General features: G+C 40.7%; 2 protein-coding genes across 3 annotated transcripts in view; both read right to left on the bottom strand.

Moving 5' to 3' along the window:
* Positions 1-40,613: 40,613 nt before the first annotated feature.
* On the bottom strand, positions 40,614-108,355 carry EDEM3 (ER degradation enhancing alpha-mannosidase like protein 3). Of its 2 annotated transcripts, none has more exons than XM_080824092.1 (20): positions 107,937-108,355; positions 103,120-103,165; positions 89,664-89,764; positions 88,873-88,912; positions 83,131-83,243; positions 82,001-82,154; positions 76,640-76,774; positions 74,236-74,341; positions 68,942-69,039; positions 67,229-67,354; positions 66,914-66,997; positions 64,936-65,019; positions 64,284-64,408; positions 59,814-59,979; positions 59,360-59,514; positions 58,277-58,433; positions 55,988-56,179; positions 54,426-54,591; positions 50,247-50,432; positions 40,614-43,243 (listed from the first exon to the last, which is right to left on the bottom strand). In XM_080824092.1, exons 1-20 carry the CDS (start codon positions 108,095-108,097, stop codon positions 42,834-42,836), a joined length of 2,805 nt encoding a protein of 934 aa, XP_080680218.1. In that variant the 5' UTR covers positions 108,098-108,355; the 3' UTR covers positions 40,614-42,833. The 2 variants fall into 2 exon arrangements, with proteins under 2 accessions (XP_080680218.1, XP_080680219.1); XM_080824093.1 differs by having other exon boundaries at positions 58,277-58,430.
* Positions 108,356-135,702: 27,347 nt separating this feature from the next.
* Positions 135,703-144,179, bottom strand: part of NIBAN1 (niban apoptosis regulator 1) — a 156,551-nt gene continuing 148,074 nt past the window's right edge. The window contains exons 13-14 of the mRNA XM_080824199.1: positions 140,286-140,397; positions 135,703-138,647 (exon numbers count right to left, since the gene is read on the bottom strand). Of these exons, the coding sequence (XP_080680325.1) occupies positions 137,500-138,647; positions 140,286-140,397 (1,260 nt within the window). The 3' untranslated portion in view covers positions 135,703-137,499. The remainder of the gene's footprint in view (positions 138,648-140,285; positions 140,398-144,179) is intronic.

The raw sequence follows: 144,179 nt of genomic DNA, 5'->3' as shown, positions 1-144,179 counted from the left end.
AGCGTGGGAGAAAGTGAACTCTGAATATGGCCTCTTTTGTGGCTGACTGTAATTTCTTCTCTGGGCCTTAGTTTCTCCCTCTGTAGAATGAGTATGTTGGGCTCTAGCCATCCTCAAAGGTCCCTTCTAAATAGGACGTTCTGAGATGTTTATTTACGTTTAAAGTCTTGCTCACTGGACTTGGATAATGACAATATCTGGTTTTTTGCTTGATTAACTCATGAGGTAGGTTTGGATGTTTTATCTTTGTTGTTCTCAGTCATTTCAAAAATACCAGATCTGTTGTTCAGCAAAGGAATCTAATCTTTCTCCCAAAGCACATTTTTCAGTCTCCTTCAGAAGGTCAGTTATTTGAATCATCACCTCGGGAAGAATGAGATATTTGGGGGTGAAGGGCTTTCAATCGACCCCAATGTATGATGCTGGGGCCCCAAACTTTTATGATTTTCTAATTGATGCTGGGAGCTGCAGGAAAGGAAATCATTGCTCCTTCATGTTATGTGGGACCCATTTGACCTTCATGTTATTTGGGGAATATCCCAAAGGGGGTTCTCTGAGCCTGGAACCTTCGTTGCTCTATATTCATTGAGCTCCACGATGAGGCGCAGGGAAATGTCGATCGCGGACACACCAGCCCTTCACAGGTCCCAAACTCTGCTCCTCTTCCGAGCCCGTCCACTTGTCCCTCCCCCGTCCCCAATAGTCCTGGGCCAGAGCCCGGCGCAGAGAAGGAGAATGCGCTCACAGTCACCTGCTAGTTGGGAAAGCTTGAATTCAAAACCCACGACGTCTGACTTCTGGTCTCCACGTTCTCTTTCAACACCATTATCCCCTGCCTCCTCTTCATCTCCAACCACATTCAGAGCCTCCTTGTCCAGGGGACTAAAACCAAGCCCAAGCCTTCCTCACCGTTAGTTCCCAAGGCCTCCTTCGTGACACCGTGATCCAGGCCTTTCGACTTTGCTTCCCGCAGCCTCTTGAGTTGGCATTGGCTTCCGGGCACCTGCTCTATTTGCAGAGAAAGCTCTTGCCTTAACTCAAGCCTGATCATCGGACTCCCTGAAGGAGCCTCTAATGCAGCCGGGCCTTTGTCTGATGGTGGAGGCTGGCTCCCCTCGCATGTATCTGCGCTCTGTCTGGGGTCCCCCACCCGCAGCACCCTCTCCTGCACACAACGGAAGGCCTGTGTCTTTCTCTCACCACCTTGAGGCTGTTACAGCGGCCGCTGGGGCGGCTGCCAACCCTCGAGGCTGCGGAAACCTTCGCAGCCTGACCCCCGTTGCTGACAAGGTCAGCATTTGGGTTGATCCTGGGTCACAGGCCTAGATCCAGCGAGACCACTGGCTCAGGGAAGAGGTGACCAGACTTTTCCCAGAACATCCCCCTCACGTCCAGAAGCAGCCTGTTCCTCAGAGATCCCAGCTTTCTTCAACTGTCTCGAGAGGGAGAGGCCACACGGCCTCACATCGACACCAAAAATTTTCTGACGGGAAAAATCCCCGATTGTCCTCTTCATCATTTTCCCAATGAGTCGAACACAAGCCACTCCATCCCGCCATCCATCCATTTTCATCTATTCTTTCACTCGTAAAAATATTTTTTGGACTCTTCCTGGATAACTGCTGAAGCCGACTACCTTTTCAGAGCTCTCCTGTCCCCATGCCTCAAAGCCCCCCGTAAATGCTTCCTCAAACACCACAGTCCTAGCGTTGCTATTTTAATTCCGTTTCATACCAGAACCTTCTAACCCTCACTGCACCCGCCGCCCCCAGCACTCGGGCCTTCCCAGGCTGACTGGCCCTGTGGTTCCTGTCAGTGCTGCTCCCGGCTGGAAGGGAAACACCCAGAGTCAGAGTTTCTTATTCTCCAGACCCCTGGATCTGTCCCCCTTTCCGACAGGACACCTCTGCCATCGCTCACCGTGTACCTCATTAGCAGCCCAGCCTGTCTGTGTCCTGCTACTCTGGCCTTCTCAGCTGGATAACCGGATTCATCCTCCCCCCAAAGCACCACGGTCGTGCCTTGTGCAGACTCTAACATGCGTTCATGTCTGCTGCTCGGAGGATTTTTTTCAGTCATTTAACAAATATTTGTTGAGCACCTACCATATTCCAATGACTCTGCAAGGCTGCTGAGGCTCTAACAAAATATAAATGCAGTCTGGGCAGAAAGACAACAACGGGGGGCGCCTGGGTGGCTCAGTGGGTTAAAGCCTCTGCCTTCGGCTCAGGTCATGATCCCAGGGTCTTGGGATCGAGCCCCGCATCTGGCTCTCTGCTCAGCAGGGAGCTTGCTTCCTCCCCCTCTCTCTGCCTGCCACTCTGCCTACTTATGATCTCTATCTGATAAATAAATAAAATCTTAAAAAAAAAAAAAAAGACAACAACGGGCCAGGAAAGCAGTAAGGGTGATTGGCACTGCTTGGGGAGTGTTTTCCAGCAGCGCTGAGCTGGGCCCTGGAGGGGTCTGTCAGGAAAGGTTTCCCAGAGAGGCGGGACAGGTAACCTGAATAAAAACTCCCTTGCCCCGGGCGCCTGGGTGGCTGAGTGGGTTAAAGCCTCTGCCTCCAGCTCAGGTCATGATCCCGGGGTCCTGGGATCGAGTCCCACATCGGGTTCTCTGCTCAGCAGGGAGCCTGTTTCCCTGGCTCTCTGCCTGCCTCTCTGCCTACTTGTGATCTTTGTCAAATAAATAAATAAAATCTTAAAAAAACAAAAACAAAAAAAAAAAAACTCCCTCCCTTGCCCGGGTTCAAGGTCTGTTCTTGTCCCGGAGCTGAGAGTGTTTGCTTTGAGTCTGCCACTCCTCCACCAGCTCAAACACCCTGCCCCTCCCACCTTCCTCCTTCCTCCTCCTTTGTGAGTTGTTGGTCCGTGTGTGGAACGCAAATCCCCAACTAAATGAAAAATTCCAGCAGGGCAGGACCGGCCGTCTCCGAGCCCAGCCCAGCCCAGCCCCACGGTCCACACTGCACTGGTCCACAGGATGTGCTGTAAATGTTCCAATTAGGCATTCTGGCAGAGCCTCTCGGTGTTACAGCGAGGAGGTGGCCCTCCTAAAGGTGACATTTCCCCACCAATCGGGGGACGCGCACCCGTGGAACTGGTGGCCACTTTCTGGCCTGGACCTTAACTTACGCTGCTCACGCTTTCGTCCACACCCTCTTCCCTCTTCTGGCGAACACCCAGATGTGGCTGCAGCCCCGCCTTGACCGTGACTTGCAAAAGAAATCAACATCCCGGTTCCTGAAACCTCTGCAGCGTTGGCTCCCTTTGCTAGAGCAGACTAGCTTTACCCCAACGAATGCACCTGCCAGTATGTTAGCTTCCAGTTGCCAAGGTTGGGGGGCTGGGTGGGTTGCTAGCAACCCGGTGCTGCCAGCAGCAGGAGCTAAGTCCCGCTTTGCCACAGCTGCAAAGTTGCCCCAGGGAGGCTGAGATGACCTTTGCACTCTGACTTTTCCGACCCTTCCCTCTTCCCCAGGCGCTGCCTGAGGCTTGCGGACAGGTGTGTTCTCAGAAACATGGAGCCTCAGAGTAGAGCGTGACTCAGGAGATACAATTCCTGATGATCCCCTGGCTTGACTCTTCTCTCAAGAGTTTTTGTTGTTTTAAAACCTAAACCCAGGGGCGCCTGGGTGGCTCAGTGGGTTAAAGCCTCTGCCTTCGGCTCAGGTCCTGATCCCAGGGTTCTGGGATCGAGCCCCGCATCACATCGGGCTCTCTGCTCAGCAGGGAGCCTGCTTCCTCCTCTCTCTCTCTGCCTGTCTCTCTGTCTACCTGTGATCTCTCTCTCTGTCAAATAAATAAATAAAATATTTTAAAAAAAATAAAAATAAAAAAAAACCTAAACCCAGTCATCTCAACCCTGATTTAGGACCTGGATCAGACCCAATGCTTCCCGCCAAAAACGAATATCCTATAATGTCCCCTTTGTGTTCCTGAAATTAAATTAGTATTACCCACTGACACACAATTCTGAAAGTCAGTACCATGCCCTAATGGAAATATCAAGGAGAAATAAAATGAGGGTCGCTTGTGATAACAGCAGCACGTGTTTCAATACAGAGAGGTTTGGTGGCACCACTTTAGGAGTCAGCGGGAAGTATGAGTCGCTCCCGGCCCAGAGCAGAGCCCCCCAACCCCATCCCATCCAGCCCCCTCGAATATGACAGCTGCGAATGCAGACTGGTACAGCTGTGGGATTCTGGAAACTCAAGGCCACAAGCGGCATTGCCATCAGGGATCCGATCTTTTTGAAAGGTGAACAGCTCTTGGGAATGTTCCCCCCACCTCCAAATCCAGTCTTTCCTTGATTTCCACAACAGTCGCCTTCCTGGAAAACTCTGTGCATTTGAAAATGTGCAACAAATACTTTATGAGTAAAACAGAGTTCCGTTTTAGGCTCAGGTCATCCCAAACACGTTCTCCCCTCCGCCACACACAACAGGCACCCAGCAGTCGTGCAGGCCAGAGGACAGAGAGTTCTCGGTTGGGGCACCATCTGGAGCATTTCAGCCTGTCTAGCGTCTCTGCCCCTTCCCCCACTGAGCGCGGAGAGCATCCCAACCCAACCCTTAAGACAACTTAAGACAACTCAACATACCCACACATTTCTTTTTTTTTTTTTTAATTATTTATTTGTTTGACAGACAGATTACAAGTAGGCAGAGAGGCAGGCAGAGAGAGAGAGAGGAGGAGGCAGACTCCTCACTGAGCAGGGACCCTGGGACCATGACCTGAGCCGAAGGCAGAGGCTTTAATCCACTGAGCCACCCAGGTGCCCCCATACCCACACATTTCTAAAGGCAGATGCTTCCTCCCCCATGAGAACCATTGGCTCAAACCGAGAAGACACACAGAGCGGTGAAGGCAATATTGAAGCTTTTCCTGAAGATGACTTGAGTGTTTCTTCACAGCTTGCTGAAAATGAGGCATCACCTCATCTCGATTTTCTGTGACTATCCGGACTTGCTAGGCATTTGTTCAGAGAAGGAATCGGCCGTGTTCAGAAGAGACCGTGGGGGCCTCCAGGTTTCGGGTGGTGCTCGTCTCCCCCCGCACCCCTCCCCACCATGGCTCTGGGGTAGAGACCTTACCTCCCAGCCTCTGTGTTGAAAAAGAACATATAAATGAAGCCAGAGGCTGAAACTGAAAACCAGTTCTCACATCCCTTTCATCTGCCTATTAATAGTGTCTTGGAATGAGTCGCATGGAGACGTTGACTGCTTCTGAGTGTGTGTTCCCCTAAAATGCCATTTTTCCGTGTTTCTGTGATGCCAGGCAGCCAAGATGGACACCATTTCTCAAAGAAACATGCCTGTAAATCAGGGTTCACCTGGGCTGGGGTGGGGCCTAAAACACCAGTCAGCCCTCGTCAGATTTAAGAAACTGGGGGCCTTAAGTGCTTGGTCTTCTGGATCCTTCCAAAGAGACCAGCCTCTCAGCTTCCCCTCGTCAAAGTAACCCCCATTTTCTCCACAGACCTCCACAGACCTCTGTGTGGCCTGAACTCCTATATGGCTCCCTAAATGGCCTTACGGACAAGTACTGCTGTGCTCACAGATGTAGGCACTGAAGGGACAGTGACAGGGGAAAGTGAGCCAGATGTCCCTCCTGTCAGGAACGTAGGGCCAGGCAGGCTCCTCCTCGGCCCTCAGATCCTGATTGCCCCTCCCCCGAGGGAGCACCTCACCTTCCTCACCACCTCACCGTCACCTCATTTCCTCCTCTGTCCTAGGTCATTTTTAACTGTCTGACCGGGAAGGATCTGTCCTGACAGGCCAATTAAATATTAATATCGTGATTGAAGAGTCTATGGGCAAATCAATTAAAAATAGGACTTGTGGAACTGAGACATTTTCAGTCTATTTTTCCTTCCTGTCAGGAAAGCTCTGGCCAGGGAGCTCAGACCCCAGGGCCCTGAGGTGGGGATTGATCCTAGAAGGTGCCCATAGGTTCTGCCAGGGGGGCAGTCCGTCACTACTACCCTTCTCGGGGCAGGGGCGGGGGGGGAGGGTGAAGGGGCTTGATGTGACCTTTCTCCTACCAGGAGGGGCAGGGACCCCTTGCACAGTGGCCTCCTCCATCAAAGTCTTCCCCAGGACAAGCTGCCACCCTCGGGACTCCCATCCGGTGCCAGTTGCCTCAGACGTTTGTAAGTATTTGCTTGCTGTGTTTGAGCAGGGACCGTTCTCTTCATCATTCCACACAGATCCCCACCCAGGTTCGGGAAACTGGTACACAATTAATAAATCTCTCTGCAATGAATCAACAGGGCAATGAAATCTGCCACTTTGTTATGCTTCCTTGTTTCTAATGAAAATCTGTCGAATGACAATTATTAATAGCTTAACTTTTCTACCCCCTTCCAGCTCGACTTGAGGTGCCATCTGGGTGACAGAATGAGGTACAGATCTTGTCTCCGAGCTTTCTGGAAGCCCAGGCTGAAAGGGAGACAATGTTAGTTATTTCTCACCCGAAAGAACACAGATTGGTCAGTAGGGAGAAACTTTTCCTGAAATTCTACCCCTCAAGGGGGATTTGTTATGTGAATCTTTACACAGAGATCCCTAAGTGTCATTGTGCTGTTCCTCACATAAGTCACGCTCGTTCCTGCCACAGGACTTGTCCTGCTGCCTGGAATGTCAGCCAGGCGCTTCTCAACACGTGCCTCGCTGCTCAAGCGTCCCTCAGAGCAGCCATCCCCGCCTCTTCTCCCGTGGGGTTCCCCGTGGGTCCCCTTTTTTATTTCTCTGCCTTGCACGTCCCCCTTCAAAATCATCTTACTTCTTTGCTTGCTTACTTGTGGTCTGTCTCCCTCAAAAGACTGTAAGCTTCATGAGGGCAGGAATTTTGTCTGTTTTGTTCATTACTGTACCCCAAGCCCCTCCAGTAGCACTTGGGACCTAGCAGCCTTTAAATATATATGGCCTGCATCGTGACTGAATTGAGACATAGTCTCAACCAGGGTTTGAGGGAAGCACAGAAACATTGTTTCAAAAGGAGACTCTGGTTTTGGACACCCTCTGACAAACATGAGATAACGTGTTCCAGACTCTGCTTTCTTATAACGATTTCATACAGAGAGAGAACACAGAGGATCTATAAATGGGTAACATCAACAGCTTCCTGTCATCTGCCTCACACATCAGGGGGCCTAAGATGAGCTTTGACAAATCTTCACTCAAGGTCAGTTCTTTTTTTTTTTTTCCCCCACATATATGGATATATTCTATAGAAAGGGTCGCTCTGTGTTGCCCAGGCTGGAGTGCAGTGACGGGTCACAGGCACGTTCTCACAACTGATTAGCCTGGGAGTTTTGACCTGCTCTGTTTCCAGTGTGGGCTGGTTCACCTCTCCTTAAGACAACATGGTGGTCCCCTGCTCCCAGGAGGGCACCATCTTGATGCCAGACTTCATGTGGACCCCAGTCGGCACAGTGCTCTCTATGCTGGCACTCCTGATCTCAGGGGGTCCTCCTGCCTCAGCCTTTCAAGGAGCTGGGACTACAGGTGCCACCACCACACCCAGGATCAGCTCCTCATTGGCCTCCGACAAGTATTCTAATAGAACTCTTCAAATTTGCCTAAAGTGAGAGCCTTCTAGACCGCCAGACAAAGAGGCAAATTCCTATTCACCTGCAAGTATTTAAGGGCTGGACTGACAGTCTCATCCACAGAAAAGTCAACCATCTTCAGCAGAAACATGGCTATTGGCAGAGAGCCTCAGTTGTTTCCCACAGGATCTCTCCACAGGACCCCTTGAAGGTCTGCATGACATGCTAGCTGGCTTCTTCTACAGCAAGTAATCCAAGACAGAAAACAAAAAGGAAGCCCCAGTGACTTCTATGACCTAGTCTCACTGCCATACACTTTTACTTCCACCATATTCTATTTTTGGAAGTAAGTCACCAAGTTAGGGCCATACTCAAGCGAAGGGGAGTTAAGCTCCACCTCTTAAAGGGAGGGAAGTGAAACCACTGCATCATCGGATGTGCACAGAATAACCTCAGCCAGGGACATAGATACGACAGTCATTACCAACCAGAGAAGTTGCTGATTGTGTGAGAGGGACCACAGTGTACTGAAGAGATCATGAATAGTAATTAGATCTTCCAGAACTCAAATTTCTAGCCCACCACATACAAGCCCAATGAATCTGAAGACGACCCTTACCTTCTCAGAGCTTTCATTTTCTTTTGTTTAAAATGGAGATACTGTTACCTAATATGCCGGCATGGTATGAGATATAGAGAAAATGCATGTCAGTCTTTCGGACACACAGTAACTATTTGTGAAATGACAGGTGTTATTAGATTATACTGAGACACTTCTTCAGTTTTTGAAGAACTGTGAATTGGTACACTGTACAGTATAGAAAATGAATTACTTAATTGAAAAGAATTACTTAAGATACATCATATATTTGCTATTGTCCAATACCATGATTTTGGTTTCATACTCAGCTCCTCCTTCTGGGATATTTGTGCATATGTGTGTGTGTGTGTGTGTGTGTGTACCCTGCCTAATTCTCCAAAGACTCATGGCTAACAAAATATCAATTGCAAAATGAATACATTAAAAAAGAAATTTTAAGGGGCACCAAGGTGGCACAGTTGGTTAAGCATCTGCCTTCGGCTCCAGTCATGATCTCAGGGTCCTGGGCAGGCTCCCTGCTCAGTGGGGAATCTGCTTCTCCCTCTTCCTCTGCCCCTCCCCCCACCGTTTTTCTCTCCCTCTCTCTCAAGTAAATAAATAAATAAGATCTTTAGAAAATGACACTTTAAAAACACAAAAGGAGATAAACAGAAACTCGGGAATATGCAAAGCACAAATCAAAAGAGCAAAAAAAGGCTAAAATGAGGGAGTGAAATAAAAATTTGAGGCAAGATTTAGCTCTAAGCCAAAATGAGGGAAGAACTGTCAAGGTCATAAGGAGATATAAAACATCTTTCCTAGAACTTGATTCTGAACGGAATGTCTCATGAGGAAGTCACCATAGAGCACACAGGGATGTAGGACCAGCCCAAAGGGAGGTACCTAACGACTGTCATGAACCTGCAGCATCCCGCCAACATACAGAGGGCATGACCTCAAGGCACCACTCAGTAATGGCAACCCTGCAGGGGTCAAAACTGCCTGGCACATCTGGAGAAATTAATGGAAGGTGGCCTGTCCATCTTCTGCAAATACTCAGTGACCAGACGAAGAGGATAATAACCACAGTGTGAGTTTTTTGAATACCGCCTAGGGACCGGGCAGCAAGCGGAGTGCTTTACATGTATGTTCTGATTGAATCTTTACAAGACCTATGAAACCGATAGGTTTCGCCCCCTTTCACTGATGGGCAAACTGATGCACAGAGACAAGGGATAACACAGAGAGTGAGCACGTGGGTCAGAATCTACACCTGGGCAATCAGAGCCTGCCCTCCGAGATACCTCAGGAAGGAACCTGGAAAATGAGGGGCTGAGATCGGAGCAGGTATCCATGAGGAAACCTGGAAGGTTTCCTTCCAGGAGGTGAGGTGGGGCCCAGGTGAGGCCCTCCAGTAGGGACTGCGGCTCATGGAGTGTGGTTTGGGTGGCTCTAGGATGACAAGCAACATTAACAAGGAAGGAGGCGGTCCAAGAGCCAGAGCAAAGTCCATCACTCTTCATAGTTTGGTTGAAAACCTTGGTGTTGCCCTTGTTCTGCTCACTGCGGGACTCGGACAACACAGCACCCAGGAGCCTGGACAGGCTAGCAACCCAGGTTGTGGGTCTTAGGTAGACACTGCCCTAGAAGAAATCGGTCTCCAAATAAGATTAGCAAAAGTAACAAGATCCATTAGCTCAATAGAGGCTCTGGGATATTCTGTGGTCAAGAAATCCATTTCACATCCTTTAATCTGTCAGTTCCCAAACTTTGTTGGAACCTGGGTTAACATCTTGCAGAACTAAGCAAATGCTGGCCCAGCCTGTCTCCAAGATCCCTTCCAGCTCAACAATTCTATGGTTTCAGGTCTTTAAAAAGGCAACTTTGAAGCCAGAATGCCTAAACTTGATTTCAAGCTCTGCCTCTTGCTCACTGGAAAACCTGGGGACAGTCAGTGTCTCAGACCCTCAGTCTTCTTATGTGTGAAATGGGGATCATTATGTGATCTGTGTCATTATGCTGCTGTGAGGATCACAGTAGGTCTAAATGCTGTGAAAGCAATGTACAAACTGGACATGACCTACTCATATTAGCTGTTACTATGATAAATTAAAAATGAAACAAAACTAGAAATGAAACTTGATCAGTTTCATCTCACCAAGTCATCTGCTGGGAACCGCTTTCCTATGGCCCTGCCTGTTCTTAACACTCCAGGGTAAAGATATGTTTTTTTTTTTTTTTAAGATTTTTTATTTATTTATTTGACAGAGAGAGACACAGCAAGAGGGCACACAAGCAGGGGGAGTGGGAGAAGGAGAAGCAGACTTCCTGCCGAGCAGGGAGCCCGAGGCAGGGCTCAATCCCAGGACCCTGGGATCATAACCTGAGCCGAAGGCAGATGTTAACGACTGAGCCACCCAGGTGCCCCTAGAGTAGAGATGGGTATTTTTTAAAGGATTTTTATTTATTTATTTGACAGACAGAGAGATCACAAGTAGGCAGAGAGGCAGGCAGAGAGAGGAAGGGAAGCAGGCTCCCTGCTGAGCAGAGACCCGGATGTGGATGCGGGGCTCGATCCCAGGACCCTGCGATCCTGACCTGAACTGAAGGCAGAGGCTTAACCCACTGAGCCACCCAGGCGCCCCAAAGATGTGTATTTTTAAAAGAGAGCAAATCCTACAAATTCTCGTCCTCTTTTTCAGATTGATTTTTTAAAAAATATTTTTAATTTATTCATTTGAGAGAGATTGAGAGAGAAAGCTCACAAGAGCACTAGGAGGGGGGAGGGCCAGAGGGAGAGGGAGAAGCAGGCTTCCCACTGAGCAGGGAGCCCCATGTGGGGCTCCATCCCAGGACCCCGTGATCATAACCTGAGCCGAAGGCTGACACTCAACCAACTGAGCCGCCCAGGTGTCCCTCAGATGGATACTTTCGATGTCATTTCAACTTAGTATATGTGTGTCAGGAAGGGAAATGAATTAAAAACAAACAAATGATTCATTCTTCTACCCAGCAACCCTCTGGTTGATGAATCCTTCTGGTTGGTGCTTTTCATTCAATGCCAAAGCCTGGTGGTCCAACTGGAAACAGAACAGAAGGCAAAGGGAGACTCTTAGAAGAAATCCTTCAGAGAGAGCTGAATTCCACTACAGCAAGTCCCATACAGACAGTCCTAAGACACAGCTCCTCAGGAGAAAAGTCGTCCTGGTCTTTCCAGAGCAGGTCTCTTCCTAAGTAGAAAAAATGGTGTTTTGTCATGTCTCGTGCTGATACCGGTGACAACGAGTCATCCTGACCCAGACTATACCTCCTGCCTTCCATACAGAGGTCGCTGCCTGTGTTCTCCTCTAGGATTTTGAAGGATTCCTGCCTCACATATAGGTTTTTCATCCATTTTGAGTTTAAAATAAATAGGATACGAGTTTCGATGGGGGAAAATCACCCAATGATGAAACAGAAGGCCTTTGCAGTTTCTTCAGAGAGCACATGTCAAAACAATTTACCGATGGAATTTTCTATTTTGGAGAGGTTTGTCCAAGTCTACCCAAGCCTACAGGTGCTACTGTCATAAGCCTTTCTGGGTTATGACAAATAACCCAGAAAATAGGGTAAATAAAATATGGTAAATAAACAAAACGAAGAGAGGTTTGTTAAGTTTAAACAGAGCTAAGAGCGATTTTATTTAAGCTAAAAAATGAATTTGTTTGGGCATAGCAGAGTACAAGCAAGCAATGGTGAACCACAGGCTGGTCCGAAGAGACCCAAGGAAGGTCAGCTTTTTACGAGGTTTGGGGAAGAAACTGGGGTGGGTTGTTTTAAACAAAAGAAACGAGAATTACGTTGTAGCGGTTTCCCATTGGCTGTAAGTGGTGGCTGGAGCTTGTTGCCAGCACAGGGAGGGATCTTCCTTTTCTTAACAAGCAGGAGAGGGGCAAGTGGCTGGCTCAGTCTGAACAGCATGGGACCTCAGGGTCCTAAGTTCGAACCCCACTTGGGTGAAGAGATTACCTAAAATAAACAAACAAACAAACAAACAAACTTATTTTTTTTTTTTTTAAAGGGGGCAGGAGCTTGAATTCCTATGTGAGACATTTCTTCCCTTGTGGAAATAATTCTTATCTCCTGCTGCTGGTTCTGAGGTGGCAAGGGGCCGCACATGGGTGAGAGCTCCACCTTTAGGGCTGTCTGATTCTAAAGTCTCCTATACATCATACTGACTTTCTCACGGCCAACAGAACAGGAGCACGGAATTCCATAAATTCCAGAAAGAAGCCTCAGACATCATCTACCAACAACTCCATTCCATGGCAGGAATTGGACCCAGAGGAGTGAAATGACTTGGTCTCATTCATGGAGCTAATTAGGTGACAAGCGTCTTCACTTCTCAGCATCTCCTGACTCTGGGTCTCTTCCTGGACAGTAAGACTCGGGTGTGAGATTTTGCTGGGAATCCCCCTACAAAGGAACACATGAGAAAAGAGCGTTTGCCCTACTAGGATCTGTTTTGACACATAACACTGGCAAATGTGTGGGGTTTCCACACCAAGCAGTTCTCCAGTTCTCTGCAGACATCAGCTGGGTATCCTAGCATTTAACTTAACCCTGACACTACCCGGTTAGTGCAGACCCCACTGGTTAAGGGCTCAATTCCGCAAGACTGTCCCCAACTTCAGACACCAATTGTAAGTGGTGAGTCCCAGGTCATCCACACTTGAAGTCCAACCTGGTTACAAATTGGGGGTTCCCATGACCCCCCTCCGCCTCAGCTTGATAATCTGCTGTTAATGGCTCACAGAATTCAAGAAAACACTTAACTTACTATCAGTGTATGATAAAGGATATTATAAAAGATATAAATGAACAACCAGATGAAGTCAAGACGTACATAGGACAAGGTCTATAAGGCTCCTGAGCACAGGAACTTCTGTCTCTATGGATTTTGGGGTGTACCACCCTCTTGGCATAGGGATGCGATCACCAATCCAGAAACTTTTTCTGAACCTCATTGTTTAGGGTTTCTATAGAGCCTTCATTACTGAGCCATGATTGATTAAATCATTGGCAATTAGTTAATTCTCTTTATTCTAGATTCTCTCTCCTCCCCAGAGTTGTGGGTGAGGAAGGGCTGAAACTTCCAACCCTAGAATCACCGGAATCACTACTTTATTCCTCTGGCAACCGGCCCCCACCCCAAAACTATCTAGGGACCCTCCTTAGGTCACTTCATTAGTGTACACTTAGGTAGGTTGAAAAAAGCTTATTATGAATAACAAAAGTTGCCCCCTCACCCTTGCCACTCTGGAAATAAAACTTTTAGAATCTCTTGTTCCAATAACCTGGTTGTAGACCAAATGTACATTTTTTAAAAAAGATTTTATTTATTTGTTTGTTTGTTTGTTTATTTACAGAGGGAAGGAGAGAGCATGTGAGCCAGGGGAGGGGCAGAGGGAGAGAGAGAATCCCAACCAGGCTCCACACTCAACCCGGAGCCCGGGAGCAGACACAGGGCTGGATCCCATGACACCAAGATCATGACCTGACTTGAAATCAAGAGTCAGATGCTCAACCCACTGAGCCACTGAGGGGTCTCCAAATATATATTTCTTACATCAAAATATCACACACCCATCTACATAAAATTGTAAATATGTGCAAAGAGATGCATGAAAGATGATCCCTAGAACATTAATGGTAATTATCTCCAGATTGGTGGGATTTCAGATATTTTCAATCTTCTTCCTCATACTTCTTTGAATATATATATATATATATATATAATCACATAACATAACATCCAATAAAGGCAGACACTCAATTAACAACCTTGTGTGTGATCTTTCTAACATTCTCATGTTCATATGACAATATACAAACACATATAAATGTATATGAGGGTGCCAATATTTGCTTTACAAAAATGCTTTCCCCCATACTCTCTCTAAAGTTTGCTTTTGTCACTTGAAAACATATTGTGAAAATCTCTCCAAGTCAACTGGCAAAGCTCAAAGTTGTTCTATTTATAGATTGCATAATATTACCAGGTTGGGAATATGCCATGATTTGACTCAATCCTTCCCCTTTTGATAGGTCCTCATTTTGTTTCATACAAACCAGGCTGCAATGAATATTCTTGTACTAGTGGCTTTATCTCTACAGGATAGACTCCCAGGAGTTGAACTGCTGAGTCAAAAAGCGTTAGATGGACTTATAAAATGTTTAGAGATATTGTCAGAAGACCCTCCAAAAATGATCACAACATTCCACGTTTCCACCAGCAATAAACCCTCTTCTGATGAATTCCAATGAATTCCCACCAGCAACGTAGGCACACTTTTCACGTTTGCCAGCCTGATCAGTAAGGAGTGCTATTGCTCTGTTATTCCAATTTGCATTTCCCTGACTTGTAATAGTAGCCAATACTTGCACAATGCTTTATTCTGCACTGGGATTACTATGTGTCACACACTGTATGGAACATTTTACACAGAATCGCTCTTAATCCTTACAACAATCCTGTGAGACAGGTACCTTGAGTATCTCCACTTATGATCTAACTGGGGCACAGGAAAGTTCAGTAACTTGGCCAAGGTCACTACCAGCTAATCTGTCTCTAGAAGAGCTTAATCACTCCAATCTCTACACTAGTCTCCAGTACCTCATGCATTTATGGATTTTTGGAATCGCTTTTCCAAAAACTATGTATTTGTATCTCTAACCCATTTTTCTACTGGACTGCGTTTTGACTCTTAAGCTGAAGAACTCTTTGATAGAGTAGGTATTAACTATAAATTCTTAATCTATACTCTTTCTTGCAAATACTTTCCCTTAAATGTGTCATTGCTCTTTTGATTTTGTTTTTGGTATTTTTTTTTTTTTACCATGCAATAGTTTTAAAACTTTGTCAAATGACAAAGCAAAAACAATTTAGTAAGGAGTTTGATGTCCTTTGTTCAAGGGAAAATGACCCATATCTTAGAGGCAGTGCATCACAAGCATGGCAGCATCTTCCTAAGGAATTTTGGGCGAGAGCAAAGTTTAGCATCAGAAGAGAAACTTGGACACAGCATGACTGACTAAAAGCTTGGGGATTCCCTGATAAGGCCAGCAGGTCCTGTTTTCTAGGGTAAAGTAAGCTGGCCAATGCTGAGTTGGAGGATTGTGATTAGTGTGTTAGATTTCCTAGACAGGAAATAATAAATAAATAAATAAATAAATAAATAAAATCTCCCAGAAAGTGCAGGCTGACTTAGGTTTAAATTTGTGACATGGGCTGGGTGGGCCACTGAGGGCTGGTGGGGGGTGGGGGTTCCATTTGGCAGATCCCAATATACAAATTTATCTAATGCGTCAATCATTCATATATACGTATATATGGCTTCTGGTTTTCCTGTCTTAATAAAAATATTCTCCCAAACAGGCAGGTTTTAATATACATGGTGAAACCTCTACTTAAGCTTTCTTTTTACTGTTTCAGGGCTTCATAAAATCAAAACTTCATTTTTGAATACAGTGTGAGGGAGGGATCTAGCTCTCCTTTTTTCTGGATTTAACCACATGGTGCCAGCACCATTTATTACAGTATATCAACCTTCCTTTCCCTACTGGATTAAAATACTACCTTTTCATATTGTATATTATATGGTTATGTTTACTGAGATCTATTTCTGGGCTTCTTCTGCTGTTCCAGGGATTTTATTGATTTTTAAAAATTCCTGTGCTACAACGTACTGCATGTATTACAGTGGCAAACTGCTGGGGACTTTTTAAGCATTGTTTGCAAGACATCCAGAGCTGGAAGGCAGAGAGGAGAGGTGCTTATAAGAGCAAATTGCAAGTCTGAGACGGTAAAAAAGTAATGGGCCATGTCAGGGCAGCTCAAGCAGACAATTTTGTGAGATTTAACAACCCAGAACCTCCCGATAAGAAATTCCTGTGAGGTGGATCTTCCCCCACCTTGTGGGTGTAAAATGCCCCCCGACCCATGAAAGGAGTGGTCTTTCCACTTTGAATAATGCTGCACAAGGGTTGATCCCAGGACCAGAAATGGAGCCTGGGAAGCCCGGTCTTGTGCTGGGCTGAGGCACAAAGCATTTTCTTCTCTCCTGGCCTCCCTCTGGTGGTTGGACCTGGACAGAAGGCAGCACGCAGGGCTAAGCCACCCAGCCGGTGAGCTAGGCCACAACAGTCTCTCTGAGAGCCCCCAGGATAGGCCCACCCCTGCCGATGTGCTCTGAGAGTGGTCACATCTAGCACTGGTTAGGACACGTTCCCTACTGGATCCTACTTCCCTTTTGATGTCCTCAGCCCTTCAGAAAGTTCCTCTTGGGGAGCCTGGGTGGCTCAGTAGGCTAAGCATCTGCCTTCGGCTCAGGTCATGATCCCGGGGTCCTGGTATCGAGTCCCGTGTTGGGCTCCCTGCCCAGCAAGGAGTCAGCTTCTCCCTCCCCTTCTGCCCCTTTCCCTGCTCATTCTCTCTCAAATTAATAAATAAATAAAATCTTTAAAAAGAAAAAGAGAAAGAAAGTTCCTCTTGGGGTGCCTGGGTGGCTCGGTGGGTTAAAGCCTCTGTCTTCGGCTCAGGTCATGATCCCAGGGTCCTGGGATTGAGCCCCACATGGGGCTCTCTGCTCAGCAGGGAGCCTGCTTCCCCCTCTTTCTCTGCCTGCCTCTCTGCCTACTTGTGATCTCTGTCTGTCAAATAAATAAACAAATTCTTTAAAAAAAAAAAAAGAAAGAAAGAAAGAAAGAAAGTTAAAGCAGCAGGGCTGAAGGGAGAATTAAGGAAGCTGCTCCCCGATGGGGTTGGAGCAGAAAACCTTCCTGTGGGGGTGCAACCAGCCCCAGGCTCCAGGGGTCCACCTCGCCTGCAGAGGACCTACCCGCCTGGTCATTCCCTCTCTGGGGGTCTCTGATCTGGGACCTGAGTGAGGCAGCTTCTAAGAACCCTACCAAGTGACACAGCACACCTGGATACAAACCTCTTGTAGAGTTTTTCCACCCGGCTGGGGAGGGGGCCCTTACAGGGTGTGCATTGACGTTCTTCCCGTGCCCGCCCCACGCCCCTCACAGTGTTGCTCTCAAATAAACATCCTGAAGCCCAAACTCTGTCCTCCCTTCTGCTTCCAGAGAACCCAGACTGCTGGAGTGAAGGGCAGAAGTCACCGACTGTGGGTGGGAGAGGATTATCGCACCTGGGGGGTGGGGGGTCCCCTCATGAGGATGGGGCCAAGTTCCTGTCATGAGGCGGGAGGCTGAAGTTCTTCTTTCGGATATTAATAGTATTTGGTAGGCCTGGCCTGAGTTTCCATTCCCAAGCACAAACTGGTTTCTCATTAATAGCTAAAAACCCCATTTTCCTTCTCTGGTTTCTTCCTTCTTTCCATGGTACGGGAAAGTAGAACCTTCCCACAAAAACCTTCACAAGTGAAAGGAGGCAGTGTGATCAGTATTCTCCGCTCTCTGAAACTTCACATTGGGCCACTTTGCTTTTACAAAATATGTCCCTTAGAACATGTTTTCACCAACTGAAAGAAACCCAAAGAAAATTTACAGAAAAAAAGCCATTATGGTACCAGCATAGGTCTTGGGTAAAAGCGACGTGGTAAAGCTTGAACTTTCAGAAAGTGAAAGATACTAGTCTCCCTTTCACCTGTTACTCCCCCGTTCCACGTCCACAGTCCCATTGGGCAAAGCCTGTTTCTGCCAACCCAAACTCATATGTTGAAATCCTATACCCTGAATGTGATGGAACTTGGGAAGGGGGGCTTTTGAGAGGGGATTAGATTATGAGGGTGGAGTCCTCAGGAATGAGATTCTAAGAGAGACCCTAGAAAAATCCCTAGCCCCCCCCCCCCACCATGGGAGAACCCAACATAAAGACGCTGTCTCTGAGACAGGACACCGGCCCTCACCAGACACCAAATCTGTAGACTCCTCGGTCTTGGACTTCCCAACCTCCAGAACTGTGAAAACCACATGTCTCTGGTTTAGAAGATGCCCTCGCCTCATGTTCTCGTCCTAGCAGCCCGAGTGAACTGAGCGAGCACAGAATCTTTATGCTTTTGTTTTCGTCTTTGAAATCCTTAAAACTCCATTTTTACGAGACCACGGGTGTCTTACCCACCATAAATAGGGCAGTGGCAGTTCAAGGAAGAACCCTGAGCCAGGAGTCCAACGCCCCTGATTCTGGATTTGGGGAAAGTTCCTTACCTTACCTCAATTCCTTACCTGCCAGATGCAGAAGGTGGATCTGAGACCTGGGCTCCCCCCCAGCACAGACACCTGGGCCTCTGGTCCTCGCTACGCTACGTGGAAGGACGGCTCCCTGGGCGGCGTCGGAAGAGCCTTCCGGGTGTGTCGGTCCTTCCACCCCTCCCCCATCTCCCCTTGGGCAAGGATGTGTCTCCGACCCTGACCTTCCTACTCACTCACACTAACATGTGCTTGTCCTTCCGGATGACGAGCTTTCCCGTCTTCTGTTGTCTCTTTCTCGAACCCCGTTATTTCTGTTTTAGGAGAATAAACAAAAACTCTGCTGCTTTGCCTTTCTAGCCCCCCCCCCACCCCCACCCCCCGCCATGCCTGCCCTTCCCTATTCCTCCTGCCAGTTAAAGTCGTAGCAATCGGACCAGGAATCTCAGCTCATGTTCCTCACATGCCATCTTTACAACATCGATTAATGCTACAGCAGCCCCCAGAAGCCTCGTCTACAGGTCTCCAGCCCGTCTCTACGGGCAAGGAGTTGAACGAAGCTCCTGTTCCTTATAAAATAAGGACTGAAGGATAATCTCCCTTAAAGGGTCGCTGTGAGTGTTACGACTGAACAGTCCGGCGACAGTGCGGTGACTCCCGTCAGCCGAGAGCTGAGATTTGAACCCGGATCTGTCTGGCTCCCCAGGCCACAGCTTCTCGACGATGCCAAGGCTCTGTTCTCCTCCAGGGCTCCGGTCTGCGAGGGGTTTCTCCAGGTCAAGGAGCTTGGCCTCCAGACACCCAGCAGCCACGGGCCTTGGAGACCTTTCCGCAGCCTCCTCCTCGGCCCCGTTGTGCCCCCGGAGAACCTGGGGGATCGGGCTCCGGGGGCCTGGCAGGTGGACGAAGGATGGATGAGCTCCCCCGGGACGCTGCTGGGCCCCTTCCCTCTCCCCAGGTCGGGTCTCCTCCCTGAGGACCCTGGGTTTCAGCCGCGTCCCTTCCTCTAGGGACTCTCTCTGCCAAGCTGTCAGGACCTGGTTTTCCCTGTCTACACGTCCGTGTTCCGCCTCTGCGGGCAGGTGGCCCAGGCCCTGGAAAACGTCAGAGCGCAAGCTGGGAACACGGCCTCCCGCGGGTGAGCAGGCGGCCCCGCAGCCTTCCCTGCCAGCCAGCTGTGCGCTGCCCGCATGCCCGGGGCTGACAGGGAAGCAGGCCAGGCCGAAGCCCCGTTAGACAACGGGCTCCCAGAACGCGGAGGGGGCGGGAGCTGTTCTCTCCCCTCTGGGCCCATACTGGGGGCGGAGCTGGAGGAGGGGCGTGGCTGGAGGCGGAGCCGTATGCACCTGCTGCAGGAAGCCCCTCCTCCACGTGCCAGATGCGCAGCGGCTGGGGGGCTGGGACAGCCCAGAGAAAGGGCTGAGGAAGGGCCAGGCTCTGGGACTGGAGTCTCCCCGGGCTCTTAACACCTGGGGTTACCTTTTAGGTAACCTTTTAGGACAGGGCTCTGGCTTGTCCATCCTTGTGTCCCCTGGGCGCGCTGGCCACTCAGAGCCTGCCTGTGGCGGGGGGGTGGAGGGGGGGGCAGCAGGTGTGGTGGTTGAAGACGAAGAGTTTCGGAGAGAAGCAGACGTGGGTTCTGGTCCACCGCGGGTCTTCCTCCCCCGCTGTGTAATCATAGTCCTTCTCCGTTGAAGTTTCTTCCTGTGAAAAAGTGAGAGTAAAAATGTCCACCCCCGAGGGTTACCGTGAGGATGAAAAGGAAGGGACTGAAAGACCAGGCATGCAGAAAGCCTTCGTTCCACGGGGGCCGTTACTACTTACAGAATCCCATAGAGCCTGTTTGTAGAATTACCGGACTCTCTTCTGGGATGAAGAAAAATGTCAGCTTCCCAAGGTAGTATTTAAAGGGCATAAGACGCAGAGGAGGAGGGGAGTATGACAAACATCTCTCCAAGACAACCCCCCCCCAGGTGCCACACCCTGGGCTAGGCGCTCACCTGTGTTCTCATCTCACACCGCAGGTAACACATCCCAGAGATCAGGCAGCTCAAAGTCAGACAACTTGCTGGCACCTAGAAGCAACACAGGAAATGTTCAAGACCGGAAGGCCGGCTGTGTCAAGACACTCGGTTAGAAAACAATGTCCTAGGGAATTAGCAGAGCAAGTCTCCAGCTCTGACAGGAGAGTTCAAATAAATGTGCCAACAGGGGAATCACAGAGCAAAGTCGATTGTCATCCCTGTCATCCTGTTGACTCCACAAGCACGACCCAGAGCTTTGACAGAACTGGACACGTGGGTAGTGACCTAGGGCCGCGCTATCCAGTAGCACTTCCAGACACTCTTGTCACATCACTGAGGGAAGACTGTTCCCATCAGAGGTCTCCATGACCCTTGAACTTGTCTAGTTCTAATGAGGAATCATCAAAGTAACTCAAAGTACAAAAAGAAAACACTTCGATGATGCCCGACCAACAACAGGCTCTTGGACTTACCGATTCTTTCAACTTGACGAGACATTTCACAGAGGAAGATTATAGACTATCCTCAAATGCCATATCGGGACTCAGAAATCCTTTGTTACAAAGACAAGATTGGTATCATTCCTTGGTTCATTCATCCATTGCTCACTTAACTTATTTTTCCATGCATGCTACTCAATGAGTTGAATTGATAGAAGTTGGGGTGACATAAAATATCAAATAAGAAATGGTAGGGGCACCTGGGTGGCTCAGTGAGTTAAAGCCTCTGCCTTCGGATCAGGTCATGATCTCAGGGTCCTGGGATCGAGCCCGGCATCAGGCTCTCTGCTCAGCAGGGAGCCTGCTTCCCCCTCTCTCTCTGCCTGCCTCTCTGCCTACTTGTGATCTCTCTCTCTCTCTGTCAAATAAATAAATAAAATCTTTTTTAAAAAGAAAGAAAGAAAGAAAGAAAGAAAGAAAGAAAGAAAGAAAGAAAGAAAGAAAGAAAAGGTACATTCCTGGGACGCCTGTGTGGCTCAGTTGGATGGCTGCCTTCAGCTCAGATCATGATCTCAAGGTCCTAGATCAAGCCCCACGTCGGGATCCTTGATCAGCGGGAGTCTGCTTCTCCCTCTGTTGCTCTCCCTGCTTGTGCTCTCTTGCTCATGTGATCTCTCTCTCTCTCTCTCTCTCTCTCTCTCAAGCAAATAAACAAAATCTTTACAAAAAAGAAAAGAAAGAAATGATACATTCCTTTAAGGGACGGTGTCTGTTAGGGACTAACCCAGGGGCAAAGAGTGGCAGTTAGGCAGATAAGTGGAACTCAGGTTTGGGTAGGATGGGATGTCTGTGCTAAGAAGTGTGACATTTACTGTGCAGGTGATAATGGTGTTATGAGCAGATGTTAAGCCCGGGAGTGTTGTACTAGCCCCGAGTGGTGCTCAGGAGGGACTAAGACACAGGGGCCAGCTGGGAGGTGAGTGCAGTCATTCTTCATGGAGTCTACTCTCAGGGTTCCTTGCTACCTGGTCACCGATTTCCCCCTCCATCCACGGCATCTAGGCTTTCCCCCCACCTGTTGGCTGAAACTATCCTTTCCTGTCACCAATGAACGTCTACTGGCCAAAGAACAAATGACTGTAAGTTTTAGCTTATGGGACCTCTCAATTCCACTCGCAGGGCGAGACACTAACTTGAGCTGCAAACTTTTCTCTGAAACACAACCGCTTGCTGTTTGTAGCTCCTCCTGCTCCCATGTCTGCTGCTCTGATCCAGACTCTTCACCACCGCCCGTCAAGGAGTCCTGGTGTTCTTAAGGCACGTCTTTTGCCCCATTCTAGTCTGATACTCTCCCTGGGAAATATCTTCCTTATTTGCTACTTCTGCAGCTAAAACCCCTCTTCCGCAGAAAGTCTCTGGGTAAGGAGAATCCGAAAATGAGGACTGTCTGGGGGAGGTTTTATCCCCGCAGGTGGTGTCAGCGTTGTATTGTAATGAATTCATCTCCACTTATCTATCTTAAGACGAAGATTTGGGGTCAGGTAAGTCATGTCCCCCTCCTCTTTGCACCTCTCGAAACTCTGCTGGGGCTGGTTTGTGCCCACCATTGAGCTAGTGGATTGACGGCTTAAGAAGAACGAGATGCAGAAAGAGAATATCTAATCTTCCGGGTGACTTTTTCCAAACATGATCTCTGGGTCCTGCTTCATCCCTCAGAAAGTGTTCTGCTCCTCTTTAATCTCCATCGGTGAATTACTGCCTAAAACTAGAAGGGAGGCTTCATGGGGGTTGGAACTTGACTGAGTTCATTGCCGTTTCCCCAGGACCCAGGAAAGGGCCTGGCACAGACCGGGGACTCATAAATAGTGAGGAGTTCCGTCGGGTTCATATTTGGGGGGATGCCATCATACCCCGTGCTCCTGGTTTACTGAAGCAGGGAAAACATCTCTAACAGGAACTTTTTCTAAGCTGCTGAGACCGTGGACTAATAGAATTTGGAAGGGGTCAGCTTTAGAATTTATTGGCTTCCCATCTTATATAAACTTATTACTGCTTCCAAAAGACTCAGATCTTTGTGGGAGGCCCAGGGTTTGGCAGTTACAGTCATGAAGGAGCTAAGATGTGGGGACAGAATCAGCCAGGCACGAACTGGCTGAGTGTGAACACGGAAGCTTAAATCCAGATCGACTCCTCTCTCTTTCCAGCACTTCTCCTTCAGCACAAACGTCTTAAGATTTGCAGAACACAGGCTTCTCTCTGATTGGATTTTGGTCAGGTCTTCTCAGAGAGTTTAGTTTATCTTAAAACCTCAAAAAATTGTAATAATTGAATAAAGGTTTCTTTCCCTGATGGACCGTTTGCGGTTTGCTCTAGCCTGTAGGGTCCAAGGCAAGTCACCAGCTAAAACCGACTGGAAAGCACCGTGAATGTAGGTGATTCCCTGATTCAAACTGTTGCCCAACTGGTTTACTAAACACATTGTGTAAACACTGTGCTTATGGCCTTCCTGGTGAGGGCCAGCCTGAAATTTCCAGGGCCACTCAGCCTGATTCCAGGCCCATGAAACATTCACAGCCTCTCTGTCAGCTCAGGCAGGATTCTCTCATGAACAAAAGATAAGACAGTCTCTTGTCCCTATGTGGAGCTTTCCTCAACCCTTCCTTCTGTGGATTGAAATCAATTTTTGGATCTTGCTGCTTATGCTCAAAATAGAAGCTCAGTAACTGATCCTTGTAATGAACCAACATTTTATACCGGCTCAGAGTTGGAGTCAGTTAAGTACAGTTTCTTGAAAATAGACAGTTTTCTTTTTTAAGTCAAAGAGGGTGCCAAAGGGAGCAATGTTTCATGCCCTTTGTTTAAAATATATGCTGATTGGGGCGCCTGGGTGGCTCAGTGGGTTAAGCCTCTGCCTTTGACTCAGGTCATGATCCCAGGGTCCTGGGATCGAGCCCCGCATCGGGCTCTCTGATCAGCACGGAGCCTGCTTCCCCCTCTCTCTCTCTGTCTGCCTCTCTGCCTACTTGTGATCTCTGTCTGTGAAATAAATAAATAAAATCTTTAAAAAAAATAAAATATATGCTGATTTATGGCCTCTTTTGGATCCTTGCAAAAAATGCCTGCCTTCCCACCTACTCAGCCATTCCTGCTGCTAAGAACATAGAGCGCTTTCCTGTGCACTGGGGATTTCAGATGGTGGTCAAGGGGCCAAGTCTGGAGCTTGGATTTCTTTGCCTTCAGACCGAATGGTTTAGAATCAATTACTGCTAAGCCCAGATCATTTTGGCATATGCTCTTAAAAACATAATTTCTCAGTTGACAACTCTAGATAGCCAGTGAGCTCATTCCATTCTTAGAGGTTCATGTCACCACCAACTTCTCCTGGAATATTCGAGGAACCAATGGTGTTTAAAATGGGATGTGTCACAGATGTGCTATTGGGGTTTTTTCTCTAGAGGAAGTTCATGGTTGTTAACTGAAGTTTTCTGAATTCTGAAGAATTCTGAAGTTTTCTTTGTTGGTCCCTGTGGTGAAAAACAAGAGGTTCTTGTGTGCATGCATGTGTACGCGTGATCATACGTTCATGCGTGTTTCGTGCAGGTTTATGGTTTGGGAAAGCTTTAGAACTACTTTGTAAAGAGGCTCTGGGTCCTGCCCGCACGCCATGGTTGCCTCCATCTTTCTTGTTTTCCTTCATCAAATACTTGTTCATACCCATATATTTCAGGCACTGCGCTAGGCACAAAAATTACAATGGTGAACGAAATGTTTCCTTCCCCTCATTAATCTTCCTCATATTGGAGTAAGAGCCTTGGGTCTGCCTCCTTCATGTTTATTGGAAGCTTCAAGCCTTGTTTTGTGCTCGCTTGATTTTGAAACCACATGGACCTGCCTCCTGAAACCCAGAATCCATGTCCAACCTCATTCCATGCAGCTCTGCTGCCCCCAAGGCTATTTCAAATCTCCACCTCCTTTTCCCTTAGAGCTCAAGGTCTAAACACTACCAGTGGCTTCTAAACTTTCTTTGAAATAGAGGAAACTTTTTCACAAGCAAATTAATTTTGAAACCAAATACATTAAATAGAATATTTTGAAGCTACTCCTTTTCTTTTCTTTTCTTTTCTTTTCTTTTCTTTTCTTTTCTTTTCTTTTCTTTTCTTTTCTTTTCTTTCTTTCTTTCTTCTTCCTTCCTTCCTATTTATTTACTTACTTACTTATTTCTCAGAGAGAGAGAAGGGAGAGCACACAAGCGGGAGGGGGTGGCAGGCAGAGGGAGAAGCAGGCTCCCCGCTGAACAGAGAACCCAATGGGGACTCGATTCCTAGACCCTGGGATCGTGACCTGAGCCGAAGGCAGATGCTTAACCGACTGAGCCACCCAGGCATCCGGAAAGCTCCTCCATTTCTGTTTAAAAATGAGGTGGGACACCAGCTGCCTCCCTGACTCTCCTACTCTCCCCAGAGCCCTGAGAGGACCCTGCTAAACCTAACTGAGAAAACCACTGTCTGGTCGCCGGTGGATTTATCTGGTGAAATTACCCCGGAGCTCCACCTCCAGGAGCCACCCTCCAGGCTGAATGCCAATCCCAGGCTGGCACCCAATTTGGTCCTCAAGCTCATCCTGGTTCTTTTGTGTAGATTTGAGAATGGGCTGCCCCCCTTTCTCAGGATTGATGGTCACCTCACGCATCCTCATGTCCATCTGGTGCTCCGAATCCTGTTCCAGGAGACTGCAGTGGGAGAGACACTAGGGCTGAGCTCTGAAAGGGAGGCAATCAGGGTGCTACTATTGAAACAGGCTTTCCAAGGCTTAGCGGTGCTGAATTTCTTTTTCTTTGCAGTTGCTCGTCTAGGGAACCCCTCGCTCCAGTTAGCGTATCTGGTGGGTTCTTAACTCTGCAGTCAGGAAACAGAAACCATTAGATAAGGGGGTCAGGTCTTTGAGATTTGCAAAGACGGTTGCAAAGAGAATGTCTTGGGAACATATTAAGGTACAGAGGATGAAAATGCTATGTCTGGTCCAGTGTATGCATCTCAGGAGAGGGAGAGAGGGAGGGAAGAGAGAGGGAGAACACAAGAGAGATTTCTAATTCAGACCTACAGAATAATTTCATCATCTGTTGGAAAGAGTCCCCATGACACAAAATTCTGCAGTTTCTCTACCTTCTCACAACCCCCGCACTGTTTCCACTTCATTGCTAAGAGAGGGTTTCTAGAACTAGAAGGTTTCGAAAAGCTGTTGATGGAGGAATTGTTTTATACACCACCTCCTGTGCCCCAAATCTTTCCCAGAATTTGGGGGAAAGGAAGGCAAGGCAGTTTTGGTTTTGTTCTTGTTTTTAGAAACATTCTTTTTCTCCTGACTATAAAGGAAATAATATATCAACAGTACCACATGTTTGAATGCTAGCTTTTATATTGATCATGGGGTTTATGAGCACTTATAATAAATTAATAAATAAGATTAAATTAATAAATGAGAAGAGTATTTGTTGAGTTGAAGTATATGATTAAACCAATTCAGAGTGTGTTCTGGCGTCCAAAGGGAAAACTGAAAGCAAAATTACACATTCATTGTGAACAATTTAGGACCCAGCAAAGTACATGAAGAAAGAGTCATCCCTAACAGTATCATTCCAGAAATAATCATTATCAACATTTTGGTATATTTCCTTCTAGCTATCTTTTTCTAATTCAGATTTTTTTTAAGATTTTATTTATTTGTCAGAGAGAGAGTGCCCGCACAAGCAGGCAGAGGTGGAGAGAGAAGCAGGCTTCCCACTGAGCAGGGAGCCCGATTGTGGGACTCGATCCCAGGACCCTGGGATCATGACCTGAGCCTAAGGCAGTGGCCTAACCAACTGAGCCACCCAGGCATCCCTCTAATTCAGATTTTTAAACAAAATTGCAATCATGACATTTAGATAGTAATCTTATTCTTTTTTTTTTTTTGTAAATTTATTTTTATTTGACAGAGATCACAAGTAGGCAGAGAGGCAGGCAGAGAGAGTGAGGAGGAAGCAGGCTCCCTGCCAAGCAGAGAGCCCGATGTGGGGCTCGATCCCAGGACTCTGTGATCATGACCTGAGCCGAAGGCAGAGGTTTTAACCCACTGAGCCACCCAGGCGCCCCAGTAATCTTATTCTTGATACAACATTATATTATATATATTTTCTCATGTGATAAAATAATCTCTGAAAAATAATCTTGGAAAATGTTTTTAACAACTAAATGGTATTGAATTATGTTTTGCACCAAAATTTTTTGACAAATCATTTAAATGTGTTTATTTTGGTTGCTCCCAATATTTTGTTATTATGAATAAGGTTACAAAAAGCATTTTACACATAAATCTAGGAGCCATCTCTGATGATTTCCTTAGGATAAAGTTTTAAGAGTAGAATCAAGGTATGAGAGATTTTGAGTTATTGTTACATGTTGATAAGTTGGAGGGTACTATTTTTATGAGTAATAAACTGAAAAAGATAGTGCACATAAAATGCTTAATACATACACGATAGGCATTTAATCAATATCAGTTGAAAATGAAACTGCCTATAATTACAAGGTCAGTTAGACTATCTTGGAAGAGAATAAAGAACTATCTTCTTCATCTGCCAGGCTATGTAAATTAAATGACTTAGTCTTGTTTCTTAACTTTAAGTGCAAATCCAAGGACATGCCATTTGAGTGATTCTTTTTGTTGCACTAATGGCAATAAATATAACATATATCATGTTATTCTTTCAGAAGTGTTTCCCTATACATTAACTCATTTCCTCTCCATGACAAACAATCTTCTAAGGTATATGTTATCATATTATCCCCCACTTTACAGATGACGAAATTGGCACTTGGGTTAGAATACTTACTCAATGGCTCTGTTGGTTGAGTGATGGACTCGATTTTGGCTCATGTCATGATCTCAGGGTCCTGAGACTAAGCCCCACTTAGGGCTCTGCTCTGGGCTTGGAGCCTGCTTAAGCTTCTCTCTGCCCACCCCCCAGTACACATGTGCACTCTCTCTCTCTCTCTTAAAAAAAAAAAAAATACTTACCCAAGATGATAAAGCTTGAATCTAAATTGCAGGGGCACCTGGGTAGCTCAATCAGTTAAGCATCTGACTCTTGATTCTCACTTAGGTCCAGGGTCATGGGATCGAGCCCTGAGTTGGGTTCCATGCCCAGTGGGGAGTCTGTTTGTGATTCTTTTTCTCCCTAGGCCCTCCCCCCCAAATAAATAAATAAATCTTTAAAAATAAACTGGATTCCAGTTCCAATAATGGTGGAATGACTTATATTAAAATACCTATCCTCGGGATGCCTGGGTGGCTCAGTTGGTTAAGCGGCTGCCTTCGGCTCATGTCATGATCCCAGCGTCCTGGGATTGAGTCCCACATCGGGCTCCTTGCTCAGCGGGGAGACTGCTTCTCCCTCTGCCTCTGCCTACCACTCTGTCTGCCTGTGCTCGCTCGCTCTCTCTCTAACAAATAAATAAATTAAAAAATTTAAAAAAAAATAAAATAACTATCCTCCAGTTAATGCTTATAAAGTATGGAAAAATATTTTACCCAGCTGTCCAAAACGTAGGAGAAAACAACCAGAAGACGGCAGAAACTGGAATGAAAATGTTTAAAAGCAGTAATTTAAGTTTTATCTTAAGAAATTGGAAAAACACAGCAAATTAAACTAAAAAAATTTAGAAGGGAGGAGATATTACAAATCTTATAGGTGATAAAAAATAATAAAGAATTATTGTGAAACACTTTATGTCAAGTTCAACAACATAAATGAAATGCACAAATTCCTTAAAGAATATCTTACCAAACTGACAAAAGAAGAAATGGAAAATCTGAACATCCATATATCTATTTTTAAACTGAATTTATCAAAAACATTCCTGCAAAAAGAACTTCAAGTCAAAAGGATTTCACTAGTAAATTCAATCAAATATTTAGGGAAGAAATAACACCAATCTTAAGTCATTTCCAAAAATAGGGGAGGATACACTTCCTAGCTTGTTTTGAGGCCAGTATAACCCTAATACCAAAGCCTGATAAAAACACTGTAAGAAAAGAGAATAGGGGCAACTGGATGGCTCAGAGCATGTGACTCTTTTTCTCTGGGTTGTAAGTTCAAGCCCCATGTTGTGTATAGAGATTACTTAAAAATAAAATCCTAAACAAGAAAAAGAAGGGGTGCTTGAGTGGCTCAGTCAGTTAGGTGTCCAACAGTTGATTTCAGCTCAGGTCTAAATCTCAGGGTCATGAGTTCAAGCCCCATGTTGGGCTCAACGCTGGGCATGGAGCCTGGTTTTAAAAAAAAGAGAGAAAAGAGAATAAAACCAACCTCTCATGAATACTGATGCAAAAATTCTGACCAAAATATTAGCAAGTCAAATTCAGTGATATATAAAAAGTATAATACATCATTACCATGTGGTGCTTATCTCAGGAATGTAAGGTTGGTTAAATACTTGAAAATTGATTAATGTAATTTATGATTAGTAGTATGTAGGAGAAAAACCACATGTTCATTTCAATAGATGCAAAAAGGTGTTAGACAAAATCCAAAAGCTATTCATGATAAAATTCCCAGCAAATCAGGAATAGAAGGGAAGTTACTCAATCTGAGAAATATACAACTAATACCACATACCATAATGAGATTTGAATACTTTCTCATTTCATGAATAAAGCAAGAATGTTAACTGTCACCTTTTCTACTCAACATTGTACCAAAGGTCCTAGCCAGTTTTAGATGGCCAAAAAGTGACATAAATGGATCAAGATTGAAAAAGAAAAAGTAAAACTTTCATTTCTTTATAGACATCATGATTGTTTACACACTAAATACTACAGAATCTACAAAAATGTTCCTATAACCAATAAATGAATCTGACAAGATTGTCAGACATACGATCAATATACAAAAATCAATTATATGTCTACATATTAGCACCAATAAGTAAAATTTTAAATAAAAAATTGTTTTAAAGAGAACTCAAGGGTGTCTGGGTGGCTCAGTGGGTTAAGCCTATGCCTTCAGCTCAGGTCATGATCTCAGGGTCCTGGGATCGAGCCCCGCATCAGGTTCTCTGCTCAGCAGGGAGTCTGCTTCCCCCTGTCTCTCTGCCTGCCTCTCTGCCTACTTGTGATCTCTCTCTCTCTGTCAAATAAATAAATAAAATCTTTAAAAAATTTGAGAACTCTGTGTAATCACAAACACAAAACACTTGAGAATAAATTTAATAAAAGACATGCAAAAAACTCTACATTAAAAACTATAAATAAAACAGTGCTAAGAGAAATTAAAGAAGGTCCAATTACATAGAAAGACATGTTCATAGAATGGATGACTCACTATGTTTGTTCTTCCCAAATTTGATCTCTAGATTTAATGCAATCCCAGTCAAAATCTCATCAGACTTTTTTGAAATAATTGACAAGTTATTCTAAAATTTATGTGGAAATGCAAAGACTAGGATAGCCAAGATAATCTCGACAACTACAAAATTGGAGGAGTCACACTACCTGAGTTCAACACATACTAGAAAGAGTAATAAAGAGAAAACAAAATTTGCATAATCGTCATGCAAACCTACTGAATGATGTAGCTGCATAAATATTATTTGAGGCTCATTTTTAAAAAAGACTTTATTTGAGAGAGAGAATGAGAGTGAGAGAGGATGAGAGGTCAGCGGGAGAGGCAGACTCCCTGCCAAGCAGGGAGCCCAACGTGGGACTTGATCCTGGAACCCCAGGATCATGACCTGAGCTGAAGGCAGTTGCTTAACCAACTGAGCCACCCAGGCGCCCTAAGAGGCTCATTTTAAGGTAGCTGATCATTTCTTACTTTTAGACAAGAATAGCTATGGTAATAAAAAAAAAAAAATGGGGACGCCTGGGTGGCTCAGTGGGTTAAAGCCTCAGCCTTCGGCTCAGGACATGATATCAGGGTCCTGGGATTGAACCCCACATTGGGCTCTCTGCTCAGCGGGGAGCCTGCTCCCCCCCCAACCCCGCCCCCGCCTGCCTCTCTGCCTACTTGTGATCTCTGTCAAATAAGTAAATAAAATCTTTAAAAAAAGATGGAATCCATAAAGCATAATACAGTATTTTCCAAAGTAGAAGTCATATATCACTGGTCTGAATATGATTTTAAGTGGTACACAAATATGATCTTTTTAATAATCATGCATTTAAAGATCATCCCATGCTTAAAGAACCTTTTTTCTTTTTAATAAAAGATGCTCATGTAGGACTATCTGGCTGGCTCAGTCAGGAAAGGAAAGCATGTGATTTTTTTTTTAAGATTTTGTTTATTGAGAGAGAGAGTGCACACAAGCCCGGGGAGGAGGGGCTGGGGAGGTGTGGCGGGAGTGGGGAGGGACAAGCAGGCTCCCCACGGAGCAGGGAGCCCAGTGTGGGGCTTGATCCCGGGACTCTGAGATCATGACCTGAGCTGAAGTCAGACACTTAACTGAGAAACCCAGGGGTCCTGAGCATGTGACTCTTGATCTCAGGGTTGTGAATTTGACATCACACTGGGTGTATAGATTACTTAAAAATAAAATCTGATTTCAGCACGGAGCCTGCTTAAAGTTTTCTCTCTCCTTCTCCCTCTGCCCCTCCCACCTCTCTCTCCTTCCCGCTCTTAGAAAGAAAGAAAGATGCTCATATAAAAATATAAAATTTCTTTCTGGTGGCACCTGGGTGGCTCAGATGGTTAAGCGTCTGCCTTCGGCTCAGGTCATGATTCCAGAGTCCTGGGATGGGTCCCCACGTCAGGCTCCCTGCTCCGAGGAGAGTCCGCTTGTCCCTCTCCCTCTGTCCCCCCCCCCCCAGCCTCTGCTTGTGCTCTCTCTCTTTCTCTCAAATAAATAAGTCTCTTTAAAAATTTCTTTCTGAAATAAACTTAAGCTTTAAAAAAGCAATAGATTAATGGACTAACGCAGAAACGCTAACAGCTCATTACAGAATTAGGCAGACTGACCCGCCCAGGAACTGGCAAAACCCAGGTTTCCCCTTGCACTCAGAGGCTGAGTCCTTTGACTGCCCAGAAATAAACCAAGAAGCATGTTTTCCACAGACAGGTCGGCTTCCAATTCAGCAACCCAGTAGCTAATGGCTGGAGAGGCAAAGCAGGGTTAGAGAGGGCCTTCCCCATAGAAGCATGAGGGGTAGGAAACAAGTATGTTCCTCTATAACACACACACACACACACACACACACACACACACACGGGACATAGACCTTTCAGTGTCCCTGGACCCAAACGTTGTCACCATGTCTCTGTTGAATGTCGTGGCTGCCACCACTCTCATGGGAACAGATTCCAGGGGGTCCTGTCCCAAATTCCAAGTTCCAGCTCACAGAATTGAAGCTACGACCTCACCCCACGGCTGTGGGAGAGGCTGCCAAGGGAAGACCGTATCCGATAGCCTCTATTTCTATAGCGTCAGTCCTGCGGGGGGACCCACCAGACAGAGAAAATGGAGGAAAGCTCGCTGGGTAGACGAAACCATGCTCTATGGAGGAGAAAACCAAGTCCTAGAGAAGTTAGGTAACTTGCCAAGGTCACAGGGCAAGCGAGTGGTTTTGCATTACAAGATCAGACAGACATTTTCCAAGCAAGTTGTGGGAAAGAGAGGCTTTGGGAAGAAATTTTGGTTCTCATATGTGAGAGAGAAAATTTCTGCAGGGAAAAAGAAAAAGAAACAACAACAAAAAAGATGTAACCCTCAAGAACCAAAGAAAAAATTATGTCCCAGCCTGAATTTATAAGGCTCTGAGTGGCCCAAGGCTACATGAAGGAGACACTTTCCCCTGCTTTTTCCAGGGAGATGTGTTGTGCAATGGGCTTTTTTCATAGTGATGTGAGAATTCCCAGGAAATTAGCTTTGCGTTTTTTCCCTTGTAAGGTCAGTACTTCATTGAAATAATTGCCTTTCTTTATTTTTTTTAAGATTTTATTTATTTATCTGTCAGACAGAGATCACAAGTAGGCAGAGAGGCAGGCAGAGAGAGAGGAAGAAGCAGGCTCCCCGCTGAGCAGAGAGCCTGATGCGGGGCTCGATCCCAGGACCCTGAGATCATGACCCGAGCCGAAGGCAGAGGCTTTAACCCACTGAGCCACCCAGGCACCCCGAAATAATTGCCTTTCTTTTTCTTTTACAACTTTTCTCTTTTTTTTCTTTCCTTCCTTCCTTCCTCCCTCCCTCCCTCCCTCTCCCTTTCTTTCTCTCCTCTTTCCTTTCTTCCTTTTCTTCTTTCCTTCCCCCCTCCCTCCCACTGTCCCTCCCTAGCTCCATCCCTCTCTCCATCCCTCCTATCCCTTCCACCTCCATTCCTATACAATTCTTTGACCATTTGGGGCTCTTTCTCTAGTTTTGGAGTCTGTGCAAAGACACGGGCGCTCCATAGCGCAGACCTGCTGGCAGTGGACGGCCCCCCTCCCCAGAGCCCACCAAGGGGGGCAGAAGTCCTCCCCTGGAATGGCCACCTGGGCTGCTGCCTGGCTCATCGGCAACCCGCGCCCCCCCCCAACCTGTGTTGTTCAGAGGTCGCTTTAGGGACTGTGTCAGACAGCAAGTGGGCACCCCCGCTTGGTAGGTCTGCCCCTGGGAGTTCTTGGGGTAGTGACAAAACCCGATGTCCTCAGGACATGCCCCGCTCCCCTGTGTGTAGTTTGTTTCATTCCGAGATTTCTTTTCTTATTCTGGTCTCCTGTTGCACAAGACCCGTATAAATAATCCGGGCCACTCCTTTGTTTCTCCCCGAAATACAGCCTTTGAAAGCTCCTATTTTTCCAAGGGGACTTTTCTGCTGTCTTTTGAAAGAGATGATTAGGTCTGTTTCTTCTGGTTGGAAAAGCGGGGAGAGTTCCCCACTTTCCACCTAGAGACCCATCAGAAGTCCAAGGGCATAGCACATGGCCAAAGCTCCTGCTAGCGATGACACAGAAGTGGCTAATACAGTTAGAATTTATAGTTGAAGTTCAAGGACAGCAGTCCCCGGGGAGGGAAGGAAAGGGGAGGGGAGGGGTGGAGAGGGCAGCAGTGGACAGGAGGGGACGTAAAAGCACATTTACCTGGCACTTTACACAAGAACTAACAATAGGTTCTATCAATAATCCCACTTTACAGATGAGGAAACGGAGACCCCCAGGTGAAGGTCACATAGAGTAAGGGGCGGAGCCAGGATTCGAATCTCCGCAGTCTGGCTTCAGAGTCTGTACTTGTAACTTCCACGTTGAGAACCTCTTCCCTCCCCCAGCAACCCTTGTTGCCGCAGCTAGAATCCTCCAAGAGAACACTCTCTCCAGTGCCTCCCCACCACCCTGCTTTGTTTAGCCAGAGCGTGTTTCTTGGGAGTTAAAAACCCCAACTGCTATTGGTGGGAATAATAATTGGGAATAATAATGATACCGGTCTCCTACGGCTTTATAAATTCTAAGTATATGGTAAACATCCAATCAGTGATACCATTCTTACTATAAGCTATTAGCGAACTTTACAGGGGTTTAGAAAATACTGGCTGAAGACACGCTGTCTCTGACTTCCTTAGGCTAGAATTCTCCCTTATTGCTTGGCCAGAACAAATACTAACAGGTTGTTTATCATTGTAGTTCTGTATCTTACTCGGAGTTTCAAATTTAGAAATTTCAGTTCCGTCATTTTGGGTCAAAAGAGAACCATTTCAGCCAACCCCAGAAAGAAACCTGGGGAACCGCTGGGTTTGCGACCCACAAGGAGGCCCACCAGGCAAAAGATCTGTATCTTGGTCTCACCGTTTGAGCTTTGCCCACACACATTAATTCAGATGAATAACAGAATGAAAGAAAGTACACAGCGTATTCTTTCATTAATGGCTTTACTCATCGGGGAAGGAAGAGAAGAATAAACGCTGACAATGAGAATGGCCCGTTTTCAGGGAATTAAAGGACACTTTTGCTTGAACATGCTAAAAGTTTAAATAACAAATAATAAATTATCCGAGTCAGTAGCTTTTAAAGCACGTTCAGGGGCGTCCTGGAGTTTTGCAAAGGCACCTCAGGGGCAGCTCTGAAGTTAGTCGTCATCCCACTGGCTGAATGTTAACTTGCAAAGGAATGGAGGTACCGAGGCCCTGAGGCAGGGGAATGACTTTGAAACAGGTGCAACAGACCCTAAAAGAGGTGATCAAGCCTCGCATGTGTGACCTTGGTCAGGTCACTTCCCCCTCTGGGTTCTGTATTCTTTTCTCTCCAACAAGGAGAATCAGTAATGGAAAGGAAACAGAATTCTTTTGGCCCTAAAACTCTGAGATCACTGCATGAGTTGTGTTCCCCACAATGTCTGCTTCCAACAAAAAAATAGTGTAGGATTATCGTCATACCACCGACTTCAAAGCCTGTGCGTCATGTCTTTGACATCTCTTGGTGATTGCGAATCCTGGCTCTTTTTGTTTGTCCCTTTGTTCAAAGCCAGTTTTTTGGTTTTTGGTTCTTTTTTCCTTTCACTCCCTAAGTGTTTAGTGAGGGCCTTTCAACAGTCAGGTGCTGATCTAGGTGAGAAGAGGAATAGGCCAAATTTTCTGTTTTCTCCAGGAATTCCCAGTCCAGTGATGAGCTGGTAAACCCACTCATGTGGCTTTTTGGTGTGGTTCAGACATGTCTCCTAGGTCTGGCCCTTCTGACTAGGGATGATAATACGTTTGAGCCAAAGATCACAGAAACTGGTAATTACCTTGGAAAGAGGGAGATCCACCTCCCCAGCCTTTCGACATGTTTCCAATAAATATCTTCTGGCGCAAAGACTATAAGGCTTGACTCTGAAAGCAACCCATTCTCCTATTCCCAGGTCTTTGGTAAGTGCGAAGTACCTTCAATTTCCAGATCCCTTTGGTGCCTGGCTGGTTGGCCGGCTGGTTGTTTATAAGAATCCCCGGTGTAGCCTTGTTTGGCAACCGTACCACACTTGGTTCACATGGATCACTGTGCATCGTTACGAACGGCGGTCTGTGCAGTAATCTTAGATCCATCTAGACTCAAATCCCAGTCCCCTTTAACTGGGTCTGTCCTTTTTGGCAAGCAGGTCAACTTTGCTGAATCTTCTTCTTCCTGATCTGGAAAACGAAATTACAGACATCTCACGAGGTTGTCATATAGGGAAGGACTCCCTGATACAGAGTGCCCAGTATCTGTTGAGGTCTGGTGAGGACTCAGAAAGTGGCAGCTCTTTTTATGATCAGCTCTGCAAAGAGGGCCTTAGGCATCACCCCGCCTGTGAAGAGGGAGGTGACTAGACCAGATCTCTTAGATCGTTGCTGGAACTTGAAGGAATCACTGTAGGGTTGAGCAGAAGCTTACAGATATATCCTGGGTGGGAGTCGGGGAACCCCCAGAACCACAGAAGGAAGGTGCTGGGGTGAAGCTGAGGCAGTAGTCTGGCCAGACATGTTGATGGAGTGGACATCTGAACTGGATTCAGAAGAGGAACTTGCATGGCCTCACACCAAAGAAGGTGTCCATGGTTGACATTAGAATTGTAGGAAAGTGAATGGATGAGGCTTTTTTCCCCCATTGACCTGCTTGATTAAACAAATAATCTCTGTTTGGAAAGCCGTATCATCACCATTTGAAAGATTAACCCAGAAAATCTCAACAGTTGGAGGAGGCCTTTGGTGTACATAGTAAGTCTGGAGCTAGAGCTTGGTGAATGGTACCTTGGAAATGGAGGAGTCTTCTTCCCACACTGACATTTGGAGGTCAAGGCTATTTCAACCTGAACGGCGTTTAAGATGAAATTTCACCTAGTTTTCTTGGCTTTTTTAAAATATTAGACAACAAGACCACATAGAACCTACATTCTTGCGTAGCAAGTTTGCTGGCACCGACTTTTCGGGGGGTTTCAGATTATTTGCCAATTTTCTCCTTGAAATAATCTTTTCTTGTGGTTTTTGTAACACTGCTCTGTCCTCATTTTCCTCCGCCCTTTCCACCTGCCCTTTTACAGTCCATACAAGCCCTTCCTCCTGTGGCCTCAAACGCAGCCATCTCAGGGCCCTGTCTCAGGTCCTCTTCTTTCCTTCCTATTCCACATAATCCTCCTGATCAGTCTTTTGAGTCCCAGCTATATGCTGTTGTAAAGGAGAAAAGCTTTTCCCTTCCTCCCTTCTGAGTTCTCTGGTGGATCTAGTAACTAAATTGACCGAAGACAGATTAACAAGAGAAAAGCAAATTTAATTTTCTATGTAAGGGAGCCCATAAAAATACAAGATTCAAAGAAGAGACCAAAGCAGGCAGCTTTGTCACACTTTTCAGACAAGGAAGTAATACATTTGTGAAAAATTAGCAAGACAAAAGGGTTTGGAGTTGGTGTAGCAAATTAGGGAACAAGTAACAAGGTTTGTTAAATGGCCCTCTCCGTCCAGAATTCCCTTTTTCTGGTGATAAGGATGCCTCTAGCCTCCTGGGACGGGGATGGTACCTTTCATGTGGCAGGTTTATTTCCTCTTTTCAGCGAACAAAGGAAGGTCAGAGTGTCCTTTTCACACTGGCTGTTTCTTAAGCAACTTTAATTCAAAACAATCAATTTGCCAAAGTGGCATAATTTGGGGTGGCCTATTCTGGAATCCTTCACTGCTTATGTCCATGACAGCTCCACGGCACATCAGGGACTTGTTGAATTGTGCAGAAGCTCAAGATGGTAGGATTCTGATGTGGTATTTTTCTTTCTCCCTTTTATCCTTGAACTGACCCAGGCTGTTTTTATTCTTAAAATCATACTCCTCATTTTGTAAACTTATGAAAACACAGAAAAGTTATAAGTAAACAAATAGAAATTGCCTACAATCCACAGACAACCACTGTTAATATTTTGGCTAGTTAAGAGAATTCTTTCACTATGCTGATTTCCATCACTATCCTCTCTCACTGTAAGTTTTTGTTCATAAACTCATTATATTACTACTTTATTTCCCATCTTCTTTTCTATGTGTTGTCCCCTGCCCCTGACAATGCCTAGCATACAGGAGGTGCCCAGTAAGTCTTTGCTGAATAAATGGGTCTCTCTTTACATATACAACAGAGTTGAGATCGCATATATACAGTCCCAGGTTTTTCTTCATTTAGCATTATATTCCCATCTTGCCACTGACTTAAGCATTTTCCGGTCATCTGGGATGACAAGTACGTTCTTTTATGAACCAAGAGAATCCTCAAGGGTCTATCATTGGCCTCCCATTTACTCCTCCCATTTACTTCTTCACTGAAGATGAACACTACAGACCTCCAGGCTTATTAGAGTAAATCAAGAGCAAAGCTTTGGGAACTCTAAACTTTACTCGCTGGTAGATGCCGACACTATTCTCAACCCCCACAATCCTTAGCTTCTCTTAGTGGAGAGAACTCTTAAACTTGCTTTACCCAGGAAAGAAAGGCAACCTCCCCTTTGAAATCTTCCAAGAGATACTATTAGATCCTTTAAACTCTTACTGAAATAGTGTTGTACTGTCCTCGGGGAATAGAGGCATGCTGACACCAGAGTTCATGTCTGGAGAACCCGAGAACGGATGCTACCATTTCTAAACTTTAACCCCAAATGGGAAGAAAGTGGTCAGGTGGGAAGGTAGTGGCTGAGTGAAAGGTGAGCCCAAACTGTAGCGGGGGTGTGAGAAGGGGTAAGGACAGAGAAAGGGAGAAGGTACACTGAAAGGAGCTTGGGCTCAGGAAAAGATCCCATCCCATTGCCCCGTCACCAAATGTGGGAATTTAAGTGAGATGCTTAGAACTTCGGGTCTCAATTTACTCATCTTTAAAGAAAGCAATTATCAATAGATAATAGTAATTACGATTAGGCCTTTCAAGAGGTCTGTGCTCAGAAACTCTGGAACAGTACACATGAGAAGCACAGTATCCCAGGACCTGAAAGTGGCTGCTAAAAGGAAGCGGCCCCAGGGGCGCCTGGGTGGCTCAGTGGGTTAAAACCTCTGCCTTCGGCTCAGGTCATGATCCCAGGGTCCTGGGATCGAGCCCCGCATCGGGCTCTCTGGCAGGGAGCCTGCTTCCCCCTCTCTATCTGCCTGCCTCTCTGCCTACTTGCGATCTCCGTCAAATAAATAAATAAATAAATCTTAAAAAGTAAATAAATAAAAGGAACTGGCCTCACTGGAATTAACAGGAGAGGCTACATTGACTTTGGATGAAAATAGCAAAAGATTTTATTAAGTAAACCCAAAATATAAACATGTCACCAATATTGACACTGTGAATTATTAACTCATCTCTGCTCTGAGGGTCCTTGGCACTATTTGAGTTGTGGAACTCTTCAGTGTTTGTTTCTATACCCTAAACTAGCCCCAGATTTACCCCCCTGGGGTAAAAAGAAAATTAAAGGGAAGACAGACTGGTGAAAAAATTTTTTTAAAAGATACCAAAGTATAAAGATAGGCAAAGTGATGCTGTAAATCCAAATTAAAACTAGACCAGAATATTTACATATTTTATTAAATCTTTACAATCAGTAATTATAATCAAATACACAATTATATACAAGGATTATATACATTTTGCCCAGACTTTTACATCACAGTACATAGTTTCCCTTAGAAATATTGTATACATTTATCACCAAACAACAAAATCCAACAACAGTAGTGTTACAGCACCTGTTAGTACAGACATCTTTTTCATAAATTACATCATAAGAAAATATACGGCTGTAAATTGGGCTTTTAAAAATGTCTTTTATAAAATCTGAACATACAATATTTCATTCACAGAATGTTTTTTTTTCTATGTTCTGACTGAAGCCTTGTGCATAAAACGACCGGTTGGAATATTTACTAAATCAGCTCCCCCCCACCCCCCACTTCCAAAATTATAAGCACTATCTGAATTACTTATGCTGAGCTTCCTTTATGATGAATCTGGCATGGGGTTTGGTGAGAGAACAAATGCTGGTTTTATTGTAAAAAGGGCTATGATGGTAATTTAAATTTTTTAAAAATTCTCAAAAGAATAATTAGAAATTAAAACCAGAGAGCACACATTTTTTCATTTTACTCTCTAATACTGTGAAGAAAAAGGGGAAAGTATAATGTCAAAAAACAATTTGTTCTGAAACAACAGTTATATTCTTGTTGGAAGCCTATCAAAGGTTAAAAAGAAAAGAAAAAAAAACAAACAAACCTACCCAACAAAATATCCCATCCTAAACATATCTAGTAAATTACAATTCTGTCACACCTACTTTATGGGAAAATTACTGCAAATTAGGGTGTATCATTTTAACAGACTTTCATAAGCAGAAAAAGCTACAGCTATTTTTTAGTTAGGTAAACAAGTTAAGTTTTAAAACTTGAAAATACCTGAATTAAATACTTGCTCTAATATCTAACTTTTCACTTTCAGATAAAATCCTTACTTGATTCCAGGTTTGTAAACATTGTATAAATCCTTCTTAGTCCAACAATTTTATGGCTGTGGTGATCACTTCAGCTCTGTTTCTATGCAGTCAACATTTAACTGAGGTAGACCAGATGTTTCTAAAATTCAGGGTCTCATAGAATCCCCTGAATATTTAGGAAGTAAATAAAGCGTCTATCAAAGGTATTTAAAAAACAAAACATTAAAAAAAAAACAAACACCTAATGCTGTTGGAATTTTTTAATGAACTCAAAAAACAACTTCATGGCAGTACGTCAAATAAGAATGTGGTGTTAATGATAACGTAGGGAGTTCTGAAGCTGAACATTACACCTTCTCAAACAGGGAAAAATCAAATATGATTCCTTCTGGGTGTTAAGTATAACTTGTTACTTTTTTTTTTTTTTTTTTTTAAGGATTCACTTATATTAAAAAAGTGAACAAGTTGCTTCTAGACTTCAATGAATGGCAACAACTCCCCCTAATGGCCAAAGTCAGGGAAAGTAATAAGGGGGCTCTCGTATACCATGAGATCTTTGCTGGGGGAAAAAAACCATGTTGTTTTCTTAACTTAGAAAAGTTGAATTTAGACAACAATGGCTCTGAGCTACAAATACAAAATCAATGTATATAAGGCTTCTGTAATCAAAGTCTTAGAGGAACATCTGCTCCTTTTCTCCAAGCCCCAGTCCTATAAATCAAGGCAAGTCAAGTAATTAAGCTTCAGCTATTTTGGCAGCTTTGCAATTAATATGAACAAAGTACTATGTCTATCCTTCCGTATACTGTATGTATTATAGTTCTATCTTCTTACACCAAATTTCACATGCAGAAAGACTAAAATATCCATTTTAGTGTCAGGTTTAATTAAGGGCCAATAAAGGTCTTATACTACTACTCTTCCCCGCCCTCCCCCTAAAATGTGAATTCTCTATTAGTTTTATTATTCACTGACCCAATTATATTCAGCTGGAATTTTTGAAAGCAGCTATTTATCCCCTTAGAAAAGATTATGTTTACTTGGGATCTAAGACATACTGTACACGAATATACATAACTACAATACAGCACTGCTCTCCTTTTAACAGCTCCATATACAGTTTAAGTTCATCAGTACCTCAAAATTGCATTTTAAGAAAAGATTATTATGTAATGTCACGGTAAAGAGAAAGAAAATTAAGTCTCACAAATATTCCTTTAGAACTGATTTAGTAAGTTTAAAAAAATAAATAAAATGAATAAAACCATGATTTCAACTACAGGGCCGTCTACAGGGTATCAACAACAGATTTTAAAACTTAAATGTGGCCAGCAACAGACTGCCACCAAAAAAAAAAAAAAAGGAAAATAAATTCTCATTAAGCTATATGGCTATATGTTAGTTGCCACTGTGTAAGTTTCTTACACAGGTTACCATAGATTAATTTTCAAGTCCATATCAAAAGGAATATCTGTTTTAAAAAAAAAAGTAAAAAAAAAAACAAACCTCAAAAACCATGATTCAACAGAAAATGTGACAGATTCCTTAGGTGCATCTTTAGAAACCATAGTTTCAAAGAAGAAAAATAGTCGTTTCCCTAGGATTTTTAGATCACTACCACAGTTTCATTATGGCTCCCTAAAATAGAAAAATGGAACAAAATGTATTCAGCTATTGGCGGTATGGCCCTTGTGGCTCAAATTGCATACTAAACATGGGATGGAGTAAGGCTGATGGCTAGAGGTAATCACCTCTAAGAGAAATGAACCAGAAAAGATTTATAATTTACCCGACAAGGATAGAACTTTAAGTTCCATTTCAGAGTAGTCATGGCTTTCCCTACGGAAGGCCCAATGGCAAGTTCATATTACATTATAGTTTCTCCCTTGTTCCATTTTTCCTAAGTATTAAGTAACCAATTTCCATAATATACTATATGACCTTTTTACCTGGTCCCAATGATTAACCTTTATGCAGAGAACTCACTGAGAAAGTACACTGGGTTCACCTTTGGTTTAAACAAAAAGGACGCTGTTAAGAGAGGGAAAAAAATCAAGTCATCTTGATCATTTGTTTCACAATGAAGCAAGTGAAAGTAATGAGCAAAGGCCGTTTTCATCATAAATGCATCCGCTTCATAACCACTCAGGTCACTTAGAGTGTTTTTGTGAAGGCAACAAAACCAGAATGCCCACAATACTCAGATGTATTTTCCCAAAAGAGCCTCTAACCCCCCAAATGAGGAAAGTCAAGCTTCCCTTAATTAGAAAGCTAACAAATTCCTATTCTCCACTCCACCATTAACTGAATTTGTTTCTTGTCTATCCAGAGACTGCACAGAAATCTGGCTCCTAGGAATGCCCAGCAATCTTTTCCTGGCCTGAGGTGCTGCAGGGTGGTGTGATGCTGTCACAGGTTGGGAGTCAGGATAGGGGAGGGACTGTGAGTTTCCATTTTGGATGGGACGGTTTTAAGCAAGGTCAGTTCTAACACAGCATGCTCCAGATTCCTATGATCACTATCTCAGTCAGAACGTGGTTACTCATCACCATACTTAAAGACTCCCATTAGAGAGCCTGCTTAGTATCAAGGTGTCTGTGAACCACAGTTTGCCTTTTCTTTTTAAATACCTACCACCAGATTCTTTAGTGAGTCATAGTTCATCTTTCTCCATCATTTCAAATGCTTCTATATCTTCATTCCAGTCTGCTAATATGGAGTCTATAGGCTGGACCTTTTTACCCCAGCTAACATTAGGATTGGAATCTTCCTCAGTTTCTGATTGTTCCTGGAGTTGGTTATCTAAATCTGTACATTCACCATCAAGACTTGTAGTCTCATGGTTCTCCATGGGGTTAGAATTCTGTTCAGAGGCAGAAACGCTTGCAGCATTGTCCGTATCTGCCGGAGATGATGATTCTGGTTCTGAGTTTAGAGAACTTTCCTCAGGAGACTCTTGATCAACCAAATCAACCTCCTGAGAACTTGGAGTAATCTGTTCAGCACTGTGATCCTGAGAATCGTTCTCAGAGGATGGTTGTTCTTCATTTTCCATTTCAGGATCTGTATGTGAAAGAAACAAGCTGCATGCTAGTTTCCCACTCAAAATATTTACTATGGCAGTTTTAAGAGCATACTGGTTTTCACAATAAAATGAAGGAATAAAAGAAAAAGAGAAGCACGTTAATGCAAAACAGTGAATATTAACATTGAAGGGTAAAAGTACTGCCTTCAAATAATAATGTAATCACATTTTTCCTTTATATGCATTTTGCAAAATTTGACAGTACAAATTAATATTCTTCCAAACTGAAAGGATGTCTCTAGTCATCCATCTAGACTGCCTTCAATGGGGATTAGTTATGCCAAGAAATACACTAAATAATACTGTTAAAATGCATATAAATTTGCACTAGATGTCTAAAGCTTATTATTAAATATCTAAATTCAGAAAAGCTTGTACATGAGAACACATGAAACAATAAATTTTAAACAGCACTTATCACTATGTTGTAAGATAATATTCTTTTGAAAAGTGGAATTCCACTCAGTAAGCCATGAAAATGCAGATAATTCAAAACTATGGATTTGAGGGTACTAATGTGGTTAGATAAAGTATTTTCATAAAGACAAGCAAGAACGGAGATTATTTATTGTATTTCATTATTGTAGGTCTATGAATTATAAGATATCATTTTAAAATCCACTGGGAGGCTGAAGAGGAGGTTAAACCTCTTGTACTGAAGATACAGTGAAACCACTAGAGGCCTTCTATTCAGGGCTCCCACAAGAAAGTGTGTGACTCACACTGATGCCCCCTGCCATGTGGTCCCCGTCTCTGCAGGCAGTCCGCTCGTGGGTCCTGAGTGGCCTCTCTCAGTGCGGCAGGCACTGTGCAAGGTGATACCGTGAGGCAAAAGCCAAACACCAGACCTGCCCTAATGGATCTTTTAGCCCAGGTGGGGAAAACATTTACAAATAATTACACAAAATCAATGGAAAAGCGTAACTATGACATGTTTTATGTTGCTAGGAAAGCTTACAGAGAATAGGAAAGAGTAAGGAGAGCCGAGGGTTTCCTTCAGAAAATGACACTGAGCTGAGATTTAAAAGGTAAGTAGAGTTAATGAGTCAAGGAAGGAAGGAAAGACGGACATATTATAAAGCCAAAAAACTAAAGGAAACAGGCATGCAGGAAGGTACAGACAGGTGTGTTTATGTATACCCTGATGAAGGATTACCTGACTAGGGAAGTTTAAGTTCTTGGGGGCTGGGCAGTCCCCACACTCTCTCTCTTCTAAGCTGTGGAAAAGGTATACTTTAATTCAACAATTAGGAAAATCATGGTGGGGACCAAAGAAGAGAAAACAGGAGCTGGCCGCTCAGTTACAATAGGCTACCCTAAGTTCAAGGGAAAACAAAAAGAAAAACCTTCAGGGTTTTTTCTAGATTGTATTAACCTGGCTTATAAGTATAGGAAAAGATGTAGTACTGTCTGGTCTAGTAATAAAAATTGTGCTTTTGGCAAAAAATTACCCTACGGATACAGATTATGCAATAGATTCTGGAAATCTAGCTAAAACAATAGGATAAGAAAACAGGAGAGTCAGTATAAATATAGGAAAAGAATAGATCAAATTGTATTTTTAGACAGTGTTGTATATTTAAACTCAAAGCAACTCTGAATTTTTAAAAATAACATTAAGATAATAAAAGAACTTGAAAAGGAGGGTAAAAATAAAATAAGCAAATAACCTCTCTATAGTAAAAACTAGTTAGAAATAAAGTTAAGTACCCTTTTCATAATAAAAATAAAAACTATAAAATGATCAAATTTACTATGAAAGGTATGAGACCTACATTACTTAATACCATAAAATGTTAATAAAAACATAAACTAAGACCTGATTACATTTACAGATAGTAAAACTTTCTACTTATATGTAAAGCATACAACCATACAATTCCAAAATGAACCCCATCTCTACTTTTTTTTTTGTTTTCTTTTGGGACCAGATAGAACTATTTGGAAGTTCTTATGGAAGAATATACATCGAAGAGAAGTCAAGAAATTTTGAAAAGAATTAGTGAGAAGGGAGTTGCCTTATCAGGTATCAAAATACATTCAAAACAGCAAACTTTTATTATTGGCATAGGAGTAAACAAACAGATTAGTTGAAAAGAAGAGCAAGTCTTTCCAGACTTTCCAGACAAAAGAAAATATATAAGACTATCTGACAGATAGCAAAGGGGCAGCAATCAGGAAAGTAAAGACGGCAGTTGAAGAAACAGAAAAGACAAGGAAGGAGTTAGTGTCGCACTGTCTCACGGCCTTGTTCTACGGGGCGGGTCAGCATCCTGTAGGGAGCAGCTGAGTCCTCAGAGCATTAAACTACATCATTAAATTCAGGAATGGTGTATCAGAAACACACACAAAAAAATGAGGAAAATCTCAAGATACAACGACAAGAAAATGATTAAGTTTTAATAATAAAAGAACAAGGGAGACTTGGCAAAGACTTAAGAGACTGGATGTTCTACAACCACTGATACGTCTGTCCGGCCAACATTTGCTGCAAGCACGGATTATAGAGATGAGAGCAGGTAAAGCAGCAGGACTTAATATGAATGTCAAAGTAGAACAATATTAAAAAGACCCTTGGAGCGCCTCAGTGGCACGGTCCTTTAAGTGTCTGACTCTTGGTTTTGGCTCAGGTCATGATCTCAGGGTCCTGAGATCAAGGTCCATGTCCAGCTCTGCACTCAGCAAGGAATCTGCTTAAGACTCTCTTCCTCTCCTGCTGCCCCTCCCTGTTCTCTCTCTCAAGTAAATAAATAAATCTTTAAAAAAAAAAAAAAAGACACCCTTACATTTCACCTATGAGAATAAGAGAAAATTCCATTAAGAAGGTGGTATTTAAATGGGTGTGCAGGATGCTAAATGTCCTCAAGAAGAAATGGGCCATGGGCGTGTGGATAGGGATGGATAAGCATCTCAGAAAAAGGAAGAGATGTACAAATGCAAAAATGCATGAGAAAACATGTCAGGCTATAGAAGGGTGCAGGTAAGTATCAATTCGGCTTAACAAGAATGCTTCAGAAGCTCCTTTCCAGGCAAAGAGGCCTTCTGCATACATATTCAATTTTGCAGTTCAACTTTAGGGCAGATTCACACCAATCAAGTTCAATGGGGGATAATCTTGGGAAAAGTAACACGGCTAGACTTAAATCTTGAACAGTTCGAACCACGGGACCTTTCTTTTCTTTTCCCCATTTTCTCTGCCCGCCTCTGTATCAGGCAGATATACATATAGGAGCAGGACTGAAAACATCAGTCTACTGCTCTCAAGGCACCATAGACCTACACTGTAAACTGAAAGCATGATAATGTATGGAACCTTCAAAATGCTGATTCATTTCCCCTTGAAAATACTACTGAGAAAAGGAAACGGATTCTTAATTATAAACTATCAATTTGGATCTAAATGTAACAGCACAGTGTCATTTGTTGGTGAGCACAGGGTTGGAATAATTCTTAGAATTTGGAAAGGTGGGACACATGAGAGACAAGATATTAAAACTTCCATGGCGAGCTCAACTATTAGAAGTAGGACTGGTCTGACCCGAGGAAGCAATATTTCCACTTCATAAATTACTAATGCTTTACTTCTGAAGAAGAATGTGTAATAAGATATCTGAACATTTTTGCTAGCAGACAGGACTATTCCAGATATTTCTGTATTAATCGCTGGAACTTCTCATCAGAATAAGAAAGCGAGAGTGGGAGTAGGGGCTTGTTCTGAGGCTTCGGGCTTCTATTTTCTGTATCAACATGTGGGATGAACTGCTCAATTAAAACTGTGTGACTTTATAAAGGAAGTATGCATTTGTGGAATGAGGTTTTTGAAGAGCAATCTGGAGGACATGTTAATGCTCAGATTTTAAGGATGCTAATTATCAGGGGTACTTATATAATCCTACCTAGCTCCCTTGATGGTGTAATATGGTTCATACATAACTGGGAGACTAAAAAAAAAAGGAAAAAAAGGTGCCTTCTTAGTGTTGTTCAATGCTTCTCAAAGTGTAGCTGAGTGGAATTACCTGGGATGCTTGTTTACAATTTCAGATTCTAGTCCTCTGCCTTCTGAGAGTCTGATTCAATATTCTGGAGTAAGACTTAGGAATCTTTACTTGTAACAACAGCATCAGCATCCGCTGATGCAGAAGAGAAATGCGGGCATGCGGTAATGGCGCAGGACAAATGAATGACAACACTAGAGACATCAGCTTCTTAGGATATTTTCCTAAGTGAATAAAGTAGTTGATTTAATAAAACTATTACTGAGTTTCTGTTATACCGATAATTTTGTTATATTGATTTTGTTAACATAGTTGTACAGTTCTTGAAAGAGCTACATAAAAAGGGGAGGGTTTTTTTTTTTTTAAGACTTTTTACTAAACGATCATTCTGTAACAGAATCACAGCTCACTAACTTTAGAGCCCAGCAAAACTTTATAAATAAATCATTTATATAAAGCCCTTTTAACTGCACGGTCCTTAAAAGAATACTGTTCAGGGGTGCCTGGGTGGCTCAATCAGTTAAACAGCTGCCTTTAGCTCAGGCCATGATCCTAGGGTTCTGGGATCGAGCCCCACATGGGGCCCCCTCGTCAGTGGGGAGCCTGCTCCTTTTCCCTCTGCCTGCAACTCTGCCTACTTGTGCTCTCTCTCTCTCATCAAATAAATAAAATCTTTAAAAAAAAGAGAGAGAATAATGTTCAAATAGTATTTTTTATACAGTAGCACACCCCCTCCCCCAGTATTCCTTTGTGACATTTCAGTTACCCGCCGTCAGCAGTGATCAGGAAGCAGATGATCTTCCGCCTCCTGACCCAGCATGAGAAAGTGAACAGCAGCCTAACGCTAGGTCACACTGTCCATGTCATTCCCCTTGCTTCATCTCATCAAGTAGCATTTTATCATCTCATATCACCACAAGAATGGGTATAGTACAATAAGATATTTTAAGAAAAACCAGGTTCACATAAATCTCATTACAGTATATTGTTATAACTGTTGTATCTTATTATTAGTCATTGTTACCAGCCTTTTATTGTGCCTAATTTATAAATTAGACTTTATCACAGGTATGTATGTATAGGAAAACATGGTATATATACAGAACAGTATACCATCAATAGTTTCAGGCACCTACTGGGGGATCTTGGAATATACCCCCCACAGATGTGGGGGCGGGGGAGGCTCTATAGTAGAATTTATCTTTTTCTCTTATTCTTTCTCTGGTATGAGAAGCATATGCTTTACTATGACCTTGGAGTCCTAATCCCATGCACCCCTACACATATATGAATCTTCAAAACAAGCTGGTATTTTAAATACTTTACATTATATTCAAACAAAAGTGATCAAAAGTAATACATGCCAAAACAACAACGTCTTCGTTAGACTAACTCTTACATGGACTAGTGATTTCATCTATGCTATATGGATATGTAACTCATAGGATTTGTTAGGACAGGATCAATAAAGAATTATTATTGTGGGAGAGCTGACTAGACATGAAAATCTAATTACATTAATCCAGATATTATCATGGTATCCACTGAAACAAATTATATGTATATATATATTTGCACATGCATGTGTGTGTATATATACACATACACACATACATATATACATATACATAATTTAAAGCTTAGTAATGCAAGATACTTACTACTATTAATAATGTAGCTTGGAATCATTTTACCTTTTAATATTGCTGCTGAAATTCCAATGGTAGCACAAATGGGGGGGAGAAAAGCAAAGGCATTAAAGAGTTATATGGAATAATAATTTGCCTGTGTTTGATGTGCCTACATGCATATATGTAGGAGAGAAGATCTGAGTTGAGAAAAAAGACTCAGAAAAAAAAAAGTCAGGAACATAGGAGGATTTAAGAAGATTAGAAATCCTATTCTGTTTTGTTTTTATTTATACATCTTTACAAACATTCATCCTATTCACATCATTGTTCTTAAATAGTGGACATGTGGAAGACCCTCAAAGAAGAAGAGAGTAACGCAAGAAGACAAGATAAAACACTGATCTGGCTAGTACCAGATTATCGCCGAATTTTTTTTTCCCCCACTGTTTCACTTGGAAGTTACACTGAATTGAATCAATTACCTACCTAGCTGTCGGACAAACATCCCCAGGGATTCAAGAACCCTGCACAAATCCCACAACGTTAGTCATTTACAGGTAATGAGAGAAATACAGTTCTCTCTGCAGATGCCTCCAGTGGATAAGGAAGACTGCTCCCATAAGCAGGATGGCAGTCTATGGCTGATGGGTCACTTTCCCTCACTCCTCCACTATCCCTGGGCGTCAAACTAAAAAAGAGTCCTAGTGAGACCTTGCATTTATACAATTATTTGGGTTTCAAACAGCTTTCAAGTTACTAACAAACATTTTGGCCTAGAGAGGACTACATACTGTCGCGACTTAAGGCATGCGACCCTGTCCTCAGACATCTGCGAGCTGTAACTCTTGTAACTTATAAATCCCTATGTGATAAACGTACACCTCAGTGGACAGAACCTGCTAGATTTTTACTGCCTTCACCAAGACAGTGGTCATCTGATTATTGGTGGCCTGCTGAAACCCAACTACTATTATATTGTATACAATGTCATTCCATACAATCTTTTTATTCCTTTTAAAAAAGAAATGTAAGATGTAGTATCAGTGTAATTGAACGGTGAACATTTGAGACTGTTTACATTGACTCTCTAGATATATTAGCTATATTTTTAATCACTGGGCAGAACCACAGCAGAAGTGATAAATGTCATATAAAAAATAAAATTCGAAAAACATCCTAAGTCCGCAAACAAAGCAAAATAAATGTTTTACAACTCTTATTTCCAAAAATATTTTTCGAAACCATCTTCTATTTTACCAGTTAACCAAAAGTAACTTTTTATAACTCATTTTTATTACCTAACTAGTAAAATCAATGCTAAGCTGTGTAAAAAACACATGATTTTTTACCCTTACCTCTATCTTTTGCTTTGTCAGAAAGAAGCACTTCCACCTCCTCATACTCCCGGATGGCATCCAGTATGATACTTCCTTCTTTACTGAATAAGAATAGCATGGGGATCTTGATGTCATCTGTGTCTTTTCCATCACCCGCCATCTGGAACAGAGGGGCAGTATCACTGCTGCTCCCCTCATTGTCATCTAGCCAGGAAATGAATACAGCAAACATCAAAACATCTGTCCATTAAAAAGATCTATAGACCAAGCTTTATTATTTTTTTCGCCTGTTGGCGGCATTTATTTTATGCATCAAGAATCATAAAAATGAACATACTTTCAGAGCTCACTAATTCCATTCCTAGAAATTTATTCTGAGGAAGAACTCAAAACAAGCAAAATGATCTATGCCTAAAGTAGTTTACTGGAGTACTATTTGTAATTGTGAACAACTGTGAAATTTTTTTTTTTAAGATTTTATTTATTTGACAGAGATCACAAGTAGGCAGAGAGGCAGGCAGAGAGAGAGGGGGAAGCAGGCTTCCCGCTGAGCAGAGAGCCTGATGCGGGACTCGATCTGAGGACCCCAACATCATGACCTGAGCCGAAGGCAGAGGCTTTAACCCACTAAGCCACCCAGGCGCCCCTATTATAAGCAAATTATAATTAATTACTTAATGGAACACACAGAAAAACAGAGTATTATTATTACATGAAAAAAAGTAGAACACAATAATCCATAATTATGACTAAAAACTTCCATATGGTTATGAGAAAGCCTAGAAATAGAAATATTCAAAGCCTTGGCTTACAATGATAGATTATGAATGAAATTTCATTGCTGTTTAAGATTTCCTTTAATGGCATTTACCAAACTATTAAATGAAAGCTCTTATTTCTATACTGTTCACAAAGAAGAATGATGATCGTGGTTCTTCCTCTCTAAGTTGAGGTGAACACTACTGTTGTTTCACACGGGTGAGGGAACTGCAGTGGGACTGCTAAATACTGTTTTACTGGTGAGGCGGTCACGCCCCCCGCTAACTGTGCACACCAGATGAGAAGCCTGCCTGTCCCTTCTCAGAGAGCTTGCTCTGATAGGCCCTGCTAAGTGGAGAACACCATGTAGGACTCTCCTCCTTAGCGATAACTGACTGGACAAAGCATGGCCACCTGGCTCTCAGTCTCTCTGGAGGCCCCGGAAGTAGCATGCAGCAAGACGGTTTTAGTTAGCAATGGACAGTGATCTAGTAAGGTGGCACAGACTCAGGGCTGAGGCTCTAATTTTAGAATGACCTTTTTGGAACTAAGGAGCAAAGAGGGAGCAAGCTGGTGAGAAGCTGGAGAATGAAGCAGAACTGCAACGAGATGCAGCAAAGAGAGTCTAGGAAGACCCAGAGATAAGAGAGAGAGATGTGAAAAACTCTGGGAGCTATCATGATTCCTGATGACTTTTACTCAGCCGAATTTCTCACTCTCACATTAAATAATCCAGTTCCAGGGGCGCCTGGGTGGCTCAGTGGGTTAAAGCCTCTGCCTTCGGCTCACGTCATGATCCCAGGGTCCTAGGATCGAGCCCCGCATCAGGCTCTCTGCTTAGTGGGGGGCCTGCTTCCTCCTCTCTCTCCCTGCCTGCCTCTCTGCCTACTTGTGATCTCTGTCAAATAAATAAATAAAATCTTAAAAAAATATACAAAAGATTGGGGTGCCTGGGTGGCTCAGTGGGTTAAAGCCTGCCTTTGGCTCAGGTCATGATCCCGGGATCCTGGGATCGAGCCCCGCATCAGGCTCTCTGCTCGGCAGGGAGCCTGCTTCTTCCTCTCTCTCTGCCTGCCTCTCTGCCTACTTGTGATCTTTGTCTGTCAAATTAAAAAAAAAAAATCTAAAAAATCTAAATATATATATATATATTATACATATATAATATATATACAATAAAATTAAAAAAATAATCCAGTTCCATGCAGTAAACAAACCTCCCTTCTTAAACCAGCTTAAATCAATTATTGTCTCTTGCAGCCAAATGATTATTCTAAGATAATTTTCACTTTTAGTACTTGTGATAAGAAACAACTAAGCCCTAATCTGCTCATTTGTATACAATGAAAACCAGAAAACCAAACAAAAAACTTCATCAGAAACAAGAAAACATACGGAAAAGATGTTATAATACAAGAAATTTTCCCTTTAAAAGTGAAATTTCCTGGGGCACCTGGGTGGTTCAGTGGGTTAAACCTCTGCCTTCAGCTCAGGTCATGATCCCCCAGGTCCTGGGATCAAGCCCCGCCTGTATCAGGCTCTCTGCTCAGCAGGGAGCCTGCTTCCCCCTCTCTCTCTGCCTATTTATGATCTCTGTCAAATGAATAAAAATCTTTAAAAAAAAAAAAAAAAAGAAAGAAATTTCCAGAGAGTACGGATCATTGCCTCTTACTTGTTTACCCACTGAACTCAGTAGAAGATTCTGCTATTAACAGCTATTAAAGAAAACAAACTTGACAAACCTTGCCAAGTATCGAATACCATGAGAATGAGACTTACAGTGAAAACCTAAACTACTCCATGTGTTACAGCCCTTATTTTTTATATTTTGTATTTTTTAAGTCTTGGTAAAGAGGTGTTCAAAATGACAGTGATGACAAGTTATTAAATTCTTCAATAAAAGAAACCTCACAGTGTGGAAAATCACCAAGGATGGAGAGATCATTTAAGTTGGGCAGCGGCAGCCTTTTTCTGTAATTGGCCGGAGAGTGAATATTCTCTACTCTTATGTTGCTCGGAAGCAAGCATACACAATATGGAACAAACTGGCATGGCTGTGTTCCAGTAAAACTTTTATTTACAAAAACAGGCAGTGATGCGTACTTGGCCTATAGGCTGTAGTGTGCCAACTGCTGATTTAAGTTATTAAGCAGAAGTTCTCCTAATACTCAATGAACTAATGAAATTTCTGCACTCAATAAATCAGCCCTGAAGTGCCCGTATAGGATAAGCAAAAGGAAGAGTAAATAATTATTTTCAGTGAAATAAATCCTAGTATTTTATTTCAAATGCCTTAATTTTTACTTACCTTGAATTGGAAAAGGAAATCTATCCCAGAAAGAAAGAAAAAATTCAAAATAGATTTCCCCTGTGCGAGAAACTATAAAAACTTAACTTCATAATTAGGATGTGATCTCAGGTCTTGTAGTTCTGAATATAAACTATATACTTAAAGCAAAGAAAAATTTGGGGCACCTGGGTGGCTCAGTCAGTTAAGTGTCTGACTTGATTTCGGCTCAGGTCATATCAGGGTTGTGAAATCAAGCACAGCATGGGGCTCCCTGGTCAGTGGGGAGAGCCTGCTTGAGACTCTCTCTCTTGCCCTCTCTGCCTCTCTGCACCCTCCACCCCGCTCCTTCTTTCTAAAAATAAATAAATACATCTTTAAAAAGGAAAGAAAAATTTATATTTTCCCTGGCAGTCAAGGTCTGCTTGTTATAAGTGATTTTCTATGAAAAATAAAAGAGCAGAACACACTGGTTGAAATACAGAGGTAAAATGATTTCAGTTTGTAATTTCAGTGGAAAAAGACCCAAGGAAATAAAAATTTGCTAGGAACTAGTGCTTATACCTGTGATATGTAAACTATTATACTAAGAAATTTTGTATATATTATTGTCAAACCTTATAACCACCTGAAAGATATTTATTACCACTTTTACTAGAGCTCAAAAAATATTCTATTGAATAAACCAAAACACCAAACCTAGGCCAAGGTCACACCATGATCTTGTGGCAGAGCCAGGAACTGCACCCCAATGTATTTGACTCCAAAGCCTGCATCTTTGTGGAGGAATGGGTATTTTTAATGGCTTCCCACTGGAGGTGACAGAGTGTAATTCTTGCCTTTAGAGGGCTTTGGATCTGAAAGCACATTTTCTTATCTATGCTGTTGGGTGCTTTGGGGTACCCCCACGTTCTAATCTGTCCCCAAGTACTTTTACTGGCCTTAATATACAGAAACCCAAGTCTAGACTTTCAAAAAAGATATACAAGACACAGAAATTATTTGAGAGAGTCACTGGATTACCCACCCATTATGCTATCCAGTGAACTAAAAATAATGTGATGAATTCTGCTAAAATTTTGACAAACACAAGGAAAAATCCTAAAAATGATCTCCTCCCAGTCAACCCAATGGCACAGAGGAATACTCACCAATAACAATGCCACCAATGGCACCAGCATTCTGAATGTTGCGAGCCTTTTCTGCAAACATGCACTGTCCTCTTTGTATCAAAGCGATTTTTCCCATCACTGCCTCAGGGTTAGTAAGCTCTGAACAACCATTGTATGGTTTACTGCTTGCAACAAATCCTCTTGTCTGTCAGAAATATAAGGAAGTTAAATATCCCTTTGTCTTCTCAAATCACTCTCTAGTCAATACAATTCACCATCTAGAGCTTTACTTCATTTCTAATGATAACATATCCAGTATAAACTTAGCAAAAAGTTTTTGTTTTGAACACTTTTGCAAATCATAGTACCCAACCAACATTTTACTGCGCTCTGCAGTTATAAAACATACTTTTTAAAGCATATATATATTTATATATGAAGCATAAATACAGTTTATAAAATATAAATTACTAAAGCTGATCTTTATAACGACTCTAAGGAAAAAACAGAGAATATCTCCATTTTACATATGGGGAAACTAAGACTTGGGTTACATAATTTGCTCAAAGACACCATGTTAGTAAGTGGTAAAGTTGGAATTCATAGGCAGATTCACCTCATACCCACAATCACACTTAAAATAGCTGGGAACCACTTTTAAACCATCACTTATAGGCAGAAAAATTTTTTGAAAGAGGGGAAAAACTGATTTAATCTACATGAATCTGTAAGCAGTTCTCTTCCTAGAATGATTAATCCATCAGAGAACTGATTTTAAAGATACCAACATAAAGATACTATAATATCCCTCTCTCTCCTAGAATGCAAACTCCACAAGGGCATGATCTGCACGAGCTTCATAAACATCATACACAGCTAACATCTAAAACAGGGCCTAGAATACAGTAGTACTGGACTCAAACAAGAGCTGCTGACTGGATGAGTCAATCTATAAACATTTAGAGCTTTAAAATACACACACAAAAAAGGTCTCCATTAGGGGGAATGGAGTTCAAAGAGCATTGGCTTTAGATTATCAGGCAACTTGGGTCTGGTCCCAACTCAGCAACCAGTTACATGAATGTGTGGACTGTTTAACAATGTAGGTCTTTGTTTCCTCCGTTAAAACTAAGAGGCTGGGCTAGCTTGGTGGCCTTCCAAGTTGGCTTGGTGGGACCACTGTGTCATGCTCTCTATGGCCACCTGAGCTAGAGCATCTCTGCTTTTAGTTGTGTTCTACCTTAAAGCTCTAAGTTAGGTTTCTGTTCAATGAAAGGTTCTAGTAGTTGCTAAAAAGTCCAAAAAACCATTTTTAGATAAATTAAAGATACCAAATTACAGAACAGGCCAAGAACTGGACAATATGTGAACAACATTTTAAGTAAAATTTTTTAAGCATGTTGTATACATAAACTATGACTCAAAATTTTCAAGATACGCTTTTAACTTTAATCTGCTTTAATCTGGGAGAATGAATATTTGGGTTTTAGTAGATTAAATATTTAGGTTTAACAAAGTGAAACTACTAAATTATACTAAGCAATGAGACAATACTTACACAATACATTCAATTTCAACAAGCATATTGTAAGTGTACACACCTCTTTATGTTTAGACAGATCTAGCCCAAACTGGGCTGGTCCAGCAGTTAACACTACCCTGCCAAAAAATGGGTGGGAAACAATTTGTACAGCCCGTGGAGGTAGCTGCTGTTCTTTCTGTTGCTGACTTGACAATTCAATCATCTCCTGCATGAACCTCAACCCATCTTCAGCATCAATTGAACTAGCAGCCTAGGGAAAAAACAGATTAATTTTATCTTTTTGAAATGAAAACTTTCAACTTTTTGATGTCTTAAATACTAATGCACTATATAACCTACTCTAAAATTTCCCCTTTCAGTTTCAGTCCCTATCAAATACTTATGGCCTGATTTGTCCTAAAAATACTACTTCTGGAAATATTTTCTGAAAGTACATTTGTAATTTTTTCAACATCTCCTTCACTGTTCTACAAACCACTTCTGATACAAATTGAGAACTGGACTTCGACCAAATGCTGAAATGTTTACTTTGCTTGATTTTTCCACTGCTTCCCCTTATAAGAAATAAACCTCATACTGATCCATACTTCCCTTCTTTGGAATTATGAGCCAGTAATCACACTAAATTCAAAATATATGTATCAGGCTTCTATTAAGATCCCAGCAATGGACTAGGAACTGGGGACAGAGTCTTTCACTTTAAGAAGTTTGTATCTAGAGGATACAGACATATAAATTTACCTATGATAAAATTCTCATGTGGGAAATTAGACTAGCAGCACAGACAAGGGAATGTTTGATTCTGCCAGTGTGGATCTGGGAAATATTTAGAGAATGATATTTGAATTGAGTCTTAACAGAGGAAAAGCTGAAGAATGCCTACTATAGTGGGAAAAAAAAGTGGATTCCTGATACTTCACAGGAAAAGTTAATTGCACTTGGCAGAGTTAGAGGATAAGAGAACAGAGAGGAGTTTGGAGACAGAGACAAGTTCAAGCCTATCTAGATATATCCAGTTTTGGTGACTTAAGAGAATGATGTTAGAGGCTATTGAGATGGCAACCAAAAAGGAAGAGAAATGGACTGAGGTGGGGGCACAAAGAGATAATCCAGGTTTAGACAGAGACTGAGATGCAGACACATGTCATACATATGACCGGCAGATTAAAGCTGAATTTAAGAGTATAGGTAAGAATCAGGGTTACCTACGTACATCTAAGAAATCACATGTACAAAGACAACAGCTGAGCTTGTAGAAACAGATGTGACTGCTGAAGAAGAATACAGAGAGAAAGGGGTACGATCCAGACACTCTGGTAGTGCCTACATTGAGTGGCTGTGGCAAAAAAGGGAAGTTCCAAAGGAACGCACAAAGCAATGAACAGAAAAGTAGAAAAGATATATGTTGCTGGAATGCCCTGAAAGCCAAGAAAGGGGTATATTTTAAAAAGGGGTCAGCCAACAGTTACAAAAAAATTAATCAAATAAGGATTAAGAGGTCACTGGGTGGTAGTTATGCCATTGGTGGCGTAAGTGAACATAATGTCACTAGAGATGCTGCTCTCTCTACTGAGAAGTGACAGTAAGTGAAACATAAGGGAGGAGGCAGAAGACTCTTTAAGAAAGGATTGATATGACAACAGAGATGAGAAAAGAAATCAGAGGGAAAACTAAGGTTGTGGGAAGGCTGGATTTGAGATTAAGGGATACCATGTTGAAATTCTTTAGCAAACTGTGTTTTTTCTCAGAATCAATATACTAATAAGGTGAATAAACTGAAAAATTAAAAGGTCTCATATTATGAAAGCTTTTAAAGCAAAAAACAATAGAATTTTCTCAAAAAGGCAGGTTATTTTTCCTAGGCATAGACAAATACTTGCAAATTTTGATTTTTACAACGAATAAAATACTTAGATTCAGAAGATTTTTGGAAACTAAAATACTGTAAACTACAGAGGTATTGAAATGAATTACTAGCTTTTAAGATTTGCTCTAAAGGGTGGAAAGACAAGGTGCTGAGAAACAGAAAACTCTGAACTTGAGCCCTACATTTGACTCTACTGATTTAAGCAAATTACCCAACCTATTCATGATTTTTTTTATGTTTAATTTTTTTAAATTTAATTTTATTTTTTCAGTGTTCCAAGATTCATTGTTCATTTGATTTACACTAGGAAGGGGCTGAATTACATGGCTTTCCAAGATACTTCCATGTCCTAAAAGTCTGACTCTCTAACTTTAAATCATATATTAAGAGTTTTTAGAAAGCCAAATGTCATTATCTTATGAAAGTTGATGAGACCAAAAAGGGCAGAGATGGTATCTAATTAGTACAGCAATGGCTTACTTGGATTGCATGTTGAACCAACTGGACTCTCCCATCTTTGAGGTGAATCAAACTCACCCCCATCTTCTTCAAGATTTCTAAATGTTCAGGGTTAGTGGCCATGAAATCTCTGGCTCTCAGAGGGGGTTTAGCTCCACTCCTGAAACTCTCCTCTCTGCTAAAAGTAATTATAGGCAAGGCTTAAAAAACTACAAATCAGAACTGGGGAAAAACCTAAGACAAATAAAAATAATTTTAGATACTCGCAAAATTGCTAGTTTTAGAACTAGTGGAACTGGAAAAACTGGAAACAGCTATTTCCCCATATATAACTTAGTTTATTAAGTGGCATAGTCAAATATATTTTACAGTTACCAAAGCATGTATATTATCTACAAGTCTGTATTAGTCGACAGCCTTATAACTATCTGACAGCACAGACAAGGTTGGCTTGGGGATTTGTTATTGATTTCTTCCTTGAAAAACAGGGTTTTCTCCCAATATTTTAAAAGCAAAACAGTATTTCTATCTGTGCATAATAACACTCACTTAAAAAAAATTTTTTTTAAATTTCTTATTGATGGCCTTTCTAATGTAACTATTTAGGAAAAAAATGAATTAAGCCAAAAAATTTTATTTAAAAATGAAGAATCAGTACTTCATCAAAAACCAAAATCAAATGAAACAAGAAACTATATTTTCACTACGTAGAAACTATAGATTAAAGGAAAAATACTTTCAAAAAAAAAAAAAAGGAAAAATACTTTCTACATAAACAAGATATGTGGAAGTATTTGAAGAAACTATTTTGTGTAAAAATGAACTACAGAAGTTAACTATTATATGCCACCCACTGACTATTAACAGTTCATTAAACAAAATAATCACCATAATAAAATTTCCATAATAAAAAAGACATTACTTCAGAATAAACTTTGCCATCTAACTTAACCAATGAATAATTTTTAATTAGTGATAACTACATTCTTCAATATGTTTTTGGTCTAAGTGAACATCTTCTTGGCTGTTACATGTTCCTTACACTCTCTGTCATTTATTAACAATTAACTTTGTTATTAACAAATACAAAATAAAACAGCTTACACTCTGATGATGCCTCTAGGACAGCTCTTATCCACCACATTTTTCAAGGGTTCACGAATACTCTGAGCATACAGTGGATCATTAGGAAAGAGAATCTGAGTGTTTGGACAAGTCCAGTCAAAATTACTGTCATCCAGTTCTGTATATTCTGAAGTCTACAATATAAAAGAATGTTACATAAATAAAAATCATTATTTTACTAAACATTATAGATTGTTCATATGAAACATTAAGTGAAATCTAAGCGTGCATAGGATAAACAATATAATGAAACAAAACAAGAATACAATAAGTGTATATAAGATAAAACTATAAGAAAACAAAACAAAATGTCAAGTGTACTTTTCCTCCTGCCATACATATATTTATTGAATTCTATTCATGAATTCCTTTTCACCTGGAAAAATAAACACATAAAAGAGAATAAGACATTTAATTAAAAAACAGAACCTACTGTATTCTTCTTAGAGATACTTTGATTTGTAGTAGAGAGCCAAAGAGGTAACAGATGAGCTTCTGTTGTAAAGATGTAATCTTCTATATCAAAAATAATGTCTTCTTTATCAGCAAATAACAGGTAAAGATACTTAAACATCTCAGCCAAGAAGAAAGAATCCATCCTGAGATAAAAAGTCACAAATAAATCTAAGAACATAAAAATATCCAATGCCAACTATCTGAAACAGACAGTGTCAAGGTCAATAAACAAGTCTATACCAATTCCGATGTCCAAAGTACTATAGTATCTATCTATTCCCCAATGGAACAGTCTTGACTCCAAGCATATTCCAAGGGAATGAAAAACATCAGAGGGACTGCCTACCACACAGGTACACTAAATCTTGTCAATAGTACAGACAAGATTTTTCCCATTGGCCTTTCAATGAAGGAGAGTTTTCCATTTCTTCTACAGAGAACCAACAGCAGGGAGGTAATGCAGATAAACTTTACCACTGAGAGCCATACAAGAATTCAATTAATATTAAGCTGGATAAAGTAAAACAATTTTGATGGAGTTCATTATGTAGCCACTTAAGTGATAAGCAAGAAGGCTTTAAAGGTAAAGGAAATCACTTAAAAAATTACATGAAAAAAATACAACACAAAATTACAGGGTCTATGATTATAACTTTGTAAATATTTAAATACTTGTCAAAAAGGGAATAAAGAAGAAACAAAGGGGATAAAAATATATGCAAGTTTATAAACTAATGTTATAATGTTTTAATTAACATTTTTAAAAAAGCTTTAATAAAATTAAAAGTGTCAGAAAAAGAGCATAGCTGTTAGATAGAGTTATAGTAACTTGGAATTTATCACATTTACTACCTCCCAAAGCATCCTAGGTTTTGGCAGTAATAACTTGTAATTTATTGGACAGACAGCATAGTTTCACACCTCCAGCCAAGCACAAGTCCTGGCACACAGTAGGCACTCAATAAACATTTACTAAATCAAAAGCAAGTTTTAACAGTATTACTAAAGAATGAACTAGAGAGGCAATGGAACACAGAGGTAAAGAAATGGGCTTTGGAAATAGAAGACTTTCCACTGACTAGCTGTAGAATCGTGAGGATATTACAGAAGGACTATGAGCTTCAGTTTATTTTTCAGGAAAAGACATAATAATGCATGTCTATGTCTAACACTGGGGTAAAGACTAAATGAGATACTACACATTTATTATTTAGCACAGCACCCGGCATATGTAGGAGCTCAAAAACAGAGCTATCATTATTCTTCCTATACATAATGATGCTTGTTTTAGAACAACAACTCAACTGTAATCTTTCAAAATTTTTTTGAACATTTTATATGTTAATCTTTTCAGAACAGATAAAACACTGCCTGTCAATCTGCAATATACTTATGATAATTTAACTTTTTCTGGGGGACAGTTATTATCATGAGCAAATGCTACCTTGAGAACCGTAGACTGATGAGCAGGGTGTTGATTTTTGGGCGAATTCTAGAACTTACTATGAAAGAGATGGTTAGCAAACACTTAGAATAGAGAAATGGTAAAATCACTACAGTACAAATTGGGTAAGGCTAGCAAACTGGGTATCATATCATATAATCTGATTTGTATTATAAAACCATAAATATATACACGAATGCAAACATATATGCAATAAAACTGTCTGGAAGACTGTTTATCAAATTGCCAACAGTGATTATCTTAGGGTGGGCAAGCAGGGAAGTGTCTTAGGGAAGATTTTTTATATTCTTTTTGCCATTTACATTCTTTCAGTGATCATTAAGGAACATACAGATATTTGCATTTTGAAAATTGTATGTGTGTATGCTGGTGAGCCAGGGGACAGCACTGATAGATCTGTAAGGGAATAAGCAACCAGATGCAAAAAGCTTGCAACCTGAAAGCTCTCAAATGTCACACCACAAGGTATACCAGTCATGGTCCAAACCAGAATTCTTCCCCAACAACTTAGATGGAAACTTTTTAAGTATGCCTATCTAAACTGCAGATCACTGAAAACAGGTAATTTAGGTAGTATGTTAGATGACTGAGATGAGATTCAAACTCTCTTTTAGGTCTAGAAACACACACACACACAACCTAACGAATTAAATTTTGCTAAGCTAAGGATAAAGTTCTAAGTTTACACCAAAAAAAAAAAAAAAATCACTTGCTTAAAGGCAGGTTGGAGAATACCCATTTGTCAGGCCACAGTTAGATAACTGAAGTGAACTGGCCACAAGCTCACTGTGAGCTGAATATAATAAAGCTGCTAAAAATCTAAAATTTATCTAGTAACACAGAACGATGAAAATTAGTAGTTCTCGACCTTTTGCTGGGCCAAATGCAGGAGAGATACAATGCTGCCACGAGGAACACTGATCCTCAGCTGGATGGAGGACGCGAGCCCATCAGCTGCTCGGAAAATTAGCAACCTCACAACTGTTCTTGAACAGTGATGTTTTGCCAGGCACATCCTGAGTATGGCTAATTCTGGACATGATATTTTAAGAGATAACTCTATATACTGGAATATAATCAGACTGGGGCAAAGGCAGCGGTGAACGGTCTAGAAACAATGTCATATAAGGAATATTTATAGGGAAAAATAGAAGATTGCTAAATTTACAAAACTGGAACTCTCTACACAGAGTAAATCATGCCTTGCTCTGTAATTCCTCAACCTGTTACTCTTTTTTCTACTATAGCACAAATCACATGGTTTGTAATTATTTCTTTACATACCTATCTTCACTAACTACAAGTCAAGGGAGGGCAGGAATGGGTTCTAATTTCTCTTCCCATCTCCACATGTAAGTGCAGTGCCTGGCATACAGCAGGTGCTTAATTATTTTGTTCCTTGCATGAGTTGCCAGAATAGCATTGCATTCAAGAGCCAATCTGCCTTGATAAGAATTCTAATTACTAATTGTGCAACCTTCGGTAAACTCCCCAACCTTTCTGTGCCTTGGCTTCTTCACCTATACAATGAAGATTATAACAGAAATTACACTTCAGAGGGCTGTTGTCAAGATCAAAGGAATTAAACAAAGCAGGAGCTTAATCAGAAGAGTGTCCAAAATGTAGATAGCAGTAAATAAATATTAAAAATAAATACACAGCCTATCTGCTTTCATTTCTTGTTGGTATCTACATGCCTACTTCCAAAAACCTATCAGTCTCTCATCAGCTACAATCAGGGAAGTAGGTCTCAAGCCTCATTAACTATTATCTAAATACTCTCCAGTGAAGGACTAAGGACAGCTCTGAGTAGATGATGAGGGCTGTGTCTCACCTGCCTCTAGCCCTCTGCCTGAAATTCCTTTTACTACTGTTTTCTCATCCTTATCCTGAAGGATGATACAGAAGCCTCCAGAAACCTTCCAGGGACTGTCATATCCCAATCTTTAATACGTTTCATGGCACATATACAATGTAGTAACATCTCTTTATCTGCCTATTCTCAATGATTCAAAGATGGAAAAGACATGTCTTCTATCTTAAATCCTCAAAAACTAGTATAACTCTGGCACATAAAACACTTCATAAACACTTATGGAATGAACATTTGGTAACCAAATCAACAAACGTTAGTGTTCATTAGAGATGTGCTGCTAGGTTCTGGATAGTTAAAATAACCAGATAAGTAATCCTGGAATAACTGTAATGTTAGTGAATATCACAGTAACCAAAGTATGCTTTTTACAGCTTGAGTATTTCATGCCATCCACATCTATCCAATACGCGATGAAAGAGAAATTGACAATGGTCTTCCCCAGCCCTTCAAATCGGCAATAGAATAAGAAAGAATACACACATTAACCAAGATATGCTTTGAGGAATTTTTTTTTTTTTTTTTTTTTTTATTTATTTGACAGACAGATCACAAGTAGTCAGAGGGGCGGGCAGAGAGAGAGAGGAGGAAGCAGGCTCCCCGCTGAGCAGAGAGCCCGATGTGGGGCTCGATCCCAGGACCCTGAGACCATGACCCGAGCCGAAGGCAGAGGCTTTAACCCACTGAGCCACCCAGGCGCCCCTGCTTTGAGGAATTCTTGACTCAGCACAAATCATAATCCAGATCATCCGTCATCATCTTGATAATTTCTAACATTGTACATAATATAAAAACTATTCACACAGGACCCCCTCCCCGCATTCCTAATACTCCTAATACCAAGGTTCTGATATTTAACATTTATTTATTCATCTACTTAAAAATCATTTAAGCACCTACTATATGCCAGGCACTATGATAATAATACAAACTGTTCAAACAATTTTAAATAAGCCCATTCAAGAGTTTAAAATATAAACACAATGAACTACCTTTTGCATCTTCAAGAACCTTTTGTAAAAGCATTAAGCATATCTGAATTCTAAGAGTTGTATTTTGTGTTGTTTCAGAGTTACTCTGAGGAAAGGGGATGTTAGGAATCGTTTTACCTGTCCTCATGACTTCCAGTACGAACATCCTTCATGGCAGCAAATCCGCAAGGCACTCTAGCATATTTATTTAAATTTTCAATAAGTGTTTTCCCTACTTCAAGGTAGTAAGGATCTCCTGTAGCCTATTAAAAAGGAGAATATATGTATACATATATACAGCTTATATATTACCATATACCCACTCATTTATCAGGGATTTATTGAGTACCTACTAGGTGCTTAGGCATTGTATCAGGCACTGGAGTACATGTTACACAGAACTTAGCTCTGAAAATAAGCCAGGGATCTGCTTTATGGAATATCTTAAACAAACAACTGGAAAGCTGTCCAACTACGTTTCTCAGCCCTTTGATAAAATTTTCAAAGCCCAGAAAGGTAAGAGACATGCTTTAGAAAGCAGCTCTAGAATATAACATTTCTCTTTTTAGAAATATTTATGTAAATATTTTGAAAAGACACAAAACTTAGGTGTCAATTCTTCTATCTTTCAATAATCATGGTCTAGATGAATGAAAACCAAAACATATCCAATCATGATAACATTAAACAAGGACTTTGAAAACCCATTAACTATTATAAGGTAGTGAGATATCCAACAGAGAATGGGGACTAAACAGCAAAGAGAGGTAAAATAGGTAAAATAGCTTACTTTATATAAGAAGTAGGTACTTTCTGCAAATTCTGGTCTTAAAGGATGTTGAGCCCAATGTACCCTGAAATCTGTGGTAAATGCCTAGACAAAACAACATGTAAATAGGTATAGAAATGTGATTAAACAATAAACAACTGGTTCTAGAGTATACAGTACATAAGTTAGACCATAAGAAAGTAAAAAATTAAAATACTGGTAACAATTTTCATCAATAAAATGAAAATATTTATTGCTTAAAATCATAATTCATTTTTGCTAAAGTGCTATTTTTAGCAATTAGAGTAATTATTTTTGTAAATGATCATTTTGGCTATTAGGAAGCTTAGAGAAAACTATGAAACTCAGTAATGCTACTAAATGGGTCTTTGTGTTTTCTTCTTTTTCCTTATCTCCATCCTCTTAATTATTAAGTCCCTTGTTCTATTTCTATATTAGCATTTTAGTATATTCTTTCTTTTGTAACAACCTCAAATCCTCTGCAGAGTGAGACAAGGCATTATTTAAAAATAAAACTAGTCTCACTTGAAATTATTCACTAACAGAGCCAACTGGTTTAAAAAAAAAAGATTAAAATAAAACCAAAACCTTTATGGGAACCAAATAAAACTTCATCTGTGATAAGATGTATTTAGTTGAGGGGCGCCTGGGTGGCTCAGTGGGTTAAAGCCTCTGCCTTCGGCTCAGGTCATGATCTCAGGGTCCTGGGATCAAGCCCCGCATCGGGCTCTCTGCTCATTGGGGAGCCTGCTTCCCCCTCTCTCTCTGCCTGCCTCTCTGCCTACTTGTGATCTCTCTCTGTCAAATAAATAAATAAAATCTTAAAAAAAAAAAAAAAAAAAAAGATGTATTTAGTTGAACCTTGGTTTATTCTCAGTGAATATGAATTTTCTACAATGCACAGTCCTACTTACCTGAAGTCTAATAAAACTATACTTTCTCAAACAAACACTTAAGGAAGCAATCTAGGGGCACCTGGGTGGCTCAGTGGGTTAAAGCCCCTGCTTCTGGCTCAGGTCATGATCCAACAGTCCTGGGATCAAGCCCTGCATCGGGCTCTCTGCTCAGCGGGGTGCCTGCTTCCCCGGTCCCCCACCGCCCTCTCTGCCTGCCTCTCTGCCTACTTGTGATCTCTGTCTGTCAAATAAATAAATAAAATCTTTAAAAAAAAAAAAAGAAGCAATCTAAATTGGTGAAATGCTTAGATATCTCGCAGAGTGTAATGAATAAGCAGGGATAGAACACATACATGAATTTGGGAATTTTTAATGGTACATTTCTGGAAAGCCAAAATGTGTGCTGTTAAGATTTTGCCCTATCAAGCTAGCAAGAATATTTATTACTAATATATATAAACTAGGCAGTCTATGTGATCAGCAAGAGTATATGTTCAATGCATATCATTTTCATCAAATAGTCTTTAGAAAATAAAGAGTAAAAAAGTCTCTCTAGGGGCGCTTGGGGGCTCAGTGGGTTAAAGCCTCTGCCTTTGGCTCGGGTCATGATCCCAGGGTCCTGGGATCGAGCCCCACATCGGGCTCTCTGCTCGGCAGGGAGCCTGCTTCCTCCTCTCTCTCTCTCTGCCTGCCTCTCTGCCTACTTGTGATCTCTGTCTGTCCAATAAATAAATAAAATCTCAAAAAAAAAAAACCCTCTCTAGTTGGTGGGTATATGTAAAAGCTAGAATGAGAAAAATGTATGTAATGGCATAGATTAGGAAAGGTTGAGAAATACTAATTTGGGTTGTTTTCTTTTTACATAGAGGTCAGCATTACCATAAATTAGACTTCTCTTAATACATGAGAAAAAGGAAAAACATATATAGTACTGTATAAACCAAAAACTACTTAATTAAATTATTTAACCAGGAAAAAAACAAATAGGAAAGAATAAACCAATCCTGAAGATAACATTTGCTATCTTTAACTTAGCAATTTATAATATATGTAAATTAGAATTCCAAAGATGATGTGCTTACCTCTGGTAGGAAATTATGTTTTTTTATCACCTGATATAACATTTCATGAGTTTCAATAGCAGGTCTAATATCCCCCTTTAAGACCTAGAAGTCAATAATAACAACAAAATTACCTAATAAAATATGAGTTGACTTTATCTAGAGTCATTATATAAACAGAAAAATGTATATTAATTTTAAAATGTGACTCCATTTTGGTAACTCAATTTTAGAGATCACATATGCACTTAATTATTCTATGTTAATACTTAAAAAGCACAGGTTTTTTTGGTGTGGGTTTTTTGATTTTTGTTTTTTTTTTATTTGGTTTTTTACCTGCAAACCTGGAAAAAAGGCGAGCAAAGCATCCATCCAAGTTCGAGCATTCAGCATTGGCTTGTGGATGTGTACATCAAGCAGAAGAGGTGGCTGGCTAATGTACCTCATTATGGCATCGTAGTGCTAGAAGATCACAATATGTGTTCATGAAAGTAGATGAAAAAAGATGTATTATTCTAAAAACAGTAATTAAATCTCACTGTGAAGAAAGTTAACCTGAATTTATATATAAATACATTTACTTATTAACTATGTTAATTTTAAATTATTCTATATGGAAATCTTTCTAAAATATAGTATATATACTCCCCTGTGTTAATTCTGATGCAGAATATTAAAGACTATAGTTAATATAGAATCTTCTGAGGGGAGATCCTATTGTTGTCTTGTGGGAATGGCCAAAGGATGCTCTTATGTCCTCTTGAAATATAGTTATAGGCTTCTGTATTACAGAATTAGTTGCATTTTTCTCCTGTGTATAGGAAGTTTGATCCCTTCTCAGCTAATGTAATACTCTGGTGGAGCTCAACACTATTTAAATTAGTGCATCTAATTACTGTTACCACTCTTAACAGTCTGCTACATCTTTTATATTCTTAAAAACTCTTTTCCCCTTCTTTTACCTTCTAGGTACTTCTCAGATTTGACAAAAACAAGTTGAGCTGTTAGTCAATCCATGAGCCAATTAAAAAAAAACCTGTCCTGGTTCACCTCAAAAAAATCTTGTTATAATCTAATAATATGTGATCATTTTCTTTTTAAGTATTCAACTGGCAACTTATTAGGTCTCTTACTGGTTTTTCCTAACTCATCTATTATTTAATAAGTATTATTGAGTATCTGCTAGATGCTAAGGCATTGTTCTAACACTTCACATGCACTAGCTTATTTAATGCTTCCAATAACTCTATGATAATACTAATATTCCCATTTTGTGGATAAGGAACAGAATTAAATAGTGTAAAGTTACTTGCCCAAAGTCACAAAAACAGTGGTACACCAGGATTTAAACCCAAGCGGGACAAACTCCCCTACTTTAGCCACTATACCATACTGTCTCACAGTAATGTGGGTGAACTGATGGGTGCACAAAGAAATTGTAAATGATGTTGAAAAGAATACAGTGATATATAGCTGATGAGTTTACTGTACTGATTTCAATTTGCTTCAGTTACAAAGGCAATCCGATCAGGTTCAGTAATCCTTCCCCTTCTCCCCTAAAAATATGCCTGTGGTTCTGACCCAGACTTAAAAAGAGTTATTGACCTGCTTTTGAAATGAATACTCACTAGTTTCCCTAAATCTCCAAAGCCCTGCATGCTTGGTGTGATCAAGGACTAGGCCAAATTTCCAAGATTTCAACAAGAACTGGAGTCCAAAGGAGAAAGATAACTAGTAATTTATTCCAATAAATTCACTTCCTTGTATAAAAGATTAGGTAAACTCAAATCTACTTATTTTATGACTTACTGGCAGAACTCAAAAACTTCTGAAAAGAGATGAAAATAAAATTACTTTGTAAACTAATTTTTGGAATATATGTAGCTTTATCCTGCCCTTGTCCAACATCATCAGGGAATACTGACAAAAAAAACCAATACACATTTAAAAAAGATTATTTCTCCAAATGTCACTCAGTTCAGTTTCTATCAAAATCTGGCACTCAAATAAAATTGGCTCTAAAGTTACTATAAAATTAGATCAACTTACTGTATTAAATCTTTCCAGAAAACTGTCATCTCCAAGCAAGACATAGGCTTTCAATAGATATTCATAATATGAATCAATCCCTGCTCCAACTCCACTATCTATGAAAAAAATACATATAAACATGGTTCTTTATTAAACAAGTCTTAAAACCTCTTGACAGAGTATAAATGAGGGCAGGAGTACATTAAGAATGAAACATCAGCGGCGCTTGGGTTGCTCAGTGGGTTAAAGCCTCTGCCTTCGGCTCAGGTCGTGATCCCAGGGTCCTGGGATCGAGCCCTGCGTCAAGCTCTCTGCTCAGCGGGGAGCCTGCTTACCCCTCTCTCTCCGCCTGCCTCTCTGCCTACTTGTGATCTCTATTAAATAAATAAATTAAAAAAAAAAAAAAGGATGAAACGTCAGTCTAAACATGAAACTGTTTAAAGTAAAAGTTCAACATTTATAGAAATATTAACCCTACTATATGAATAACAATGGTTCCTTGCTGATGTTTGTATATTTACAAAAAAAGAATCTTACTTTGCGAAACTCGTTACATAAGTCTTATTTAAAAGCAGGAGATAACAGTTCTAAGAAGTTTTTCAAAGCTCATTTTCTCAGTGAGAAACTCCAAAAAGGAAACATTAGAGAGAACCATTATACATTTTTAAAAACATTTAGATGCTTACTCAGTAAGACATCAATCTTTAAAGTTAGAGTAGATATGAAATCAAGACTGCTGCTGTTTAGAGGGTCCAATTTTAATTGCTGCAACTTCCTCCAAGATCATCACTGAGGACAAAGGAAACCATAAGAAGCCTGGCAGCATGGGCAGGGCAGGTAGGGGAGAGGGTGGTTTTGGCCTAGAGCAGAAGGCAGCCAGACATGAATAAGAAAGAATCAAATAGGAGGGAAACTGCTAGAGCTTTGCTCTTGCTTCTCCCAAACCACTATCTTAAGACACACCTCCTCCTACACTTGCTACAACTCAGGTCTGTGCTCCAGGTCTCCTCAGGAGTAAAATCAGGACAGCACTGAAACCCTGCACAAGGAATTGAACAAAAGAGGTGGAAACTAATTTTAGACATTCTTTCCCCTACCCTTCCCCGTAATTCCTGAGGTTGGTGAGTTTACAATTCAAATTACAACTACAATTACAATCTTAGAAATCCCTATACCCAGGGACCATGCAGCATCAATTAAATCAGACGCTCCCGGGGTCCAAGCATTGATATTTTTAAAAAAAAATTCTTAGAATTCATCCCTAAGATCACCGGGGATGACAGGGATTGGAATCTGACCTTCTCACAGAATAGGTGAAAAAGGAACATAAACTTATATGCCAAAAACATTTAAGCAGCATGACTTTCTAAAAATAAAAAGAAGGTGCTAGAATGAGACTTTATCAGAAGAAGAAATAACAAAACAGGCACACTTACTTCAAATTATTTAATTTTAAAATTAGCCTAGTAGACATACTAAAGATAGGGAAGATACTAACAATATAAAATAATAAGAAAAAAAATTTCAAGTAAGCTCTCCATCTTACATGGGGATTGAACTCATGCTCTATCAACTGAGCCACCAGGTGCCACACAAGAAAAATGTTTTAACCAGGCAGAAATATACAGAATAAAAAATGAAACAGTTAAAACAATAAAGCAGATGGGACATATAGCAGAAAGGATGAGGCTGAGGCAGAGATCAGCAAATTGGAAGATCACATGTGGCAATCTTCCAGAAGAAAGGAAGGCAGAAGAAAAAAAAAAAAAAGAAAATATAAAGATAAGATATGTGGAGAAGAGAAACAGAATTGATTTAGATAACAGGAAGTGCAAAAAGAGAGATTAATAAAAATGAAAAGAATATCTAAAAAATAAGACCAGTTTTCAGCAATTAATAACAAAGATTTTAAGGAGAAAGGACCCACAGAATATCAAAAGGAAAGCTAAAGAAAAGTCTACACCTAAAATTAGAGACATTTTTAGAAATTTCTCTTTGCTTTTAATATTCCTAGTCTTCCAAAGAGGAAGAATAGATCACACACATAAGGGCATAAAAATCAGAATATTTCTCATTTTTTAACATGATGTATCAAGACAATAGAATTGTATTTTCAAAGACTTGAAGGAAAAGAACTTAAATAGAAAATTATATATATCCAAATGAACACTCAAATATGAAAGCATAATAAAGTTGTTAGGCATAAAAGGCCTCAGAAACTATTAAAAGCTACTGAAAACAGGGATAAATAAGTAAGAAGGGAGACAAATCTAACAGATGTTGTTAGCAATAAATATACAAGGTACAAGTGACCATATACCTTGACAGTTTGGTTTGTTACCTTTAAAGAAAGGAAAGAAGGGCTGCGCTAAGACCAAAAGGAAAAAGAACATATTCACAGTGAATAAGAACTAAGTAACTACATAATATTAACAAAACGAGGGGTGGAGGTTGGGGTGACAAGGGGTAGGAGAAGATGCTAAAGTTCATGTCTTACTACGAGGTAAATATAGGTTTCATTTAATAACAAAAGGATTAAAGAGAAAACAGGAAAGGTGGAACACACTGAAATTACAATTAAGACAGTATAAGTCCAAATATATTAAAAATAAAAGTAAAAATAGAAGTAAATAGAAATACATAAAAAAAAGAAGTAAAAATAGAAGTAAATGTAAATGGACTGAAATCACCAATTAAAAGACAAAGACTGACAAATTGGCTTTTTAAAACAATCTGTAAATTTCATAAGAGTTACACTCAGAGCATGAGCACCTGCAAAGACTGAAAGTAAAAGGACAGAAAATTTATCAGGCAATTAAGCAAAATAAAGCTGATGTAGCTGTATTACTATCAGATTAAATAGACTGTAAGACAAAGAATATTATTAGAGATGATCACTACATAATGAAGAAATACTTTAAATCATTTGTATGTTTAAAACAAAAGACACAAAAATATTTCTCTCAACTAAGAAGAGAGAGGTATTTTAAATGAATGCACCTAATAAAACAGACTAATGCACCCAAAAATATATACAAAGCAAAACAAAACTACAGGGAGATATTAGTAAGTCCACTACCACTGTCAGAAATTTTATCTACCTTTCTTAATTCTTGGTAGGTCAAGCAAACAGAAAATCAGCAAACTGACATATACAGAAATCTATACCCAAGAATGAGAAAATAAACACTTTTTAAAGTACATGCAAAATGTTCATAAAAACCAGCCATGTCTGGGGCACCTGGGTAGCTCAGTTGGTTAGGCACATCCAACTCTGGTTTTAGCTCAGGTCACGTCCTGAGATCGGCTCCTGCACTAGGTTCCGCAATGAGCATGGAAGTCTGCCAGAGTCTCACTCTCCCTTTCCCTCTCCCTTTGCCCCTACCCCTACCCCATTCATGCAATCTTTCTCTCTCTCTCTATCTGGGGAAAGGAAAAAAAACAAAAACAAAAACCTGGCCATGTTCTAGTCCAAAAAGAAAACGTCAATAAATTTTAATGGATAGTTATCACCTAAATCAATATCATATAGGTATCAACAGTATTTTTTAGAAGTACAACTGAACAGAAAATGGAAAAAATACAAGAACATCAATATTAAAAAAAGGGAAACCTATAGACCAATAAGTATGAAGAAGTGTTCAACATCATCAGTGATCAAAGAAATACAAATCAAACTACAATGGGAAATCATGTGTATACCTATTTCATTGGCAAAATCTTTGGAGTCTGACAATACTCAATGGAGAGGATGTTGATCCATGTTCTCATATTTTGCTAGTGGAAGTATAAAGTGAGGAAACAACTTTGGAAAACAGTTTTGAAAATAATTTTGACATTATCTCCTGAAGCTGAACATTAACTTGTCCTATGATCGAAAAATTCTACTCTTCCATACATAACCAAGAAAAACTCTTGGAGAAATATACAAATATTCATGGCACTACTTTTCATAACAGTAAAATCCAGGAAACAATCTAAATGCCCAGATTGTGATTCATTCATTCATCCAAAAAAATATTATACAGCAGTCAAAAAAAAAAAAAACTACACCTTCATGCAACAATATACACGAATCTTAGCATTATGTGAAAAAAGTCTCAAATGCATGATGTGATATGATTTTATAAGGTTTAAAACAAAGCAAAAAATATATTTTTTAAGAATACATACTGATGCAATAAAACTTTATTAAAAGCAAATGATCAGTAGAAGATAAGAATGTTATTTCAGTTAGAGAAGGCAGAGGTATGGGACTGCAGAAGTGGAGTCAAGGATCATATGCACAAGTGTTTGTCATCAAGTAATGGTCCACTTTCGGGTCCTTATTACATTATTAAAAATGATTAAGTAGGGGCACCTGGGCGGAAATGATTAAGTAGGGGCGCCTGGGCGGCTCAGTGGGTTAAGCCTCTGCCTTCAGCACAGGTCATGATCTCAGGGTTCTGGGATTGAGTCCTGCACTGAGCTCTCTGCTCAGCGGGGAGCCTGCTTCTCCCCCTCTCTCTCTGCCTGCCTCTCTGCCTACCTGTGATCTGACTGTCAAATAAAATCTTAAAAAAAAAAAAAAAAAGAATTAAGTAAAATGGGCCATGCATGGACCAATGAGTGTGTCAAAAACCAAGGATTAGGATTAATTTAAAATTAATTCTGACTAATTAATTTGTACCTGAGTTCCAAGCAGATTAAAAAACAGAAAAGAAATGGTAGAATTCTGAAACCAGAATTCTGATTAGTTTCAAGAACCATCTACATAAAATCTGAAAAAAACCTTACATACTACTAAATAGACAATAAACAAGATAATCTTACTAAGAATAAATATTCTAGTATATTTCCATTCACCTATGCTTTATAAGGGTGTCTTATAAAGATAAAATTATATTCTTTATATAATTCTATATCCTGTTTGTTCATGTAACATTTGTCTCATGATTCCAATTCATTTCAATAACATCTAGTGATAACATTATTAAATATAGATTTCTACTTAATGTGAGACAACTGAGGTATTCTCAAGAAAACTAGTTCTAGTGTTTCATCCATATCATATCTATAATGCTATATCAATTAAGGTATGAAATAAAACAGTAAGTCCATCTAGAATAAATGTGCTATTTTTGGGTCCCAAAGAAGAAAATCAGGTTAAATTAAAATTCCAGCAATCCGGTGAAAAACTATGCTTTATACTGTCCCAAAGATTATTTTAACAAATGAAAATCCTTTCTTCCCCATTCAGAGGATGTGAAGGCTTGATTTAAAAAGCCCAACTTACATGAAAAAAAAAAAAAGAAAGCGCCCAACTTACATACCTTTTCTTACCCAATCTCCAGTATGAATATTTATAGTCACACCCACTAAATTACTACTTCGTTGTCTTTTTTCCCAGAGAAAATCAAGAGCTTTTCTTGCGTATTCCTATAATTAAAAAAAAGAAAAGGATACTAGAAGAACTGCATGTCTCTGGCAAACAGGAAACAAAGAAACAAAAGACAAAGGCTCATAGAATATTTTAAGGATTACATAAAATTCCTATGATAATCATTTATGATATACATTAAATTTCCTTACAAGTCAAATCTTGGCTCTTTTTCAGCCAATCAAGCCTAGTTAAAAAGAATGAGTCTAAAAATACTATTTAGTGGCAGTGATCTCAGTTTGAGACCTTCATGTTCATCTATATTAGTAGTACAAGTTCGCATTCATATACATGTATTATTAAATTATATTAGTTGTGGCCATAATTAAATGCACTTCTTAAAATAATTTCTATCACTTAAATACAAAGTGAAAATCTCCTCACAGACTCTTATTTAGAGAATTCCAAAGTTGGTATGTCATCTCTGAAACACAAACAGGCATTTCAAGAACCCACTTTTTACACAGCATACAAGTTTGTTAGTGAAGAGTAAATAAATTCACTAGTATTCATTTGACAATACCAAATATAACCTTATGACACCATTTCTCTACTTTTTCACTTATTTTTATCCATTGGCCACTAAATTAAAATAGTTTCTGATCAAATTCTTAGCTCTGGATAAAAAGAGGTTATAAAACATAAAAGCCTAAGACATGTATAGCAGAATTTCTAAGTTAAACTTAATTTCGGAACGTGAATCTACTTAGCATTGGAGAAGTACTTCTACAGAGAAGCACTTCTACAAAAGAAAAAAAAATAATTAAACCAATTTGCCACTTTGCAGATTTAAGAACAGAGTATAAAATAGTCTTCGCTCTTAAGTCAATTTATTTATGCTGATTTTTTAAAGCAAAGCAGATTATGGCTTTAATTAAATGCTATTAATTTCAGAGCCAGAAAGTTTCATAAAGATTATATTTCCCTGTTCCTATCTTACAGCTAAGAAAACAGGCGCAGCGAAATCAAAGATTTAACCGAAGTTTAAAACTGAATTACAGAACAAAATGAGAATTCAGAGCTCTTTATATATTAGACCAAAAGTCATTTTGCCAGATAATATTTCAGGCATTATGAATTCATATAGTCACTGTCACAATTACCCAACTCTTGTCACTTTAGCACAGATGCAGTCATAGATACAAATAAATAAGCATGGATGTGTTTCAATAAAACTTTATTCACAAAAATAGGCATTGGCTAGATCTGGCCCCGAGGCTGTTGTTTGCCAACCCTGTATTCGATCGATGCTGTCAACTGCATTATGCCGCTTCTCTTAAAATAAATTACTGTATATTCATGAAGTTAAAAAGATCATAATTTCCAAATAGATTTATTCATAAGTACAAAATAGACCAGTGGAAAGAGTATGGGCTTTGAATTTAGAAAGGCTTGGATTCTAATTTCAATTCTACTCATTCATCCATAGCTGTGCATCTTATACTCTTTTGAGTCTCACTTTCCTAACCTATAAATGCATCAGTATCTCAGAGTTTGTAGTTCAAATTAGACTGTGCAAAAGTAACTATACTTTTCAATGAAAGGAAAATACATCAGCAAAGTACAGAATAAAATCAAACCAAACGTGATAAATCTGTCCTTGACACTCTGAACATACAGATACACAAAGACCACTTGACTTGTTTTACTTACACTCAGATCCAATGTCTCTAATGCTAATATACAGTCTCTAGTTTTGCTTGCTTTATGTGTGCCATTTGTTGAATTTTTTAAAAATTTCCCAAGTCATATTTTTAAAAAGAGGGTGTTTTGTGATACTACTCCACACAATAACATGCTTAAGCATATAGATAAGATTAAAGTGTGAGACATAGCTAGTCTATAACAAATTACTTGGGGAATATTAAGTCTTTTGGATAAAAAATAACATTAGCCTTGGGGGTAAACAAACTTACAGATATGACTATCAAGACAAGTGCAAAAATTATACTGTTTCAGTGAGGTTCTCAGAAATGCAACAGACCATCTAGAAGTATAACAAAACAGTTTTTCATGTAAGACATTTGTGATATCAAATTCATGTAATATGGCTAGAAATCTCCTAAGAATAAACATAAACATTTATAGTTTGTGAAAAATGCAGTTGTATTAATATATATCTACCTCCCAACAACTTCTAGGTTTTTGACAAAAACCGTATAATGGAATCTAAACAAAAGTGCGCTAAAATGATAGCATTCCTCCAACTGATAATCCTCATACTTGAACAATGAAAAAAAAGATATAAAGTTAGTTACGCCCAATACCCAAGAGATCAAAGACTATGAAAAGCAAACCTCAAATATTGTTGCTCCTGTGAATCGACTTAACGCCGCAAACTCAAGGATCAAGGTACCTGCACAAGCTGTACAGGTATCTGTCTCAGTTCCAGTCCGAGCTTCTGGTTTTCTGATACCAAACTTTAAATTAATCTAAATAAAACCAGAAGATTATCATTAGCAACTATGAACAGAAAATGGTTTCTGGATAAGAGATTACTTTTCAATCAAGATTCTTCATCAAATCATCATAAAATATCTCAACACTGAAATTTGATGATCTTTGTGACTTTCCAATTTAACATCTAGAGAAGAATATTCTACACATATAATATTCATGGGGTAAGAAAGTTTTCATTGATTTCCTTCCTTAATGAGACCAAAATTCAGTACCCATATAAGAATTACATAGGGGGCGCCTGGGTGGCTCAGTGGGTTAAAGCCTCTGCCTTCGGCTCGGGTCATGATCCCAGCGTCCTGGGATCGAGCCCCACATCGGGCTCTCTGCTCAGCAGGGAGCCTACTTCCTCTTCTCTCTCTCTCTGCCTGCCTCTCTGCCTACTTGTGATCTCTATCTGTCAAATAAATAAATAAAATCTTAAAAAAAAAAAAAAGAATTACATAGGGAAAATACCTAGTTCTATAACAATTTTATTCTCTGAACAGTTTGAAACTAGACTAGCTCTAAAAGAAATTAATTTAATTGAGAATTTATGAAAAACTGGTACTATATTAGTCCTTCACAGCAAAAAAAAAAAAAAAACTGATTAAGTTATGGTATGTATTCAAAAGGAGATTAAAATTTTGTTTACAGCTTTTAAAAGTTTTAAAATATAGAGTATATTGCCTTGCTGGCAGGCTACCAAGCAACACAAAGAAAATTTTTCGAAGGAGTATTTTCTTAATAATTCAAAGACAGCCAAATTACATTATAGACCTAGATTAACCAGAACCAAACTGACCAGAAACTGATTAAAACTCGAATGGTCTTCTGCAGTCTAAATAAATATAAAAAAGAGCAAGCATACACCAAGGATTTCATATAACAATAAATAAAAACATCAAATACAAATATTTCCAGATGAGTTATTATTCAGACTCTGTAAGGAGAAGTTCAAATAAATTCATATTTCAACTTATCTGCAGAAATCAACTGCTGGGTATGCCTATTACCTTAACAGCATCCAACTGACACTCTAGGAAGCAAGGAGTCAGGGATAATACCCACTGACCACCAATAGACAAATAACAAAAGTGAAATGTAGGTGCAACATCAGGAGTGGATTGTTGCACTGGCCGTCTACCTCACTTTCCAAAATGTCACTTGAGGCATACGAACGCCGTACAAATGGAACTAACAACAAATGCTAAGATCTAAAACTCAGAAGAAATATCACAGATATTTGATAAAATATCACTGGATTGGGAGTAGCTGAGAGCTAACAATGGCAAAGTCCAGGGAAGTGGTCATAAGAAAGCAAAGGCAAGACAGAAAACATTTATATTCCATTTTTAGTATCTCTTCTCTTAACAACAACAAAAAAGGGAAATACTTTGACACACTGAAGTTCTGTACATCAAAAATATTTAAGATGGTTGTATAATGCATTATAGTCATTACTGTCCCAAGATGGTCGGTACTAATGATATAAAAGGTTTATTTCTTAATACAACTATCTATAGTATTATATCATTTCCATCTCCTACGCTGAAGATCCGCATTATTAAACAACTTCCAAATGCAAAACCTCCAGAGGGCACCACCGTTTTTGTGAGACAAGGAGAAAGGGTTGAGTGCTTATGTTTTTTGCTTATGTTAATCCTCTTGTTGAGTTCTGCTCTAGAGGTTGTTGAGATAAGCTGCAGTCCTCCTGACTAGATCGCAGAAGACCAGTGGAGAGAGGGCACTGGTAGGAGCATCTGTTTAGTCATGTACAAGTCAGAAACAAGGAGGTTATTGCCCTTTACTTGAAAGGCTTCAGACAAAAAGGGTTAAAAGTATAATAAAGGTTTTTTACTTAGAAGGAAATTTGGAAGCTGCTTTCTCCCTCCTGGTCCTATGTTCCTGGGAATCACAAAGTAGTCCTTGAAAGGAACATTTTTTTTATTGAGAGGTAGAAGTTTAAATTACCTACACTAAATTTATCTAGGTTATATATTTGCTATACTCTAAAGACCCCTAAAGTATGTACAAAATCAAAATGGAATTGCCATTAACCCTATGTTTTATGGATATAATCATCTACTTGACCTTAAAAATGAGGTCTTAAATGAAAAACTGGCAAAGTGCTTTTAATTAACTTTGAGGAAATGGCATCACAAAGTGTGGACTGCCTCTAGGGTTTATAGGTAGATGTAACAAACGACCATTAACCACTAAAATATAATTTCTGTCCAGCAAATTCTTGAGTTAAAAGCAATAATGCAATACTCTTAATTATGTATGCATACCTAAGAAACACTGTACACATTTTCATGAGTAAAAGCTCATAAGTCTGAAGAAGGCAAGGAAGACAGTTTCTATCAGCAGTCCTCTTCTAAAAGGCAATTTTTATAATTTTGATACTTCAGAGTATAAGAAAACAATACATTTTCTTTATTTTACTCTAATACTCTTAGTAGCTATTGTTTTAATTCCTCTTCTATTTCTCGTGTTAGGACAAAAGTGAAGAAATGTTAGATTCCCCCAAATGTGGCACCTCCAATTATAACAAAAACTAAAAGTATTTACTAAAAGTAAATTCAAGGGGCGGCTGGGTGGCTCAGTGGGTTAAAGCCTCTGCCTTCAGCTCAGGTCATGATCCCAGGGTTCTGGGATCGAGCCCCGCATTGGGCTCTCTGCTCAGCGGGGAGCCTCCTTCCCCCCCCTCTCTGCCTGCCTCTCTGCCTACTCGTGATCTCTCTCGCTCTGTCAAATAAATAAATAAATCTTTAAAAAAAAAAAAAACATTCCCTATTTCTGGGACTTACTATTTCCTCTCCTAGTAACTTATCCTATGGAAGAAGTAAAGAGACCTGTACAAAGATGTTTGCAGAAGAGCTGTTCAAAATATCAAAAGTGAGAAATTTAGATAAGAGATTTAATAGTCTGTTTCTCTAAACAAACAAAAGAAGTGTTGGTCACGATCCACTTAAATTGGTGGGTAAAGTATTATGCCTCCAGTTTGAAAAGCACTGCTCTACATTATACTCTCTAGTCAAAGGTTTCTTGATGGTGAAAGTGAGTCTTACTTGATTTATATTGGGAGAAAAAAGTTATTCCAGGTAATAGAGATGAAAGGCCTAACAGCATGGAAATAGAAAAAAACAAAAAACAAAGAAAAAGATGACCTTAGGGGTTTGGGGGGGGGGACACTATTAGATTCTTCTGGCTGAAATGGAACACTCATTTCATTGGGGTGTGAAGTTCTGAGAGCACGTCAGAAAGTCTATTGTCAAACCATAATAAATTCTGAAAGTTAAAAGATACTCTGTACAGGGGCACCTGGGTGGCTCAGTGGGTTAAAGCCTCTGCCTTCGGCTCAGGTCATGATCCCGGGGTCCTGGGACTGAGCCCCGCATCAGGCTCTCTGCTCAGCAGGGAGTACCTGCTTCCTTTCCTCTCTCTCTGCCTGCCTCTCTGCCTACTTGTGATCTCTGTCAAATAAATAAATATAATCTTAAAAAAAAAAAAAAAGATACTCTGTACAATCACAAGTAGGCAGAGCAGCAGAATAGAGAGAGGGGGAAGCAGGCTCCCCGATGAGCAGACAGCCCGATGCGGGGCTTCATCCCAGGACTCTGAGATCATCACCCGAGCTGAAGGCAGAGGCCCAACCCAATGAGCCACCAGGCGCCCCCATTTTGAGATTCTGGGTTGGTAGTACAAGAAAGCCAGCTGCAGAGTCAATTGAGGGAGTTTTGTTTTCCCCCTGAGAAAATGTTATACTTAAAGCAAAGGGGGAAAAGCCATTGAAATGGAAAGAACTTTATATGTTGGTTTATTTCTTTATTATTTTTTTAAATTTTATTTATTTATTTGAGAGAGAGAGCAAGAGAGAGAGAGAGCATGAGCAGGGTGAGGGGCAGAGGGAGAAGCAGACTCCCCGCTGAGCAGGGAGCAGGGCTTCATCCCCGGACTCCAGGATTTCGGGATCATGACCTTAGCCAAAAGCAGCTGCTTAACTAACTGAGCCACCCAGGCCCCCCTGACTTATTTCTTTATTAATGCTATTGGTCTCTCCCTCTTGTCCAAGTTAGACACCTCAGCCATTACTAAGTTGTGTATAATTCCTAAACTATTGTAAATACCTATCTTACTCCTATCTTACTCTTTTCCCTCTGGCTTATTCTTTAGAGACTTAAAAAATTAATCTTACTGGGCGCCTGGGTTAAAGCCTCTGCCTTCAGCTCAGATCATGATCCCAGGGTCCCGGGATCGAGCCCCACATCGGGCTCTCTGCTCGGCGGGGAGCCTGCTTCCCCGCTCTCTCTCTGCCTGCCTCTCTGCCTACTTGTGATCTCTGTCAAATAAATAAATAAAATCTTTAAAAAAAAAATCTCAAAATGAATGATTCCTGTTTTTTCACCTAGTTTGAACCCTTCCCTCCCCTTTATTCTCCCACATTACATCCTTTAAGGGTCTGTTTGCATCTAATTCTCCAACTGTTTTCTAAAACACCTCCTTTTGTCTTGGGTGTTTTCTTAAGTACCTAAATTTCATCATACCAAGGCTACCACTGTGCGGTTCCTCCAGAGTCTCTGAACCCCCTCCTTTCCATTGCTCTACTTCCTCATTCCCTTCTTTTTTTTTATTTAATTTTATTTATTTTTTAAAGATTTTATTTCTTTATTTGAGAGAGAGAGAGATCACAAGTAGGCAGAGAGGCAGGCAGTGAGAGAGAGGAGGAAGCAGGCTCCCTGCTGAGCAGAGAGCCCGATGCGGGGCTCGATCCCAGGACCCTAGGATCACGACCTGAGCTGAAGGCCGAGGGTTTAACCCACTGAGCCACGCAGGCACCCCTCCTCATTCCCTTCTGTCCTATGTTCTCTCCATATCCTCTCTTCTGGAGAGCCAACACCCACTCTCACTGTTTCAAATGTATCTTCCGCACAAATAATTCTGTGCCCAAATTCTAGTCTGGCATCTGTTTCTTTCTTCGGCAGCATCATCTAATCTGTTACACGGTGACACATAAAAGCCTTAAACGAATCTAAGCCCTCATATCACTCAAATGCAAAACTGAAATGTCAATAATATAAATGTTTTATATAGCTATGAAGTATTTTTCTGCAGCCTTAAGCATGCGATGAACAATGGCTCCAATTACAAAAATTCATTTTTTTTTAAGGCCACAAAGGAAGACTATAAAAGCTGCCATATTTTTCAGAATTACTTACTCTTGGATAAGGAAGGCCACTGGTAGTATTGAAAGCTGGTAAAAGTTTGTAACCCAATTGCTTGGCCATTTGGAGAAGTTCATCATTATACCACTGCATGTACTCCCCTTTTTCTTTCAGCATGATTGCCAGTGAGTGTCCACCCAAAAGACCCCTACAAGCACAGAGATGAAACATTATCCACTGCTTACAGATACTTACAAGTCACCACCTAAAAAGATGTGGGTATCTTGTTATCGACAATTTAGCACACATAAGGAAAGACCTCAGAACATTTTCTTTTTTACCCCTAACTGACCACTCATTTTATGACAAAACACAGACAATACAAAAAAGCTTTAAATGTTCTATCTGCTGTGAAGTATTTGGCATTCTCAAATATCTTAAAATTTCTTAAAATAAAGAAGACCCTTAAAAACAAAAGACTTGACAACTTTTGATTCTACCAACTTTAAAATTTAACTTAATGATACCATCATGTAATCTTTAACTCTTACAGTATAGCATTAAAAAACCCTCCCCAATTCTGTATTAAATATAATAGATTAACAAACTCTGTAAAAAGCTACATAAATATTTCCTAAACTGAAAAAGACTAACAAACTCTGTAAAAAGCTACATAAATATTTCCTAAACTGAGAGACTCACTTTACCTGTCAAAAGGAAATGTGTTACAACATAAAAGTAACCATTAAATGTAAAAATTTAATAATGCTGAAACTTGAATTAATAAATCCTGTAATTCAATATTTTTAAATGTTCTAAAAACATTTCAAACCGTTGAGTTGAGTGGTAGTATTAGACATTTAATTTCATTTGGCCTGAAGGGATGCTGGCTAAGATTAGCAAACTACAGAAACTAGCGAAAAACCTGAGCTATAGCTAATACGCAAATGTTCAACCTCTAATCCTTTTTTAACAGGGGGTGGGGAGAGTCTGCAACTATTTCCAATGTCTGCTGCTGTCTGTGCCTAATATAATGCAGTCATCCCAGAGCCTCTGTTTCATAATATCCCAACTTTTATCTTCTAAACATAAGAAATATCTTGCTTTATTACCATCAAGAAATAAACAGCATACCCTAGCTTTTCTGTTATTAAAATTATAGCTTTAGTGTCTTACATACTTACCCAAGAACTCTGATGTTTGTTTCAAAGACTGATACAACTACATCATTATCTAAATTAACATCTCTTAAAACTTTTCTCACCGCATCTTCAAATTCTTTAGTTTTATTTAATACCTAGAAGAAAATTATGAAAATAAAGTTCTATCAAGTCAAAGAGAAATAGCATTAGAATGAAATACCAGAAGTTAATACAGTAAGACTCTAAAAAGTGACATATACAAAATGTTTCCCTTAAGCCAATGATAAAAACGTGGTATCTAAAACCCACCAAAATTAAATGCCTACATTATAAGGAATCTTTATATATTTCTTTTTTAGATATACAGAAATCATTAAGACTTTAAAAACAAACATCATCAGAACTGTTAACTGGTTTCTTAATATATTACCCATGACCTAGAGCTACATGAGATGAGCTCTACCAGCATTTGGTTTCCAAGTCAAAATAACACAAAAACCATCCTATTCACCAAACATCATTTTAAAGGTTGCTTGTTTTCAAAAGAGAGCACACCCTTCAGAGAATGACCGACTAATCCTAAACCACATACCACCCGCAATCCTCACGCGTGGATACCCTGACCCCTAACTAAAAAGGAGTTTAATGTTGTAATCAAGAGCAAGCCCTGTTTTGAACTCACTACCTGAGTTCTTTCACTCACTACCTGAGTAATCATGGTCACTACCTGAGTAATCTTGGTTCTTTCACTCACTACCTGAGTAATCTTGGTCAAGTGACTTCCATCTCTGAGCCTCCTCCTTCAACCATAAAAAGAAGAAATACTAAAAAAAATTTAAAAAAATTGAAAAAAAAAAAAAGAAGAAATATCTACTCCTACAGGATTGCCCTCTGAAATGAGGTAATATATGTAAAGTATTTTCAGTAGAGTGCCTGACTTAGTAAGTGCTTAACATCATTACTGTTATTATTATCATTATCACCATGAGGGTCTAGAATCCTAACTAGGTTAACAATTCTGTGGAATCTTGTGATCAGTTCCGTGAAGGGGCCAATGCATTACATAGTTGCTTTGATTTTTCAATCAAAGTCAAGGCTGTGTCAGAGAGCTCTCTCACTCAACTATTAAGCCCAACAGTTAAAACGAGAAATAGACAAGACCACTTAACTCATGCTCTAGCTACAACCCATTGTGCTTATTGCTCATCACACTTTCTTGAGTCACTGACAAGACATTTTGCAGTGACCAGAACATTCTAACCGCCAGACCAGAAAAGTCCTGATATCAATGGAATGCCTAGAAGACCATAGCCTACACGTCCCTTCCCTGCCCCTGATCATGGGATGAACACCTACCAACCTCCGCCCACAATCACAGGCGCCCTGCCTGCTCTCTTGCATGTACCCCCCCGCCTCAATCTCGCCTTATAAAACTCTAGGTATCCACCTTGTCTGTGGAGAGGTCTGTATTAAGGCCTGTCTGTGCCTGCTACCTCCCCAGCTGCCTGGCCCCAAAAGAAATCTCTCCCCTTCTCTTTTCCAAACCTTCCTCTCTTGAGTTATTGGCTTCTCTTGCCACACGTTTATCTGAGTCTGTTCAACAACAGTGTTGGCACAACCAGCCAGGAGCTCTGCTTCTGATTTGTCCAGGTCCCTCGGCATTCCCAGGGAGAGAGCAGCTGGCTGAGGCAGTGTGCTGGGCCTTACCTGTTCATTTCCTGGGTTAGCGGTTGTGATAGGTTGTTCGATAACAACTACACAATTACCTGGTATTTAGACCCCAGATCCATTAAAAGTAGTTCTCCTTTTCTTGCTTGTTTAATCTTTTTATTTGATAATATTTCAGAGTGCCTTTCACTTGATTTCTTTCATTAAAAATTCTAATTTAGGTATAAAACATTCCATAAGAATATTTGACTAAGGGGCACCTGGGTGGCTCAGGGTGGGTGGGTTAAAGCCTCTGCCTTCGGCTCAGGTGATGATCCCAGGGTCCCGGGATCGAGCCCCACATAGGGCTCTCTGCTCAGCGGGGAGCCTGCTCTCCCCTCTCTCTCTGCCTGCCTCTCTGCCTACTTGTGATCTCTGTCAAATAAATAAATAAAATCTTTTAATTAAAAAAAAAGAATATTTGACTAAAATTCAAATAAAAGTAAAAGTCAGGATAAGTTCTGAGTAAAATATACTATCGAGCCTGCCCTTAAACTGCTTGGGACACCTGGGTGGCTCTGTCAGTTAAGTGTCTGCCTTCGGCTCAGGTCATGATCCCAGTATCCTGGGATCCAGTCCCACACTGGGCTCCTTGCTCAGTGGGGAGCCTGCTTCTCCCTCTGCCTGCCACTCCCCCTGCTTGTGCGTACTCTCTCTCTGACAAATAAATAAAATCTTTTAAAAAATTAAAAATAATTAATAAAAAAACTGACTGCTCCTCCTTATCAACTTCTAAATCCATGTAAATTCTGTAGCAACAAGCGCAGATGCAAATAGCCCTGAATCACTGTTAGAATGAAACACAACTGTGCTACTCCCCACTCATCCACACATACACTTTTTAATATCATTTTGTTAATCTTACTCTTCTTCCTAGGTCTATCTCCTGAGAATTACTCCCAAGAATTATACCAATGTTATTCGTTTCAAAGGAGATTAAAAGTGGAAATAGGGGCGCCTGGGTAGTTCAATGGGTTAAAGCCTCTGCCTTCGGCTCGGGTCATGATCTCAGGGTCCTGGGATCGAGCTCCGCATCGGGCTCTCTGCTCAGCAGGGAGCCTGCTTCCTCCTCTCTCTCTGCCTGCCTCTCTGCCTACTTGTGATCTCTGTCAAATAAATAAATAAAATCTTTAAAAAAAGAAAAAGTGGAAATAATTCTCTTTGTCCATAATTAGTTAGAAAATTCATTCCAACTGCTCTATAACTTAATGAACTCTTTAAGCTCTTAGCTGATAACAAAGATGAATTCAGGTCTCTTCCTTTCCTCAACATCTTTAATTTGTTTTGGTATCTATCTTTCTACAGATTACATGGTAACATAGAATATAAAGATCACACATGATATGTTCTATTAATATTTTCAAATAAGTCAAATAAAATAATCACAATGTAAAGGTAAGGTAAATCAGAAATATTATTAAGTGTATTACTAAAATGTACCAAAACAATTCCTTTTAAATGTAGGAAAAAATTTTCTAAACTAATTTTCTGTTTAAACTAGACAGAAAATTCAATTAAAAAAAAAGTTTCAAATAGTAATAAAAATTCCAAATGAATTTTTATTTTCAAAGTTATGATGGTGTATAATAAGTTACTTAGGTTATTCCTACTTGAAGAAACTAAAATTTAAAGAGTTTATAAAGTATTCTTTTTTCAGTGTCCCAAGATTCATTGTTTATGCACCACACCCAGTGCTCCATGCAGTAAGTGCCCTCCTCAATACCCAGTACCAGGCTCAACCATCTCCCCACACCCCTCCCCTCCCAAACCCTCAGTTTGTTTCTCAGAGTCCATAGTCTCTCATGCTTCTTTTCCCCCTCCGATTTACCCCAATTCACTTTTAGGTATCATTTTTAAATGTAAGATTTTATCTATCTTTCTTAACTCCTCCTGAGGATAACTTCAACAAATAGAGGAGTTATTTATCTGAATCTGAACCAAAAATAAGTAAGAAATAACATGTTAGTTAATAGAAGACTTAGATACCTAATTTAGGCCCTTCTAGGTGAAAACAGGAGCCCAGAGAAGTTAAATGATTTGACCAAGGTTGCACATATCGGTGTTATGTGATCACTTCTTATTAACTACCTGCCACAAGGAGCCAGAACTCAAGTTTATACCACACAATACTGAGAGTATGGCCTGCTAACCAGCACCAACAGCACCACCAAGTGGCAGCTTGTTAGAAACACAGCTTCGTGGACCCTACCTTCAGTCTATTGAATCAGAATCTGCATTTTAGCAAGATCCCTAGGTGACTTCTAATACATTGAAGTTTAAAAAGTACTGCATCATTATACAGTATTTCTCAAACTTTAGCATATATCAGAATCATCTGGAAGCTTGTTAAAAAACAGACTGCTGGGCCTCGCTCCCAGACTGTCTGATTTAGTATGTCTGGGATGAGGCACTAGAATTTTCCATTTCTAACAAGTTGTCAGGTGCTGCTGCTGCTGCCGGTCCTGGGATATTTTGCAAATTAAAGCCAAAGTATACAACTGGTATAACATGAAAGACAGAACCTTTGTAATAATGAATGGCTCCTCAATTAGAAGCCAACAGATTTCTAAATTTAGGAAAGTTATGCAGCCAGATACTACCTTTTCTCCTTCATTTCTTTTAAGATTTTGTAAAGCATATGATATCTGAGATCCATGTTCAAGAAAATCCACTTACAGAGAGATGATGGGGAATTTGCTATATGGAAAGATAAAGCCAAGCTGACAGAACAAGAAACAAAGTTAAGTTCAGCTGTGATCCTTCCTAACTCCTCACTTACTTCCCCCACGTCAAGGTAGACCTGAGAAGTATGACCTAGCTACAGTTACAAGGACACCACTTGGCTTCTTCTTCTGTGCCTCCCAGGATATCTTGTTTACCTTTGCCTTTTATTTGTAGAGGAAGCCCTGTTATAGCAGAACACATAGGACCACTAAACCTAAAATAAGGCATACAAATATTCTCATTCTCATAATCATGATAATACTGTTCCCATATTCCTTTAATCTCTGAGAAATAAAGTCACAACTTTTGAAACCCTGACCCAACTGTAAAAGTTGTAAACAAAAATCTTCTCAACCGTGGCTGCAGTTTATAATCGAAGAGAAGCTTTAGGAGCATAAATAGTAATAAAGCCCTGCTCCAGAATAATGAAATCGGAGTAATTCACGAGAAGGGGATATTCTTTAGAACTTCATAGGCCAGCCTCCTAAGGTGCTGGTAGAGAAGGAAGGAGGGAAGAGAAGGGAAGTGAAAGGGAGGAGAAGAGAATAGGAAAGGAAAAGAAAAGAAAAAGAGAATGCCCAGTGAAAAAAGAACAGACGAACAATATTGGAAAGAAAAGCTTGGTTCTGAAAAGTTTCTGCCATCCCAAAGATTTTTTTGTTTTGTTTTTTAAAATATTAATCAATCCTCAAGACATTTACTCAAAGTTGAGAATTAGGTCTTAAGGAAAATCCTGAAACAAGCCTACTGTTATACTGTAAGTGATCTCAAAGTAGAAAATTAGATACTGTATTTAGAAATTATGACATCTGGAACTCAATCTTTCTCCTCTGCCATTACAAACCATCCCGACCAGAACTAATTAAAATGATTTTTACCCCATGAGATCAAAAAGGGTTGCCAAGAAGTGAACACTTGGTGCTAAAAATCACTGGTGGGAAAAAATTAATTTTTTTTTGAACATAAGAATTCTAGTTTAACAACTTCAGTATCATTGTGGCATTCTGGATCAAGAATATCAGTGGTATTTTCTAGAATTAATTTCTTCCAATAGCTTCAACCACCTTGTATAATGGGGAAACAACCTTCCTGATTAAAAGTGCCATCACACAAGCTAACATACCTATAAATTATTTTAATATCTCCATGACTTCTACATACTTTCACTTGATATTTACATGACATAATCAACTCAATACTGTGAAAGAGCTATTTAGAAGCAAAGCTCAAAACACCTTAAATTCTGAAAACTTCTACTTCAGACTTGATGCATCATGACTGTATTCATAATATTTTGAGTGTGCAAATTATGAAATTTATAAAATAAGTAAATTCAAGAGGACTCAAACCTACCACAAGAGTGTCCAAAGAATCGATCAGTGTCAGGGAAAATCTAAGAAACAAGTATAATGAGATACAAGCCATTAGAAGTCTGAATATTTTATCCATGAACATATAAGCAGATATACCCATGCCTTATCGACTGGCAGTTTCTATTAGCTAGTACTTCCAGGCATCTATAGTTCAATGTTACCTATAAAGCACTGAAGGCACCCGAAAAGCCTTAAACATTACATTTAATATTCAGTGTTTCTACATATCTTTCAAAATGAATAGAAATATTCATTAACTCTCTTTTAAAGCAAATAAAAATATTAAACCATCAAAATATTAAACTATCAAGGTGCCTGGGTGGCTCAGTCAGTTAAGCATCTGCCTTCAGCTCAGGTCATGATCCTGGGATCTTGCGATCAAGTCCTACGTTGGGCTCCCTGTTCAGCAGGAAGTCTGCTTCTCCCTCTCCCTCTGCCCACCCTCCCTCCACTTATACTCTCTCTCTCAAATAATAAAATCTTTAAAAAATAAAAAATATTAAACTATGAACACTTTACAATGTGTCAATGACTTTATATACATTTCAAAAGTTATATTCATCTTAGCAACTTAACTTTTCACTGATCTAAGAGGTAAACTGATTTTTTATAAAAATTAACAGAAGGAAATAAAAGAGTTTAAAGTCAACACTTAAAGCAGTCCTTGAAATTTAACCAACCCCCAGAAATACAACTGTAAGCTGCATCTAGGACGTCTATGACTTCAGAACCCTGAGCTGCCACACCATCCACTGTGTTAATAATACTCACTTTCCCAAGGCATCATCAACATCACCCCGACTTGGCTCCTGGCCTCTAACGCGACCTCTACAGGTTAAAGGCATGAGTTCATCAGCTGGGTAAGCATGTTCCTGCAAGGGAAATTATAGTGAGTCACTGAGGAAAATAAGAGAAAGCAAACATCATCTAGAGGACACAACCTTCTTGCAGTTATTTTTAAAAAAGGAAGATACAAGTTAGTCAGAAGTTCTACTATTCTTTTTTTTTTTAAGATTTTATTTATCATTTATTTGACAGAGGGAGAGAGACCACAAGTATGCAGAGAGAGAGGGGGAAGCAAGCTCCCTGCTGAGCAGAGAGCCTGATGTGGGGCTCGATCCCAGGACCCTGAGACCATGACCTGAGCCGAAGGCAGAGGCTTAACCCACTGAGCCACCCAGGTGCCCCAAGTTCTACTATTCTTAAGTCTATGGGAACCTTTTCAAAAATTTAGTTATAAAGTAATACACGCCTAAGAAAAAAATGCTAAAAAATATTTCTTTAAAAATCTGATAATCTGCTTCCATTCCACCAAATCTCACTCTTCAAAGGTAACTACTGTTAAGACTGGCATTTATGCTTCCAAATTTATCCACATACATTAAAATACAGGCACATACATAATTTACATTTTATTTACAAATAGGTGCTCATGCCATATGCACACATTGCTCTAAATTTCGTTTATTTAAATCACTGTGGGGTTTTCCACACTAGAATTTTATAAATGTGTTTTTTAACTACAAAGTGGTCATTTAATATTAGCTAATATTACCGAGTACTTATGTTCTTTTTTTTTTTTTTTAAAGATTTTATTTATTTATTTGACAGAGATCACAAGTAGGCAGAGAGGCAGGCAGAGAGAGAGAGGACAGAAAGCAGGCTTCCTGCTGAGCAGAGAGCCCGATGCGGGGCTCGATCCCGGATCGTGATCTGAGCCAAAGGCAGAGGCTTTAACCCACTGAGCCACCCAGGCGCCCCGAGTACTTACGTTCTAAGCACTCTTTTATACAGTTTAGTTCATTTCATTATCACACCTCTGAAACAGATTCAATTATCCCTATTTTACAGAGGAGAAAACTGAGGCCCAGAGAAGGTAAATAAGCCCAGACATGCAACTAGTAAATGACGAATCCAGAATTTAAGCTTGGCGACCTGACTCTAGAGCATATTATCCTTCATGGTGCCTGCCCTTCACAGTATTGCACAGTATGGATACACTACAATTTACTTATTCCTCTCTTGAGGAATATGTAGATTGAACTCAGTTTTTCACTATATAGACACCTATATGCATACATCTTTTGCACATATGCTTGTATTTCTATAGATTAAATCCCTAGAAATACACCCTGTGGGTCACAGGTATGGACATTTAATTTCTGATAGCTATCAAACTGAAGACACTAACTTACATCCCAACAATACTCTAACATAGGAGATGACCAATGATTTATATTTTGCCAATCTCTTGCATAAAAAATGGTAACTCAAGTTTTATTAATGAGGATAAACATTTTTTTTGTATTCGTCATTGCTATTTTTTTGAAATGTCTGTTTGTATATTTTGTCCATTTTCTATTTGGTTGTCTTATTGGCCAAGACATTCTCTATACGTTGTGTTTGTTATATATAGTAAAAATATTTCTCCTGTCTTTTGTTTATCTTTTAACTTTGTTTTGGTACTTTTTACTTTAAATATGTAGTTAAGTCTATGAGTCTCTTCCTTTATGGTTTCTAGATTTCAGGCACGGTTAAGAAGGCTATCTTGAGCCTCTGAAAAGAGCACCTTTATTTTGTCCAGAGATTTACTCCATCTGGAATCTAATTTCCTTTATGATGTAAAATAGGGATATAGCTGTATTTGCCCCCCCAAAATAGCCAATTTTCTAAATTCCATTTTTTAAACAACCCATCCACTCCTTAATTGCTTGAAATGCAGCTTTATTAGTTCAAAATTGTCTACACGTTCCTGTAGCCTCATTTTTGTTCTGCAGATTGATCTGCTTGACAGACTTATTTCCTATTCCTACTGCCCTATAGATCTATTTCCTGCTCTAAACCATTATTTTAATTATTCTACCTTTGCACTATACCTTCCTACTTAGGACAGCAACTCATTCCCCCCAATTATTTTTCTTCAAAAAATTTTTAACGACTTTTTCAAATTTGGCCCTCTGGATAACTTTAGATTTTCTTTAGAGCTCCACTGCAATTTTAAGTGGAAGAGCCTACTTTGGGGAGAATTGACATCATTACCAACTGGTTCTTCCCATCCAGGAATGTACTATATCACTACATTAATTCAGATCTTCTTTTATGAATTCGGTTTTCTTCTCTAGGTCTCACACATTTCTTAATATTTATTAATAGGAATTTTATCGTTTGGGATACTATTTTGAGCAGAATTTTCTGTTAAAGATTTATTTATTTATTTGAGAGAGACAGAGAGTGTGTGTGCATGCACACGTCCGGGTAGGGGTAGAGGGAGAAGGAGAGGGGAAGCAGACTTCCTGTTGAGCACAGAGTCCTCTGCCAGGCTCAACGCAGCTCAATCTCAGGACCCGGAGATCATGATCTGAGTGAAACCAAGAGTCGAATGCTTAACTGACTGGGTCACCAGGGTCCCCTGGAATTTTTTTTTTTTAAAGAATGACCATGACACAGTACTTCTAATCCAGATAATAATGAAACACATGCAAAAATCTTCCCTCCTATCCATTACAAATACACAGAATTGCTGTATCAGTATTAAATTATTTTTAAAACATAGCTGAGCTTAAGAACAAGAAAAAATTCTTAAGTACCATAAGTGAATAATGGAGTACAGAAGATGAAACTGCAGTGACAATGGTATGGGCGTTAGAAATAAAGACAGACTTCAGGAGAATTATGTTAATGCCCAAAGGGTATAAGAGTTGATGCTACTGGTCTTGCATACATGGCCATAAGCCAGAGAAGTAGGTTCTTTAAGTTGGATAGTTGCTTCAGTAAAACTAGACTGGATCCCCACCTACTGGCAGAAAAGGACAGAAACAAGAAAGTCCTGCTGAACTCTGTATTTTTTTCACTAGGGGACAGTCCCTGAAAGATTCCTCTAAAATTAATTACATGATTATGATTAGAGATTAGAATCACTGTGCTTATATATTTCAACTTCAGACAATATTCACTGATTCCCTGTCAATAATAGTAAGATTAGAGGCGCTTGGGTGGCTCAGTTCTTAAACGTCTGCCTTCGGCTCGGGTCATGATCCCAGGGTCCTGGGATTGAGACCTGCATCAGGCTCTCTGCTCGGCAGGGGGCCCGCTTCCACCTCTCTCTCTGCCTGCCTCTCTGCCTACTTGTGATCTCTGTCTGTCAAATAAATAAAATCTTTAAAAAATAAGAAGAAGAAGAAGATTAATACACTCACAACGTTTCCCATTCAACTTAAGATTTTTGCCAATTATGCTACTACAGACAGTCTTCAACCTGCCTGGCCTCGCTACATACGAGTTTCTACAATCTAGTTAAATAAACCCTCAACAACACGACTTAAATTCAGTTACCACTGTGTATTAACTGCAAGTGAGTGCATAAAATAAAAACTTCAGTACCAGTTCTTCAACCCACGAGTCACTACATAAATAACCGACACTCATCATGATCAGCGATCACTCACATCACTTCTTTCAAAGTCAGTATTTTGATTACCGTGTGTCTAGTTTTTAGCTCATACATAGCAAGCGTGTGGTTATCCCCTTGTCAGCCAGTGATAATCAGACATGACAATGTGACAGTTTATGAGGATGGATAATCAAAAAAGGAAATCAGCCAACAAGGATGAAAGTTCAGCGAAGAAAAGAAAAATGAGGACACTGAAAGTGCAATTTGAACTGAACATAAACACTGTATAGAGCAGCTGGCCAGGGACAGTTGGTCACACTGACACTCCAGAGACTAGCAGATGCGCATCTACAGGAACTGAGTGAGGGCCTAATTATCCACATAGATGAAGAAAGTGGTTGCAACACAGAGTGACCAGGTCACAAAGGAAAGGATACCTGCAAAACACTTCCATTAAAGGAATTCCCAGAGGTATTTCAGGAGAGGGGGAAAAGGGTAACATTTTTTCAGCTGATCCAAATTTTGAAAGCAGGAGGACAATTCACAGATGCATAGAAAAGATGTGAGCTGTTATCTTAGGTTACACAACTGAAATGAAGGCAAAGGAGGCAACACTATCCAATCTTAATGAATTTTTGGAAAGAAATAACACTTTAATTTTCAAAGTCTCTAATGCTTTGAATATTAGTTTTGCCATTTTAAAATCTCTGTACATTTATAACAATCAGAAAGAGAATTTTCAATATTTTGACAAAGATTGTAAAAGGTTTGTAACATTTGTATTCTGGTCTGGGACCCTAATTCCCACAGTTGCTAGTATCAGAATTTTACTTAAGTAGAATCAACTCACACCATTTTTCTAATGGCTTCTCCATTCCTGACTTTTTATTTTGATTCAGCTGTTGGTTGCCTGGACTTGTCCTCAGGTACGTTTTTATTTCTCGGTTTTTTAGAGTGTCATCAGTGTTGTTATTTCTCTGGTATCCCTGGGTTAGGATGTCTCTTGTCTTACACTTGAAAAATAAAATGAATGTTTATAAAATGCTTGAGACATATTTTCTTTTCTTCAGAAATTTGAGGATACTGTTCCACAACTTTACATCCACTGAGAATCACTATGTCAAAGTTTCTAAGACTAGTCTGATCCCTCGTACCTTGAATGACTTGTATCTCCTATATCTGTATGTTCCTATGATTCTTAATTCTTGAAGTTCAGCAGAAATACTCCCAATTCCATACCCAGCTCTATCCTACTGCCTCTCACTAAACTCAATGATCTATATGCCAAACCCATAGCACATTAGCAGTAGAAAAACAGAATAGAGGACAGGAACACTAAACACATGGTCAAACAGAAAAGGAAAGACAAAAAAATAATAACAAAGGAGGCTAAAGAATACAAAAAGCACTGAAGCCTGCAACCCTTCAGATATTTAAAAAAGTTCAGTGCTCCATAATGATTCATTTCCTGAGGAAAGGATCCCAGACAACTGTTTGTACTATAATTAGAATCCACATGCAGCTACCAAATTCTGAATTGAACATATTGTAATTTTAATATTATATACAATTTTTAGCATGAATTCCTAATAATTTTGTCTTTTAACATTTTAAGTTCCTAACTTCTTTTTCTGTGTTAATTCCAAAAGAACTGTGATTTCCCAGAATGCATACCATTTTTTATTGCTTAAGTTTCGTATTTAACACATCTAAACAACACTTTGAAGTAATTATTCAAAAGTGATATATTGGTTGGGGGAGCCAGGTGGTGGGTATTAAGGAGGGCACGTATTGCATGGAGCACTGGGTGTGGTGCAAAAACAATGAATACTGTTATGCTGAAAAGAAATTTTTTTTAAAAAGTGATATATTTTCAGCTTGCTGATGAATTTTGAAACTTCCTAAGGTATCATTCAAATGTTAATTTAATTGTAAGGAGTTCTTTACTATCTAAACCACCACCGCTTAGAATACTTTATACTATTCCTAGGGTTTTGCAAAAACATACACACGCAAAAACACTTCTGTCTGAAATTAAATATGAAACTCAAACCCTAGGCTTATCTAGATAAGAAAAATATTAGGAGCAATTACAAACAGAATAATCAAATAAAGGAGCTTTGAACAAGATGTAAAAATACTTTATGCCTTGCTAATTCAAGATTACAGATAAAAACAAAAACCACAGCATTTTCTTTGGGCTAACCACAAAGTGAACTACAGCTGGTTTGCGTAAATCCAGAGCAATGCCTACGTGGCAAATAAACAGCCATATTACACTTCAAATATCCTGTCTATTTGAGGTAATAGAGTAATACAGTAATACCGTCTCTTCACAATGTATTGCCAGATTGAGGGTAAGTAATTCATATTGCTTTGACTCAGAACCACAAAGCACAATAATAATTTCTCAGAAACAAAACTCAGGGGACAAAAAGAGTCCTATACAAATTAAGAACAGGTGCCTAGCTAAAAGCAAGAACAATTGCATAAAACAAAACCAAGCAGACTCCTCTTTCTGGTAGAAACTGATACCACGATTCTAAAATTTACAGAGAAATGCAAACCGGGGCACCTGGATGGTTCAGTAGGTTAATTAAGCATCTACCTTTGCCTCAGGTCATGATCTCAGGATCCTGTTTGGAACCCCATGTTGAAGTCCCTACTCAGTGGAGAGTCCACTTCTCCCTCTCTTCCTCTCCCCATGCCCCACCCCCCACACCTATGCGCATGTCCCATGTGCACACCTGCGCTCTCTAATAAAATCTTAAAAAAAAAGAAATGCAAATAACCCAGAATATCCAAAACAATTTTGAAAAAGAACAACACTGAAAGACTTAGACTGCCTGATTTCCCAACTTAATATCACACTAAAGACAGTGTGATATTGGTATACATATAGATATTCAGATCAATGGGGAAAAAATAGTCTAGAAACAGACCCACACATAGATGGTTAACTAATTTTACACAGATACCAAAGTAATTCAGTGGTAAAAGGATATTCTTTTCAACAAATAGTGTTGGACAGAGATGGATATCTACATAGAAAAAATATAAATCAATCTTTACTTCATTCTATATACAAATATTAACACAAAATGAGTGACAGACCTAAATAAACAGGCTAAAATTGTAAAACACCTAGAAGAAAATCTTTGTGGCCTGGGCTAGGGAAATATTTTTTAGGCAGAATATAAAAGATAGGAATCATAAAAAAGGATAAACTGGATTTGATCACAATTTAAAACATTTGTCTTCATAAGATATTGTTAATTAAAAGGCAAAGCACAGACAGGGAGAAAATATCTGTGCTACTTGATATATGTGATAAAGGACTGATATCTAGAATATATAACTCTTAAGTGATACATGTGATAAAGGACTGATATCCAGAGTATTTAACTCTTATGACTCAGTAATCAGGACAAATGACCCGATTTTAAAATAGACAAGAGATGTGGAGCAGGCATCACTAAAAAAGAGATATACTAAGCACACAGATTTTCAGCATCATTGGTTATTGGGAAAAGTCAAAGTCACAACAAAATGCCGCTACATACCTATTCGAATAGCTAAAATTAAAAAGACCGAAAATACCAACTACTGTAGAAGATGTGGCATAACTGAAACTCTACATTGCTGGTGGGGAATACAAAATGTTACAGACACTTGAGGGAAGTTTCTGAGTTTCTTATAAAGTTAAATTTTTCCTTCTCATATAACCTAACAATCCTGTTCCTAGTTGGGAAATATATGAAAATGTATGTCCACATAAAAATTTGCATTCACAGCAAATTTTCACAGCAGTCTTTTTTTTTTTTAAGATTTTATTTATTTGACAGAGAGAGAGAGAAATAGATCACAAGTAGGCAGAGAGGCAGGCAGATAGAGAGAGGGGGAAGCAGGCTCCCTGCTGAGCAGAGAGCCCGATACAGGGCTTCATTCAAGGACCCTGAGATCATGACCTGAGTCGAAGGCAGAGGCTTAACCCACTGAGCCACCCGGGCACTCCCAGATGAACAATCAAAAAGAAAACATTAGGTATGGAGTTTCAAGTGGGGAATATGAAAAGTTCTGGAGATGGTAATGGTTGCACAACATGGTGAATATACTTAATACCATAGAAATGTTCACTTAAAAATGGTTAAAATGGGGGCACCTGGGTGGCTCAGTCATTAAGTGTCTGCCTTCGGCTCAGGTCATGATCCCAGGGTCATGGGATTGAGCCCAGCATCAGGATTCCTGTTCATCGGGAAGCCTGCTTCTCCCTTTCCCACTCCCCCTGCTTGAGTTCCCTCTCCCCTGTCAAATAAATTTAAAAAATCTTTTAAAAAAAATTAAAAATGGTTGAAATGGCAAGAAAAAAAAATTTATATATATATATATATATATATATATATATATATATATATATATATATTTTACCACAATAAAAAATGTTCAAAGAAAGTAACATTGGGGGGAAAAAAGTAATTCTAAGAAATCTTACATAAATCAAGAAATCTATAAGGAAGTTACATTTTCCCTTTGTTTGAACGATATGGACTAATCTACTGTGTTTCTTTGAACTGTGCTCTCACAAAATCAAGCTTAAAAGTGGTTATTAGGTATGATTCTACTAGGTAAAAGAAACTGTGCTTACCAACTCTTTTAAAGTTTATTTGTAATGTTTAAGGCTCTACCTTAACAGTTTTTACTTATAACAGTTTGGGTGGTTTACAGTAACAGGAAAAACGTTGGGAGACAAGTATCAGGTCAGGAAGCACAGATCTAAAACAGTTCTGCATTTGGTGGCCTAAATACATGTCATTTTGTCATCTAAATTAATCTGAAAAGTAACCTCAACGCAAGTACTAAAAACATACTAACAGAAGCGCTAAAGTGGCTATGGTCTGAGGTTAAATAAGGCCACACAAGAACTGCCAAAACAAACATTTAATTTCATGTTATTTGAGGGAAAAAGAAAGCCATCTGTGCAATTTACTGTGGATAAATTGCAGTTGGATCAAGGCTAGAGATTTGCCAAACATAGTTGTTATAATGTTAATATTTAAGCCAATAATTGATAAAACCAGAAAATTCCTGGATATAACAAAGGATGGCAGTATTTTAGTACCCTACAGGGTATTGTTACTGAAAAATAGTATTTACAGAACTTTGGAGAATCAAAAAAAAAAAAAAAAAAAGTAAGGGAAAAAAATAAGCTCAAAGGGTACAAGCCTAGAACAGAAAAACATGTGTTTTAAGAAGTTTGTACGTACAATGGGAAGCATAAGTTCTCAGTTAAAAGCCTGGATAAAGTTTAGGAGGGCAATTTCAATCTCAAGCAGAGAATGAATAACGACAGTAGCAATAAACTCTTATATAGTGCTTCTTATTTGCCAGACACTAGATCCACATACTTGAATTATATTAACTTGTTCAATCCTTACAACAGCAGTGTGGGGCAGGCAAATCATTTTAGACAGAGGAAACAGACTCAGGGAGATTAGGTAACTTTCTCATTGCAACACAGCTAGCTCACGGTGTCCTGTTCCATTTCTAGACTTCTTGCTCGCTCTTAATATTATATTGCATCTTTGGAAATCCACTGTTCTCCTAGGAACCAAGAAAGTTAAAAGGAATTGCTTTGAATGCTCACTAGAATGGAGAATAATATTAAAAAGGACTAGTGAGAAATGAAAAGCTTTCAGCACTTATTAAAAGCCCACCATGTGCCAGGTACTTACATTTCAGCATAGTAGGCAACAGACTACAACAAAACAAGCAGATTTATAGATCCCAAAACTCACCATAAACTTGTATCTTTCATGAAGTTTGTTAAATGATTTCTTTGAATTTAAAAGGCAAAGATATAATAATCAAATGCAAAAAAAACCACTATTTGATGACATCTTCACAAGAATTCAATTCAGCTTCAAAAAAATTTATTTTTTTAAAATATTTTATTTATTTCAAGAGACAGAGAGAGCAAGCACAAGCAGGGGGAGGGGCAGAGACAGAAGGAAAGAGAAAGAATCTTAGGCAGACCCCACACTCAGCATGGAGCCCCACTCAAGGCTCCATCTCATGACCTGAGCTGAAACCAAGAGTCGGACACTTAATGGAGCCACCCAGGTGCCCCTCTTTAAAAAAATTCAATAAGCGTTTGTGTACCAGGCATGATTTCAGGCACAAGACACATAAAAGATGAATTTATTAAAAATTATATAAAATGATCCCTGTTCTCAGGACGCCTGGGTGGCTCAGTCAGTTAAGCGTCTACCTTTGGCTTAGGTCATGATCCCAGGGTCTTGGGATCTAGTCCCTCCTGCATCAGGCTCCTTGCTCAGCAGAGAGCCTGCTTCTCCATCTGCCTGCTGCTCCCCCTGCTTGTTCTCTCTCTCTCTATGAAAATAAATAAATAAAATCTTTAAAAAATAAATAAAAAATAAATAAAATGATCCCCGTTCTCAACAATCTTACAAGCTACAATAACCCTTTACAATTATGCCCATTTTACATAAGATAGTGCTCAGAGGGGTTAAATGAACTGTTTAGGGTCCAAGCTATTAAATAAACAAAACAAAATTTGAACTCAAACCCATCTAACTCCAAAACCTATACACTTTTGCTTTACAGCAAGCTAAGACTGTTTCTGAGTATTACAACTGGAAAAAATTTTCAAGTGACTTCAAATAACAAATATAGAGCACCTGGTCTCTGCTTAATATTTTAGAACTGTTTCAGGTTAGTTCTGAACTTGAAAAAGGAAAATGAGAATTCCAGACTAAATCTTAGGTTACAATCTTCACATAAACTAAGCAGAGCACAAGTACATTGCAAGAGTCACTTGTGTTGTAAAACAGTTGAACATTTAAAAATATGTATTGCAGAGGAATGCAGATGGTGTGGGTCCACTGGAAAAATGAAGGGGCGTGTTAATTCCAGGAGTTCCCAGTCTTCGGGGTTGAAATCCCTCCCCTTTCAATCTTATAGGTAGGGAGGTGTAATACAAAGCTTCCTAATTAGGGTCCAAAAAATAGGAACTGGCCCAGGAAGTCCTCCGAGAGCTGTTGTCAGTACCTGCTCTGTCATAAATCCATTTACTAAGTGAACTCTGTAACAGGAAAAAATGTATCGATAGAAATTTCTGATGTTTACCTAAAAAGGGACAGGGATATTAAAAATACTGTGCTTTAGGGGCCCCTGGGTGGCTCAGTTGATTAAGCATCTGCCTTCGGCTCAGGTCACAATCCCAGTGTCCTGGGATCGAGCCCCACGCTGGGTTCCCTGCTTCGCAGGGAGTCTGTTTCTTCTCTGTCTCTCTTTGTCCCCCAAGGCTTTCTCTCTCTAATGAATAAGTAAAATCTTTGTAAAAAATAATTAATTAATTAAAATACTGTGCTTTACAAAGAGAGGATCCTATTCACAGTGAAATATACTGAACTGATCCGGCTGTACACCCTTTCATTCAACTTTGGAAGTAAAAGAATGCATTTATGAGATGGCTAATGTTTGGGGGTATAGCATGGATCCACTTGGCCACCACAAAACTATTGGCCTATTTGTTCAATTTTGCTTGGCCGAAATGGAATGAACTAACCAGAGATAAATAATTTTGAAAGAACTATTAAGGGAATTATTAAGAGAATGGCCAAGGTCTTTAGAAATGAATTTAAAACTGTGTTTTCGTTTTTTTTTTTTTTAAAGATTTTATTTATTTATTGACACAGAGAGAGAGAGATCACAAGTAGGCAGAGAGACAGGCAGAGAGAGAGGGGAAGCAGGCTCACTGCTGAGCAGAGAGCCCAATGCAGGGCTCAATCCCAGAACCCTGAGATCATGACCTGAGCCGAAGGCAGAGGCTTAACCCACTGAGCCACCCAGGCGCCCTAAAACTGTGTTTTCAATATGGTTAAAAATACCCCAAGTTACACTACCATTATTTTCTATAAACATTTATTAAGAACTCAATATAGATTCCTAGAAAAACGAAATATAAGAAGGAATAAGAATTATCAAATATAAAACATGTTCAAACAATACAAAAATGCAGGGTGCCTGGATGGCTCAGTCAGTTAAGTGTCTGCCTTCCGCTTGGGTCATGATCTCAGAGTCCTGGGATCGAGCCCTGAGTCAAGTCTGGCTCCCTGCTCAACAGGGAGTCTGCTTCCTGCTTCTCCCTCTCCCTTTGCCCCTCCCCCCAACCTGTGTTCTCTTACTCACTCTGCTCAGTGTCAAATAAATTTTTTTAAAAAGCTAAAAAAACGGGGTGCCTGGGTGGCTCAGTGGGTTAAAGCCTCTGCCTTCGGCTCAGATCGTGATTCCCAGGGTCCTGGAATCAAGCCCCACGTCGGGCGCTCTGCTTGGTGGGGAGCCTGCTTCCCCATCTCTCTCTGCCTGCCTCTCTGCCTACTTGTGATCTCTGTCAAATAAATCTTTAAAAAAATAAGATAAAATAAAAAGCTAAAAAAAGGTACAAAAATATATAAAGTGTGTATACTTAGATGTTTATAGAGATGTTAATATATGAAGATATTTGCATTATATATAATGAAAAATGGATTCACAGAATCAGTTGAAATATACTTAAAGCAGAATCAATTAAAGTTAGTTCTCTGTCAAACTTTTCCCAAGTATATTTTACAGGCTTTCATCATAAAAGAAAATCTGACACATTTTAAAATGTGCAAACATTTTAAAATGTAAAAAACTAAAAACATATTTTAAAATGTAAAAACATATTTTAAAATTCGTAAGAATTTGGGGCGCCTGGGTGGCTCAGTGGCTTAAAGCCTCTGCCTTCGGCTCAGGTCATGATCCCAGGGTCCTGGGATCGAGCCCCGCATCAGGCTCTCTGCTCAGCGGGGAGCCTGCTTCCTCCTCCCTACCTGCTTCTCTGCCTACTTGTGATCTCTGTCTGTCAAATAAATAAATAAAATCTTTAAAAAAAAAAATAAATTCGTAAGAATTCTCAGAATAATTTGATTACTCTTTTCAAAATTACAGAAATTTACACAGAGAATTTTCTTTGAATTCTAAAATTTGTTGCTAGTTCATCTTTTTAGAAATTAAACATTTTTTTTTCCTGGAGTCTAAGATCATTTTATTAAGGGGCATGAGGCAGGGAGAAATAGGGGGCACCTACAACCCCCAGCCTTGCCATCCCTCAAGTGGCTCCCTGTACTATGGGAGGATTAAATTTTTAATTGTGGTTAAAAAAACATAAAATTTACCATTTTTAACATTTTTAAGTTCAGCAGCATTAAGTATATTCACTGTTGAGCAAGAGAGGTCCATAACTGTTTCATCTTACAAAACTAAAGCTGCTATTTCATCCCAAGTGAACACTAAGACATTTTAAAACAACACAGATCAGTGTATTTAGAAAGCAGAATATATTCAAATCAAAGCCCACTAGGAAGACATAACTTGGACAGAAACTAGGTCATATTTTGTCTCTTTTTAACAACAGTTTTCTTCGTAGAGTATATGAAGCAATATTGTAAACAGTATTTTTAATTAAGAGAATAATTTCCCCAAAGGCCGGAGACAACATCTTATTCATGTACATCCACAATATCTAACTATATAAATCACTCACATTGCTGATATCATCAAAGGAAACTACTTAAATACAAAGTTACATAATCTAATGCAGTTTCGTAGCTATCCAATTAAACTCCTCTAATAACCAATTACCAAAAACACTGTTAGCTTATGCTTGCACTGTTTTTTTTTAAACTTCCATTAAAAAGAATGTGCTATTAATACAAGTTTCAAAATCTGCAGCTATTATTATATAACAATCCACTCACATAAATGATGTATAAAGATAAGACTTCTACTTACCATATAGTTACCGTAAGCATGATCAAACATTTCCAGTACTTGATTCCTAATTTTAAAAGAGCAGAAATGGAAAAAAGTTAAGTACATTCTAGAAGTTTTTCTAAAAAAGTTAATGCTCCTTCATAAACATACACCCATTAAAAAAAAAAAAAGAAAAAATTAGTTAGAAAAGACATAAACAGAGTCAAGAAATACACCAGTGTTAGTAGACAAGCTTTCATGAACCACATAGAGCTGGCCCAAACTTTTACTATTCCTAGCAATTTATGGAAAATTCACCTTATGTCTCCCAAGAAAATTGATAAATGATGCATGCCATGCAGAGAGAAGGAAATCTGAAGCTAAAAAACAATTACCTCTTAGAAAACTATTCAACATGTCTGTCTTAAAAGGAAGAATATAGCTGGATATTCTCTCAAGAGAAGGGTGGGTATGTAACGATTTGAAATAACAGTACTCTAACAAGCTTCTTTCATTTTAAATCAAGTCACTAATGCCTAGTTTAATACACACTTATTAACATATGTTTGTTCACACTTTCAAAAGATACATTTTATGATTTTATGATATACTCTCTTCTCCTTTAAAAAACTGTCAGAAGTCAAATAAATAATATTCATGTCTAAAACGAGAAGAGATTTGTGTGTTTTGGCTATCTGCCTTTCTTAAAATCCCCAAGACAACTATTTAAAATGGAGATTTCTGATCCCCACACCAGATTTACTAAGTCAAAATCTGTATTGTCTGGACCAATAAATCAGTCTTTCAGTTCAATACTCTCAAGTTTGGGGGCTTGAGGACTACACAAAAAACTACAAAGTTAATGTTATGGTTAGACAAGGCCAAATATCTCAATAATTAGCAAGGGAAAAATATTTCAGTAATCTTCTATTAACACTTACTATTGTTCCCAAAGCTCCAGTCACTAATAGCAAGAATTGAAGAAAGTGTTAGAGAAAATGGCTGGGTATAATTTTATTTTACTTCATGTTACATTGCAATTGTCATTTTATAAAAATTGTAATCATGGATGATGAAATATTGGTAATAATAAAGCTAGCAGACAGAAAAGAACTAATTTCCAGATCCTAGCTATAATGACCAGCAAAATCAAGTACACTCAAACTTGTACACTGAATAAATTAAGTCCTGACAAACTTTTTATGAATAATCATTTTAAAATAATCATTACAAACAAGATCTTATCACTTTGCTAAAACATGAGTTCTTACGTCTGTACGTATATGATAGAATACGGACCAAGTTATCTCAGAAAACTATGAAGTATCTTAAAGAATTCTTCCACACATTTATTATATTGCAGATGATAAAGATCTCTCAAATTAGCTAATGAACCACCAAAAACAATGTTAAAATTTTCCTTTCAAGCACTGGTATCAATAAATGGAATATGGAAATTCTTCTTCCTTTCACTGAAATGGAATCAACACAAGAGTACTGCCAAGAAATAGGAATTCTTTTAACTGGTAATGGCAGTGCCTAGACATGCGCATTACAGATAACATAAGCTTTAACTGGTTAACCCAAACTTCATAAGCATTCAGTTTTCACGATTATGAATAAATCACAACTGCATATGAGGACACATTATTTTCCAATCCTTACATTTTTGTAGCACATGGCCATCAAATTTCACAACACATACTTCAAAGTGGAGATATTTAATATTCAGTTGAGCACTCTCCTAAACCTGTAAGTCCTCACAGTCATCTTTAAATACAGAATGGTAGCTTACTCTATTAAACAGAAAAAAATGTCTCTGTGATGGTTTTATTTCTATTCAGCCAGTGAACGGAAATGTATTGGAAATCAGATCCACAGTTCAAAAATTATGTCTTTTTAAATATGTTAAAATAATTTTTATAAGTCAGCTTTTCCTAAAACTACATTGCCTGTCAATGTCCTACAGAAATTGGATAACTTTATACTTCTCTTTTTTTAAAATGAAAAGATAACATTAACAACTGCTGTAACATTTAAACCACAAAAGCAAAAAACAATGCATTCCAGAAAGGGTAAGACTACATATGATCAAGTAAAAAATTCCACAAACTGGAAGCAATTGAGCAACTGCTTCCAACTTGTGATAATTCCAGTCTTTATCATAAGTTTGGTTTGGGGGGACAGGAAAAGGGATGAGGCATTTTTTGAGGTTTTTTATCATAAATCACTTGGGCTTTTAAAAGAATCGCACAGGTAAACCTAATGAATCAGAGTTCAAGTTCCGGAAGGAAAATTCCCAAAGGGGAAAGCAGTCAAGCAATTGTGTATTTGTGGTTTATAGTTCCAGACTCTTACTCTCAAAATTTAAACTGACACTTCAAGTCATTTTGGTTAAACTTTTCCAGTTAAAAATTAATTTTGGACAAAAATGACTTAACTAATGACTTTTCTTCAAATACAAATTTTTAAAACAAAAAAGAAAGAAGAGTGGTAGTCAAATAAGATACTTTCTATCCTTAACAGACCTGAAGCTTCTCTTTCCAAGTCTTAAGAAGTGCAACACAGTGGAGAGAACATCGGCTCTGGGGTCATACAGACCTAATCTTGAATACTGAGTCCACCATTTACTAGCTCTGAGTTTGAACAAGTAGACCTTGAGTCTCAACTTCCTCCTCTGCATAATGGGGATCACCTCATTAACAGGGAGGATTAGAGAGATAACATATATAAAGTGCCTGGCACAGAGCAGGGCATTCATTAAAACAGTTATCAATGACACATTAAATTCATAAAGAGAGAAAATTTAAGATACTAATTAAGAGTTTACTGATCATTTTCTTTGGGTAGCTGACTTTTTTCCCCCATCAGGCATCTTTTATTGTTACCTTATTTAAAAGTTAATACAATACTCTTGCAATAATTTAAACAATAAGGAAGTATATAAAACAAAACCTGATGGTTCCATCTCACCTCCATCCTAACCCAGGGGGTAATCATCCTTCCATGTTTTTCCGAGCTTAGACAATTTCTTTTCTGCTTCTAAAAGAACATGGGATGGTGGGGCACCTGGGTGGTTCAGTTGGCCACGTGTCTGCCTTGGGCTCAGGTCATGATCATGATCCAGGTCCTGGGATCTAGCCCCCACATCTCACTGCCTGATCAGCAGGGAGCCTGCTTCTCCCTTTGCCCTACCCCCAGCTCCTGCTCTCTCACTGGCCTCTGTCTCAAACAAATATAACCTTTTAAAAAGAAAAGAAAAAATATAGAATGGCACTATACATATTATTCTACAGTTTATTCTTTTTTTTTTTGAGGGGGGGGGGTCTTGGGAATATATCCTGGATAGCCTTCCAATGATCTACCTCTTCCCTAATGTCTGAATACTATTTCACAATACAGATGCTCCGAGTAACAGTTCCATTCTTTCAAAACGCACATCTTTGTACACCTATCTATACATCAATAGTGCTTTTATTTCTGTAAGATTGATTCCCTGAGTTGGGATTATTGAATCAAAGAGTACAGACAGTTTAAATTTTAGGAGATACTGTCAATAAGTTACAGCAATTTACACTCCCACCAACTCTTTTCTCACATTTCAACTAGTCAGTACTCTGTGTTTTGGACTTACTAATCCTTTTTTTAAAACTGATTTTATTTTTAATTCATCTCTGAATTTAAAAAAAAAATTTTAATTAAAAAAAAATTAATTCATCTCTGCACCCAACGTGGAACTCCAATTTACAACCCTGAGATCAAGAGTCACAGGCTTTGGGCACCTGGGTGGCTCAGTAGGTTAAGCCTCTGCCTTGGGCTCAGGTCATGATCTCAGGGTCCTGGGATTGAGTCCAGCATGGGGCTCTCTGCTCAGCAGGGAGCCTGCTTCCTCCTCTCTCTCTGCCTGCCTCTCTGCCTACTTGTGATCTGTCAAATAAATAAATAAAATCTTAAAAAAAAAAAAAAGTCACAGGCTTTACTGATTGAACCAGACAGGCACCCCTGTACTTATTAATCTAATGGGAAAAACAGCTATCTCATTGTTTTAATCTGCATCTCGCACATTTAAGTGGTTGAGTAACTTTTCATGTTTATTGACCATTTGCATTTCCTCCCATGTGGAGGAAATGAACTCTTCATGCTCTTTGCTCATTTTCTTACTGGTTCTTGGATTTTTTCTTATTCCTTCGTGGGACCCAGCATATATTAGGAATATTGACTCCCAATTAAGTGCTGTAAATATAACTGATAATTTTATGACACTTTCGAAACTGATAAAAATTACTTTGAGTAAAGTGAACAGATATACTTGAGACTTCTGAATAATACCATTAAATATTGTTCTATTAGAAAACGTAGTGCAAGAAAACATTGCAAGGAAATGGTAAATGTGTAAAGTTCAAATTCCAATGAACGCCCCCTTTTTCCGTAACAGGTGTAAAGACTATTTCCTTAACTACTGTGAGATCAGCAACATTTTCCAAGCTGGGAGCTCACTTGTGCGAGAAATTCAACCATGTCTCCGACTAAAGACAACCGCAGGACTCTGTCGCGCAGTAGCACGGGCTGTAGCCCCCTTCACGGGCCACTGACATGGCAGCTGCGTTGACAAACGGCGGATGGCCTCAAGAAGCCTGCACATGTCACCGACGGCCCAGGCGATACCCCGACGGCCCCTCGAGGTCGCACTGCAGGCGACGACCCCCACCTTCCCGGACCCTGTCTTTCCCTCGCGGGGCAAGAACCATCCCAATCGCAACAAGAGAGGCCACTGCGTGCCCGGGTCGCAATGACAGGCACCTCGCCTGTGGTCCGCCTCCTGAGGAAACCCACCCGAGGCTGCCAGGCGCCCTTACCCAAGCTTCTGTCTCTCCTCCCTACTCATGGGCGCGGCCCCCGCCGTCCACACGGACGTGGCCGACACCAGGCAGAACGCGGCCGTCGCCGCCACCAGGCTCCATGGCGCTCGCTGGGGGACCGAGGACCCACAGCCCCGGCCGCCGCCGGCTTCGCTCATGGCCCCACGGTTCCGCGCACGCGCAGCGGCTACGCCCGGCCGGTGGGACACATTGCCGGACGCCGGTGGCAAGGGGGCTGCGAGCCGTGCCGAGGGCGGGATGCGGAGCTACGCGAGCGGCAGCCGTCGCCGATCTGCTTCCCGAAACCACAGAGCCGGTCCTCAGCGCCAGCGCTGCCACCGCCCTCCGCCCTCAGCAGCCCCGAGCACCTCCCCCAGCTTTCCGGTGTCGTAGTCTAGGAAACCGCCTCCCCCAACGCTACTTCCGGGTAGGGCCCAAGGCGTTGAGGCTCAGGACCAATGGGAACCGGATCGGAGAGGGGCTGGCTCCGGGAATAGGAGAGGGCATTGGTCGGGAGAAGTGAGACGTGGACAAAAGGCGGGACTGGGGAGGGACCTCTGACTTCGACCCTCCTCCGACCCGTGAACTTGTGACCCGAAGACTACAAGTCCCAGCGTGCACTGCTTCCTCCGGCGCGGCTCTCAATCCGACTCCGCCTGCCCAAATTTCCACCCAGGGTGGGCGCGCTGCACCCTGGGACGTGTGGTCATCCGAGGGTCACGGGCGGTGCCTGAGACCCTGATTCTCGCTGCATCTTGGGGCCAGTCCTTCCTCTGGGGCTGTCAGCTGCGCAGTCTGGGGAGCCTGTCAACCATGTATCCCTCTTCCTGTGTTTGACGCTTCCCGGAGGGCTGGCAGAATGAGGCTTACACGTCCCCAGCTCGGTGTTACACGCTTTAGAGACTAGTATTGGGGTTGTCTTTTGCTCTCAGGGGGATTACAAAACGGTAACAGCAAAAATAACGACCTTTGACGCAATGTGCTGAGAGTTTTACTTGCGTTCTCTCATGCAAGCTTCTCGACTCTTAAGAAGTAAGTACCGCCATTCCCATTTTGCAAATGAGGAAACTGAGGCTGAAGAGGTCGGGGAACAAGCCCTCATCCCACTGCTGGATTAGATGCCCAGCCGACGTCTATGACTGAGGAGTCCTTGAATGGAACCACATCCACAAGGATTAAAAAGGACACGTACCTGATTAATAATAGTTCTCTAAAAAACTCAGTGTAAGGAGAGTAGAGTGAGCTGCAAAGATGATTAATGAAGGAAATTGGAACTTGTGATTTATTTTGATCAGTGAGTCCCACATTAACTATTGATAAAATGAGGAGTAGTTTCCTCTTGAAAACAACAACAACAACACATTGTGTGTGTGTGTGTGTGTGTGTGTGTGTGTGTGTGTGTGTGTGTGAGATAATTCGGTAGATAGGTGCGGAGTTTAGGTGCAGATGTGATCTCTGTGACCACAGGAAATCGCCTACTGATCCCCTCAGCTTCAGTCAGTTCTATTTCTGGAAACTTTTCTCCCTTGATTTCTATCACCTTGCATCATCCGCTTCCCTCTCAGACCTACCGTTCATATGACACCAATGACTCTGCCTTCACTCCCCACTCTACTCTTGCTTAGAACATTGGTGTTCCCTGCATGTTAAGGTTTTCTTTTTGTCTTTTTCCTCTTTGTGCGTTATTCTTTGGTGATTTCTTCCACTCATACGGATTCAGCCATCGTATGCCTGTGGTTGATTTCTTAATCCATATCTGTCCTGATCTCTAGACCCCCCATTTCCACTTTCCTAATAGAAATTCCCTTTTCTCTGGCCCAGCATAGCTCAAATGTAGTATGTTCACTGGTTCAGATTAATGAATTAGAATCATTTTCAACAACTCCTCCTCCTGTTTGATGGTCCACGCCCACTCAGTTGCCAAACTATATAGATTTTACTTCTGCTATCACTACCTACTGTCATCACTCCCACTTCTGATCCGTTCAAGCTTCATTACCTCTTTCCTGAACCATTGCAGTTGTCTTCTAATTATCTCCCTGCCACCCTACTTTTTATCCCATTGTTACCAGAGTGGCCATTAAGGACAGCTACAGACCTTCCGAACATGTGATCTCCCTTCTATCCCTGCCCTACCCTCAGATTCGAGCGATAACTAACAAATTCACATGTCCTACCTTTCTATGCCTTTGCTCTTACCTCTGCTATCCCACCATCTTTGCCTGTAGAACACTCTACCCATTAAATCTTGGCTCATATTCCATCTCTACAAAACCCTTTCAAAAGCTTACAGCCATCAGAAGTCATTCCCCCCTGTTCTTTCATTGTATTCTATGTTTATGATGGCATTTTTCACAATCACCTATGTCCACTAGATTGTAACTGTTTGGAGGGTATGGAATTCAGCTTAATTATGTGTATGTTCCAAAACCCTGCACTGTGCCTCCGCTGTTACAGATGCTTAATAAATGTTAAATATACTTGTTTCCTTTTTCCTTCAGTTTCCTTATCTATAAATTAAGGACTAATATAGTCCCTCGATCTACTTAGATGAAGGCTGTGAAAACACATGAGGTCATTTCTGTACAACATTTAATTTTATTCTTTTTATGCGCTTGCAAATCTATTCCATCCGGGATCCTCTTTGGCAGCTTTAAGGATGAAGTTAGCTAAATAAATAATACCTGTGAATTGTTCTTGGCTCTGGCATAGAGAACATGACAAGCTAAAGGTCAATACCAACTATCCAGTATTTGAAAACTAGGAACAAAGAAAATAGAAAAATAGGGATGCCTGGGTGGCTCAGTCGGTTAAGTGTCTGACTTGGACTCAGGCCATAATCTCAGGGTCCTGGGATCAAGCCAGATGGGGCCGCATGTTCGTCCTGGTCAGCTGACATAAGCCAAGTTTGTCCCTCCACCCAGTCATGTCATGTGGGGCTCCTTGCTCAGCAGGGAGTCAGCTTGTCACTCTCCCTCTGCCCCACCCCCTGCTTGGGCACTCTCTGTTTCTCTCTCAAATAAATAAACAAAATCTAAAAAAGAAGAAGGAGGAGGGGGGAGGAGGAGGAGGAAGAGAAAGAGGAGGAGAAACATAGCCAATGACCTTCAATTTTATTGAAATTTAGTCAAGTCAATTATTTGTAGTAGATTATTGGCAGTAACTCAGTTTTCTTTAACTTCGTGATGTTCCAAGCCTTTTTAAGAAGTCAAAAACTGACTAGTAACTATCATTAACAAACAATGTTCTCAAGAAGGAGTTCTGGCTTTTAATGTTTGGCATTTTCTATCCCCCACTTTGGCTTATATATTTGTTTTCAAGCTAACACTAACATTTAAAAAGTGTCTGATGAGAACATGGAACATACTTTTGTTGACTTGCTAAGTAATAAGCATTTTTTTTTTACTCTTTTACTGAAATTCTATTTCTAGCCAGTTGTTGAGTCCATTTGCCACTAATCTCTGCAAAACTCTGAGTAGAAAAGCTTATGTGGCCTAAAAAGCATTGCAACTTATCATAGGTAAGGTGGAACCCCGTGGAAGTGAAAGAAAAATATATTCACGAGGTACATTTCAAAAGAGATTCTGCTTTAACCCCATGATGGAAATAATCAAAATTCTTAGCTAATGGGCCAGTTATGAACACCAGGAATAATTTACATTCAGTTATTTTAAAACCTATACACATTATTTTAGAATCTATACACTTAGTGATTAAAAAGGATATAAGAGTTAGACAAGAGAAAATTGGTGTGTTATAAAGGGGGAAAAACACTGGTGGAAAGTATTAAGGAGAATAAGGATAAGGACTTTTAAACAATATGGAAATGATTTTAGATGTGTAAAGACCATTAAAAATTGTAAGAAATCACGGGGTGCCTGGGTGGCTCGGTCGGTTGAGCATCTGCCTTCAGCTCAGGTCATGATCCCAGAGTCCTGGGATCAAGCCGGGCATTAGGCTCCCGGCTCAGTGGGGAGCCTGCTTCTCCCTCTCCCTCTACTGCTCTCCCTGTTTGTGCTCTCTCACTCTGTCAAATAAATAAGTAAAATCTTTTTAAAAAAATTATAAATCACTACACTACAGAAATAAAAAGCTTTTGCATAGCAAAGGAGATCATCAACAAAACAAAAGACAACCTGGTGAATGGGAGAAACATTTTGTAAATGATATGTCTGATAAGGGGTTAATACCCAAAATATATAAAGAACTTATACAACTCAACACCAAATAATCCAATTAAAAATGAGCAGGGGACATGAATTGACATATTTCCCAAAAAGACATACAGATGGCCAACAGGCACATGAAGAGGTGCTCAAGGTCAGCAGGCATCAGGGAAATGCAAATCAAAACCACAATGAGATATCATCTCATACCAGTCAGAATGGCTAGACTCAAAAAGGATAACAAATAACAAGTTATGGAAAGGATAGGGAGAAAAAGGAGCTGTTGGTGAAAATGAAAGATAGTGTAGTCACCATGGAAAACAGCATGGAGGTTCCTCAAAAAATTAAAAAGATCATATGATATTTATCCAAAGAAAATGAAAACACTAATTCAAAAAATTATGTGCACCCCTATGCTTATTGCAATATTGTTTACAGTAGCCAAAATATGGAAGCTCAAGTGTCCATCCATAGAGAAATGGATAAAGAAAATGCAGGATACACACACACACACACACACACACACACACACATACATATACTCATACATATATAATGGAATATTACTCAGCCATAAAATAGAATGAAATCTTGCCATTTGGAACAATGTGGATAGATCTACAGGGTTTCATACTAAGTGAAATAAGTCAGAGAAAGACAAATACCATATGATTTCACTCACATGAAATTAAAGAAACAAACAAATGAACAAAGGAAAAAAGAGACAAAAAGCCAGATTCTGAAAGATAGAGAACTGGGGTTACCACAGGTGGGATGGGTAGGGGGATGGATAAAATAGGTGAGAGGGATTAAGAGTACACTTATCTTGATAAGCACTGAGTAATGCATGGAATCGATGAATCATTAAAATGTATACCTGAAACTCATGTAACACTGTGTTGGGGCACCTGGGTGGCTCAGTGGGTTGGGCATCTGCATTCCCCTTAGGTCATGATCCCCGGGTCCTGGGATCGAGCCCACATCGGGCTCCCTGCTTGGCAGGGAGTCTACTTCTCTCTCTCCCTCTGCCCCTCCTCCTGCTTGTGCAAGTGTACTTGCTCTCTCTCAAATAAATAAAATCTTAAAAAAAAAAAAAACCACTGTGTTAATTGCACTTGAATTAGGAAAATAAAGTTGTCAAAGCAAATGGTTAGAAGTAAGAGCCATTTATAAATGCCCTTTTACCAGTTAAGAGTTTGTTTGCACAACCTTGTAGCTTATGTAAATATGTATGCTCACCTGGTGTTCTCTTTACTTTTTTCCTTGGATGGATCAGGACTTAGGGAGTGGGAGGAGTCCTGGTCAGAATCATGTGGATTTGCAAACACAAGGAAGGGTCCCCCTTCAATATCCCACCTGGGAAATAGTCCCAGGAGGCCACACGCAGCTGTGTGAGACTGACCATTACAGGAGCAATTACCCTTAAATGACTTGAATTATTTAGTATAAAAGATCTAATTACTCCTAAAACTGTAGTGTGGAATTTGAGAGTAGTGATTTTGTCATTCTTCAAATTGCTTTCCCCATTATTTGATAGTGGGTGGAATTTGCAGAACACTTCATGAGAACCCAGTCTTATAAACATTAAATACAGACAGTACTCAGTCTACATTCACAACCAGGGACTTTCAGGCCCTAGAAAGGCAATTTCATGAAGAAGATAGTGAATGTGGCGGGCTGACTTCAGGCTTGGCTGACTTACCCAAATTCCAAGAAAGAGAATGGAAAATACAGAAGATTCACTGCTGCTTAAGATGTCCCCAGGGCTTTCCCACCTCTCAATCATGATTCAAGATCTTAAAAATCACTTCAGCTTCAGATTATTATCTTACTTCTCTCCGTGACACCTGCACCCGCTGTCTTAGATAAGAGATTTTGTTCCTGCGTCATGTTTCATGTTAAGCTCACTCTTGCGGTTGAGTGTCTCATTTTATAGCCATTTCCCACTTACTCCCATGTATCACAAAGCAAGCCAAGGCACACGGCTCTTTCCAGGCAAGTGCATCTTGCTCCTGGCCTCTCTTCTAAATCCCCACTCTGCATTAACAACCCAGTCCCCACTTTGTATTTTAGTCTGGCCACAGGGGTTTAAGTCTGTGTCTGAAGGGCGCTGTCTTCACACGGTGACCGAGAACAATGGTTCTGAGCCAGCTCTGCCACTTACTTGCCATGTTATCTTAAGCAAATCACCGAATTTCTTTGTGTCTTAGTTTTCTCATTTATAAAATGAGAATGCCTCCCAGCACTTATTTATTTTTTTAATTTTATTTGTTTATTCGACAGAGATCACAAGTAGGCAGAGAGGCAGGCAGAGACGGGGGGGGGGGGGGGGGGGGGAGCAGGCTCCATGCTGAGCAGAAAGCCCGATGCAATGCAATGCAATGCGATGCAATGCGATGCAATGCAATGCAATGCGATGCGGGGCTTGATCCCAGGACCCTGAGATCATGACCTGAGTTGAAGGCAGAGGCTTTAACCCACTGAGCCACCCAGGCGCCCCCCTCCCAGCATTTATTAAGAGGATTAAATGGTTGCAGTGCCTGGGTGGCTCAGTAAGTTTAGCATCTGCCTTCAGCTCAGGTCATGACTCTGGGTGCTGCGATCAGCTACATTGGACTCCCTGCTTCTCACTCTCCCTCTGCTGCTCTCTCGCTCTCTCATGCTCTCTCACCTGTGCTCTCTCTCTCTTTCAAATAAGAAAAATCTAAAAAAAAAAAAAGAAGAAGAAGAAGGATTAAATGGTTTAATTATTATAAAACCTTCCTCCTTAGGGATGTTGTGAAAGTGGTGAGATGATGGGTGTTAAATATTTAGCACAGTTCGAAAGAGCTCAATAAATAGTACCTATTGATATTCTGGTCATTATGGAGTGCCCAGGAGAAGTCACCATTGTTGAGAACGTTGGATTCAGGGGTAGGTACCGCTGGTCCCACAGGACCATGATTCTGCTCAGCCCTGAATCTTGTCCTCTTCCTTGGCTTCCTGGCCATGTCCTGATACTGCAGGCTCGCCGTCCAAAAATCGAGCTCTTGAGACCCGCAACTCAAGAGACTTGAATTCATGCCTGGTTTCTGCCACAGGGACTTTGCATAAGCTGGAGAGCTTCGTCCATGTTTTGGAGTAAACACACACACGAACACAAGGTACTTTTCTCCCCTCTTAAAATTAAAAGTGGCCTCATCTGTAAGCCATTTAGAGTTATAGAGGTGGAATCGACTTGTTGGAAATCTTCCCAGTCTCTCGTGTGACTTAGCTCAGTTTTTTACTTCGTTTTCACAAAGGTGCATTTTACCTCCAATCTCCATGGGATTTAAAACATACTCAATTGTACAGGCTGATTTAATTATATATGAAATTGAGGATCAAAGTGAAAGAGGCCCAGGCTCTTTGAATAGGTCAAAAAGCATCTCAGGATTCTGACACTCAAGAGTTAAAAATTAGCTATTTCTGGGGGCCCTGGGTGGCTCAGTTGGTTCAGGGTCTGCCTCCTGCTCAGGTCATGATCCCAGGGTCCTGGGATTGAGTACCGCATCCGGCTCCTTGCTCAGCAGGGAGCCTGCTTCTCCCTCTGCCTGCCGCTCCCCCTGCTTGAACTCTCTCTCTGACAAATAAATAAAATCTTTTAAAAAAATTCACTATTTCTGTAGTGATGCTGATTTTAGTCATTATCCAGCTGCAACATTCTTACTTTCTAGAAACTCCATTTGTATATATAGACATACATGTAGAAAATTTATACACACCTAATACTGTCTTTTCTTCCTCTTATCCCATAATCCTTAGACAGAGTGATCCAAATTTGTCAAACCTCACCATTTGTTAACCTCAGAGGTGTGCTTTCCATTGAAATAAATGTTGACAGTTCTTAAATATTCAAAATTAGCTACTTCTTGTCTTTCTTCTCCAGCTTAAAGTTACATGAAAATAGTACTTTATTTGGTTCATCTCCAAATGTATTGAAAGATTTTTGCGCTTTTTTTGTTGTGTTTTTGTTCTTGATTTTTTCTTTTCTTTTTTTTTTTTAATAAGTAGAGTATTTAGTATTTTAGGAGATAAGCCAAGGGAAAGGAAAATTTGTCATGGATGAGAAATGGAATAAACTGTTCCTTTGGAGATCAATTTCCTTGAAGTGTTTTAAAATCACTACATGATCTCCAGTACACATGATTGTACTTAAAACTTTGAGAGATGTGGTTTTAGATACCACTACCCTCTTGACCACGTTTTCCGTGGCACCAGACAATGAGGCAACACATCTGCATTGTGAATGGAAATGTGTTATTGTTAGACCACTGCTAATGATTAATAGACCTATTATTATTATTTAGAGCTCTTGGGAACACCTGGGTGACTCAGTTGGTTAAGCATCTGACTTCAGCTCAGGTCATGGTCTCAGGGTCCTGGGACCCACCCCAAGGGGGGCTCCACACTTAGTGGAGAGTCTGTTTCTCCCTCTGTCCCTCCCCCCACCCTTCCCCCGACTTGTGGGAGCACGCTCTCACTCTCTCTCTCACTCAAATAAAAAAATAAAATATATTTTTTAAAAGAACTAGCTCTTAAGCAAATACTAACTCCAGAGTCTTCCCAGCCCTACTTTGGAGGCTTGCACTTAATTTTAGCACCTTCTTTGGGTTGCCAAAGGACCCCATAGTGTTGTCCAATTTTTTTTCTGTTTTTCCTCTGCGTCACCTCATATCATTTCACTTTCCTTTCTACTCCTTGCCTTCATCTGGCACAGGCATGTGTGTGTACACGCACGCGCGCGCACACACACACACACACACTCATTTGCTTTGTACCCACTCTTGAGCACTGAATTTCAAACCACATGATTTGAGTTCTACACCTGGATCTGCCATTTTCCATTCTATGCAAGTCAGTTTTTCTAAGATTTGGGTTTTTCAGCCTTTTTTTTTTTTTTTTCATTCCAGATGGCCAACAGAAGCGGGCAGAAGTTCCAGATGTAGACTCACATTAGTGGTTAAAAACAGAGAAATAACTGTTGAAAGTATTTTAATCACACAAAATGACTGGCTTATTTTTTGGTGGATAGTGATAGCAGCCACTATAGGAATTGGGATGAAAATGAACTATTGTTCCACACCTCATAGCCAGTTTTTATTATTAAACTAAATCTCGGGCCAATTTCTGTCACCCATACAGACATTTATTCAACAAACATTTGTTAGCAAGCAGAAACAGGTAACACATACCACCTGTTCTGTGAGTTTGATGAAGTGCCTGATTTCTTTCCGTTTGGGAACTGTAATCATGACCTTGCATGAAAGGTCCACTGGAGGGAGATGAACAATATTCCAGAGCCAGGATTCTGTCACTCTCACAGTAAGCATCAGACAACTGCAAGACCTCGATCCCACACACCATCCTTAATGATCCAGCTTCTTAAAAATGTGTTCATGCAAGCATGGGAGTACCCCTAAAATAGGTTAGCCAGTCCACACATTTTGGAAATCATAAATTCTATCAATGAGAGCCTAGTTCTAATGTCCATGATGATGACTAACATTATGATGACTAACAAACCACTAATTCCAACAACAAAAAGTTCATTTTAGACATCCCTCATATTAAATAGCATGATCTTTGGTCTGAATTCGGGTAAGACAGAAAGATGTGCCTGCTGTACCTACACCCTGATGAGATCACTTGCTGCCGTCTTGGAGTGTGAAATTCTGACTGGGGCAACTGACTGCACCTCTAGGAGTTACTTAACCTAATTCATTTACAATCTCATACTGTCTACGTTGCAGAATTTTGAGGTGTATGAGGCAAATGTCATCATCGTAATATTGTACAAAGAATATACAATATGTCAGGCACTCATCCCACTCTCAATATGTGAAAAGTGGTATCTTTCTTTTACAGATGTAGAAAATGAAAGTTGTATCACTTTGCACAAGTCAAAACAGGAAAATGGTATAGTCGATATTTGGATAGAAGTCCAGATCATTTCTACCATAGTAGGACAACCATAAATTCTAGTTTTGCCTGTGATAGTCTTGATCTACAATGTCGTATTGTCTTATCGGAAGAGTGCCCCCTTTCCTTTCCAAAAAGGTCCCAATTTAAACAATACATTATATGATCGCCGAAACTACATGTTATCACCTCTGAAGTTCAAGGACCTCAACCCCGACCTCTGGCACAGGCTGTACGAATACACCACAGCAAGCTCTGGCCAGGCTGCTTCTTGCCCCACCACACTATTTTGAATAAAAGGAAGAAAAAAACAGTATCATTAGGTGGCTCAAATTCAAGAAAAGAAAGCCCTGCTAACAGGAAATACAAGTCTCCTCCGTTACTAAGAAAAATGTAATAATGAGTCACCAGGAAATCAGACAGACTGAAGTAATTACAGAATGCAATGAAAATTATAGGAAGAAGAAAAAGATCAATATTGAAATTAAACTATATGTCCAACCATGTTTGCCCAAGAATATCCATATTGATTACATTTGGTGTCTATTTTGTCTTGTTTCCATTTATACTTACTCTGGAACACTAAGGGGATAAACAATTTTTGTACCCAAATTTTACCACTTTTGGTATCTGACGTAGAGTTAAATTTACCAGCCTTTGATGTATAGTTAAATTTACCAGTCAGTTGTGGGAGCTGAAAAACACTTCTCTAGGATGCACTGAAAATTTACTCAAAGAGCAAAATCAAAATCCCTTATCACTGCGATGACCTTTTCCTGAAATGATAAAGACAGCTGCCAGGGGATGTGGGTTGAGAAATGTTGGCCTTTTCTTATATGAAGATTCTCCGTGGCAGAGACACACTGTCATGTGACCCCGTAATGAGCAGGCTTCCAGGACTAAGAAGTGTCCTTGTGTGATGCAAAGGCAGCCGTCTGTCACTCATCATCCCAAATGGGTCAACTATCAGAGGCTCTTTCTTATTCTGGCCGTTTGCTTGGCCCTTTCTCTGAAATTTACGATTCTTTGGAGGTTCTGCACCACGCTTAAGTGGCAGCCACCCTCTCTTCCCACTTCTGACATTGCCCCAGGCCTTGCCAAAGAGAGGCTCTTAGCAGTACCTGGCAACAATGGTAGAGGGAGAACATTTGATGAGACGACAAGTTCACCTAGACAATCGGGAACTTTCTGGTTAATTCCCTGCATTGTGCCTTGGATTTGGTTAGATCCAGTCTTTTTCTTTAAATTCTAGAAAGCTTTCTACTGGAGACAAATGGGGAGAATGGGAGAAGGAGACAACCACATGGTAAAATCCGTTGCCGTGGTCTAGGAAGGCAAGTAAGTCTTTTGAGTAAGGAACAGTAAAAAGGATAAAATACAATTTGTGTGAAACTTAACACCTATTGGATTTATAATAAAATGTGTTTCAGCTTTTACCTATATCTTTTTTTAAAAAATATTTTATTTATTTATTTGACAGAGATCACAAGTAGGCAGAGAGGCAGGCAGAGAGAGAGGAGGAAGCAGACTCCCCGCAGAACAGAGAGCCTGATGCAGGGCTCAATCCCAGGACCCTGAGATCAGGGCCTGAGCCGAAGGCAGAGGCTTTAACCCACTGAGCCACCCAGGCACCCCAGCTTTTACCTATATCTTGAAAATACCTTGTAGGCATTTGTGGCGTCATGGACAAGGTGGGAGTCATGGGAATGTTTTGAGCTGGGAAATCAGGAGAGATGTTATCTATATCACATTTTTCAAAGAAAAAAAATTCTATTCTTTCCTAATCTAATAAATAAATAATAAAAATTCTATTCTTTCCTAATCTAAGAAGAAATAGCCCCCCTTTCTTCTTGTTAGGACTGTGAGAAAATGATGGCTAGTGTCTAATGAGTTCTAATGTCATTCTGGGTGCTTTATGTGTATACATTATTTTTCATCCTTTTAAAAATTTTGGGAAGTAAGTCCTATTAGGATCCTCATTTTCCAGAAGGGGGAAGTGAGGTACCAAGGGGTCCTCAGCCTCCCAGCCTTGGAATGGTAAAGATGGGTCTGAACCCACATGCTCTGGCCCTGGAGGCTGATTTCAACCAGCCAATACCTTGCCTCATAAATTACTTTCAAACATGGGTTAACGTGGGGGCGCCTTGATGGCTCGGTCTGTTAAACCTCTGCCTTCAGCTCAGGTCGTGATCCCAGGGTACGGGGACTGAGCCTCAAGTCAGGCTCCCTTCTCAGCGGGGAGTCTGTTTCTCCCTCTCCCTCTACCCCTCCCATGTGCTCGCTCTCTCAAATAAATAAATAAAATCTTTTTAAAAAAGGGTTAGCATGTTCTTGGCTGTCCTAAAGTCCTAAAACAAAAATCTGTAACTTACTTAAACGTTCAGTATGCTTCTCTCGTACTGGAAAACATCACAAACTTCTTAAAATCACTTGGAACACAGTTTACTTGACTTACAAGACTTATTTGCTGTTACCTTTATTTTTTATTATTTATTTATTTTTTTTTTAGAGAGAGAGAGAGTGAGTGGAATAGAGGCAGAGGGAGAGGGTGAGAGAGAACCCCAAGTATGTTCCATGCCCATTGTGGAGCCCAACATGGGGCTTGATCTCACAACCCTGAGATCATGACCTGAGCCAGAATCAAGAGTTGAGGGGCACATGGGTGGCTCAGTTGTTAAAGGTCTGCCTTCGGCTCAAGCCATGATCCCAGAGTCCTGGGATCAAGCCCCATGTTGGGCTCCCTGATCAGCAGGGAGCTTGCTTCTCCCTCTTCAGCTCTCCTGTGCTTGCATTCCCTCTTTCACTGTGTCTCTGTCATACATAAATAAAATCTTTAAAAAAACAAACAAACAAAAACCCAAAATCGAGAGTTGGATGCTTAACTGACTGAGCCACTCAGGGGCCTCTGATGTTACCTTTAAATGAGTTTTTTGATATTGAAAAACATTCACTGACTCGGTATTTACTGTTCTCCTTCCAGATACGAAGCACAAAACTGAGTGTGCATGGAGTCTATGTAGGGGAAAATCTCTCTGATAAGAGGTAAGATATGCACACAAATCATAAAATGAAAATAAAGAAAAGGCAAATAAAGATCTATGGGAATTCAGGAAAGGAAAGCTGCCAAATTTAATGACCTGAAACTCAAAAGAATGTCCCTTCTTCTCGAGTATCCATTATAATAGCTACTATGTCTACATTATGATGAAATCTTGGAACACATAACAAAGAGAAGTTATTATTAATTAGAGAAGAATTAGAGAGCTATTATTAATTGGCGAGAATTAGAGAAGCTATGAATAATTTAGCATTTCTTGGTCATGAAATAAGATTAACTGAACTTCAGTAAAAATTTATCCCACTTAAAATACTGTGACTACTCTTTTCTGACAAACCATGTTCCTAAATTCCCTAAAAATATTGTTAAAGTCTAATCTGTAATGAAATCAGTGCTTAGCATCGGGTCTTGTACTAACAGATACTTAATAAATACATATTGAATTGTTTGAAGACTACTTAATTAAACCAGCCTTTAGCACTTGTGTGCCCATTTGAACATAGCTCTATTATATCATTCTCAAGATTTACTCTGTTGTTTTCATCATACTTGATCTATCCTTCCATTCATTCATTAATTTAGTCATTCAACAAACATTTTTTTCAGAAGAAGTAATCTGGATTGATGATTTTATTTCTTTATGATTTGAACAATTTATTGGAGTGTGGTGCCACTCACCAAAACGGAAACCATGGGATGAAGGACATCATGGAGGAGAAGGGGGATAGATGGTGAGTTCAGTTGAGGCATGGTGAGTTTAAGTGGAAGTTGCCTGTTTGACATCCCAGTGAGGAATACAATAAACAGCCAGATGTGTAGGTCTGGAGATGGAGGGAGAGAAACAGAGAAAGAGAGAGAGAGAGAAAGAGAAATCCAGGCTAAATAGAAAAGAGAGTCATTAAGCACCATGGGTGGGAATTAAAACCATGGAAAAGTTGTTCTTAACCTCATGGGGTAGGGACACTTTGAGAGTCTACCAGTGTTCCAGTATGTCCACATAATCCTATAATTATATGCAACAAGTTCTCCCCCTAGAATGTATTTCTCCAAGAGGTTCATGACTCCAGAAAGGCTAAGAATGATAGGTGAAAAGAGAAAGTTCAGAAAGGAACGTTGGCTACCTCCAAAATAAGAAGTGGAAGAAGAGTGACAAAGAAAGGAAAAGCCACAGTCGTTAGACATCTGCCTTCAGCTCGGGTCGTGATCCCAGGGTCCTGGGATGGAGCCCCATGTTGGGTTCTCTGTTTGGCAGGAAGCCTGCTTCTTCCTCTTCCACTCCCCTTGCTTGTGTTCCCTCTCTCGCTGTGTCTCTCTCTGTCAAATAAATAAATAAAATCTTTAAAAAAAAAAAAAAAAAGAAAGGAAGAAAGGAAAGCCAGAAAATTTGAAAAGAAACTAGGGATGAGTCACTCAAACCAAAGGATGAGAGACTTTGAAGGAAGGAGCAGCCAATAATGGCCCTTGTTGCAGAAAAGTCAAAAGACACAAGGACTGAAAGGTCCTTATCTTACTTGCAAATTCCCTTAAGGTGGGTTCTGTTGCAGTGAACATTCAATAAATGTTTTCAGAAAAACTAAATCCATTAAATAATTTGAAAGGACTGAAGTGAAATTAATCAAATTCTATGCCAATGGCAGATTTGATTAGGTTTGCCTTTATATCAACAAATGAAAGACATATGCAGTTAAACAGTAGCACTGTATCAGGTCATTTTATAAGCCCTCTTTTAAGTGATGAACTGAATCAGTCTCCCAAATACCTAGAACCAGCTTTATACACAGGTAAGAGAACAGCCACTTTCAAGGAAGAACTGAATAGCTCCGTGTCTCTGGATACTTTGGAATCCCTCCTCCTGCTATCTTATAGCACCTGAAAACACAATTATTCTGGAAGCACATACATGTTGACTGGATTATGTCACCTGGGAGGTGGGCCACACTAGCTGGCTAAAATGTTTGCAGAAATATCAGTAAATCTCCACGATCATGGATTGCTAACTCAAGATTAACATAATGACTTTTCACTAGCAAACCTTTCAAGTTTATGAAGATTTCATTAGTACCATATTATATCATTTAATACTAACACCCCTCCCAAGAGAGTAATCATAGGACCTTTCATTCTAGGTTAAAAAAAAAAAAAAACAAGCAAACAGTCCGTGTGTCTTTTAAGGAGATGCTCTCATATATAAAGATGGTTAAAAGTAACCGACAAATGTTTTGAACATAGCACACATGATAGTGAGGATGATGCTAAACCCTTTTATGAGTTAAGGTATAAGCCAAGGTGCTCCAAGAAAGAGGTCCCACGTACAATGATTCATACAAGATAGAAAGTGGTTTCTCTTCCAGATAACATTCAGAAGCAGGTGTTTCGGGATGGATGGGCAATACTCCATGACGTCATCCAGGAACAGATTGTTATTCCGGCCCCTGGTAGGCTTTTCTATGGTAGAAGCTGGTTCACCAGCATCACATAGACCTTCCAGCTGGCCTGAAGGGGAAAGAGAGAGAGAGGAGGAGGAACGGTTTCCTTTACTAAGGATGTGACCAGGAATGTGCATACGTCCCCCATGCTCACATCTCATTGGAAAGGAGTTAATCAATTGGTCGCACCTAGCTACGAGAAGGGCCGAGATTTCTTTTACTTCTAACTTGGCAGCCACGTGCTCAGTGTAAACTCAGGAGATTGTACAACTAGAGAGGAGAAGAGAAAAACAAATATTGGGAGATACTTGGCCGTCTATGCCAAACTCTTACTTTGGTCTTTTTACAGTCATGATCATACTTGTACTGAAGATGCAAATAGGAGTTTTATATTTATTTTTTTAAGATTTTATTTTATTATTTATTTGACAGACAGAGATCACAAGGAGGCAGAGAGGCAGACAGAGAGAGAGAAAGGGAAGCAGGCTTCCTGCTGAGCAGAGAGCCTGACCCTGAGATCATGACCAGAGCCGAAGGCGTAGGCTTAACCCGATGAGCCATCCAGGCACCCCTTCAAATAGGAGTTTTTGAAATGTCTATGGATTCCTAAATGGGTTAACTAAAAAAATCTGTCCCATTTTACTTTTGGTTTAGCTTATAGCCTATAGCTTATCAATTCCAAAGTGCTGTACATAAATAATAGGCTCTTCTTGAAGATGTGTTTAAAAACATCATTATTTTGACCACACTTTGGGGTAATTTTATAGGTAAGGAGGTAACCCAGTTTATCTTTATGACCTTCCTCATCCTTTCTCATCTGTGTAAGATGCACAGAGATCATGTGTTACTGGAAATATTGCAAGGCAGCTTCCCTTGAGAATCCTTAAACCCCATGGTGATAAGGCACAACTAGTAAACAGTGAAAGCTGTACTAAGTAGTCCCCTCTTATCCATGGGGGGTATGTCCCAAGACCTCCAGTGGATGTCTGAAAACCTGGATAGGACAAACCTTATATATACTGCTTTTTCTTTTCTGTTCTTTGTTGTTGTTGTTAAGATTTTACTTATTTATTTCTGTGTATGAGTGAGAGAGAGAACACAAGCAGGGGGAGGGGCAGAGAGAGAGGGAGAAGCAGGCTCCCCTGCTAAGCAGGGAGCTCTACAGAGGGCTCGATCACAGGACCCCAGGATCATGACCTGAGCTGAAGGCAGATGCCTAACTGAGCCACCCAGGAATGGGTTTTTTTCTATACATGTAATAAAGTTTGATTTCTAGGTTAGGCGCAGTAAGAGATTTGTAACAACAGTAATAAAACAGAACAATTATAACAATATACTGTAGTAAAAGTTATGTGAACGTAGTCTCACTCTTTCTCTCAAAGTATCTTACTGTAGTGTACTCGCGCTTCTTTTTGTGATGCAAGAGGATAAAGACCCCGGGACAGAAGGAGGATACTGGCTGACCACAGGGGACTGAAACTGTGAAAGGTGAAACCACAGACCGGGGGGACTATGGTATCACTAACTGCAGTTGCTCCGGGAATAAAAGAGTGGAATATGATAGAATTAACATAAAAGTATTATTTTTTCTTCTTTCTTTCTTTCTTTCTTTCTTTTTTAGACGTGGAGACTGTTAAAAGTTCCTAAGACAACTTAATGTTTTGCAGTTATTTAATTTACTTAATATTAGGTTTTGGTGACAAAACAGGGAAAGTATGAGAGAAGTCACCAAAGGAAGTGTGAATGTATACCAATGAAACAAAAGTGATTTCCTATCACTTCCTCTCCTCCAGTATACCAGGGAAACTGGATTTTTGAAACCATTTTGGTTTCGTTGGTTTCAAGTTCCAAAAGACTTCGTTCTTTTTTTTTTTTAATTCTCAGAAATCTGATTCATGCTTTCATTAATGGTATATTGTAAAACTGTGCTGTTCAATGTGGAAACCACTAGCCACATGGGGCTATTGAGCGTCTGAAAAGTGGTTAGTTCATAAATGTAAATATACATTGGATGTCAAAGACTTACTATGAAAAAATAATGTAGACTCTCTGATGATTTTTAACATTGGTTACATGTTTAAGTGATAATAATTTTATTTTATTTTATTTAAGATTTTATTTCTTTATTTGACAGAGAGAGAGAGAGATCACAAGTAGGCAGAGAGAGAGGGGGAAGCAGGCTCCCCGCTCAGCAGAGAGCCCGATGTGGGGATCGATTGCAGGACCCTGAGATCATGACCCAAGCTGAAGGCAGAGGCTTAACCACTGAGCCACCCAGGTGCCCCTATTTTATTTTTTTTCAAAGATTTTATTTATTTATTTGACAGAGAGAGACATAGCGAGAGAGGGAACACAAGCAGGGGGAGTGGGAGAGGGAGAAGCAGGCTTCCCACCAGCAGGGAGCCCAACATGGGGCTGGATACCAGGACCCTGGGATCATGACCTGAGCCGAAGGCAGACACTTAACGACTGAGCCACCCAGGTGCCCCAAAGTAATAATATTTTAGATACATTATGTTAAAATATATTATGAACACTAATTTCACCTGTTTTCACTTTTTTAATGTGACTACTGGAAAGTTTTTAACCACGTTCTGACTCATACTATTCTTGTGTTGGACGTGCTGCTTCAGAAGCTGCATAAGAGGAAGGATCTCTTTTTCCAGCCTTGAGTTGACCTACTTTACGGCACATTGTCCTAATCTAAAGTTTACAGAGTTTTAAACCAATAGCCTCTCCACCCTATACGCTCTCATACCCCAAATCAATGCAAGGACACTGATGGTGTACCCAGAGTCACGGATCTTGGGTTGAAAAATTTCCAACGATGGATGCCTACCTACTCTGTACAATGATCTTTTTCATTTACGGACAAGTCTAATGATCAGAAACTCTCTGTACTTTCAACTTCTTTCTAAGACGTTTTCCTCTAGTGTCGTTAAAATAGATCTAATGCTTCTTGCCATATGAGTCTCACCATTTAATTCAACTTAAGAATTGCCACGTACCGTGTAAGGAACTGTACAGCTGTCATGCTCTTATCTAATCCCAGCTCAAGTCTGTTCCTCCCCAGAGCAAACAGAACAATTCCTGTTCCTCTTCCTTGTTTGACACATTTCTCATTTGTCAATAGAAGACCTTTTGTCAGAATATGCATTCTCCAAAAGTCGGCAAACACAAGTGTGTGGATAAAAGCAAGAGTTTTTATAAGATGACATTATTCACTAGTGAACCGAACTCTGAAAACGTTGGTCTGCACTCAACCATCCATTTTAGTTTAATACCCGTGTCTCTAGAACACAATCGGTCCTTGCAAGATTTAAATACCAAAGGACTGAGAAGCACCAGGGGAAATTTGATGAAGCCTTTCAAAGGATGATTTTTGTAGTAATGGAGCAAAATTCACATGATGTGAATTGTCTCATGCTATCAAACAATTTTTTGTCAGGAAAGGTTTTTTTTACAAACCAAAAATACTGCCACACTCCTAGGATAGGTGTGGCCTATCATGTGGCCCAAAGGTTAAATGAATGAATGTATCAGGGAATATGTAGGAATGTAAATTTTATAACCCAGAAAGTAAGATACTGCATACTTTCGAAATTCTGTTACATTTTCTTTCTCAATTCTGCATCCTATAATATTGAAAGAAAAATCTCAAGTCATTACCCTTTCCTTCCTCTGTATCCTCTTGATGTTTTTCAGTACCTTATGATACCTCCTAAGGGCTTTTTGTGATCTGGATGGTGGCCCCAAAGGGTATGTCCATGTTTTCATCCCTATAACCTTGGAGTATGATCTTATTTGGATAAAGGGCCTTTCCAGATGTAGTTATGGGCCTCAAGGTGAAATTATCTGGGTGGCCCTAAAGCCAATGACAAGTGTCCTTATAAGAAACAGAGGTGAAGACAGAGAGGAAAAGGCCATGGGAAGACGGAAGGAGAGACAGGAATTAGGCAGGCACAATCCCCCAAAGCACCTGCAGCCACTAGAAGCTGGAAGAGACAAGGAAGGAGTTGCTCCCCAGAGCTTTCAGAGGGAGCGTGGCCTTGTGGACACCTTGATTTTGAACTTCTGCCTTCCAGAAATGTGAGCAAATAAATTTCTGTTGCTTTACGCCTCCAGCTGTGTTATCAACTTGTCATGGCAGCCTTGGGAAACCAATATAGCCTTGCTTGTGACAAAAAGCCTTAATTTATAAAACTAGCTGAGGGAAGGGGAAGGAACTAGCCAACTTTCATTCTTTACTTTTGGCCCAGGTAACCATTGTACATTTCCTTGGTAACCAGGTTGGACTGAAGGGATGAGAAACGTGTCAGTCCTCAATCATATTTTGGTAATTTAAGCAAGTTATTTTGTCCGCTCGGGTCTAAGTTTGCCCACCCCTAACATAAAAATTGTAAATTCAGTCAGAACATCCCAGACTCACATCTTGAGGAATTCTGGAGGATGCGAACAGATGTAACGCACAGTATCCTCCCCCAAAGTCAGAAACTGTGGGTGGATAGTGTTCTGTGTACAAATAAATTGAGAGAGCACTGGGCCGGATGTGTGTTGCGTGACCTCACCCCCTGGTCATGCTGATTTGGACCAGGGGCTCTTTGCTGGTTCCTAGAAACGGGGGACAAGTAAACTCAGGGCAATGGGATAGTAACAGTCCCCGTTGTGTGCAGAAACGTAGAGAAGGCGACGCTGCCAATCGATGAGAATGCAGCAGGTGTGCCGAGAGAAGCAAAAATGGGAGACCAGGTGGCCTGGGACATGGAGGAAGACGGAGCAATGATCTCCCGATGAATTTTGGGTTCTTTGGTTTCCAGGAGATACCTGTCTGACTTGTAAACTCTCCTCTTTTTGCCTAAGGTCGTTTGAGTAGGGTTTTGTTACTGGCCTCCAAATAGCATTGACTGAGACAGGAAGACTAGCACTTGGTGTCTAACATACTGGCGCGTGTCAAATACAGAACGAGGGGCGCCTGCCTGGCTCATTCAGAAGAGCATGGGACTCTTGATCTCTGGGTCATGGGTTCAAGCCCCATGGTGGGTGTAGGGATTACAAAAAAAAAAAATAAACTTAAGCTATATATAGAAATACAGAGAGAAAAGTACTGTGAAATAAATCTAAGCTAAAGGCCTAAGGATGGGAGTTAAAGGTCCAGGTAAATAACAGAGGAGAAGAAAATGAATTTTACAATTTCACAATTAACTTCATCACTTGCATCTTAGCAGTAGTTTAGTTAGTAAGAAGTAAGCATAAAATGTAGTGGATAATCCCTGTTCTCAAGGACTTTACTGTACTAATCTGGAACCAATATTTTTCCCAAATAGATTCTTTTTTTTTTTTAAGATTTTTTTTTGAGAGAGAGAGAGAACAAGCTGGGGGAGAGGCAGAGGGAGAGGGAGAAGCAGGCTCCTTGCTGAGCAGAAAGCCCAGCTCATCCCATGACCCTGAGATCATGACCGGAGGCAAAGGCAGGCACTTAACCCACTGAGCCACCCGGATGCCCCCTAAATAGATTCTGGATGACATCTGTGTTTAGTTTATAAAGGGTCACTGGTTTCAAACAAGTAGAACAAAATTACTACTTCCCTGGTAACTATTACATAACTAGGCGTGAGAAAAGATTTAATGGAGTGTCTTTGCCATTTTTATGGGCTTACTACATTTTACTTTATTTTTTTTTAAGATTTTATTTATTTATTTGACAGACGGAGAGATCGCAAGTAGGCAGAGAGGCAGGCAGACAAAGAGGAGGAAGCAGGCTCCCTGCTGAGCAGAGAGCCTGATACAGGGCTCCATCCAAGGACCCCCGAGACCATGACCCGAGCAGAAGGCAGAGGCTTTAATTCACTGAGCCACCCAGGCGCCCCAGGCTTATTACACTTTAAAAAGTAATTATGAGACTGTCTTGTTCATGTAGATATGTTTAAATGTTTTGTGTTCATGTATTTAATCTCATCCCCTTAATGGAGTGTATCAACTCTATCCTTCAGGAGTTTTTTACCCACTGAGAGGGTTTCCATCTGTGGTTTTCATCTAGAAACCACTATTTTTCAGAGAATCAAAAAAGACACGTTTACACATCAAAGGATATTCTGGCTTTTCAGACTTCAGATAAAAACTGTATGCTGTGTTTTTCACAGTGCATGATGTTGGCCTTAAATGAGTGCGATCTCTTTCGTATTTGGAATTTCTTAAAGCCTATCAAGCAAGCAGTAATGGGCTTAAATAAATTTATTTGTCTTTCATGTTAGACCTCTTGGGGGGATTCCTCCGTACTGCATGTCTGAAAATAGAACCTGGATGTTCCTAACTCCCCACTAGGCAGTCCATTAGATCCTGCCACGCTCAGGTGTCTGGCCCTCTATGGTGGGAAGAAAGTGCCAGCAAGGTGGTCTGGCAAATGCCAGGGTATCAACGCAGGAATTATGGGGAAGAAGATTGGAGTCGAGATCAGAACTTCAAAGGAGCAGCAGACCTCCTCAGAACAGTACTCATCAGATGCTTACTTTAGGGGCTAATTTTAACTTGGCAAAGGTTTCTAGAGACTTTTTCCCTTGTGTTTATATCATTCCCAATTATACACTGTTGTTAATGGGCCTACAGATAGAAGTCAATGTGCCCAAAGTATTCCTTAATTTATGCGATTCTGGAGGAACAGAGGATCCTTTTGCCCAATTTAAATTAAAACTTAAAATATTTTTAAACATTCATGTTTTTCCGATTCTGATAGTAACACATCGTTGTGGTACCTGGGGGGCAGGGTGAAGGATACAAAAGATGTTAATAAAAACTTAAAATCTCATTAGCCCAAACCACTATTGTTTCTATTTCAGCAAAATTTCTTCCAGGCTTTTTTGCCTATGCAAAGATTTTTTTTTTTAAGACTTTATTTATTTATTTGACACACAGAGAGAGAACACAAGGAGCCAGAGAGGCAGGCAGAGAGAGAAGGGGAAGCAGGCTCCCCACTGAGCAGAGAGCCCGATGTGGGGCTCGATCCCAGGACCCTGAGATCATGACCTGCGCTGGAAGCAGAAGCTTAACTCACTGAGCCACCCAGCACCCAACCCCCCATGCATAGATATTTAATCTTCTTGAGATTTTTTAAAAATTAAAAACCATGGCTAAGTCTTCTCCACATTAATGCAAACTATTTGTAAACGATTCTTTCCAAGGTTGGTACAGCCATATGTATTGGAAATAAATAGCTCGGCAGAAAGATTTAAATTGCTTTTCTTGGTGTTTTGAAGTTCAGTGCAGTTATGAGCTTGGAGACCTGCAGACGGAGAGGATAGTTCTCTCCTCCTTGAGTTGAGAGGAGAAAGGAGGAGAAGCTTCCTTTCTGCAGTTTAAATGGCAACTAAATCTGCTTCATTAGCTGAGCAACGTAGGCTGTACCTTCTACATGTGCTCATGGTATGAAGTCACCGTCAGGCACAAGTCACATTTCCAAATGGTCTAAGCTACCATATTCATGAAGGAGTGTTAGACCGTGTTGGTAAGTATCTGGTCCTAAACCTAATTTTAATGACTGTCCTATCAGTCCTGTAACAGAAATTTTCAGTGCAGGAAAGATAACCCACAGTCTGAATGCAACTGGGGTAGGGATCTGCCACTCTGTTCCCAGGGCCTGGCAGAGTCTACAGCAGATTAGTAGATAACCATAAATATTTCTGAAAAAATTACCCCATGAATGAATCCTGATGGTGCATGGAAAGCATCATTTATTCTAAGACGTGAATCAACGATTTAAGGGTTCAAAGCTTGAAGCCTCTGACAGAGAAATGAAAATATCTTCCTTTTTCCCCACATGATCTCCCTCAAACCAATGTTCCAAAACACAGTCTCCCACATGATTCAAGAACCTGCAGAGAATGCGGAGGCAGGGAGGGAAGGAGGGGTTAAGTATTATCACCAAAAGCCATCCCTTAGCTTCAAAATCACTTCAGTATCTTGGAGGAATTCCCCAATACATAAACCTACTTTCCTACGCCAACAGTTCCACTTAGAATTGCTAATAGAAAGAGAGGCCTCACCACTCACCACTACTCTTGTGTATCCTTTTGTATGGAGACCAGAGGGGGGAAATTAACCCATGAAGTTGGCTTCCATGAATGAAACCACAATGGGTCTGCAGAAGGTCTGGATCAGCATCCAGAGGGGCCACAAGATTCCTGAGAAGAGTGTGTAGGGCTGGGTGTAAAGAGGTCCTTATAAAAATGTGCTTCAGGGTATCTGTAGGCAGCTAGAGTTTGGATTTTAGTCCATGACAGAGAAGAAGTAAAAGAGGCAGGGCATAAAGGGCAGGCTCGATAGGTTCAAAACCAAATGGGAAATTTCTTGAGTAGAGTCTTTTGCCCTTCCTTTGTGCTGCCAGAACACTTCCTCCTCTGCCTACAGAACCACAACTTGCTTCTCTGTCTTCCCAACTGGACCATGTTCCCTAAAAGCAGGGACCACAGCCTCTTTCCTGCTCCTTGCCCAGTCTCAAGAGGAAGGATTGCCAGAAGGCAGATGCTGTCCATGAATTTCTTGGGCATTTGCTCATGTCTCACAGATTTGGGTGGAATTCAAGGGTAAACTTAACTTTTTGCCTTGTTGACATCATAGGGACCTCAGGAAAATCCAGTGGAGATTCCTGTTCTGAAACCTAGGAGTGGTTCCTACTAGCTAGCTTGATGTGGGGGTGACCTGACTCTGATACTCTCTCCCAGAGAGACAGGTGTGCACAAACATGCCAGGAAATTCCATCACGAAGACAGAACTCTCTCAGTAAGCTGAAGATGAGTAGTTTTCAGCTTCACAGACCTTCCGCTGTGTCAGGAAGTCATGGGAGCTACCTCGCCACTTGTCTCCTACTTCTGGGATTGGTGATAGATATTCATTTGTTCAATACTTATTGAGTGTTTTCTGTGCACAAGGATGTAAACTCTATTAGGGACACAAAGATTGAGGACAAGGTGGCACAGAGATGGTAGATGGCTGCAATAAAGTGAGAGAGAACAACGGAAGTGGGCAAGTAAATGAGGGTGACAGCTCAGCAAAGTGTTATTGGGGAGGGCAGGTTTGTCCAGACTTGTCTTGACTCTTACAGGGAAAGTGGGAATTGGCCAGATTGAGAAAGGAGGGTCAGAAGTTCTTGGAAAAGGGAAGACTATGGCAAAGGTTGAGAGGTGTTCAAGCAGGAGTGGCTCCAAGCCGGCTGACAGAAGAGCTTTCTTTAATTGACTCCTCCCAAGGCGTCCATGAGTTCCACCCAAACCACATAAATCAACATATAACCTAAGAAAAAACTATGCAGAAGTCATTTCAAATCAATGGGCTCTCCAATGGGAATTGGTACCCCCAATTCCAATCTGATCCTTGGCCCTAAATAGAAGTTCTGGAGGAGCCACTCTGGGAATGATTCTTGCATATTGGGAGTTTGGTATGGAAGGAGATGGAGTGGTAAAGTCTTTGCCACACCCAGTGTCCCCATCCCTGCTAGGCTTGATTTCTCCAACGTTTCTTCCTTTCCTGGCTGGAGCTGTTGGCTTAGGAAGAGTTAAAACTGTTATAGACAAGTTGCATGCCAAACAAGTTAGCAAATACCCATTCTAGGCTCTCCCTGGCCATGTCTACCATGAGAATTTGAGTTTGCTGGTGTCAGGGACCATATCCACCTTATTCACCTCTGCTTCTCCACTACCCACTAGAGTGCCTGCATATAATAGATAAGCAATCATTATTTTTTGGATGAATGAATTCACAGAGGAATGAGCAACTGTGGATATTGGTGAGTAATATTGTTTTATTTATGATTGTAGAAAGAAGGAATGTTTTGCTTAGTGTTACCCATTGAAGATAAACTTGTTTAAAAAGTAGTTCAATTATGCCAAGAGTAATTGCCCGTTATTATAGATGTATTCCAATTCTTAGAGAAATAAGCATAATTTTCAAAGCATAATCACATCTGACATTAAGTGACTTCTCTGTGGACTCCCTCTGAAAACAGAAAATTAAAAGTTCCATAGTGCGGGGCACCTGGGTGGCTCAGTGGGTTAAGCCTCTGCCTTCAGCTCAGGTCATGATCTCAGGGTCCTGAGATCGATCCCCACATCGGGCTCTCTGCTCAGCAGGGAGCCTGCTTCCCCCTCTCTCTCTGCCTGCCTCTCTGCCTACTTGTGATCCCTCTCTGTCAAATAAATTTAAAAAAAATAAAATAAAAAAATAAAAGTTCCATAGTGCAACAACAGTGACTCACCTTTCCATCTGAGCGCTGTTCCTCCCAGCTCAAGTATGACATTGGCTTGAAAGATGAAACCACCCCCATTCTAAATAAATATGACATTTGGACAGCTCTTCAAGGATGAACATTTTATTGGAATATAGGCACTTGGCAGAGTAAATATGTGGTTACAAAGTGCTTTAAGTCTATTTGCTTTATATAGTGACCAGAAAAACCCATCCACAGTGTAGATTTTTTGCTTGAAGTTTCAGACTTCAGAAGGCAAGTCCCCAAACCCGCTTACTTATAATAAAGTACGAAGACCCATATAGCCAACTTTTTTACCTAGTGAACCTGATCGTTTTAGTCAGTGATGTCCTTCCCTTCCCCAGATTAAAACTGCTATGGAGCATATAGCACTTAGCACTTTTGATAAAGAGTGAAATTCACTCATCTGGCAGAACTGTGAAACCCTTGGAAATCACAGACTCCAGTCTGGAGGGTTACAAAACCAGACTCGAGAATCTTTGCAATAAAATGTAGAAGATCAGGCCCAGGGACCTGCAGTTTTTCACAGGCAGCCTCTTTATAAAAGCTTTTGGACAGATTGGAATCTTACCCTTGTGGTGTCCAAAATACTTTTTTTTTTTTTTTAAGAGTTTTCTCTGCATGATTCAAGGCACCACTATCTCCACTCTAAGCTGCAAAGGAAAAAAAAATGACAAGATAATTTTTTTCAAGGCAAATATTCTCTTTGTTAAAGGTCAATAGTTACATGACTCATTTAAAGTCATGGAATTTTTCCCAAAAACCATGTCCTGAGGCTTTATGCATTTCTAATGGATTTGCCTAGAGGAGAGATTCCCCAGAGCAGCCGCAGGAGATCTGCATGCTGCTCAGTTAAATTATAATAACCTTGCTCTAACCTGGAAGCCTCTGAAGCAACATATACAAGTCTATTAAAAATGAGACAAACTCATAGTATTATGAAGTTACTCCATTCAACGTGTTAAAATGAATAAGAAGTATTTTTAATGAACTTTATTTTCCTGTTCCATCTTCAGATGGCACAATCATCCCACTCAGTCTAGTGAACTTGTCTCTTGTGAAATATGTACAGAAAAATTCTTTGTGTTCTCAAGTATGTCCTACCATGTAGTGCCCAGTGCCCTCTGGCCCACGAGATGGGTAAAGGGAGGGCACTGACAGTCATCCATCCAATGTAGATCTACTTTCTTTCAGGGTTGGAAAAATTTCTTAATTTTCCAAGGGGTCTGAGAAGCCCTGAGGTGAGCAAAGGAAGGATCCTGGGAAGCTCCAGCATGGGTTGGAGCAAGGCTGGGACCTCCTTGCTCGCTGACGTTCTCCTGAAGAGAAGGGCGGTCCTTGGTGGGGCTGCGCACTCCTCCTTTGGCTCCCAGACTTACTGGGCAGTGCATCTGACCATCTGGCTGTCTGCCTCTTGGACTTTGGACTTGACCTAAGGGAAGGCTCCCCAAGGGTAGAAAGCCCAATTAAAAATGTCTCCCTGCCTGACAGCAAGCCCCAGATAGCCCCAGCACAGTAGCGTAGGGGGTATGCAGGTCTCACGTGTCTTGGGCAGCTCGACACCAGCTGGTTCTTGTGCAAGGCACTAGGGACATGAAAATGACTTGAGAAGGCAGGGAGCCATTACTCAAGGCTGTGTATCTCTAGCAGGAAGCACACATGATTAATAAACCCCAGTTTCTGTCCTTGAAGAGAGAAGCCCCAGAAGAGATGGGAAGTTGACACAATTTCAGTACTTTGAGCTCAGTGCAAGGATAAGAGTGAGCACTGGGTACTGCAAGGACAGGGAGGGGGGTCTCTACTCTACCTTCTTTCTCTCTAAGGAGACCCTTCATAGATGTGATTCAATATGAGACTATAATGACACTGATTATTATTCATTCTTTATCACCTAGAAATTCTTTTCTTTTTAAAGATTTATTTGTTTATTTACTTGACACAGAGAGAGAGATCACAAGCAGGCAGAGCAGTAGACAGAGAGAGGGGGAAGCAGGGTCCCCACCAAGCAGAGATCCCGATTCAGGGCTCGATCCCAGGACCCTGAGATCGTGACCTGAGCCAAAGCCAGAGGCTTAACCCACTGAGCCACCCAGGTGCCCCTATCACCTAGAAATTCTTCATGGGGAGTTGGAGAGAGGAAGATTTTAGTTCCTGCTGGAAGAGTTAAATTGTGGGACAAATTCTCTAAACAGCTGATATAAACTTGCTGAGGATGATCAAAACAAGCTTTTAGGACAGTATGTTGGGATCTGATATTAAAATTTGTGGAAGGAAATGTCAAGAGGTACCACCTGGGACTAAACTTCTAGGAAATGATATGGTATTTTTTGGAAGGATAATAGAACACAGCTTTTTAATCTTCTGCAAGTAAGTTCTCTAACATTAACATTTCTAGGTCACAATCCATTGAGGAGATGTATTTGTGTCTATTTCCATGGAAGTGTAAATTCCAGGAAAGAGGAACAGAGTCTTTTTCACTATAGTATCTCTAGCACCTGGGACATCACAGGGGCTCAGTTAACTTACTGAATGACCAAACAAATGATTTCCGCTTTTGGCGACATCTTTGAAACTTGATTGGAACTTGACGATGTACATCTGGGCTTTTCATTTTCTTCTTTCTCCCTTCCTTCCTCTTTTTTTCCTTCTTTTTTTCTTTCCCATTTATTCACTTTATTCCCCTTCTGGGAATAAATCAGGACCATTTCAATGGATAGACAAGCTTGTCCTGGTTTGAAACTTGGCATATTTTTTTCCTTTAAATTCCTGTAAGTCTTTAAATTTAGGCCAGACAAAGCACCTTATCTTTTCTTCTCCTCCTCCTCCTCCTTCTCTTCCTCTTCCTCTTCCTCCTTCTTCTTTTTCATTGTTGTTGTTGCTATTGTCACTATGCCCAGCACAGCCCATGGCATACAGCAGGTACTCGAGTAATGCTTATTTAACCTGTAGTCTTTTACACTCAACCATTAGCTAAGGCCCGTCCGCCCAGTCGAAGGCTAGTCTGGAATGCTTTCAGGCTTAAACACACCAAGGAAATTTCCTTGCCTCATCTGAATTTCCCCCAAAGGTGATTAATTAATAAGAATCAATGTGATTAATTAACTAGAAATTGATAGCAGAATTAGTAACAGGCTCAGACAGCCCCATAGACCACAACCTTCCTCCATTGTTGCTCAGCTTCCCCAGGGCTCTCTGGGGCCTAATCTCTCAGGCGCCGCCCTTCTTTTCCAGCGACCCCTGCCCGCAGTTTTGACTGTGGATGGATCCTGAGCCCTTCAGAGACAGCGAGGTTGCTAGTGGTTGGTGAAGCCGGATTTCCAATATACATTTGCATTCTTACCCAAAATTTAAAAAGCCTCGAAGTACATTAGAGGAAAACGTGCAGTGTATTGGGAACTGTGCGCCTACTGTTTTCTTGTCTTTACTGGAACGCCACTGACTCCGTCCGACATCCTCAGCTGCCTGAACCCCGAACACGTCCCACTAAAATGCTAAAGCTGTAAATCACGGTAGAGCAGTTCAGTTCACAAAGGTCTGCCTCAGTGTGCATGGCCTGTGTGCACTTCCTCTGCTTTCATTACACACATTAAGGAAGTACTTAAAAAAAATTTTTTTTTTTTTTGGTAACAATCTGTGTGCAACCCCTAAGCATACCCATACCTATTAACCTTTGGCTGAGTTTGTGCAAAGAAATCCTTATGCCAAATTGTCCCTTTCACTCTTCGGAGGGCTGCCCTAGGGTACTCTCCCCCGCCTCTTGTGAACCGAGCAGATCGAAGTTTGGAGCGTTCTCCACTACCCACTGGCACTCATGAACACCAGCAGGCTTAACCTTCTCCGTATCCACACCGGCAGCGGTAGTATGGGCCGGGCTGCTGGTCCCTCCCAGGGCTTCTTCCGCTGAACCCTGACTCTCATTGAGGCAGGTGTGGTGAGCACTGGAAATGCAACCTTCTTGTGGCCTGGCCTCACCCTCCACCATGGCCTCGACCCCTTCTCCTTCCTGGGCATCCGGTCCGGAAGCCCCACCTGTGAGCTCCCTCTCAGTGGGCTCCCCGGCCTCTGCTTGCTGCTCTGGGGGGCCTGTGCTGCTGGTATCGTCGGTGAGCCCTTCACAGGCCAGCTGAGCCCCCAGCAATCCCCCCAGCTCCACCCTGCCAGCCTCTGCCTCCACCCCCGGAGGGGAATAATGGGCCTCCCTCCCACTGATTTCACTCCCTTCACAGCTGTCTTGACTGGAGGCAACTGCTTGATCGGCCTCTGTGTCGATCTGGGTTGTTTCCTCTAATTTTGCAATTTCTGGGGGAGCACGGGTCTCTTCATGGGAAGCGTTCTCAATCTCGAGGGTGGCCAAGTCCACTGGCACTTCAATGGTCACCGTCAACAAATTTCTGAGCTCCTTTAAGGAGCCCGAGACAGAGCTGGCTTCTGGCTTTTCGTGGGTGGGTTCTCCGTCCTCAGGAGCCCCTCCAAACTCCAGCTCTGACGAAGGTGTGCCCAGGGCTCCTGCCACGTCCTCTGTAGTCACAAGAGCCACAGCAGGGCCATCCACGCCTGAAGGAGTCCCCTGTCTGGTGCCATCTGGGGGAGGGGTGGGGACAGGGAAAGACAGGCTTTCTTCTTTGGCCAATGCACTAGGGACCCCAGGCTGCTGCTTCTCCCCTGACTCTTGGAACACTTCGTTACTCGGTGTCTCGCTCTGTGAAACTCCTGGCAGAATGGCCGAGGCTCTCCTGGCAGGGCTGGCCTGGTTTGACCCTGAGGGGGTTTTTAGATCCGTTAAGCTGGACACACTTTCACTGGGCAAGGCCATGTTGTCTTCAAATAAGTTGTGTTTCTTCAGGAGAGCAGCTTCCTTTATCACTGGGAGAGACCAGAAAACAGAACATGACATTGACCCTCTGCCCCGGCCACCCTGCATTTTCCGATGTTATCCAGAAGTCAAACTCCCTTCCCAGCTTTTCTGACTACCCACATTTCTCAATGTCAAATTCCAGCTGATACCGCCCCCCCCCTTCCGGTCTCCTTCCTTCATGACCAAAGCCCACAAACTCGTTTTCTACTCTGGACCTCTGCCATGTTCATTCATTCACTCCTCCACTCATTCATGGATGCACATTGGGCAACCGTTATGGGACAGGCTCTGAGAACCCAAAGATGAATAAAATAGGGCTTTTGCTTTCAAGGAGCTCGCAACCTAGAATAGTATTGTCTGTATCAGCCACAGAGACCCCGCTGCAGGGGCAGGCCTACATCTCTCTGCTGCTTCTCGTAGTCCAGTCTTGAATGTGCGCTGGGTACTCAGTACCAAGCATGCAGAGAGAGCCTTGTTGACCTGTAGTGTCTAGAATGAAGACCTATGTGCTTCTAGCTCAGTCCCAGAGAACTTGAGAGGACTCAAGACAACAATGACAACGATAGCAGCCAACAGTTTTGACCACAGGCCTCCACGATAGCTGTGCAGGCTGTGTGGTGCCCAATGTTATCACTTCCAAGGGGGCGCCCCTCGCGTCAGAGAGAGCATAGATTTGTGTATTCGGCAGAAATTTCCGGGAATAAGCAGTAGAGCATCCTACTCCGATAAAATCGGTATATCACAGCAATTTTTTTGGACGGACGACAGTCAGGTGTCTGCAGAAAGGGAGCCTTTGCCTAACTGGCGGAAAGGTTCCATGATGGAATGGCAGTGGGCTTGAGGGAGCCCTTCCTGTCAGACGCCGTGCTGACGTCTCTACATTTCTCATCTCATTGGATTAGCTACTGGGGTCGTGCTTTGCCTGTTTTCTTTGTGGAGGGTTTTTGGTGATCCTCACACCTTCGCCATGGAGACCAGGCACGTTTCAGGCCTATGGTTTTGGGGAACAGCCCTGTCCAGCATATTTCTACTAAAGTTGTCCTGTCCACGGTCCTATCACAAGCAAGGCCTGACTCCACAGGACAGTGGGTGCTGGAGTCCCAACAAGGTTCACAGAGAACTGTGTCGGCGCCCCGTGTCTGCTTCTGTCCAGCTGACAGGACGTGAGGAATGTGCTGAGGAGGCAGCTGGCAACCCGTGCTCCTGGGGTCACCTCCTCCTGCCCCAGGGAGGGGTTGGGAGTCTATGGCTACAAGCACCTGTTTTCCTTTGTTCTGTCTGGAGCAGCTGGAGGAAGACAGCTGCTCATGAGACAGTCCAGCCTTAATCTCCCCAAACCTCAGTTCTCTGTGAAAAATGAAGCTTAAAATTTCTGTCTCCCAGAGTTCTTATTTGTAATTCAAAGGAATAATACTGAATGAGCCAACATAGCGTGTGTCAGATCATGACTCTCAGTCAAGGCTGGTGTCCCCCTCTTTTTCCTCTCCTTTCTTCTCTGTCTTCCCAAGAAACCAGTAGCGATTTCCTATTCCCCTTTCACACCTGTTGAGAAACAGGTGCTTCTCCCTGGGTCCTCCCTGGGTCCCCTTGAAGGGGTCCTCCCCTGTGTCTGCTGTTCCCTCCAGGACCCAGGAAGTCTTCCTCACCTTTCAGAGTTTCATCAAGGAGGCTCTGATGTAAAATCTCCTCATAGACATTTTCCACATGAATCATGTTGGTGTGATCTGCAAAAATGAACTGCTCGTATTTCTGGAGCTCCTGGAGGGCGAGAGAGGGGAAGACAGAGGACAAGGCATGTGACGCCAGTTTGTAGAGGAGGTACAGGGAGCATGAGTCACCCTCAAGATCCCTTCCTTGGAGTGTGGGGAACTTACAGGGAGCATGAGTCACCCTCAAGATCCCTTCCTTGGAGTGTGGGGCACTCAGTCACTGGTCATCCCCTTTCCTTTCCCCCAACCACCGAGGCACGATGTCCCGTACTGCGCACACGCTCTGTGTACTCCAGGGGTGTAGACGATACAGATTTTAATCATCTCAAGGCCCTGTCTCCAAGTCCGTGGGTCTCAAGGCCTCCTTTTTTTCCATCACAACCCAAATGTTTCCTTCTTCCTTTTATCCCCCCTTTAAACTCCAATAGTACTCTACCAAGGTATAATTACACACGGTAAAATGTACACATTTTACAAGTACATCTCAGTGGTTTTAGGTGTATAACTATACCCCTGGAACGACAACCCAGATCTAGACAGAGATTATTTCCAGCACCCTGTGCCCTTTTCCAGTCTACACCCCCAACAAGAGATAAGTACCACTCTGATATCTGCCACAACAGATTTGTTTTTCTAATTTTTTTTTTTTTTTTTGAGATTGAGAAAGAACACGTGTTGGGGGGGAGGAGTGGAGGGGGAGGGAGAGGATCTGAAGCAGGCTTCATGCCCAGCACGGAGCCGGACACAGGGCTCCATCTCCGGACCCTGGGATCACGACCGGAGCCAAAGGCAGACGGTTAACTGACTGAGCCACCCTGGTGTCCCTCGTTTTTCTAATTTTTGAAGTTTATGTAAATTGAATCACATATTCTTGTGTGTTTGGTTTTGAGATTCATCCGTGTTGCCACGTGTATCAGTAACTCGTTCCCTTCTGTTGATAGAAGGCATTCATTATATGGATAAACTACAATTGTTCGGCTATCCTCCTATTGAGGGTATGCACGTTTGCTCATTTTTGAGATGTTATGAATATAATTGCTTTAAACATTCCTGTGCATGATTTTTTTGGATTTAAGGACTTTTTTTTTTTTTTTTTAATCTTTGTTGTATACCTAGAAGTGAAATTGCTGGTCCTGGGCTAGATGTCTGTGTAACTGTGTTAGAAGGGGACCCTCTCCGGGTACGGAGGCCCCCATCAAGAACTCTTCAGGAACATTCTCCTCTTTCCTGCCAGCTGCCCCTGACAGTCACTTATTCCCTCTAAGGCAACCCAGACATGCGTCATCCTTTAACCCCTCCTGCTCTCCAAGGGTTTCCAGATGGCCTGGGGTTGAGGGAGGGATCAGACAGTACCAAATCACATTCCAGTTACGGGTATGAGGACAGAGAAGGGATCAAGATGTACCAAATCACATGCCAGTGATTAACTCAAAAATCCTTATAGCTAATGGTGCTCAAAGGGCCCCAGCGGCCAGGGCCTTAGCAGAGGGCTTTGAGGCCTTTTGCCTGAAGGGACAGGATTTTCAGCAGGAGATCAGGAGTCACCAAATGTAGACAACTCCGTGCTAGGTCTTGGGGGCCCCGGCCCAGATCGCAACAGGCCATAATGGGGTCCCTTTAGATCTATTCTAGAGCAAAGCCAAAGGATCGAAAAGACGTGAGCTTCCCATGGGCTACAGCTCTGCTCATCCCTGCCTGCTCGCTGCTGTAGGCTACGAACTCCCCGGCAGGCAGGGACGCTGGCCTGGATTTTATCTGATACATAGTCAATACATGTTTGCCAAGTAAACAGAAGACCTTTAAAATTTCAAACAGTTAGGGGCGCCTGGGTGACGCAGTCGGTTAAGCTTCCAACTCTTGGTTTCAGCTCAGGTCCTGATCTCAGGGTCGTGAGCCTGAGTCCCCAGTTGGGCTCCCACTCAGCTCAGAGTCCACTTGATTCTCTCTCTCTCTCTCTCTCTCTCTGCCTCTCCCCTCTGCTTACAACTCTCTCTCTCTCAAATAAATAAATAAATCTTTTAAAAAAATTTCCAACAGCTAAGTAAGTGTGTGGAAAGGAACAATTTTCTAGGGATGTTTATACTGTTGTGACATGTCCAGCTTTATAACATAGGTCCTCTATACCGACTGATTGAACCGTGACAGATGTTTAATTCCTTGGAGCAATTTAATTGGAATCCCTAACGGCGGGTCTTGGGGAATCTGAATTATTTTTTCTTTTTCTTTTTCTTTTTTTTTTTTACAGCTCCCCAGGCAATTTCAACATACACACTGGACTGAGTACCACAGATCTAGGAAACTGTGATTTAAAGAACCAAGGAAAACATATGTTAGTAAAATAAAGAATCCTTCAGTGGAGCAGATAGTCCCCTAGTTACCCATTCTGTAAATCCAGATCTTAAGAAATCTCTTGGCACTGAAATCATATCCTTCATTACTGAAAACTTGGGGTCTCAGTTTCTTTGGAAACCAATCTCTCTTGATTAAAAAATCACAATAGCACATTACAGATTGGGTACAACTTTGTTGATGCTTGGAAAAGGGGAACAGGCAAGAAAGGGGGACTTTCTTTGCCTTTTCCCTCTCCTGGGAGAAGGTGGCTCTGAGGCCCCCAAATGGGGGCCCCACTTGTCCAAATGGCCTTTGGGATTGAGAAACACCCTAAGGAGAATGTCTATGAGCAGACACATCCAGAGCAGACTAAGTCATCCTTTGGGTGGCTAAACTTTTCCTTCCCCACATGGCCAAAGGACCATCGTAGAGACAGATTCTTTATTCCTGTGGTTTGATCAAACTCCCAGAAATAAATGTCAGGTACTAGATATGCCAAGACTCTAAAGAAAAAAAGCATTTATAGAATATAAAAATAACCAAAGAAATTTCTGCAGTAAAAGAACTTATGCAAAGGATTTTGATGTTCCAATTCTTGGAGACCCTCTACACTGCCCAAAAGTCCTTTTTAAATTCTAATAAGCTCTTTATGATTTGCTCCAAGAGGGAGAAGGCATTCAAAATATCCAGCTCATAGATCATTTCTGAAATATAGAAATAGTAATAGTAGTAGCATATACCATTTGCTGAGTGCACACCGTGTTATCAGCAGTGGGAGCTCAGTTTCAACTCTAGTGGTTAGCAGCTCCGTGACTTTGGGCCCATTACTTAATCCTCAAGTTTCCCCATTTGTACAATAAGGATATAAATAGTACTTCCTCGTAGAGTTGTCATGACATTATTGAGATAATCCACACAAAGTGTTTAACATGGTGCCTGACACATGGTCAGCACTCATCAAATATTAATAATTTACTCTCCTCAATCTTAAAGGTACTGAGAAATACATCATCTTCCTTTTCAAGAAGATGGAATCTAGGTGAAGAAAGAGGAAAAGTGACTCGTCCAAGGTCCCAGAGTCAATACATGCAGGAGCCAGGACTTGAACTCAGGTCTTGAAACTGCCTCCACAGGTGGCTCACCCATGGTTCTGCTCTGCAGACCAAGTCACACTTTCATAATCACGGCTGTCACTGGTAGCAGCTTTAAATGGTTTCCATTTCATTGGCTTCACCAAACAAACATTAAAAAACATATATCCTTCTATAATTGTGTTACTTAAGGTCTTTTCCTGGATGTCGTGGTCGAGTTTCAGAGGACACGTGGTACCCAATAGTCATACTATGATGAGGAGCACCTCTTGTCCTCAGGGGCTCTATGACAACCCTTCGTTTGGCTCAAAGTCAGATCATTACCTTTGAGAGTCTGTCTAGTCCAGGGGTTGGCAAATCCGGCAGCTGCTTGCTTTTATAAATAAAGTTTTATTGGAACACTGAAGCA

Source organism: Martes martes (genome assembly GCF_963455335.1).
Source record: "Martes martes genome assembly, chromosome: 15".
Taxonomy (NCBI): domain Eukaryota; kingdom Metazoa; phylum Chordata; class Mammalia; order Carnivora; family Mustelidae; genus Martes; species Martes martes.
Note: the sequence above shows the minus strand (reverse complement) of the source record. Positions and strands in the feature narration are given on the sequence as shown.

What these genes read in the sequence shown, in the direction of transcription:
- EDEM3 (XM_080824092.1), bottom strand. Translation starts at nt 108,097, where the DNA reads ATGAGCGAAGCCGGCGGCGGCCGGGGCTGTGGGTCCTCGGTCCCCCAG. An exon ending in ATTCTTTGGACACTCTTGTG is followed by an intron (nt 83,244 to 88,872) that starts GTAGGTTTGAGT and finishes ATTTTCTTCTAG; the next exon opens with GTATTAAATAAAACTAAAGA. An exon ending in CATTGGTGGCATTGTTATTG is followed by an intron (nt 50,433 to 54,425) that starts GTGAGTATTCCT and finishes TTTCCTGGCTAG; the next exon opens with ATGACAATGAGGGGAGCAGC.